At 35.7% G+C, this 128,363-nt stretch overlaps 16 protein-coding genes and 1 pseudogene across 23 annotated transcripts; 8 read left to right on the forward strand and 9 right to left on the reverse strand.

The window, feature by feature from the left end:
• Positions 1 to 637: 637 nt before the first annotated feature.
• On the reverse strand, positions 638 to 7,143 carry LOC108205468 (BTB/POZ domain-containing protein At5g48800). Of its 5 annotated transcripts, none has more exons than XM_017375440.2 (4): positions 6,395 to 7,143; positions 3,332 to 3,398; positions 1,410 to 2,576; positions 638 to 1,314 (listed from the first exon to the last, which is right to left on the reverse strand). In XM_017375440.2, the coding sequence occupies exons 2-4, from the start codon at positions 3,395 to 3,397 to the stop codon at positions 775 to 777; spliced, it is 1,773 nt and encodes a 590-aa protein (XP_017230929.1). In that variant the 5' UTR covers position 3,398; positions 6,395 to 7,143; the 3' UTR covers positions 638 to 774. The 5 variants fall into 5 exon arrangements, with proteins under 5 accessions (XP_017230929.1, XP_017230928.1, XP_017230926.1 ...); XM_017375439.2 differs by lacking the exon at positions 6,395 to 7,143 and adding an exon at positions 3,710 to 5,992; XM_017375437.2 differs by lacking the exon at positions 6,395 to 7,143 and adding an exon at positions 3,727 to 5,991.
• A 1,062-nt stretch (positions 7,144 to 8,205) lies between these two features.
• Positions 8,206 to 12,987, forward strand: LOC108215819 (uncharacterized). Its single transcript, XM_017388409.2, has 9 exons — positions 8,206 to 8,790; positions 9,057 to 9,370; positions 9,541 to 9,605; positions 9,688 to 9,993; positions 10,235 to 10,372; positions 11,208 to 11,686; positions 11,869 to 12,182; positions 12,346 to 12,410; positions 12,507 to 12,987. The coding sequence occupies exons 1-9, from the start codon at positions 8,375 to 8,377 to the stop codon at positions 12,816 to 12,818; spliced, it is 2,409 nt and encodes an 802-aa protein (XP_017243898.1). The 5' UTR covers positions 8,206 to 8,374; the 3' UTR covers positions 12,819 to 12,987.
• A 228-nt stretch (positions 12,988 to 13,215) lies between these two features.
• On the forward strand, positions 13,216 to 15,016 carry LOC108215829 (caffeic acid 3-O-methyltransferase-like). Its single transcript, XM_017388421.2, has 4 exons — positions 13,216 to 13,910; positions 14,042 to 14,352; positions 14,429 to 14,493; positions 14,620 to 15,016. Exons 1-4 carry the CDS (start codon positions 13,480 to 13,482, stop codon positions 14,926 to 14,928), a joined length of 1,116 nt encoding a protein of 371 aa, XP_017243910.1. The 5' UTR covers positions 13,216 to 13,479; the 3' UTR covers positions 14,929 to 15,016.
• Positions 15,017 to 22,715: 7,699 nt separating this feature from the next.
• Positions 22,716 to 24,470, forward strand: LOC108214345 (caffeic acid 3-O-methyltransferase). The gene is made up of 4 exons (XM_017386301.2): positions 22,716 to 23,242; positions 23,382 to 23,695; positions 23,829 to 23,893; positions 23,983 to 24,470. The coding sequence occupies exons 1-4, from the start codon at positions 22,821 to 22,823 to the stop codon at positions 24,292 to 24,294; spliced, it is 1,113 nt and encodes a 370-aa protein (XP_017241790.1). The 5' UTR covers positions 22,716 to 22,820; the 3' UTR covers positions 24,295 to 24,470.
• Positions 24,471 to 24,918: 448 nt separating this feature from the next.
• LOC108215839 (uncharacterized) lies at positions 24,919 to 26,857 on the forward strand. Of its 2 annotated transcripts, XM_017388432.2 has the most exons (4): positions 24,919 to 25,416; positions 25,547 to 25,644; positions 25,810 to 26,126; positions 26,347 to 26,857. In XM_017388432.2, the coding sequence occupies exons 1-4, from the start codon at positions 25,408 to 25,410 to the stop codon at positions 26,709 to 26,711; spliced, it is 789 nt and encodes a 262-aa protein (XP_017243921.1). In that variant the 5' UTR covers positions 24,919 to 25,407; the 3' UTR covers positions 26,712 to 26,857. The 2 variants fall into 2 exon arrangements, with proteins under 2 accessions (XP_017243921.1, XP_063943847.1); XM_064087777.1 differs by lacking the exon at positions 24,919 to 25,416 and having other exon boundaries at positions 25,461 to 25,644.
• Positions 26,858 to 36,492: 9,635 nt separating this feature from the next.
• LOC108205132 (guanine nucleotide-binding protein-like NSN1) lies at positions 36,493 to 42,747 on the forward strand. 2 transcript variants are annotated; one of them, XM_017374941.2, is made up of 9 exons: positions 36,493 to 36,632; positions 36,743 to 36,999; positions 37,346 to 37,451; positions 37,544 to 37,717; positions 37,985 to 38,223; positions 40,611 to 40,875; positions 41,442 to 41,621; positions 41,734 to 41,942; positions 42,248 to 42,747. In XM_017374941.2, the coding sequence occupies exons 1-9, from the start codon at positions 36,614 to 36,616 to the stop codon at positions 42,587 to 42,589; spliced, it is 1,791 nt and encodes a 596-aa protein (XP_017230430.1). In that variant the 5' UTR covers positions 36,493 to 36,613; the 3' UTR covers positions 42,590 to 42,747. The 2 variants fall into 2 exon arrangements, with proteins under 2 accessions (XP_017230430.1, XP_017230431.1); XM_017374942.2 differs by having other exon boundaries at positions 42,260 to 42,747.
• Positions 42,748 to 44,255: 1,508 nt separating this feature from the next.
• LOC108215325 (protein SULFUR DEFICIENCY-INDUCED 1) lies at positions 44,256 to 46,724 on the reverse strand. The gene is made up of 4 exons (XM_017387779.2): positions 46,425 to 46,724; positions 45,245 to 45,457; positions 44,993 to 45,148; positions 44,256 to 44,873 (listed from the first exon to the last, which is right to left on the reverse strand). Exons 1-4 carry the CDS (start codon positions 46,533 to 46,535, stop codon positions 44,466 to 44,468), a joined length of 888 nt encoding a protein of 295 aa, XP_017243268.1. The 5' UTR covers positions 46,536 to 46,724; the 3' UTR covers positions 44,256 to 44,465.
• A 4,068-nt stretch (positions 46,725 to 50,792) lies between these two features.
• On the reverse strand, positions 50,793 to 52,409 carry LOC108194248 (F-box/kelch-repeat protein At3g24760). The gene has a single exon (XM_017361187.2). It carries the CDS (start codon positions 52,238 to 52,240, stop codon positions 51,092 to 51,094), a length of 1,149 nt encoding a protein of 382 aa, XP_017216676.1. The 5' UTR covers positions 52,241 to 52,409; the 3' UTR covers positions 50,793 to 51,091.
• Positions 52,410 to 52,720: 311 nt separating this feature from the next.
• LOC108199583 (uncharacterized) lies at positions 52,721 to 54,157 on the reverse strand. Its single transcript, XM_017367480.2, has 4 exons — positions 53,962 to 54,157; positions 53,469 to 53,864; positions 53,083 to 53,356; positions 52,721 to 52,980 (listed from the first exon to the last, which is right to left on the reverse strand). Exons 2-4 carry the CDS (start codon positions 53,736 to 53,738, stop codon positions 52,961 to 52,963), a joined length of 564 nt encoding a protein of 187 aa, XP_017222969.1. The 5' UTR covers positions 53,739 to 53,864; positions 53,962 to 54,157; the 3' UTR covers positions 52,721 to 52,960.
• Positions 54,158 to 60,149: 5,992 nt separating this feature from the next.
• On the reverse strand, positions 60,150 to 63,333 carry LOC108194295 (sm-like protein LSM5). The gene is made up of 4 exons (XM_017361245.2): positions 63,174 to 63,333; positions 62,947 to 63,070; positions 60,755 to 60,827; positions 60,150 to 60,414 (listed from the first exon to the last, which is right to left on the reverse strand). The coding sequence occupies exons 1-4, from the start codon at positions 63,205 to 63,207 to the stop codon at positions 60,382 to 60,384; spliced, it is 264 nt and encodes an 87-aa protein (XP_017216734.1). The 5' UTR covers positions 63,208 to 63,333; the 3' UTR covers positions 60,150 to 60,381.
• Positions 63,334 to 65,111: 1,778 nt separating this feature from the next.
• On the reverse strand, positions 65,112 to 68,043 carry LOC108204860 (putative kinase-like protein TMKL1). Its single transcript, XM_064089345.1, has 2 exons — positions 66,556 to 68,043; positions 65,112 to 65,861 (listed from the first exon to the last, which is right to left on the reverse strand). The coding sequence occupies exons 1-2, from the start codon at positions 67,922 to 67,924 to the stop codon at positions 65,224 to 65,226; spliced, it is 2,007 nt and encodes a 668-aa protein (XP_063945415.1). The 5' UTR covers positions 67,925 to 68,043; the 3' UTR covers positions 65,112 to 65,223.
• A 6,586-nt stretch (positions 68,044 to 74,629) lies between these two features.
• LOC108200207 (uncharacterized) lies at positions 74,630 to 77,746 on the reverse strand. Its single transcript, XM_017368275.2, has 4 exons — positions 76,421 to 77,746; positions 75,503 to 75,641; positions 75,156 to 75,315; positions 74,630 to 75,075 (listed from the first exon to the last, which is right to left on the reverse strand). Exons 2-4 carry the CDS (start codon positions 75,625 to 75,627, stop codon positions 74,824 to 74,826), a joined length of 537 nt encoding a protein of 178 aa, XP_017223764.1. The 5' UTR covers positions 75,628 to 75,641; positions 76,421 to 77,746; the 3' UTR covers positions 74,630 to 74,823.
• Positions 77,747 to 78,703: 957 nt separating this feature from the next.
• Positions 78,704 to 82,835, reverse strand: LOC108196283 (B3 domain-containing transcription factor ABI3). Of its 2 annotated transcripts, none has more exons than XM_017363522.2 (7): positions 82,547 to 82,835; positions 80,307 to 82,051; positions 80,140 to 80,232; positions 79,844 to 79,944; positions 79,654 to 79,700; positions 79,479 to 79,555; positions 78,704 to 79,352 (listed from the first exon to the last, which is right to left on the reverse strand). In XM_017363522.2, the coding sequence occupies exons 2-7, from the start codon at positions 82,029 to 82,031 to the stop codon at positions 79,215 to 79,217; spliced, it is 2,181 nt and encodes a 726-aa protein (XP_017219011.1). In that variant the 5' UTR covers positions 82,032 to 82,051; positions 82,547 to 82,835; the 3' UTR covers positions 78,704 to 79,214. The 2 variants fall into 2 exon arrangements, with proteins under 2 accessions (XP_017219011.1, XP_017218994.1); XM_017363505.2 differs by having other exon boundaries at positions 79,654 to 79,706.
• Positions 82,836 to 91,433: 8,598 nt separating this feature from the next.
• Positions 91,434 to 93,297, reverse strand: LOC108199377 (transcription factor PIF1). Its single transcript, XM_017367165.2, has 7 exons — positions 93,116 to 93,297; positions 93,002 to 93,043; positions 92,627 to 92,933; positions 92,105 to 92,197; positions 91,951 to 92,016; positions 91,813 to 91,878; positions 91,434 to 91,744 (listed from the first exon to the last, which is right to left on the reverse strand). Coding segments are annotated over exons 2-7 (603 nt in total). The 5' UTR covers positions 93,004 to 93,043; positions 93,116 to 93,297; the 3' UTR covers positions 91,434 to 91,675.
• Positions 93,298 to 99,538: 6,241 nt separating this feature from the next.
• On the forward strand, positions 99,539 to 101,933 carry LOC108215856 (26S proteasome regulatory subunit 4 homolog A-like; annotated as a pseudogene).
• A 3,712-nt stretch (positions 101,934 to 105,645) lies between these two features.
• On the forward strand, positions 105,646 to 108,580 carry LOC108203305 (uncharacterized). The gene is made up of 3 exons (XM_064085387.1): positions 105,646 to 108,110; positions 108,197 to 108,491; positions 108,554 to 108,580. The coding sequence occupies exons 1-3, from the start codon at positions 105,646 to 105,648 to the stop codon at positions 108,578 to 108,580; spliced, it is 2,787 nt and encodes a 928-aa protein (XP_063941457.1).
• Positions 108,581 to 110,520: 1,940 nt separating this feature from the next.
• Positions 110,521 to 114,157, forward strand: LOC135151310 (uncharacterized). The gene is made up of 7 exons (XM_064089350.1): positions 110,521 to 111,023; positions 111,695 to 112,053; positions 112,185 to 112,317; positions 112,414 to 112,725; positions 112,844 to 112,966; positions 113,125 to 113,628; positions 113,720 to 114,157. The coding sequence occupies exons 1-7, from the start codon at positions 110,655 to 110,657 to the stop codon at positions 113,912 to 113,914; spliced, it is 1,995 nt and encodes a 664-aa protein (XP_063945420.1). The 5' UTR covers positions 110,521 to 110,654; the 3' UTR covers positions 113,915 to 114,157.
• The last annotated feature ends 14,206 nt before the right edge of the window (positions 114,158 to 128,363 follow it).

Consider the following 128,363-nt stretch of genomic DNA (forward strand, 5'->3'; position numbering starts at 1 on the left):
TGCCCTTCTGTGACATTAATATATGTAGAAAGATTATTGCGAGAGCTGGATAAGAGAGAAAGAAGGAGATACTTTTATTGTTGATATCGAGTGTTTTACAAACTCATACAAATGGCTTTATATAGCCATCAAATGTGAGTTACAAGTCATGTGAAAGGTTAAAAGTCTTGCACATTATTGAGAGTAAACAAAAGATCAAAAGTCTTAGGATAAACCAAAAGTCATCCATATATTTATATCATAACAAGTAACCTTTTTTACACATTATTGCGATACTATTCCTCCAACCCTGTTCTCTTTCTTTTTTTTTTTTTTTTTTCTTTTTGTCTTTTTTCGAATATATCCAGCCGTGTTTATTTTCGCGTCAAATATAAATGATGTTATACGAGTTTTATCGTTTAATTAGTTAATTTTGACGATCGACGGATATATGTTTGTCTCCGTCTCACGCACAAAATATTTTGAATTAAAGTAGTATCATGATAATTTGGATTATCACGAGATATTGTATATGTGAGATTATTTTTAATACGATATACTATTTTTCTCTCGACGTACAACTTATGCAACCAAAATATGAGGTTAACCATTTTTTTTCTGATTTTTGTTGCATATTTTATACTTGAGACATTAGAAATATGCAACTAAGTAATATTGCAAAGAAAAAGAAATACTAAAAACATATAACAAAGGCTCCCCGGCAGATGTTTTTGCTAAAAAAACAAAAAAAATTACACAGCTGAAGCTAGTCGAAAAAATTAATTACATAAGCAGTTAAACTGTGCTATGATCAACTGTCCTTTGAATTACCTTGGTATCCATTCTTTGGGAGTTTTGTGAAGGAGGACTTGATCCTTGTGAAGAGCTAGACCCAAAAAAGTTGAGTCTGCCTAGTTTCTTTGAAAAAGAGCTAATAAAATTATTGGTCTGAGATTTCTCCATGTTCTTCTTCATACAAACATGTTCTTTCTCTAAATCATTAAGTCTCATACGAAGCCGAGTCAGTTCAAGTTTCAGTTCACGGTTTTCCCTCCTCAGTGATGCATAGTTGTCTCGCGGAGACATTGCAGCACTGAGAGCCCCACCGTTGATACGCAATGAGTGGTGGATCTGCTTCTGATCATCATCGTCAGGATAAGAATGGGACAAGGCATTACGAAGTCTCAACTGTTCAATGTAAAGGACTTGGACCATTGATTGTAGAGGAAGTCGTTCATTTTGTGCAGCATGTGAAGCAGCTTCTTGCGAAAGCTTTTGGAAATCAATCAATCTGCAGAGCTGCTGCTTATCTGTATCAGACAACCCCGGATGAGCCTGCAGTAAGCATTTTTTAGTAATACTAGTCAGGAAAGAGTTCTTAGCTGCTTTTGATAAGAGACTAGTCATACTAAAAAATAACTCACACTTACTTTGAGGTAGACATCAATAGCTCTATATAGTCCATCATGAGAGGTGCGCGCATCTGATGGCAATGTTTTTGCGATGGCTATCAACTTGGTAACCTCAAGGTTTGCATCAGGTGCAATTTCTGCAAGGTAGTTATCCACTAACTTGGAAACTTTGACAAGTGCAGTTTGAGAAGGTGAACCAAGACTGTCAGATCCAAAGAGGGAGCCATCTTCCATGTCATCATCACTTTCATCTTGCTGAGAAAACTTAACCAAAATTCTATGAACTGTATCAACATCAAATAAAGTGTCAGATGCTTGGCAAAAGGCGGGGATTAAAAGATCATCAAGGGTGGCTATATCTAACTGGGAGCCAATACGCCTCTCAAGATCAAGTCTACAAGCAACTGTGCAATCGAGCATTACAGATTTCCGCAATAGACCAAAAAGAAAGGTAATGGGAATGACAAGTTTTTCAACTGGAAGAAGGCTAACAATCGACTCAACCACAAGTCTTTCATGTTCGCTAATTTCAGTGACCAGGTTTGGTTGGTTCGATGAGTTCCAAACAGCAGACTTCTTTGTCAATTCTTTCTGAGCATAATTCATAAGTGATTCACCAATACTTTCAGGTCGAACTCCACGACATTTCATTGCTGTAATAACTCTCTGATACAAGTCAATCCGTAGATCAGACAGATCTTCAATCCACCAGTCTCCTTCACATTTGGCCTGCCGATTCATCTGAAGTCTTCCAGAACTAGTATATTCCAAGCGAGAGAAGCTTGAAGCGATCTGTTCAACACACGCTTTGGATACTATAGCGTCAATGCATCTGCTAACAATTTTAAGCTCATCAGCAAAAGGAAGTAGGTTTTCACATTGTTGCAGTACTGCAATACACATTTCAAGGTTCTTGCAGACAATAGTCTCCAGATATTCTTCAGCACGGGACCCAAGATTGTTACTTGAGAACTCCTCAGTCATTTCAAGGTAGTCGGAGACGCAAAGAAGTTGAGCAACATTAGCCGATGTGATCTCAAAATTAATGCAATAGCAAAATTTTGCAGCCAGCTCAAACGACTCGGCTCCACCAGGTAGGTTTAGAAGCTCTATCCTACAAATATCTGAACCCCTGTTTTCTGCTACCAACTTCCGCATTCTCCCACAACGTGCTACTAGAGGGAACTGTGGTAACAATATGTGAAAAGTTATTTTTGTACGGAAGGAAAAATAACGAAACAGGCTGTTAATTATGTATCTCAAGACTCAAGGTACACTCTGTCTAATACAAATGTCCGCATAGTTATATCAATCACACAAGGCGTTTCATCACGAATTTAAAAGTATATCAACCTTGATTCTTCCATTTGGTTATCTAGCTTAAGGTGGTGTACTGGTGTATCAGTATTCCCATTCTGTAAAGAATAATTGGATAAACAGACTACATCAAACCAGAAAGATTACAAACCAATCTCAACTCATACCATCATTCACAAGGAAATAGTTAATACTCTACATCATAGCGCTGGATTTAGTTTGTGAAACTTACATAGAAGTCTGCATATGATCACAACTTATTGATGCTGTGCTTTTCACTGTCTTGGTGCTTACTCATCTACAAAACTATTTATACTATCCTCTTATGGCACATTATTTATATGATGTAAGAAGCCGAAGCTGCTAAATTCGACTGCAAACACTAGGTCTGCAACATTATATAATTATGAATCTTTAGAAAGTGTGAACTAAATACTGTATAGAAATATGTGATCTCGACATGATATATTTTTCTCTTTCTGCAGACTGTGTCAGTATGCAAATTATATTCCAGGCAGCAGCTAGGAGTTGCATTTTAGTAAATTAAAAAAAAATAGGCATTTGAATAATTAGGCAGCTAACAGTTGATTAAATCATAGATACTTGTCGTTCATACATGTTACCTTGTGCAGAGGAAATGCTCCACCGTTCACTTCAATTGTTATATCACTAGGAACATCATGAAACATCCTGCGGAACATCATATATATGTAAGCCAAAGGCGGAGAAACAGAAGACATAATTTATTGTATGAAAGCTAAAATGACGAAAAGATCTTCAGCACAGCATTGGAAATACTTAAACCATTACTATCCTATCAAGCAGGCTTGTTGTTTACTGGGCTGAATCTAGACTTCTCAGACATCTACTTGCAGTTAGAGGACTAAACCTCTCTTCATAACACATTGAAATGATCCAGAAACTAAGTTAAGCTACAGGGAAATTGCAGCATTAAAAAATCGAAACTTCAATAGTGAAATGAGTATATGATGGAATATTACAATTAGAAGAAACAAACCATTCACTGCATATCTGCTGCCGCGAGCACTTGGCAAACGACAAGTGCTGCTGCTGTTTGTCCATGGACAAGGACGAAACAGAAACAAAGAATGAGATATTTACAGATAAAGAAGAGTAGAATCCCGTGGAGCTTAGCAGGCCAAGTAAGATACAAAACAGAGAGGCAGTCAAGAAGATTGGTGTTGGCTAAACACTTTGCCCATTTTTGTCTAACAGGTGGAATGCAAATAATAGATGCCAATTATCTCAATGTAATGGCCCTGCTTTATGAGGCGTGCATCCGCGTAACCAGAAATTTAAATGATCAGAACATTTCAAAATGATATTATTTTACTGATTTTTTTTTTCAAAATTAGAGGGGGCTTTCACACAGAATTTCTAATATTTTTTAAAATATAAAAAAAGTAAAAAAATTAAATTATTTTATCGATTAAAATTTCCGGCTCAGTTAACCTCCCATCCCCGATCCGCTTGTCAAGTGGGTCATCGCTTGGAGTGTTGAAAGTATTATATTCTTCACGTACATGATGCATGCCCCACATAACACATGTTTATCAAACTGTTTGAAAAATTTGCTGGACTTTATCACCAGCAAGAGTTGTTGTCTGCATATGACTAGTGTATATTAATGTTGTCTGCACCGGGCTGAAATGATGAAATTGCTAAATCTAAGGAGGTAAAAGGGGAATACTCTACAAAAGACTGAGATTGTAACTTTGTTTTTACAAATAAAGTCAAAAATTTCATGCAAAAAGAAGGTGACGAAATGACAGCAACAACTATAAAAAGGCGGGAAGGACGCTATTAGCTAGAGTCACTCTACGTGTAGTAAAACGCGTTCGTGTAAATGGTAAAATCAAGCCAACAACTACAGGATATTGTTGAAATCCTACACGCGTGTAATACAGACTGTGATGATATACCAAATCAAGTTTAGTCATTGTTTAGTAAAATGGTGTTATGTTAATGACATCTAAACTGGAATTATAGGAGGAGCATATATAATTGAAGAAAAATTTCAAATCTACCAACCCAACGGCGTAATAAGATCTACGGCTACAAAACAAAAAAACTTGCACATGCGTGTCAAATCAAACTATGATAAAAAGGTTCGACTGGTCAAAGTGTAAAGATGTAGTGCATGAACAGCTAGGTGTACGTGATACAGAAAAGAAATCTATATCTTTGACGCTCGCCATATCAGCCCCAAATTATATTTTCGCATGCATGCACATTACAAATGGCCACGTCATGCACATTACGCTTGCCACATCGGTGCAACTCCAACTAAAACACTTCGCATCAATTATCACATTAGTTACAAATTTTATATACGCAATTATGTGCACTTAATACTATTTTTACAATAATAATATACCAATAATTAACTAAACAGAGAAAATAGCAGGGTCGAAGAGACACACTGTGAAGTTCAGAACGTTGGCACGAAAGAGAGAGAGTCTAATCTGTCAAACAATGATATTGTGAATCCAATACAGACATGAGACAACAAGAGCATTTTACGGGCTTAGCTTACAGCTTAGTCATGGGCCACTAGGCCCATTATTACTTGGTCATTTTTATTTTCATCGTTTTACTTTCATCCTAATTTTTTGAGAAAATATGGAAAATAAGAAAGAGTAATGAATGCTCTGAATACTACCAAATATTTCATCATTCTATTTTCTTTCCTAAAACTCGCAGAACAAGAGAATTACTTTCACGACAAGTTTAAAAGCAAATAGAGTAAAAATGAGGTATTTGTGCGGGACAGCCTGTTCAAAGTTTAACATTTTACCCTCTTGAATTCTACATCAAAGGCCCGTCAATCATAAGCTAGATTCTCCTCCAAGATTACCCTATAATATATCACTTCTTAGATTACTCTGTGCTAGAATTATTTTCTAAAAGAAAAATGTTTGGGGCATATAATTATGTACAAAAACATGTACATAATGACATGTGATGGATTCTAATTGGATGACCCCCTGCATTTACACCGATCACTCCAATTAAAACCCACCACATCACCTGCCACATCATTATCCTAGCACTACTCTTTTTAAAATATACTGTATAAATACATAAAATGAGAAAGAGAGTGAACTCTGCAACATAAGAACCTGCAAAATATTACTAATATTATCCTTCAAGACAAGAGGCCAGGGGCGGATCCAGGATATAAAATCCACCGGGGCTAAAAATAATCATATATGCTTAACATATAAACTCAGAAATTAATAGTTTCAAAACTATCTATATAAACTATAATAATATTATGAAAGAAACATATCAACTTTTTAATATTAATTTTATTTAATAATCTCTTAAATTTGATGTTTTAGTTTAACAATACAAAACAAAAAATTTAATTTTATTTTAACAGACGTGACAAAAATAAGTTAAGGTCATTATTAAAAAAATCAGATTTAAATTAAAACTAAAGAAATAAGAAACACATAAATACTAAAAAAAAATTAACCATTACATAAAATATATACATTATAAATCTTGTCTAATTTCATTTAGATCTACAAAATTGTTTTGAGAGAGAGAAATGATTAATATATAATATAATAATTATTAATTTAAAGAAACAATTACTATTACAAAACTATAAAATAAACTGGTATTTGAAATGAAAGTACAAGGAAGGAGGAACATACAAGAAGTATTGCACAGATATAAAACTGCACAAAGAGAAAGAGGAATGAAAGGAATTGGTCCTGGAATTTCATTCACCCGGGCTAAGTCAAGCTGTAACCAAAAATTAATGAAAATTTTGAAGTAGACATTACAGGTGCTGCCCGGGCTGACACCAACCGTAGCCCATGCTACGGTCCGCCCTTGCAAGAGGCACTGCAACATTATCAACTTATTTGTTTCCGCCTGATGCCCCCATCCGGTTTAGCCATTTTTCTCCCCGAGGCAGGGCTGGAAATTAAATAACTGTGCGTGGGCAAAGTTGGCAACCAATGATGCTACAATGCCCACAGCGATTGCTATCCTCACACGGGACTCTTTCGATAGCAACGTTGAACTATACTACTTGATTTGCATGCACTCCAATTTGCGTACGTGGAATGATAAACAGATGGATGTGAAGCAATGCAGAGCAGAAGAGAATGAAATTCTTTTCTGAGTTGAGAAATGTAAGTTTCACTCAACAAGCTCATCAACAAACCCCGGCCCCCAACTCCAAGACCCACCAAATTTCCTGTCCCAGAATAGATATCACAACTCTCACAATATATATTACTCTACGCCATTTGTTTGCACCTTTTTTTTTACAAAGTCTGAAACATGAAATCAATCAGACCATTGTTTTCTATGAATACCTAACTTTTATGACCGGATTTCTTAAACAAATCTAGTATCCCAAGTGTTGTGACTGTCCACTCATTGACAACACTCCATAGAGGCGCCTAACTCACAATTATCTGTTGCATCTTCACCGATTCGGTTAAATTCTGTAAGAGCTTAAATCATCGGAAAGTTACTTTTTACAACAATTATGAATCATTTTCACTTTCAACCATTAATTGATATTGTAATATCATCAGCCCACCTAAACTGAACTAATAGAAAAACGACAACACATAATTTTTAGGTTTACTTTATAAAAACAATACTGATTGATGCCAAATGCAAGCAAGTTGTCCGGCAGCCGCAGGCCCCCCCAGCCCGCCACTACACCAAAAGTATCGAGTAAAAAATGATGACTAGATTCCATGAATGTTTAGGTATATACATGAGTCCATGACCATTCTATGTTTAGGCATATTACCATGTTTCTTCTATATATAGTGCAAATCAGAAATTTGTTATTTTTATATAGATGAGCTGGGTTAATATTGGGCATACAATTATTTAATTTACACTGATCACATATTTATTTAATTATTTATAAAATAATTCTTCTGAGTAATAAATCAAGTCCGAAATTTTTAGTTATAAAAACAAATTAAAATAAAATAAATATTTGAACTACATCTTAAATTGCATGTATCCAACTCATATAACTATAATCCGGGATGGAAGAAATATTTGATGCAAAACAGAGCAGGTTGATCTCGTCTTATTTCTGTTACCTGTCAACCTACCGCTTACATTACATAGTTGGTGAGTCGGTTTCTTTGTTTTTTTTAATTCAAGTGGGTTACAACTTACACCCGTTACAGGGACCATACAAATTACAAATAAGAGAGAAGGAGCGAAACTTTGATGTGAGTTGATGCATTCTGAGCAAGCAAATAATCTACTTATTTATCAACGATTTTTAACCCATCAAAGGTATATATTAACACTATATTTTGTTATGTGAATGCATGCCTAGTCATCTCAGACTATCATTTTACTTTGCTCATTCTAGAATGTTGCGATTAAAAATCACTAGAAAATGATTTCATCCGCATATTATAAGGCATGGACTGTAAGCAGAATAATTGATATTTAGACAGTGGCACAGTAGGTAAGGATTATTGATTACCTGCCAAACGAGCATCCCATGCACCCTCTCTTATACAAAAATCAAAGATATTGCTTTCATTAGCAAGTCTCCTTTTAATAACTAATCACATTCTAACATTTTTGTTCTAAATCAAACTTCACTTTCAGATTCAACAACACAAGCATTTCAACTAAAGATGTCGAAAGAAAATAAAGATGATTTCACAAGGGTCCTGCAGGTAAACGGTGGCACGGTTCTTGGGATGGTTCTGAAAGCGGCTGCTGAGTTTAATTTATTCGAGATCATGGCCAAAGCTGCTGCTGTTGATGGAGCTTCTCCTTTTGGAGAGGATGCTAAAATGTTGTCTACTGAAGATATTGTAGCTCATCTTTCTACGCAAAATCCTGCAGCTAAGGCCATGCTTGACCGAATTCTCCGCTTTCTGGCTGCTAATTCCTTCTTTAAACGGACAATCGTAGCTGGAGAAGATGGCAAAGAAAAGAGTTTGTATGGTCTTGAGAGTTTATGTAAATATTACATTCCTGATGAAGATGGTGTTTCACTAGCTCCTTTGTTGCTTATGCTTCATGACAAAGTTATTATCGATTCTTGGTTTGTCTACTCCATCCCTCTGTCTTTCAAAGTTTTGCTTTTTCATGTAGTGATTACTGTTAGAATATAATACATATACATGCTCCCGTTAAATCCTTCTCTTAACACCTTAAGTTTGAGGAGAATTGGTCACTCAATAAATTACGCTAGTGCTTGAAGTGATTAAGACTTAAGAGCCTGTTTTGGCTCTGGCTTTAAGTCGGAGTTTAAAACTGTTTCTGACTTTAAGCTGAAAAAATGTCAGTAAAATGTATTAATGCTTTCAGGTTCCGCTTGAAAGATGCACTTCTTGAGGGAGGAATTGCTTTCAACAAGGCTCATGATGGCATGCATGCATTTGAATACCCTGCAATAGATAGCAGATTCAATGACGTTTTCAATCAAGCCATGTATGGCCACACCACTATAATCATGAAGAAATTTCTTCAAGTTTACACTGGATTCGAAGAGGTCACAGAGATAGTAGATGTCGGTGGGGGAACAGGGGCAACACTAGCCAAAATCATATCCAAGTATCCTCGGATTAGGGGAATCAACTTCGATTTGCCTCATGTCATCAAAAATGCCCCTCCTTTAGCTGGTAATTCAAATACTTGCAGGATAGCAAAAGTCATGTTTCATAGATTATGAAGGAACGGGAGGAGAACACAAGAACAAGAATTAGGCTATTTTGTTGACATTAGAATATATTGAAACTAAATTAATTATGTGATGAAATGAAAATTTATGTACCTGCCTCATTGTTTCTAGGTGTGGATCATGTCGGAGGAGATATGTTCGAAAGTGTCCCAAAAGGAGAGGTTATTTTTATGAAGGCAAGTCCTTATATACAAAATGTTATAACCATGTCTTGAACATCAAACTGCTTAAATATCTTGGAACACATCGATCATGCAGTGGATACTTCATGATTGGAGCGATGAACACTGCTTAAAGCTTTTAAAGAATTGCTATAACGCCCTTCCAGAATCTGGGAAGGTGGTCATTGTAGAATCAGTCGTGCCGGAGTATACCAACGCAGGTTCTTCATCAGAATTAAGAAACACGTTGAGTGCTGATTTGATAATGTTGGCAATAAATCCCGGAGGAAAAGAGAGGAGTATAAAAGAATTTGAGGCATTGGCAAAAGAATCTGGATTTGCTGCTGTAGAGCTAATTTGCAGCGTCTCTGTTTATAATGTTCTGGAATTTCATAAGAAAGGGTAGATGACCACATCATTCTGGTGACAGAGAGTACTCTATGTTTTATGTTAAAGAACTTTGTTGAAGTTTCTTTAGCTTAATAAGCTCTTCGAATTTTGTGGCAAAAAATTTCCACAAACATATGATCTTTGATCTGTATTGTGGTAACTTCTCATTGAATAATGCAAGATACATTTAAGTAAATTTATTATTGAGTAGCAATACTTTTGTTGTATATTAGATCTTGTTTGGGTCTTCTCAGCTAATAGCTTATGATTTTAGATTGACTGTTTATTTAATACGGTATCAAAGCTCGTTTAGATTTGGTCTCGGGGTAATTATCTGTTATTCTGTCGCTCTTGTTGGATGCCACATTGTCACCATTAAGATTCCTGCACAGGTAGCAAGTTAGAGAAGCTTGAAGCGATCTGTTTAACACATGCTTTGGATACTATAACATCAATGCATCTTTACTCATCATAGAGGGTTTTAAATATATATTATATAATTGTTTTCATTTACAAATCTGATTATGATAATTCTGTTACATGACATAAAGTGTGCAGATAAAAAACTAAGCAATAATTACCAGGTATAGATGCTTTTAGAAAAAATATTGACTGATGATCCCTACAAGCTAGCCATTTATATATTCTGAGTGCTAGACAATTGGCCACTATACAAAAAGTGAAGGAGTATAATGATTAAGGAGAGGTTTCATATTAGTATTAATAGTTCTCATTCTAACGCTAATCCAGATTAGTATTAATAGTTGTCATTTTGTTCTGGATAACTCTTGCATCTTGTATTTACATAGATTCTTCATTTCTTCTACATAGATCTTCCTTCCCCTGTGTTAACCAATACTTTTCACATCAACTTAGAATCATAAATAACTTTTTAACTATCACAATTCACAGATGTATGCCAGACTCTCTTAACACGATAACATCGAGACAAGTTCTGAGTCATTGGTTTTGGGTTGCACATCTCTGGTTGCCGTCCTTGTCCTTGGTATCTAGATCATTCTAAAGCACAAGCGATAAATCATATTTTGGAGAATAATTGATATGGACAATGCTGCTAGGAATGTATGGTTAGTGCAATGCACAACACTTTCTCGACCATATCACTCTTATTATTTTCATATTTTTGTCCATAATTACAAGAGAGTAATCGTGTCTTTTAAATATATAATTAGGTGTCACTACATTCATAATTCGATCACGGCTTAGAAAAAAGATTACAAACATTTCATATCAGAAGACTTGTTAAAGGCCAGTCAGCTAAGTATGTCTCAAGAGGTAAAAGATGCCAATGAATTTACAATGGGACTGCAGTTATACAGTGGCACAATTCTTGGAATGGTAATGAAAGCTGCTATTGAACTTGATCTGTTCGAGATCATAGCTAAGGCTTCTACCGCTAATGGTATATATCCTTTTGGAAAGGATGCTAAGAAAATGTCAAGTGATGATATTGCAGCTCAACTTCCTACTCAAAATCCTGCAGCTGCAGCAATGCTTGACAGAATCCTCCGATTTCTGGCTGCCAAGTCTGTTCTTAACTGGAGCACAGTAGCCACAGAAGATAGCAAAGAGAAGAGTGTCTATGGTCTAACAAGTGCATGCAAATATTACATTTCTGACGAGGATGGAGTTTCACTGGCTCCTATATTGATCATGCTTCATGACAAAGTTATCATTGACTCCTGGTTTGTCTAATCTCTTTCTTCTTTCGAATTAAAAGTATCAGACTGGTTTGGCTAATCTACTTGTAATCTCCGCATAAACTGCTTCACCATGCCTTTAACGCTTAACCTCGATCAAGAAGACTCTACCAACTTATATGTTTGTTTAAAAGGCTTCAGTGAAATACCCTTTACCATGTTTTTAGGTATCACTTGAAAGATGCAGTGCTTGAGGGAGGAATTCCCTTTAACATGGCTCATAATGGCATGCATGCATTTGAATACCCTGCAATAGACAGCAGAATCAGAGATGTTCTCATTCAAGCAATGTATAACCATACCACTCTCATCACAAAGAAGATGCTTAAAGTTTACACTGGATTCAAAGAGATTACAGAAATCGTAGACGTTGGTGGTGGAACAGGGGCAACGCTAGCAAAAATCATTTCTGAGTATCCCCTGATTAGGGGAATTAACTTGGATTTACCTCATGTCATCAAGGATGCCGCTCCTTTAGCTGGTAACTACATATGTGCACAATTAGCCAAGTATCTTATCAATATTGTGCTTGTTTGATTGATTATACCGAAACAAGAGGAAATTGCAATGAATTATCAAGATTTGTATTTGCTATGAAACTATCAGGCTATTTGGTTCACGTTTAAATGTACTTGTGATGCTAGGTGTGAAGCATGTTAGTGGCGACATGTTCGAAAGTGTCCCAGAAGGAGAGGTCATCTTCATGAAGGTGAACACTTTTGCTATTTGAAAACATATCTTCTCTCTGTATCATACTGTACAGAACAAGAACTTTTCCTCACAGTTGGATGCTTGGGTTATGCAGTGGATACTTCATGATTGGAGCGACGAACACTGCTTAAAAATTTTAAAGAATTGCTGCAACTCCCTTCCAGAATTGGGTAAGGTCATTATTGTGGAATCACTAGTGCCCGAATACTCAGACACGGATTCCTTGGCAAAATTGAACAATTTCTGTGACTCTGACATGATCATGTTGGCATCACACGCTGGAGGAAAAGAGAGAAGCTTGAAAGAATTCGAGGAATTGGCAAAAAAATCTGGATTTGCAGGTGTCCAACTCATTTGCAGCGTGTATGTTTATAGTGTTCTGGAATTTTACAAGAAAGTTCAGTAGTTCAAATCATCAATCTTTTAACATTAAAATAATCTTAAAAGTATATATACCAAGATTGTTGGTGTGTTTTCAGATTGATAAGCTCTTTGGTGTATTTGATTAGCATTTTTACTTGTAAACTTTTTCATAATATATTAATAAAGATCCATTGAAGTGGTATGGTCTGTTACTGAAACTGGTTTTCTGACTTAGAATCATCAATAGTGAAAACCTACACGCATGCATGGAGTGGAAGTATGAACATAGACCTGCATTAGCCACAAGGAATAAATTTGTTAAATAAAAGAGACAGAAACAATGATGTTAGTTAGCTGGCCACATTGCATATTCTCACTAAATTTTCATAGGCGAAGCCTGCTGCAGTTGGCCGAGATGATTTTGGCTTAAAACTGACATGTGTAAATTAAGAATGAGTAACTTATTACTTTAGATGATTTAAAAAGTAATTTTACTCCTCAACTTAATTTACTGATTTTAAGATTGAAGCTAAAGATACTAAACAAGCACATAACAGATCATCGATAGCATAAAAAGAGGTTAAAGGAATCCCTCTGATACCAACAAACAGACATGAAAAGCAAGCAAAATGTTAAATTTTGGCAAGATACAACACCAATTTCTATAAGTTTAAGTATTTTCAATTGAGAAAGGGAAGTTAGCCATGATGTCAAATAAAGATGATGAAGAAACCGATGATTTTACAAGGGCACTACAGCTGAATAGTGGGTCAATTCTTGGAATGGTGATGAAAGCTGCCATTGAGCTTCATTTGTTTGAGATCATGTCTAAAGCTGCTTCTGTAAATGGTACTTATCCTTTTGGCGATGATTCTAAAATGCTGTCCAGTGATGATATTGTAGCTCATCTTCCTACACAAAACCCAACAGCTCCAGCAATGCTTGACAGACTTCTCCGGTTTCTTGCTGCCAAGTCCATTCTTAAGACCCGAACCATAGTATCCCAAGTAGATGGCAAAGATAAGAGTTTGTATGGTCTAGCAAGTATATGTAAATATTACATTTCCGATGAGGATGGGGTTTCATTAGCTCCCTCACTGGCTCTGCTTCATGACAAGACTATCGTAGATTCTTGGTTTGTCTAATATCTTTTTAATTTAAAAGTTTACATAAATGATCTGAAAATTTGCTTGATCTGTCAATCATCTTTGCGTGGAGTCCGAATAAAACAGTACTATTAATAGTTATTGTTATCAATGTGTTCAGGTATCACTTGAAAGCTGCAGTGCTGGAGGGAGGAATTCCCTTTAACATGGCTCATGGCATGCATGTCTTTGAATACCCTGCAAATGACCACCGATTCAATGAAGTTTTCAACGAAGGAATGTACAACCACACCACCATAATCATGAAGAAGATTCTAGAAGTTTACACTGGATTCGAACAACTCATTGAGATAGTAGATGTTGGTGGTGGAACAGGAGCAACACTAGCCAAAATCATATCCAAGTATCCCCATATTAGAGGAATCAACTTCGATTTGCCTCATGTCATTAAAGATGCCTCTCCCTTAACTGGTAATTAAACATGTGAAGGCTAATTGAGTATTTAATGTTGTATTTGGTTGATTAATACTTATTTCAATTGTTCTAGGCGTGGAGCATGTTGAAGGAGATATGTTCATAAGAGTCCCGAAAGGAGAGGTTATCTTCATGAAGGTTCGGACACTTTTTATGCAGAAAGATTAACTTGATTATCCATTTCTGAACATGCAAAATGTTATAATCATGTTTTAAACCAAAAACAGTTTTAGTAATTTAAATAATTGGGTTATCTTCATGTAGTGGATACTTCATGATTGGAGCGACGATCACTGCTTGAAGCTTTTAAAGAATTGTTGTGGCGCCCTACCAGAATTTGGCAAGGTGATAACTGTAGAATCAGTGGTGAATGAGAACTCGGCCACAGGTTCTCTATCGGAATCAAATAATGTCCTAGATGCTGATATGTTAATGATGGCTTCAAGTTCTGGAGGAAAAGAAAGGAGTTTGAAAGAATTTGAGGCATTAGCAGTAGAATCTGGATTTGCTTCAGTAAAACTCATATGCAGTGCAACTATATATAGTGTTCTGGAATTTTATAAGAAAGTCTAGTTCGTTTGGATCATTCTTGTACAATGTACTTAATACTTTATACATGTTTAGTAATTGAACATTTCTCAGAGTTTTTTTGATGTTGATGTACTTACACATGTTTAGTAATTGAATATTTTTCAGAGTTTTTTGAGGTTGATGAGCTCTTTGAAGCAGTTGTTTGGCATGTCTTCGTAAAAATAAATAAACTTTATCAGAATGATGATCCTACCATGGACCTGTAAATCAAATCAAAGGCTTGCCCAGGTGACACAACCAGGTTAAAAAGTGTTGATAGAGGAATTTGGTAATCAACAAAGATGAGGTTCACGGCCGGAATCAAGATCCGTGACGGTGGTTTTGGTCGCCGGAGAGTGGTGGTTGTTTGTTTTAGGGGGTGGCTGAGATTAGGGTTTTGAGTTGGTCTCACGTGCTCTCAACTCATGATCCCCCAATGTGCCTACGTACCCCTATATTTATAGGGGATCAAGCCGTACGTAGTTCTATGGAACCAGGAGTCCTAGTTTGATCAGGACTAGGCCTCTTGGCAATAAGGTCGGAGATAGGCCGAAGGCCCATCTTGGAGAATCCTACTCCTGTTAGAATTAGTCTTGAGTATGACTACCTCAGACTCCTAATCCAAATAGATCACGGATTCAACGATATCTCCACTACGAGAGATAGCATCTACCACGACTCTTATGGAGAAGTTATCTGGGGGAGCCATGACTAACCCCTCGAGGTGCAGGGACACGTCCTCACCTCTCGGTGAGGTCTTCATCTTCAAACAAGGTAGACAAGGAGCCAAATTACACGATCGTCTCAATCCCCCGATGAGGGCTAACTCACCAGAATACAGGATCCAGACATATGATCGGCCTTCGTGTTACCCCGGAGGGCCTTCAAGAGCCATGATCACCTCAAGCCCCCACACGAGGGTTAACTCGGCAGATAGCAGGATTGAGGATTGTAGATCATGCCCGGATGAGCCCGGGAACTATCAGATGAGCCTGATAACTACCAAATGAGCTTGGTAACTAGTCTTCATATCCCTCGGAAGAGTCGTCACGGAGACTCACTCATCCTCTTTCTTTCATCATGTATTTCATAACTATGCCTCTTCTGAGTCAAAGGACGCGCCCTGATAGGGAGGACGTGTCCTTCCCAATTCCCATCTTCATCCCTGTTTACTGGACAAGAGACCGCACCTCCCGGGCCATGTCTGGGGAGGGCGCGTCCTTCCCTTATCTTGTCTTCAATCCTCCTTACTGGACAAGAGACCGCACCTACCGGGCCATGTCTGGGGAGGGCGCGTCCTTCCCTTATCTTGCCTTCAATCCTCCTTACTGGACAAGAGACCGCACCTCCCGGGCCATGTCTGGGGAGGGCGCGTCCTCCCCTCCACATGATATACAAAAACGGCTACAACACCTCGGAAGAGTCGTCGTATCCCCCGGAGAGGTCGTCATATCCCCCCGGAGGAGTAGGTCTTCCTATCCCCGGAGGGACGGTCTTCGTCTCCCTCGGAAGGGTTGTCTCAGCGAATGTACACTCTCCCATAAGAAGAGCCTTCTTACAACACATCAGACAGGTCCTTCTTTAACATGAGGTCGCGCCCCCGGGGAGGCGAGGACACCCCGTTAAAGGCACGCCCTTGGTCTTCATCTCATTGTCAACTTCTTACAAGGGACGCGCCCCTCGGTCACCTCCGAAGAGGGCGTGCCCTCCTCCACATATTACAGGACGTGGGTGGACGGAGGTCGGTCGCGTCTCTCCATCAACACTCTCAAGTAAGGCGTCCCTCCTTGTGACTCGGAGGACGCGTCCTTTTCAAGCAACACCAAGGGTCGGTCGCGTCCTCCCTTTATAAGCAGGAGGACGCCTCCTCTTCATGGGACACGTGTGACCTGGAGGACACATCCCTCCTTCCGACGCGGAGGACGCGTCCTCTTCATTAAGATACGCAACATCGGCGGATCAGCCGCGTCACGGAGGGCTGCGCCTTTCCGTTCAGACTAGTCTCTTCAAGGGTCGGTCGCGTCCTCACTTTATAAGCAGGAGGACGCGTCCTTCCTTTATATAGGACTCTTAGCCCAATTCATGTCTTACTTAGTTAAACTAAGTACATACTCGGCCCAACATGGACCTAGCCAAATTTGGCTATAACAAGTACTCCCCAAATTTTCTTGATATTGGAGATATCAGGGGAATTTTTACTCCATACCACACATCCTCTTCCGAGAGCGCGTCCACGCATAGAGGCGCGACGTAAGCCACTTCTATTTCCTCGACATTCCAAGATGCAGGCTGTGCACAAGCCTTGCATGTACATAATGTCGGTGCCTTTGATCATTTAGCAAAGTTGCTAAGCATGAGTCTGTCGCGTCTTCTTGATGTGTTCATAAATAATAAGCAATCTTTAGATAAAAGAATACAGGGGGCGCGGCCTATCTGTCGTTGACAGTGGCGCAGCTTCGATTATTCCTCCCAAAGGACACATTCAACCATAACATTCGCGCCAATGAACTTCAACAAAAGAAGGGCGCGCCTTCGCGATGCGAAGGTTGGTGGCTCTTTTTTTTTTTTTTTAGCCTTAGTGTGTCCATGGTATCTGGGAATAGTAAATATAAGGCGCGACTTTCAGAGTGGCGCTGCCTTGTTATAACATGACCCCTTTTAATTCTTTTTGTTAAAGAATTGCCTAAGCAGAGGGCGCGGCTGATGGCGCTGCCTTGCAATATTTCTTTTCTTTCAGGGACTGTATAAGCAGAGGGCGCAGCCTTACTTGTAAATTGTAATGTGGGCTCTTTTGATCTTTTCCAAGGATTAAGTAGAGGGCGCGGCCTTTGGCGCAGCTTCACTTTTTCACGCGTGAATCACTTGCTTAAGAAAATCAAGAGGACCACTCCCCAGTCCATACATCTTCCCATATGGGGCATCACGAATCTTATCGTGGTTTACATAACTCCGGTGCATCGCACAGGTCCCAGAGCTCATAGCTCAATGGGGAATGAATAGTATAAAATGTTATCCAGAGCATATCATGGATATGTAAGATCCAGAGCGTATCATGGATGCGCAAGTATAATGTCCAGAGCGTATCATGGATGCGCAAATATAGTATCCGGAGCGTATCATGGATATGTAAATAATCATAGCATCCAGAGTAGATCGTGGATGACATCCAGAGCGTATCATGGATGGTTAAAATTCATAGTACCCAGAGCTGGTCATGGATAATTTGGTAACCTTTGAAAGGCCTTAAGTGTACCTTGATCAAAGACCTTGCAGGTATCATGCTACGTTCCTGTAGAACGGAGGGCGCGCCCTCATCAAGATGGACAGCTCCTTTAGCATGTTGGACTTGACCTGCACTTTATCATGTATACGACTTAATACTGATGGTCAGTGTTACCTCACGACGCGCCCTGTTAGGGGAAGACGCGTCCTCCCAAATTATCAACCTTGGAAACATGACTTTGGAACTCGGGGTGCGTCCAACTAGGAGGAGGCGCGTCTTTGAAGCATCTCCCTTCTCAACCTTATTATCCTGGGGGCGCGCCCTCATGCGCTTCCTCAAGTGATGAGTACTTCCGAGAGGGCGCGCCCCAGGGAGGGACGTGACCTCTTCAAGACTAGTGAGCTCCTTCCTGAGTATGTTTGTCTTCACAAAATATCATATGAAGCAATTAATGCATCAGACATACCAAAGGGCGCGCCCTGTCAGAGGGAGGCGCGCAATTCGTTCTCTGATAGAATACTGGTTGGATATGGCGTACCCCTTTAGGAGGGCGCACCTTGTTGGAGGAAAGTGCGACTACTCCTCACGGAGAAGAGGTGTACTCCTCTTAAAGGTAACACCATATTACCTGTGAATTTACACATGTAGTAGTCTTAGGGAACCAAATACTGGGGGAGTTTAGTATTTACCTGAGGGCGCGCCCGGTCAGGGGAAGGCGAGCATCCTTACGACTTTTCGAGCTAGGTTCCATCTCAATAGCTCGCCCTTCGTAACTTTCCCGTTCATATCATCACATGTGGTCAGGCCTTCAACATGCGCCTCTCGCGAACCTCAAATTACTTGCTCTGGGGAGGGCGCGCCCCTTCAGAAAACCGTTGAGGCTTCCAGAGAGGCGATCTCCTTCTCGTAAAGACTCAAACCACAACAGACTTGTTAGCAATAACATGCGAAAGCATTGTGAGAATCTTACCCGGAGGTGCGCCTTCTTCGGAGGTGTTAGGGAATTCGTTCCTCACGGTGGTAGTCGAGCACCACATCACTTGGAGGCGTACCCTGTCAGGGGGGGGTGTACCCTGTCCAGGGGAGGTGTACTCTATCCGGGGGTGGTGTACCCTGTCCAGGGGAGGTGTACTCTCTCCGGGGGAGGTGTACTCTGTCCGGGGGAGGCGTACCCTCTTCGTAGGTGTCAGGGGATGCATTCCTCACGGTGGTCGTCGGACACCACATCACCTGGAGGCGTACCCTGTATGGGGGAGGTGTACTCTCTCCGGGGGAGGTGTACTCTCTCCAGGGGAGGCGTACCCTCTTCGTAGGTGTCAGGTCTCCGAAAATCACATCCTTCGCTGACTCCCCGGTCCAGAAAACCCTGATCGCAAATTAGGTTACCTCCTAGAATTTCGTTGATGATCGTCCTCCTTCAAACTCCCGATGGAGATATCGTCCTTTTTCTGAAAAAGTAGATGAAGGTCTCCTCCTCTTTTGTGCTCTAGCCATCGCCCTGCCGGAAAACGCTCCTCCTCTACGTGCGAATCTCCGTCGTGTGACATCTCTTCCTCCTAAGATGAAGATCTTGAATACCCCTCCTTCTAGCGCCAATTTGTTGATAGAGGAATTTGGTAATCAACAAAGATGAGGTTCACGGCCGGAATCAAGATCCGTGACGGTGGTTTTGGTCGCCGGAGAGTGGTGGTTGTTTGTTTTAGGGGGTGGCTGAGATTAGGGTTTTGAGTTGGTCTCACGTGCTCTCAACTCATGATCCCCCAATGTGCCTACGTACCCCTATATTTATAGGGGATCAAGCCGTACGTAGTTCTATGGAACCAGGAGTCCTAGTTTGATCAGGACTAGGCCTCTTGGCAATAAGGTCGGAGATAGGCCGAAGGCCCATCTTGGAGAATCCTACTCCTGTTAGAATTAGTCTTGAGTATGACTACCTCAGACTCCTAATCCAAATAGATCACGGATTCAACGATATCTCCACTACGAGAGATAGCATCTACCACGACTCTTATGGAGAAGTTATCTGGGGGAGCCATGACTAACCCCTCGAGGTGCAGGGACACGTCCTCACCTCTCGGTGAGGTCTTCATCTTCAAACAAGGTAGACAAGGAGCCAAATTACACGATCGTCTCAATCCCCCGATGAGGGCTAACTCACCAGAATACAGGATCCAGACATATGATCGGCCTTCGTGTTACCCCGGAGGGCCTTCAAGAGCCATGATCACCTCAAGCCCCCACACGAGGGTTAACTCGGCAGATAGCAGGATTGAGGATTGTAGATCATGCCCGGATGAGCCCGGGAACTATCAGATGAGCCTGATAACTACCAAATGAGCTTGGTAACTAGTCTTCATATCCCTCGGAAGAGTCGTCACGGAGACTCACTCATCCTCTTTCTTTCATCATGTATTTCATAACTATGCCTCTTCTGAGTCAAAGGACGCGCCCTGATAGGGAGGACGTGTCCTTCCCAATTCCCATCTTCATCCCTGTTTACTGGACAAGAGACCGCACCTCCCGGGCCATGTCTGGGGAGGGCGCGTCCTTCCCTTATCTTGTCTTCAATCCTCCTTACTGGACAAGAGACCGCACCTACCGGGCCATGTCTGGGGAGGGCGCGTCCTTCCCTTATCTTGCCTTCAATCCTCCTTACTGGACAAGAGACCGCACCTCCCGGGCCATGTCTGGGGAGGGCGCGTCCTCCCCTCCACATGATATACAAAAACGGCTACAACACCTCGGAAGAGTCGTCGTATCCCCCGGAGAGGTCGTCATATCCCCCCGGAGGAGTAGGTCTTCCTATCCCCGGAGGGACGGTCTTCGTCTCCCTCGGAAGGGTTGTCTCAGCGAATGTACACTCTCCCATAAGAAGAGCCTTCTTACAACACATCAGACAGGTCCTTCTTTAACATGAGGTCGCGCCCCCGGGGAGGCGAGGACACCCCGTTAAAGGCACGCCCTTGGTCTTCATCTCATTGTCAACTTCTTACAAGGGACGCGCCCCTCGGTCACCTCCGAAGAGGGCGTGCCCTCCTCCACATATTACAGGACGTGGGTGGACGGAGGTCGGTCGCGTCTCTCCATCAACACTCTCAAGTAAGGCGTCCCTCCTTGTGACTCGGAGGACGCGTCCTTTTCAAGCAACACCAAGGGTCGGTCGCGTCCTCCCTTTATAAGCAGGAGGACGCCTCCTCTTCATGGGACACGTGTGACCTGGAGGACACATCCCTCCTTCCGACGCGGAGGACGCGTCCTCTTCATTAAGATACGCAACATCGGCGGATCAGCCGCGTCACGGAGGGCTGCGCCTTTCCGTTCAGACTAGTCTCTTCAAGGGTCGGTCGCGTCCTCACTTTATAAGCAGGAGGACGCGTCCTTCCTTTATATAGGACTCTTAGCCCAATTCATGTCTTACTTAGTTAAACTAAGTACATACTCGGCCCAACATGGACCTAGCCAAATTTGGCTATAACAAAAAGGAAGAAAAAAAAAAGTATGGCCTTTTATAATTAAAAAGGAAGGTCACATTCCCACCCAAAACTAAAAAAGGAAGATAAAAGAAAGGAGCTCAGAAAGGAAGGTCTTTTCTAGATTCTTTGTCACCGAATCAGATCCTACAGCTCCTCCAATGCTTGAATGAATTTTCTGGTTCTGGCTGCCAAGTTCACTCTAAACCGGACGGTAGTCTGAAGAAAAAAGTTTGTATGGTCTAACAAGTGCATGCAAATATTACATTTCTGACCAAGATAGTGTTTCAGTAGCTCCTACATTGGTTATGCTTCATGAATCATGACAAGAGTCATGATTGATTCTTGGCGTGTCTGATCATCTCCACTTAAACTGGTTTATTACGCTAATTAAAATGCTTAGAAAGGTACAATTAATGATTATATCATCAATGTTCTTAGCTCTTGGCTTTTACTCAAAAGATGCAATGGTCTAAGGGAGAAACTCCCCTTAAACAAGACTCATAATGGCATATGATTCATTTGATTACCCTGCAATAGACTGCAGATTCAATGATATTTTCAATCAAGGAATGTATAACAATACCAATTTAGTCATAAAGTAACTTCTAGAAGCTTACACTGGCAAACTCAATTTGATTTGTTCAAGCGATTTAACAAGAAAACAATTGAATTATTTCACTTGATTGAATATATAGGTGGGAATTTCAACAAGTGGCATCAATTTATTCTTGTAAATAATTTTGGATAATACAAAAAGTTCCATCAATAATGGTAAATATGGAGTATTGGCTGTACCAACAAGTCAAGTTAGTGATACCTAATAATCTCCAACTCCTGAATTTTATATGTATTAACACTAAAGATAAACATAAAAGACCGCCTCGTCTGACATGCTTGCTAGTTAAAATTAGGCCTTGTCCGGCCGGCTAATCACACTTAAGACAAAGGGATCTCATGAGCAGTTGTAGTCTAACTAATTATTATTAATTAGATAATAGCTAGTCTATGAATTTTTTTCTCACTTAATTGGTCCTAACAAATCCTGAACAGTCACGCCAAGGAATCAGTTCCAACAGACAGGACAAGCAAATAAAGTATGGCAATATATGGAATTCTAGTTTCCCTTTTTATAACAACTTACAGTACCAAGAATACAAGCATTTCGAATCAGACGACTTGTAAGAGGCCTATCTATTAAGATGTCGAAAGGAGTTGAAGGTGCTGATGAATTTACAAGGGGACTGCAGTTGAATGGTGGCACAATTCTTGGAATGGTTATGAAAACTGCTATTGAACTTGGTTTATTCGAGATCATAGCTAAGGCTTCTACTGTAAATGGTATCTCTCCTTTTGGAGATGATGCTAAGAAATTGTGCAGTGATGATATTGTAGCTCAACTTCCTACTCAGAATCCTGCAGCTCCGGCAGTGCTTGGCAGAATTCTCCGGTTTTTGGCTGCCAAGTCCATTCTTAACTGGACCACAGTAGCCGGAGAAGATGGCAAAGAGAAGAGTCTGTTTAGTTTAACAAGTACGTGCAAATATTACATTTCTGACGAAGATGGAATTTCACTAGCTCCCGCATTGGTTATGCTTCACGACAAAGTTATCATTGATTCCTGGTTTGTCTGATCTCTTTATCTCTCAAATTTACAGTAATTATCCACTTATAATCTCTGTGTAAACTGGTTAGTGATGCCTAAATGCTTAAACCCGATAAGAAGACATCAACAGACTTTTGTGGTTGTTTAAATGCTTTAGGTATCAGTTGAAAGATGCAGTGCTGGAGGGAGGAATACCCTTTAACAAGGCTCACGATGGCATGCATGCATTTGAATACCCTGCAGTCGACAGCAGATTCAATGATCTTTTCAATCAAGGAATGTATAACCACACCACTCTTCTCATGAAGAAAATTCTTGAGGTTTACACTGGATTCGAAGACATCAAAGAAATTGTAGACGTCGGTGGTGGAACAGGGGCAACACTAGCCAGAATCATATCCAAGTATCCCCTGATTAGGGGAATCAACTTTGATTTACCTCATGTTATCAAGAATGCCGCACCTTTAGCTGGTAATTTAACTTGTGCACAGTTTTTGGAGTATCTTATATTTGTGAGTGTTGCGTAGATTATAATGAAACAAGAGGACATGGGGATAAATTATGAGGTTATTTGGGTCACGTTTAAATGTACTTGTGATTCTAGGTGTGGAGCATGTTGGAGGAGATATGTTTGAAAGTGTCCCAAAAGGAGAAGTCATCTTCATGAAGGTGAACATTTTTATAAATAAATGCTCTTCAATATATTCATAACATATATGCAAAACATTATCGTTATCTTTGGCGTACATAATATGCAGTGGATACTTCATGACTGGAGCGATGATCACTGCCTTAAACTTTTAAAGAACTGCTGCAAGTCCCTTCCTGAACTTGGCAAGGTGATCATCGTGGAATCAGTAGTGCCTGAATACTCGGACACCAGTTCTTTGGCGAGATTGAACAATGCAGTTGATAGTGATATGATCATGCTGGCATTGAATCCCGGAGGAAAAGAGAGGAGCTTAAGAGAATTTGAGGAATTGGCAAAAGAATCTGGATTTGCAGCTGTAAAAACAATTTGCAGCGCCTCTGTTTATAGTGTTCTGGAATTTTCCAAGAAAACTATGTAGATGAATTGCAGCATTCTTGTAACGTTATATTTATGCTTTCAAGTTTCAAGTATTTGAACATTATTGGAGTGTTTCCATGATTTGTTTGATTGGCATGTTTCCATGTAAACGTATGAGTTGTTACTATTTCTTCCGAAATTTCTCATTAGAAATACATTGTATTGCTTTGCTGGTTACTTAGCTTTCTACTTGTGTAGTAGACCATTTTTCGTAAAACTACAGAGTTATTATTATTATTACCCTGTGGTAGAGGCTCTCCCCTTGGTTTGATTCTCGAGATTTATTAAAAAGGGTATAAGGCATATATAAGCCCAATTATTCAGATAAAAATAAAAATGACACGTGCCCCAAACAGAACAGAACGGTTAATGCACTTGAATCGAATGCATACCAAATTTCTGTTTTTCATCAACCTCTTTCCAGGTCTCATCTGCAATCTGTACGTGCACATCGGTAAAACATTAATCACCCAGTTGATTTAATTCATGCATTATTTTCTTCTTCTATTTTGTAAATTCATTAATTAGGGTTGAGCATGTGAGATTTTGTTAGTGAAATGTGTGTGACCGTTAGGGCTTTCCAACCGTGTTTCTCAGTTAATGCTACATGATTTATTCCAACTTGTGATATTGTACATGTAGGCAATGAAACTGTAAGCGGGATTCCAGATGTCGATTTTAGATGGATATTGGTAGCCAAATTTTAGACTTGTTTGGTGTCGAAACTATTCAGATATCAACATTTTTATTATTTGTAAATCAAGTCCTATATATACCAGCGATTGGCAGTCAAGTAGTGAGTCTTGGTTGAATCTAGTTTCACACCATTTGGGTAACACAACAGAAAATAAGAATGCAATGGATTACAAAGCTAAACTCCTAGTCCCATAATATGCCCGCGGCAGTTAGATCATTGTGCCTTTGTGCTCAGTCTATGCCTAGATATATTTATGTGTCAGAGATCTGCCGATGTATTGGATTCACTTTAATTTTTATCTGTTAGTTTCCAATAGTTGCAACTTGTGGGTGGATTATATGCAGATCTCCTGATTTAGCTTCGTCTAAGACTGTACTACTAACAACACAGATTAAGCATTTCTATTGGAATCACAAGATGGCTGAGGTAAGATACATTTTACTGATACTTCTCTACTCGTCGTTTATCTTTCTGAACCGTCTATATTTTTGTTACTAGGATACTATCGGATATCAGGATATTGCTATTAGAAAGACATTATTTGACGATTTTGCAGGAAGGTCATAAGGTTAGCTTGAATGTATATGACTTGAGCCAGGGAATGGCTCGCCAGTTCTCCATGACACTGTTGGGTAAACCTATTGAAGGCATATGGTAACTACCTCATTCTTTTGCTATTGTTAATGTACATTTGTATGCGATTTTTCTGATTTTCTGCTGCCTCAGTTAACATCTATGTGAAGCCTTGATCCAGCAGTATCACTTTGTTTCTTTACTTCGTTTGCTCGGGGTATTTATCTTCGTTTCTTGGACCTGCAGGCATACTGGAGTAGTTGTCTATGGCAATGAATACTATTTTAGTGGTGGCTTGGAGCATTCTCCTGCAGGAGCTACGCCATATGGTACCCCACTTCGAGTAATAGACCTTGGTATTACACACGTTCCCAAGGATGTATTTGAAATGTATCTTCAAGAGATCAGCCCTCAGTACACAGCAGAGTCATACAATTTGCTCAAACACAACTGCAATAACTTTAGCAATGAAGTTGCTCAGTTTTTAGTCGGGGCTACAATTCCAGACTACATTCTTAACCTCCCGAATGAAGTAATGAACAGCCCTATGTCTCCTCTCATATGTAAGTTACCAATCTCCATACATATAAGACACATAGGTTTTCCTTTCTTTTTTCGTGTCAAGTTTTGGGATGGTATCTAATATAAGAGCAGGCACCGAATTTTCAAGTTCTGTTTTGATCATGAAAAATTACAATAAAAAGTACTTGTGACGTCCTTTATAAAGAGCTTTTCATGGACACCCTTTAACACAAGTGTTCTTAATTATAAATATGCATGCAGTGCCGATGATAGAACGACTAGAGCAAACCATGAAGGTTGGTGCTGTGCCCCAAGCTCCAGAGTTCAAGGAACAAATACTCTTTCCAGATAAGGAGACTACAAGCACGAAAGTAGGTCATGACCCTCTTGGAATCAACAAGAAAGAAGGTGAAAGTAAGTCAAGTGGGACAACAAAAGATAATAATAATCCTGGTCAGGCTAAAGCCCCAGGACTTGGGGACGCTCGGGGAAAGTTGCAAGAAGAGATTGCCAGTGAATTTGCAGCCATCATGGCAAGTGGAACCTTGGGTGCCAGTGAGGCTGCTGTACTGGCCACACGGAGGGTGATGGAAAAATATGGAAGTACAAAGAGTACGCAAAGCTAGAGTTGTGCTGAATTTCTTATTGTTGCACTATTGCAGTTAGATCATTTGATATTTCGATTTAAACTAGACTTTAACAGAATCCTGAAGAATGTTAGGCCAAATATTACAGTGGATTCATTTCAATATATCATTGCCTGAGTTAAACATGGCTCGTTTTATTTGGTGTTGATTCTAATTACATCAATCATCTGCTGTTAGTAATCAATTTCACCGCTGAGAACATCATGTTTATGGCAGTATAATCATAGTAAACAGGTTTGCGAGTCTGTACTCAAGTAAACAGATCTTCTGATTAATCAACAGATTAATACCTGTAAACAGATTTTACGGTAATTAAATTTAGCAAAATTGTTATATGAACTGCCAGACATGATAAAAGGGTGAGAGCTTACCCGTGTAACTATGTTTTGCTTCGCAAGTGTCAGCATTAATGTGTAATTATATCCAACAGCATAACACCAGACGGATATGTTTGTTTGGAGGAACTATAGTCAAAGCAATCCCTTAATTAATTAATCTTATGAAACAAACATAATTAAGGCAGAGGCATCTGTCTTAACTGTTAATAGACCTTGTTCAATGATACTCACGTGCACAAAATCCAGACGTTTTCATCACCCTTGAAGACACATGCGATTTATAGTAGTTTTGCATTGAAATTGTGGCGGGGCAGGATTAGTCCACTGGTTTATTTATCTGGTCTAAGATCTGTAACTCATTTGACCGAAGTTTAAGCAACAAAAACAATGAAGCTGGAGAATTAAGGGACACTCTTTTTCCAATGTGAGCCAAAAGTATCAACTAGTTTCAAGAGATCTCACCTTCACAACTCGACTGGCTGTCTGGCTCAGATGAAGCTTAAGTAAATCAAATCAAATACTACATATATTGCATGCACCAAAGAGAAATAAACAAATAAATTTCATAAGAAAACCAGCATGTAGTCGTTATATAAACAAGACTTCTCTGATCTCTATCAGCACAATATCGATAAAAAACAACCATATGTGGATGATGGAGGAGGCTCAACATAATTAAAGAGTGAAATAAGGCAAAAGTGATTTGATAAACAAATGAAATATACAAGTCTGATACATCAGGTAAAGCAGTAGCAGGCTAGCAGGTTTACTACAACTGATCTCAGGAGATTTGTTTATTTCGGGGGGAACCCACTACAAGTAAGTCTCAGGCCGTTTATTTCAAGAATCTGATTGGCCATGGAAGACGATGATGCATATCATACTCAGAGATTGTAAGGCTGTTGCACGCGCCAATGCAAACAAACACTACAAGTTATAAGTTGTGTTGGAAAATCTAGTTGCTCAAGGATATTTAATTCAATCGATTAAGTTAGTTATCTGGCCTGGCAGGTTTTGTTAAGTTTTTCATGTACAGAAACAAGTTGATGTGATGAAAAGATTATACTAATAGAATTGAAGCTTATTAGTAATTGTGTAGTTGAGTAATTGAATTAGGGTCATGTGGGATTCTGAAAATATGATGGTGACATTGAAGCGCCTACTTTAAACTGTGGCGGAATAGTTGAAAATCAATTGAAAATAGAGGTGGATGTGTACGTGATTGATGAATTGAAAAGGCCAAGTCCAACGAAACTAAAGCAAAAACACTACTACGACTACGACTACGACTCCTGCTACTGATTGATTGAGCAATACACGGCTCTCACTTTCACGTGCACCAGTAGCAGTCTCATACTATTTCACTCCCAACTACGTTCTCCTCATTCTCACCTTCCTCCGTCCCACTGCTTATGTATCAACTGTTTACCGTTTATCATTATTACTTTCAATTTTGATTGTGGGGATCATTTGAAAACACCCCCAGTTCACAAACTTTGAAATTTAGCAATTAATCTCGATTGTGAGTATTTATATGCATCACTAGGTTAGACTTTCCATCCGATCGAGATCTCTAGTAACATAATAATCATCACAATATTATCCTATCCATATAGCTAGCTACTAGCTAGACACACACACACATGTGCCTCCTGCTGTCTTCTTACCCTCAAAATCATCAGATAGACTACTCGCTGTCTTTTTCGCCCAATCCAATCCAAACAACATAATCACCACTGATTAATCACATAGTATTATTGAACTAAGCGGTCATGGATAATAAGGAACAAAGAATATTTACATTAATTACTATGATTACAAGGAATGATTAGCATACTTATGGTTCATCGGATCAATACTTGGCTTCCATCATTTTTTCATCAGTTGAATCATCGGCCATCCAATTTTCTACTTAAAACTAATATTGTCCCCGGCCCAAGATATACAGATTTAGAAGAAAAATGAAAATCTCAAATTAACTCATTCAAATTCCAACCCTCAATAAATAAAAATCGACCAAGTTACTTACATGATGAGAATTCGCAAGCTAATTCCCCATAACAACAATGGACTAAAACTGATCGAAACACCTTAAAATCGAACTCATTTACAAGTTTCACGTCAATGCTTGATAATAACAACCAAATATCAAGACTAGCTTGTATAGATCAACAAGCTGAGATCTCCATCAAGGCTTAATTAGCACATGAGTAGTGCACGTACCCTGCAGAGATCACATCTTGCGCAAACCAAACTCGCAACTTCTTCATCATCATATGTATATAGTTACCTGTTTGATATAGGGTTTGGTCCACTTGGCACTGAGTGCTCGTCACCTTGGAACTCAACTTTTCCTTTACCAGAATTCTTACCCGTCTTGATCGTATTAGATGATGACGATGATGCTGAAGCCGAAAAATGAGCATTAGCTTGCGAAACTAACTGCCTTCGGCTTTGAAGATTAGTTGGAAGCATTGAGGAAACAGTGCCACATCTCAAGATCAAAGTGGAAAGGAAGAAGATAAAGAATGTCGCCAAGGAAACGAGTAAAATAGATCTAGAGTAATGATATTTGGTGGGAGCTCTGGAGATTGCCATGTTATACACTACAACAAATTAAGGCTTTTTACTAGATAGGGATTTTTAACCAAAGATCAGAGAGATGTCTAGAAGCAAGAAGATATGAAACTAAGAGAAAGAAGAAGGATTAAGGTAAAAGAAAGAGTAATAAACAATGTAAAGGTTTCAAGATGGTGAGGGAATATTTGGCAGTCAAGAGAAACTAGAAACTGGAAGACAACTTTTTTGCAATTATATAACAGAAGAAGCTTTGGCAACAAGAGAGAAGCTTTTTCTTGCTTTGCTGGTTAGTTTTTGACTTTTTTGACCAGGGAACCCAAAGTCTGGAAAAGATGGTCATCTTGGCATATCAGACTTTAACTAAAGTAAGTGATTATATGCTTCCCCGGCCCTTTCTCTGCCCCGTATTTAGAGAAACCTAAATAAGTATATATGCAGGTTAGAGCATCAAAACTGAGGTTATATATACATAAAGCAGTTGATGATTACTCTCTATATAACTTCAATTGTGAAAAGCTGAAGATGACATGCATGCATGCATGCAATTACATTTACACCTTCATACCTTGACCAGTGAATACCAATTTGCTCAATGCTCTGACATATATTTGGATTTGCTTAATGGTTTATGATATCACGTTTGATCATATTATATTTTAATAAATTGTATATATTAATTCGGATTCAAGTACATCATCTTTGGGATAAATTCTTGACCATCGTATACCTTATTTATAATCCTTTAAAAAGAAAAAACTTTGAGTACTGCCAGTAGGATCAAAACAATATATATATATATATATATATATATATATATATATATATATATATAAGGCATTGCTCAAAACAGAACACCCTTAAAAGAAGAACAAAGAAGAACACTTTGGAATCGAACATAGAATCTCATCTAAAACTTGAATTAAATTCTAACTTTAAGCTAATTAACCATTTATTATGAATGATAATAGTATCTAGCATGTTTAACAACAATTATGGATTAAAAAATAACATGATTCTATGTGATATTAATCATGTAAAGAATATATACATGATTCTATTCTAGATTCTATTTTGGATTCTGTTCAGGATTCTATAATATTTCATATTAATAATTTGGATAGATTTGGATGTTAGATTTCATATATTAAATTTAGTTAGTGCTTAACTATGTAATTATAATCATAACAAATCATTTTTTATGAAAGAAAAAGTGTTATGACAGTGTTTTGATAGTGTTCTGTGTTGTTCTTTTTTTAAAGTGTTCTGTGTGGAGTGCAACCCTATATATATATATATATATATTAAAATTTTATTTCTACCAACATATCATAGTTAAAGACCTTCAACAGAAAACATATTTACAATTGCTTAAAAATGTATCGGTTATATGTCAAACAAATGTAGGTACCGACTGCGCCATAAAATAAAACTAAGGGCCCAAGCTGCAGAAATCGAAGATTTTGTTGCCCCCTCTTTTATTACTTTGTTTGCATTCAATAATGGGAGTAGTTATAATATGCTAATTAACAGTAAGAAATCAAGGTTTTTTGTATCTTTCAAAATCACTACAGTAAAAACATGTTTCCTCAGATTATCAAGTCCTTTTCACCAGCCTGATTTTGCAATAGAAAATATGAACAAGTGAGCGAATAGACATCATGTGGTCCACTAATCTTTTCACACTGATAATTATACAATGATTGTAAGTAAATTTCTGTACACTTGACTGATACATGTATACAATGTTTAGAGCACACTACGTAAAATTAAAATGCTTAGTTTAAAATATATATATATAATGTTGATTATTCGTACTATTTGTGTAATAATTTGAGAAAAATTTATAAAAAATCAAGAGTACTCAGCTTTTGTTTTATGGTTTTTAATTCTTTTCCAAACACTTTAATCAGTTATAAGTATTAACTTGATTCTAATTTTACTTCACTTTTTTATTTTAAACAAAAATCACTTATTTTAAACTCACTCAAACGGTTTCATAGTTTTGGATGATAACCAGACAATATAACTAAGGAATGATTTATGATCGGACTTCTTACAAATTTTACCGTCTATTACAAAGAAAAAATGGAAAAACAAAATACCGTCAAAAGATAATATATCAAACCAAATTATAAATTATAGTCACTTTATGTTGACCGCGGTCTCATCTTGGGTGAGTGAAGAAGCTCCCACTAATTCTTGAAACCCTCACTTGAGTCTAGGGTTCATGTCACAGCGGCACGGGCATGCCAGAGTGGGCATGCCAGACTGGGCATGCCCTAGGCATGCCTTTTGTCCATTTGGCATGTTTTTTTACTAATTTTTTATATAAATAATAAAATTTATATAAATATTATATCTTATAAATATTGAAAATTTTAAATATAGTCCAACTTCATAGTTAAATATTAGATAAACTACTAATATAAGTTAGTATTGTACTAAGTTCGGTTCTTAATATTTACTATTTTTGTTATATTTGTAAGTGCACTTTAGTATCAATCCTGTAATGATGCAGCAGTTTTTGCTATATTTAATGGAAAATGGCATGCCATTTGGGCATGCCTTTTTGTAAAATACATGCCTATAGGAAAATGGCATGCCATTTGAGCATGCCTTTTTGTAAAATACATGCCTATAGGCATGCCAGTGAGAACTGCCGTGACATGTACCCTACTTGAGTCACTGTAATAAAGGCCAGGATTCAAGTGGGTAAAATGACTTTACCAAAAGACATGGGTATGATTAAGTTGATTAGTGGTATAAGTAAGAAGTTTTTTTTAGCATAATATAGTGAAAAAGATTGTCTTGTGCAGCTGGCAGGGCACCAAATTATCTATCTAGTAAAACCTATTATCTTTGCAATCTTTTTTTAAAGCATTATTCACCTAATCTGCATTGTCTGAGAAAAATAAATAAGTCCAATCAAATCCGTACACGGTCTGTCTGGCATCTATATATTTTTTTGATTATTTTCTTGCAGTACTGTATGAATTTATAATGGGCCTCTCTACATGTTGGATCTGTTTAGGAAACTCAGCTGATTACTGTTTCGTTTTAAACCACATTAATCCCTGTGAACGCTTTGCTACAAGGAGTAGAAACAAAACAAAAAGATAAGACATCCGAGAGATATTATTGAACGTACCAAAAGACCTGGTCATTCATCCCAGCTCGATCTCTGTTGTTAGTAACTTAATTGGGGAAGATGATCAGTTGCATGCGGATTTCATCCTTGACCTCTATTCTTACCATATATATATATTGTGGTGGTGGTTTCATTTTTGTATCACGCGCCAATGTTTTCATCATTCAGAGTAGTAACATTCTTTTATCATAAAAATAATGCATAGATTTGTTAAAAATAAAATCAAGAATTAAATGCTTGTTGCACCATTTTAGTTTTAACTATTTGCATTTTACATCAAATAATTTTATGATAAAAACTTTACATTTCTTAAATTCAAAAACCGCCACACTTTGAACCGAAGGTGATATTAACAGTTAAAACATGATGAAAAGATGTCTAATACAGAGAGTTTCGGGGTTAAGAAACGTAAATCAAAGATTTACATTGAACTGTAAATTCTAATTTATACCGTAGATTTTTGCCTCTAGAAATTACAAGCACGCGACATTCTACTGTAGAATTTAAATATTGGACAAACTTAAGAATTCTACAGGAGTAGATTCATTTTCAGGTCCTCACTTACAGTCCAATTGATGTTGGGCCGCAATAGGGCTTGCCGAGGAATAGCCCGAAGAATATTATATAAGTGTTGTGAAATGTGTCGATAACCTTTTTCTGGGTTAACTTATGTCAATAACTAATTGGGTTCTTTAGCAAAGAAAAAGAGAAAAAAATCGAAAATTTGGCATTAACTTGATCATTCGATTATTAACAAACTTAATAAGATTTACAAGAAAAACAACCATGAATCACATATTCTAGTGGAAGCTTTTTCATATTTTGGTGGATCAATTATTAAATGACATGAGTTTGATAAAAAAAAATTACTAACAAAATGTAGAATTTTTCAAAATACAAAATATTTAAGCAAGTTTTTAACTTCTAAAAATAAAAATTCAAACTGAAATTTATCATAGAATTTTTCAAAATACAAAATATTTAAGCAAGTTTTTAACTTCTAAAAATAAAAATTCAAACTGAAATTTATCGATGTAAAAAGAGAGAATCAAAATTAATAGGTAATAATACGGGTCAATGATTAGTTAAAAAATCGATACTGATCGGATCATTAATCGATATTAATTTAATATTATTTTTAATATAATAATATATATAAAATTAATTTTTTAAAATTATTTTTTCTAATATTATTACTAATAAATTTAATTTTTAACCGATTAATTATTAGTTACTAATTACTACTGCCTCTGTCTCTTCCAAGTAGGGGTGTACACGGGTTGATGAAACCGACCGATCCAATCCGAACCGATCATATTTTACCCGAACCAATCTGAATTTTTTTACCCGATAGATAATTGGATTAAAAAATGATCAAATCGATTTAATTGGGTTGGACACGGGTTTCAATTTTCTTAAACCGATCCAACCCAACCCGATATATCCGAGGACTCTCAAGCCATTATCTATACTTTGTCTGCTCGAATTTATATTTGCCACTGTTAACAAACAGATTGTTATTAGTTATTTACAGACATTTGTTAACAGACATTGTTCTCTATTTATTAAATAATAGTATTCTGTTTGCTTTTTGTATACCGGAGACTCTGGAGTTAGTTTTATCTCTTTGACAAACTCATCAAAGCAACATTCCACCGATATAAGATTAAATTCATTATTATGTTTGTTTAGAAGCACACGAACATGAATATTGTTTGTTTGTTACGTAAATGTATTCATGACCTTAAATTTATTAACTTAATCAAACCAATCCGAATAGAATCAAACCGAAGTACTACAAATTGGTTTGGTTTATAGATTTATATGGTTCGGATTGGATTGAAAATTTGAAAATCCGATTTAATTGAGTTGGGTTAACAAATTCCGTCAACCCGCTCAATTCGAACCGTGTACACCCCTACTTCCAGGTAGTTTACCTTTGGGTTGTGAGTTTGACACACATTCTGATGTTTTATAAAAAAATAATTTTATAATACTGTTTTAACTTTATTTTGAATAAAAATTTGATATTTGAATTTATACACACAAAAATCTCAAAAATAAATATTAGAACTATATTTTATAGGAGTTTTAAAATACGTGTCGAATAGTGAAAAACAATTAAAAAAACGGAAATCTACAAAACTACCTACCTTTTCTTTTATTGTTTTCAAAAATACTACCTTTCAGAATTATTTTTAAAAATACCTTTTCATAAATTTTTTTTCAAAAATACGGTTTGCAACTTTTGCAACCTCATTTGCAACTCCAGGCGGCGCCAGCCGTGTTGCAACCTCTTTTGCAACTTCATATGCAATATATATATCGATTCCGAAAATGAGGTCGAAAATGACATTTGAAAACTGGAACTTGAAATCAGGATTTGTAATTGCATATATGGTTGCATATGGTTGTATTCAGTTGCATATGGTTGCATTCAGTTGATTCTATTGTAATCTAATGGCCCCGCCAGGGGCACACCATATATCTGTTGTTACTTGCAGTTTTCAGTTGCAAAGTTGCAACTTCATTTGCAACCTCATTTGCAACTTTTGCAACCTCATTTACAACTATATATAGTTTTCAGTTGCATTTAGTTGCAACTTGCAGTTTTCAGTTGCATTTAGTTGCAACTGAGGTTGCAAATGAAGTTGCAACTGTTGCAACTTCATTTGCAACCTCAGTTGCAACTAAATGCAACTGAAAACTGCAAGTTGCAACTAAATGCAACTGAAAACTATATATAGTTGTAAATGAGGTTGCAAAAGTTGCAAATGAGGTTGCAAATGAAGTTGCAACTTTGCAACTGAAAACTGCAAGTAACAACAGATATATGGTGTGCCCCTGGCGGGGCCATTAGATTACAACTTCATTTGCAACCTCAGTTGCAACTAAATGCAACTGAAAACTATATATAGTTGTAAATGAGGTTGCAAAAGTTGCAACTGCAGTTGGAACTTCATTTGCAACTATATATATATATATATATATATATATATATATATATATATATATATATATATATATAGATGTATATATATAGATGTCTAAACAGAGGTCGAAAATGGCAACTGAAAACTAGAAGTTGCAACTTACAGTTTTCAGTTGAACTAGTTGCAACAGTTGCAATTTTCCATTTTTATTTGCAACTTTTGCAACCTCATTTGCAACTTTTGCAACCTCATTTGCAACTTTTACGGCTGCGCCGCCCAAGGTTGCAAAAGTTGCAAATCGTATTTTTGAAAAAAAAAATTTAATAATAATTTTACAGATGGGTATTTTTAAAAAAATCCCTAAAAAAAACTAGAGGAATATACAAGAAAAACAACCCTGAATCACATATTGGGGGATCAATTATTAAATGACATGAGTTTGATAAAAAAAATATTACTAACAAAACATAATTTTTTTTTTCAAAATACAAGATATTTAAGCAAATTTTTAACTTCTAAAAATAAAAATTCAAACTGAAATTTATCTACGTAAAAAAGAGAGAATCAAAATTAATAGGTAATAATACCGGTCAATGATTAATTAAAAAAATTGATAATGATCTGATCATTAATCAATACTAATTTAATATTATTTTTAATATAATTAAATATATATAATTAATTTTTTTAAAAAAATCCTAAAATTTTAATATATTTAGTAATAAATCCAATTTTTAACCGATTATTTACTAATTACTTCCGGGTAGTTTACCTCTAACAAACGACATCCTGGGAGGTGGGACTGTTCCAACGTCCTCATAAAACCTTGCTAAACCCTAATTTCACACCCCTTTTTCTCTCTTGGATCCACAAAATCTCAAGATGGTGCACCAGAAGAAAAGTAAGTAATTTTCAACACACCCATCTGTTTTAATCACCCATATCATCTCTCCCCCATATAATTATGCATATTCATTAATTCATGTGTCTTGTATTTCAATTTGTTGATAGAGAGCAAGAACAAGAGAATCACACTGAAAAGAAAGTCAAAAGTGATTAAGAAAGTGACAGAGCATCACAAGAAGAAGGCCAAGCAAGCCCAGAGGCAATTGGGTATTGATAGAAAGAAGCTTAAAGAAAACGACAATAATGGTGATTTGGAAAAGGCTGCTAGTGTTGTTAGTGGTGATTGGAGTGTTAAGGAGCAGGATCTTAATGCCCTTCAGGCTCATCGGGCTCGAACTGTCGATGTTGTTCGGAAAGAGAGGGTATGGCTTTAACTGTGTTTTGGGTTGCTAAAGTTTGTGGCTTATGACATTTTGAGGGAAGTGATAATTGAGTTGAGTAATGGGTGAAATATGGCTTTTCAGATTATGTATGAATGTGCTATCTGTTTTTAACCGTAAAAAGCTGCTTTATATTAATTACGTTTTGTATTGTGTCTATGTTTTTTAATATGTGTGATTATTGCTAGCAATGCTTTGATTGATGTTTGTTATTTCGTCATGAGAATAGTTTAAGATACTTAACTTGGACTGATGAATATTGATCTGGTAGTTAAGCTTTAAAATTTAATATACTCACTCGAATTATTACTTTTAAATGTTTATTAAGGCAAACAAAAGAAAATTTGAGCTATTAGAGGATGTTGAGCCAGATCGTGGTTTTGGCAATGAAGAAAGTTCTACTGCTAAATCTCTTGGAATGGTTAAAATTCGTGGTATGTTGTTTTTTCTTGAGTCACATGAGAATTTTTTTATTTTGGTTGTGTGCAAAAAATGACGTTTTAATCTCATTTGGTTATAAATTCAGATAACTCAGACAGGGCCTTTTACAAGGAGTTGGCGAAAGTCATTGAAGCCTCAGATGTCATCTTGGAAGTGCTTGATGCCCGCGATCCAATTGGTACCCGTTGTGCCGATGTGGAAAAGATGGTGCTGAGAGCAGGTTATGAGAAGCATCTTGTGTTGTTGCTCAATAAGATAGGTATTCCTCTCACTTTTGTCCATTTGTTTTTCTCTCTCTCGTCTGCCTCTCACTCTGTGGTCGTGGATTTGGTAGACACCTTAATTTAAAAATAGAACATTCTCTCTACATACTAGAAAACATTACATTATCGGTATGGCGACCTATGCCATGTTTATGTGCTTAAATGACCTATGACAACTAACAACTAATAACTGCAGTACTGAATTATAATAAAATACTTCATGCTTGTGTTTCCCACTTCTGAATTGTGTTCTTACACTACAGATCTTGTCCCTCGGGAAGCTGTTGAGAAGTGGCTCAAGTATCTTAGAGAAGAACTACCAACGGTAGCTTTTAAGTGTAGCACACAAGAGCAGAGGTCAAACTTGGGCTGGAAATCTGCACCAAAGGCTTCAAAGGCTGCTAAAGTTGCTGCAAAACCTGGCAATCTTCTTCAAACTAGTGACTGCCTTGGAGCTGAAACACTAATCAAATTGCTTAAAAACTACTCAAGAAGCCACGAGGTATGCAATGATATATATATATCTGCTGCTTTTTTTTTTTTGTACAATAACCCAAGTTTTAATGAAATTACATCATCATGTTCTATTTTAAATGAGTAGAAGATAAAACTTGTTGTTTCTGCTGATCAGATGGATTTATACACCTATTGCCATGGAAAATTAAGATTATAATATAAGTTACTCTAATACTTAATAGAAAGTAGCTAGGAGTGGAAATATTTGATTTTTTTTGGTTTATAGCATAGCAGATGTCCTACTTCTCTTATTAATAGGTTGCGGCTTTAAGCCTTTGTTTTTTGTTTTTGTTTTTTGGGTAAATGAGGGCGGCACCTCATATGAATTTTATAAATAAAAACAAAAGATACCACCTGGGGAGAAAAACACACCCAGGACAAGCAACAGATTTCTCAGAACAACCTCCGAGAAATCAAAACAACAACACCTAACCACTTAAAAGCGTCCAAATATAATTACAAGCAGAAAAAATGATAAAACAAGTCCTGTTGGACACACCCACAAAACTCCAGAAAAACAATTTGTTGAGGCAGGACCACACTGTGCATCTCCAGATGTCCACCTTGAAAAAACAAACTAGACCCTTCAAGTGATGCACCTGACTTCCTGAACAACTCCACAATAAAACAATCAGCCCCTTCACCATACGACCAACTAAAAGCCCCCTGATCAAAAACCTCACCTCTGCTACATACACTGATATAACCACCAAAGGAAAACCTTCCCTGAAATCAACAGAAAGCCAGACCCAGAGCCACATAAACCGCAAAATAAAAGCCAGCAATCCACGTAAACCATGCATACTCAAACAGATACACCAGCGTTGAATACTAATGACCACCTGGAAATTGATATGCATGATCAACAGAAACATACTACTACTCACCAACATCGCAGCAAAAAACAAGCACACCCACTCCCAGCAGCACACTAGCTCCCAAACCATCTGATCACCAGCAGTACATAACACCAGACTAACGAATAAATTGACCAGACTACGATGACAGCTCACTTCGAATTCCTGATTAGACCTACAGCCCCAAAGACAAGCAATAGAATACTGACTACAAAGAACAAGCAGACCCACATATCTGAAAAACTCCCAAAGGTGCAGAAAAACACCCATACCACCAGACTCAAGTATTCTGATCAACTGCTGCGTGCATCCCCAGCTGGCCAGAACTGCTATAACCCTCAGACCCTTAGCTAATAAATTATGATGTACTAAAGTACATAAAATACTCAGGAAACACCACAAAAATTCCCAGATTAAAAACACCTCTGCAACAGATACAGACCCCAACTGATTAGCCTTTGTTGAGGTATGGGTATATGAGTTTTTGAATATATGCTAATGACCGTGTTAATACAGACAAATTTTGTTTCTGAAGTTGGTGTGAGTTTACATATTTAATATTATTGCCATGTTGGACATGGTCTATCAAGTTGTTTGTTCTTGTTTTAGATCTTCTTTACTTCTCACTTATCCTTTTTCTTTTTATCAGTTAAGGTATTTGCCCCTCTTCCATGATATGTGTGGGATGCGGGCATATGACCTGTGTAACTATGTTTTCCCTTGCAATTTTCCTTGTTGTATTAATGGAAATTCCTGTGCTTATCTCCAACAGCATAACACCAAAGTGCTATGTTTGTTTAGAGGAACTAGAGTTGAATTATGCCCTGAATACTCTATCCTATGAAACAAACATAATCAAGGCATAGGCATTTGACTTAACTGTTAATAGACCCTGTTCATTAATTTATTTCAAGAGAAATCGCTCTACAACTAGACCAGCTGTCTGGCTGAGATCAAGCTCAAGTAACTTAGATAACATGGGGCCAGCGACATATAACATATTGCATGCACCAAAGAGAAATAAACAAATAAATTTCATAATAGCAGCATAAAAGTTAACTCATTATTAAAATAGAATCCTCACTCTCGACTCCTGAGAAATGTTTGTGATTGATTGTTTACTTGTATATTTGAAGGGAATTGTGGAAATTGACCAGAGTAAGATTCTTCTTTAAATATAATATATATAAAGCTTGACAGAGTTTAATGCATATTTCATCTGAAGTTCTTGCCGGCTTGCTGCACATTAGGAGATATAAACTCTTTTGTTGTTGCAGTTTCTTGCCACTAGGATTGCTATACTGGCAGGAATTCTAGATTGTGAATTGTCATCATGATCATAATACTTCCCAAAAGAGTTTAACTATGATTAGGATTAGAGATGTTTATGTATATTATATTAGTTGTCCTACCCAGCTTCAGGCGTGGGGTTTGTTGGTAACTAGTTACTTGCCTTCTACATTGATCTTCACCTCTTCAGTATTGTCTAAAATCTGATAACCATTTTCCCTTGCAGATCAAGAAATCAATAACAGTGGGTGTTGTTGGCCTACCCAATGTTGGAAAGAGTAGTCTGATTAACAGCTTGAGAAGATGTCATGTTGTCAATGTTGGTGCTACTCCAGGACTAACAAGATCTATGCAAGAGGTTCAATTAGATAAGAATGTTAAATTATTGGATTGCCCTGGGGTTGTTATGGCTAGATCTGGAGAAAGTGATGCATCTATTGCTCTTCGAAATTGCAAGAGAATTGAGAAGTTAGAAGATCCTGCTGGGCCAGGTAATGTAATAAACCCTCTTCAGCAATTTCCAAGTATATGTAGTGAAATAGTGGATCTTACACATAATCATTTGACCTCCTATAATAGTTATTCAGATTCATTGAACCAAATTTATGCTGATTTTTACCGTTCCATCGTCATGCTGGTGGTTGAATTTTCTGTCGATTTTTATCAGAGATCCTTTAATTTAAGATGTTACTCAAGCCTCAAGGTCCCCATTGTGGATTTGTAATCGTTCCTTGTGAATCATATCATGTGGTTATTCTTTCTACACAACTATATATGTAATATCTTTTGAACAGTGGTTAATTTACTTGTAGAACTCATGTCTGTGAATTTGTATTACTTTACTAGCTACAACGTTGTTCAACGGATTTATAGTTTGTATACAATGTTTATGTTGTACAGTTTCATAATCCTTTTACAGAGGAATGTGTTCTTTTGTTTTCATTCACACACACACACATATTAATATCTAAAAGTATCGACTTATTACTTTTGCAATGTTGCAGCTTCTTATATTCATCCATATTAATTCTTCTTGCTCGATGTCCACTTTGTGCAGTCAAGGAAATTCTTAATTTATGTCCTGCCGAGACGTTGGTATCCATATACAAGATCCCCAGTTTTAATTCAGCTGATGAATTTCTTCAGAATGTAGCAACTGCTAGGGGGAAGCTCAAAAAGGGTGGGATTATAGATGTTGATGCTGCTGCAAGAATTGTTTTGCACGACTGGAATGAAGGTATCAGTTATCTCTAACCTTTCCTTATGCACTGGCATTAATTAAGAAAAAGTTGTAAAGGTCATAAATGAGTTGCCAGTTGAATTATGCTTTATGTGCCTTCTTTTCTTAGGTAAAATTCCCTACTATACAATGCCCCCAACTAGGGATGCGGGAGTCCCTTCGGAAGCAAAGATCATATCAGAACTTGGAAAGGAGTTCAACATCGATGAAGTATATGGTACAGAATCATTTATTGGCAGTCTAAAATCTGCAGATGATTTTCAACCTGCTGAAATGCTGGCAAGTGCTACTATCACCTCTGATGAGAAGATGAGTGAGGTTTGTATAGTATCAATCTTTCTGTACAAGCACTGGTGATCTTTATGGGTATTTATTCTTTTATATCACAGTAATTAAAAGAGGAGACTTCATATAGTATTGATGTGTAGCATGTGTCGTACTTTATCGTCTCAAACATATTTTACACAAAACTAGTACTGCGAGTCTTGGTTTCTGGGGGGCATGCTACAATTAAATTAGTAATTATGGCTTGATGTCAGCAGCCAGTTTTTTTTTATATATATAGGTCCTTTGCTATGTCCAAACTCCTTATAAACTAAACTGAATTACTTTTTACTTAAAAGGATGTAATGCAGGGTAACAAGGTTGTAGATCAGAGTCATGATAATGATGACGAGTGCATGGCAGAAGAAGATAGCCCAGATGTGAAAATGGCCAAAACGGCTAGTGGCAGGCAGAATGTGAAGTTATATGCTACAACAGATGTACTAAACACCAAGTTGAGGAAAGCGGAAAAAAGGAGGATGAAAAAGGCCAAAAAATTATCTGCAATGGAAGCTAAGATGGAAAGTGATGATATTGATGACTTTGCTGAGGATGCTGCTATGAATGATGTTGATGAGGATCAATCCATCGTAACTTCCAGCAAGAACAGATTCGAGATCCCTGTGGAGCTTGACAAGTAATGTATGTATGCAAGAACATGTATCCCATTCATAAACATTATGAGCACCCTGATTTTAAGAAGTCTTCCAGAATGTATACGATTTATATTCAAGCACATTTTGTAGTGATGCAACTACAATGTACACGAAATTAAGCATTAAATGCAATTTTTGTGATACTTCCTCTCCTTGTCTATGCTATCAATTTTTGTGATACTTCCTCTCCTTGTCTATGCTATCTGTATTCTTTGTGATTACATGATGAGGCAGAAGCCTATTAGGGGCCTTATTTGGATCTGTATGAGGTGTGAGCCTTTCTGCCTATACGGCTATACCATTCTGATTTAAGTAGTTAGGAAGTGGGATGTGTTTGATGATTAAAATTATCAAACAGTTTAGGGAACGGAGTCATGAGTTGTGTCATGTGACCCAGCCGTTGATTGGTCTTGCCTGATTTTGCTTTTGAAGGGCTTATAACAAATCTAACAGCCCAACTCATCTCTATATTTATTATTTAGACAGACATTCTTCGAGAATAGGAAGCCTTCTTGGCCTACTCGCTGCCCATCATGCACCTTCTGTTAGTAATTCCTGGGCTTGTTCTGTAGTCAGCGGAACCAGGGCTCGTGCGGGCCTGCTTGATCAGACAGTGGCCCAAGTTTGATTTCTGCATGTAAGCCCAGCCCAAGATCCCCTTGTATGGTTAAGTTAAAGTATTATTGATAGTTGATACACGCAAACGCCAAACACACAACAGAACTGCAACGAGCTAATGGAGTGTTTGGTAGCGGCCCGGAGACATAGGACTCTCTCCGCTCAAATGATATACTCCCTCTGTTTTTTAATATATGACGTTTGACTTTTTGGCACACACTTTTAAGTGCTTTGACTGGATAGTTAAAAGTATTATTTTTGAATTTTTCTTTTTCTGAATAAAAATATACAATCAAAATTTTAATTCACAAAAAAAATCAATCAAAAATAATGTTTTTTACTATCCGGTCAACCCACCTAAAGTTACGTGCCCAAGTCAAAAGTGTCATATAAAAAAAAACAGAGGGAGTAGAATATTAATTATATAAAATCGGTTTTTCTATGGTGTGCCCATGGGCATATGCTAAGCGCGGAAAATTTTGTGCTTGGATCATTTTGATTGGTTCCTATCTCATGATAATGGTGGACCCCCCTGCAAATACACCAACCACACCAATCAAAATCTCTCAAATACAAAAATTTCCGCGCTTAGCATGTGCCCATGGGCACACACTAGCCAAACCGATATAAAATTATTAAAACATGTTTCAATGAAATTGATTATAGAATTTAACTATATTTTATAACAGAGTAGATTATTACTCCCTCCGTCCCTTTTTATCTGTCCATTTTTGAAAAAAAAAACACATACCAAGGAATAATTGATTGTATAAACTTTTTCATTAAATACCTCTAATTAATATCTTGAAAATGGTGAAATACCCCTACTTTATGTCTTGAAAACATGAATTCAACCAAGTTTTAAATAAGTCAAGCCTTGAAAATTGAAATTATGGAGATATATTTGAAAAACTATCATTAAATTAGTTTTGAAAGTATATATAGACAGATAAATAGGGACAAATTTTTACTTCCAAAGTGGACAAATAAATAGGGACGGAGGGAGTATTATTTTAAATAATCATAGATTAAATGTATTATTTTATTTAAGAAATGACTGCGGAGGCCAGGCCAGTAGGCCACCTTGATAGATACCCCAACCCACCCTCACAATAATTTTCATCCTATTCACACATATTACATGCAAGTTACAGCCTAACACTGAGAGTTATTTGTCTTCTATTTTTCACACCACTCACTCTTATTCAAAGCTAGCTAATAATCAAAAGTTGGACAAACAAATTTAACAGGCCAACTGATCTCTAGATTGAGCCATTTCTTCGAAAATAGGAAGCCTTCTTGGTCTACTTGACCCCCATGCATTCATTAATTTCTCAAGCCCATCAACAAAATCTTCATCAAGATCAAGTCCCATTATATCTGATGCCACTATTTCTGGCCGGTTCAGTTCCAATTCTGCAAGTAATTCTTCGGCCCTCCTCCTTGTTCTCATGTCATCAGAACCAGGGGTTGTGCCCTGCTGTATACCTTCAAGGACTGAACGGGCCTCGTCGTATCGGGCCTGCTTGATGAGACAGTAGCCCAAGTTACAAGCCTTGTTAGCATCGGGATCAATCATCTGTGCCTTTTTGTATACAACCTCTGCTGCCATATAGTTTGATTTCTGCATGTACGCCCACCCCAAGTTCCCCTATAGCAAACAAAGAAAACAAGTTGAGCAAAGATGCATGAACTATGCCCATATAGTTGTGCTTGTGTATCACAAAAATGCATTCTTTAAATTTATAGGTTCAAATTATAATGCTTTACCAGTATTCTGGAGGTTTCTTGCTTGACAGAAACCTGAAACTTCTTGCCATGAGATCTAGCCGTTTTGGTAGGCCTTCCATTGAATGCCTCTCCTCTATAAATCATCCTTAGCTTCTGTTTTAACATCACTATTTGTTCGTCTATTCTCCCGCATTTCTAGTTAAGCAAATAATTAACCAAATATAAATATGATGATTAAGAAAACAAGGAACAAACTATAGATAACATGCACAATATATGCTATGCTAGTACCTTGTACAAGTCAATGAGAATGTTGTCGATTGATTCTTGGGAGCTTTTGGAGCAAAGAACTCGAAAAGATTTAATGGCTTCAATGGCCTCTTCAGTTCTATCTAACTGCTTCATCACCACAGCCATGTCCTTTAGGGCACTGTCTACCCTATCTCCTGCATTTATGGCCTTCCAGAACCACACGATAGCAGCTTCTGGATCCTTTTGCACTATCTGAACATTTTTTAACATATTTAGATGAAATATCTAAATTAAATATGAATGGAATCTTTAAAAAGTACAATGATTTAATCGATCAAGTACTATATATCAAAAATGAGATTGTCAGGTAAAAGGAATGAAAGATCAAGCGTGTTTTAATTGTGATCATTTTATATTTATTACTTAGATTAAAATGTCAAAATTTATAAAGAAAATTCTGGTGACTAGTAAACATAAGTTAGCAGCTATATATGGTACTAGTAATTAAGCATGAGTTAGCAGCCCTTACATGATGACCCCTTGTAAGTTAGCGGTCGGTCGGTTATAGTTCTGTTTCTTGTATTGTTGGCACTGAAGCTCTGTTGAACTTGTAGATTTATATATGTAACTAGTTTTGTATATAGATCTACATATTCTTTTGTATTTTCTGAATCTTGTTAACTAATTATATATACTCTATACGATAATTCAAAACATAAACATCATCAAGGACAAGCTAGATCCCCATTCTAGTAAATTATATACATACATAGAAGAGTGCAATTCAACCTAGGTAGCGATTTTTCTCCAAATAATAATTATTTATAAACTAAGGGAGTCATGTTCAATCTGACAAATTATTGCGTTGTGAGCAAGAGAGGATAAAATTTTAAGTAGATATATATATATATATATCCTATATCACGATCGAGTGCAGAGGTAAGAGCAGTTAACTCGGGCTAAATATGCAAACATTTTGTTTCTACTTATCTAGTCAGTGAAAAATCTATTCTAAATGGTGATGCTAAGAACACAGATCCAATAACTAATCAAAATCTACGAGTATTCGTATGTCGCCGCATATATATATTTATATGTACAAACATACAGTTACTGATGAATCTCTCTCCCTCTCTCGCTCCCTCCCTCCCTCTTCTCTCTCTCTCTCTCTCTCTCTCTCTCTCTCTCTGTGAGTGTAGGTTTTCTATGGCAACGTTACCTGGGCATGCTTAGCTCGAACATAAGGAGTGTCACCAGAAGGAACCTTGTACACCACATGAAATAGATGCTGTTCTTCGTCTTTACTTGTATTCCAACTTCCACCTTCCATAAATCTTTATATATTTCTACAAAGATTTGCTCTGGGGAATGGAAAAGGTCGAGGGAGAAGAAAAGTAGACGATTATACAGATACACAAACCAGATAATTTACGATAGATAGAGAAGCTCGTAGTAATCTAGAATAGACATTTGACTTGCATAAAGCAGGCAGATGAGGAAGTCTAGATACAAGCAAACGCAACACAATACAATTATATTAGCATAAAATAGAGTGAATGTGGATGGGTATGCGTCTAGGTTCCTTGTATGAATTGAATACGCGGGATTGGACACTCTGCTTGAGACTACTGTGTATGAGGGGCCAGCTCACCATTTACAACTCTACAGTACGTCCTCATTATCCCTGCTTAAATTAATTTTCCTATTAATCCAGGAATCGGATGCGAGTCTAATATAAGGCGAATCAGTGATTAATAAAATAGAGAAAAGTGCTTCAAAAAAAATAGAGAAAAGAAGAGAGTAAATTTCATAGCAGGAACTAAAGTGTCGATATTTATATAAAATAGTGATAAATTTTTATAAAAGTAAAACAGGCTAGTCATTTTCTCCGTTTTTAATTCCGTCCGCATCCAGTTTATCTTATTCTTATATAATTAATTATGAATAATTAAAGAATAAATTTCAAAATGTTGTCTAAATTTTTCTGATTTTCATAAATTAAGGATTGATTATGAAACAATATTTTGTGAATTTTTGAAAATTTTGGTCACCATTATAGAATACTTTAACTTTTAATATTTAATAATATATTATTAACAGTATTGACGACCGTCGCCTTTTGAAAAAATGGAGGAAATGACTGTCAATTTATTGCCACTTCAAATAAACATTATATTTTGAGTATCATTTTATTTTCAAATTTTAGTTAGATGTTTAAATATGGAGCTATTAACCAAAAAATCAAACTAACTTGTCATTTTTTTGCCAAAAAATCTATAAATCTATTTTTCCACCAATAACCCCAATAAACTTTACTAAATGTTTGAAAAACATTTAACTAGAGTTAGTTATAGCCGATGTGGACTAATTATGATCATCACATATCCTATGTGGCAAATTGATTACAATTAATCAAAAAAATAACTAAAAAATATATCAGCACCACTAAAATCAGTTTTAATATGATTGATCAAAAGCTCATGGTTGATCAAAAGTTCGTTAAGACAGGGAAGTACCAGGCTCTCATTAAAACAATGAACAGATTGAGAATTGCTCTGCCGCCATAGTTATTGCACTCGTTTCTACGTGGTTGATTTTCTATGTAGAAAAAATGTATCTATGGTGTATATTAATGTGCAAAATTCTTACTTAGCTACTCGAGCATAAACAATTAACCAAGTTTCAGCCGTGTAGCACGTCAAGCAGCAGAATGAGAACTCTGAATTGAGTAAGACATATTTTGACCACTTAGCACAAACAATCCACCCAAATACAAACACAATCATATATTTTGTCCAATCAACCGTCCCGAACAACTCCAAACAACACACCCCCTAAAATTTTATAAAATTTAGTCGCGTGAGACACCCCAACCAAACCTCTGAACTCAGGAAAACATAAAAAGTTGTTCCATCTCTTTAATTTTGTATTGAATGGAGTTAGAAATAACACCCCATCTGCTAATCTTTTCACATACCCTCTGATTACGTCAAAATGATAACCCCAATAATTTATTTCGAACGTCAACCTCAGCGTTTACAATAATCTGCCAATATCACACATCTTCACTTGTTTTCATCTTATTTTTTAAATCTAAACTAACAAATATCATATTATAAATTATTACTATTAATGATTAGGTGCTATGTGGCACACACGTGTGTAAAAAGATACAAATCAGGAAAGATACATGACAAGTCACATTGGTAGATTTAACCATGGTTATTTTATATTTATTTTTACACTTTTAATAAAGTTTATTGGGGTTGTTAAAGAAAACAGAAGGTTAAAGGTTTTTTGACAAAAAATTGACAAGTTCATTGGGTTTTTTGGCTAATAACTCTTAAATATATATGTATGACCTATTTTTCTTTTATATGTATAACTAAAACCCGAATCCAAATAATATATCTAATAATATATCTCTTAATCACTTTCTTATAATAATATTTAATTTAATGCTAATATACTTAAATATATGTGTTGTGTGTATATCATATATTACAAGATATTTAAAACTAAATAATTTACCTATACACTTGAAGCTCCCTCTAATTGAATTCTAGATCAGAGACTAATCTCTTAATTTAAGAAAAATATATATGTCAGATTATTTTCATATCTTTTCCCTTATCCTAAAATAATAAATTTAATTGTCTGTTTATATTTTTGTACCCTTATTTGTTAGTTTGGTTGCACATCTATACTATAATATAATAAGCCAACATGGGTATAATTTGTCGTCGTACAAAATTTTGGTTTGTTCATGTTGGTTTAGTGATTCACCTTATAACTAAAAGTCTGCTCCAAATAGAGTTCTCATAGGTTTACATCTCTAAACAATTTAATATACTACAACATAAAAACTCCACCATTATTCTTTTAAATATAATTTATAATTAGTTGAATAAAAAAAAAAAAATTTACTATCATTAATATTATATAATAATTAATAATTATTTTTGAATTATATAGCCGCCCGTGCATTGCACGGGTTTAAGGCTAGTATATATAAAATAAACATTTGGGAGATAAAATTATACATTAAAAAATTGTACCGAATGAATATGACCTCAATTGTGTACTCAAAGAAGAATATGGCCACAAAGACAGTCTGATACAATTCAATTCCTTTCTCTCCCTTTGTTTTGGCAGGCCGTTCACTCATTAGCCTTCAGTTACACAGAAGTTCCAATTATAAAAGGAAAAAAATGAAATTAAAAATTCATTAACTTGTGAAAAAATATATGTTCCGTTCACGCAGCGATGCTTTCTATATGTAAAAAAATATACAGTATATTCTATACGAATGTCTTTAATTATCTGAGGAAAATAAATGCGGCTTCCACGGTGGTTTATGTAGCCACCTCTGTTCCGTAGGCTTTCCCATGATATCAGCCTTCATCGATCATGTAACTCCATATGCATTTATAATTGGAGCAACAAATCCTTCGGTATGTAATTGTAATACAACAACCGCTGAGACCTGAGATTGATAGCTCTACTCACAATGTTAAAATTAAACCTAAAATTTACTTTCACTGACAACATTGTAACCACCTCCGTGCTTGCCTGGGATGTTGCTAAAGTTTCAGAGTTCATTGTGGATGATTTCGCTATGGCTCTGACTGTCCCACATAACACACAGCTTTTTACCTATGAATATAAAAACTTACTAGCAGTAGATTTCACCAATTTGGCAAGACAAAAGACGTGTAAATGCAAGTTACTTGAAGCATCATGGATGCTGAACATCTCAGGTGCAAAATCCTCCAACTTTCATGTAATGCAGTTCTGTCAGATTCCATTACCTTCAGAAAAAATAAATCAATTTTGTAGTTTTGTTGTTGATAAATTTGTCTTTCTGGGCTTCCAAGAGAGTAGTTAAAGTAGTTGGAATTCACCCTGGAGGGGGTCTAGTTATAATTTGAAGTTAACATAGTGATTGAGATCATTAAGACGTTGCATTTTAACATCAACTGACAATAAGAATTCTTCAACACAAGCAAGTGAAGAAAAAACAGACAGAATTGGACTCTTGAAAAAAAATCATGTTCACTTATGGCAATAGCAACCATCTTACTTAACGCGCCTTCCCCATTGCTTTAAGAACTATATGCCTTGCTTGTCTCCCCTGCATAGGTGAAAACTACTCTGCAACTCTACTAGAAAGGATCATAACGAAAATATTAGTAAACTAGTAGTCCACAATTCACAAAGTCCTCTCATTAAAGAGATCTGATCGTCGAATAACACAAAAGAACACTGCTGCTTATTTTCCACCATACCGACCAGCATGCATAGCATAATCCCCTTCCATCAAAATCTATGTTAGCGTTTCTATGAGGAACCTTCTTCAAGTCCTGTAGCTCTTAATATCTGAATATTATAAGCTACTTTTGAGTATAGTTCTGCTGAATCTGCTAAATGCTCCAAGTTTCTCTGAGTAAACCACAGGTGAAATCAAGAAAGCTGTGTACTCACTTACACAATTACACAACTACTAAAGCAAATCATAACCGCACAGTTCTTAATAGACAAAGGACAACAGGCATTATACCATAACTAAAAGAGCCCGCGAAAAATATTAGAACCAAAGATTTAATATAGTATTGCAAATTGCAACTGGATGAATGCATTTGAAGAACTGGGGATTTGCAGAGAATGCAAGCCAAAAGGGAATCGCTCAAGAATTACATTTGCTACTTAGGAACTAAAAGATATATCAATGGAAACTAAAAAAATTTATCTGTATCCAAACTACAATATCAAAACAGCAAATTGTTGTCTAGTCTCCAACTTGTTTGCTTGAACTTGTTGATTACTCAGGTTTGTAGAGCACTTGAGTGTTTGCCTAAGCGTTTATTCTGATACAGCATTGAGACCCTAATTAACTATGTTATCAATTGATACACTAGAACAAAAGCTTGTGACCTTGTGGAAGTGATTCAAAGGTACTGGCAAATCCGGAATCCGTCTCCAGCTGCACTTTGATATATTGCTGATCTCACAAACACATGCCGTATAATTCATATGCCGCTCTTCATTGAAAACATACACAAGATCATCCAATCCCACACATTTCAAGCTTGCAAAATTATAATCTTCCTGATGACCATCGAACAAACAAGCAAGCAATTCAGCAGGCATTATTGCCAACTCACTAAACTCCATTGTCTTGTCATCAATACTCCACAAATTAAAGCTGACTCCACGGTGATCATTGCACAATCCAGCCAATACAAGAAGCTCATTGCACGAAATCAAGAAGGCAAATAAAAGGCCAGGAGGCCTAAGTGTCTGAACTTCACTCCAGACATGCGTATCCAAATCAAAAGTAGAGACAAAACCCGAATAAATCCCATAAACATAAAACTTACCATCAAACAAGGCCGATGATAAAGACTGAGATGTATTCCCATTCCGGAAATCTGCAGGTAAAGGGGAACAATTTTCCCAACAACCACAATGAGGATTATAAATCTCAACAAACAGTCCATCCTCTATATCAACCAAACCACCCACAAACTTAACTCCACCTACAACAATAAATCTCGGCAATTCACATCCTTTATCATAAAACGCACCAACCAAAGGATTCAATCTAGGACAGTTCAACATGCATGTGACATGCACATCCCGGCTCAAAATCGGACAAAAACTAAAGCTGCTGCCCGAGGTACAAACATAGTATCCATTACATCCCATAAAAGAAGAATCATTTTGGTGTCGAAAAACAGGGAGATTCAGCCACTTATCGAGATGAGGGTCAAAAGCAAGTAATTGATTGTTTCTTGGAAAAATATTGTTGAGGCCATAGAGAAACAAGAAAGGCTTTTTCCGAGTAACCGCCACAGCAGATGAAAAGGTGGAGCTGGTGACAATGGAGTGCCAATGCTTGCAAACCGCGGTGGCGCGTACGATGGACGTGAGAGGCAGAATGGAAAGAATGAGCTCAGTGAGATCTGAGCTGAGAGAGTTAAAGCCAGAAACAGAAACCTTGATGACATCTTTGCATATGTTTGATTCTGCCATTTTGTTGAATGAGTTGAAGTCAAGTAAACAGATAATGTATGAATGATTTATACAAGTAATGAGTGTTGGTTGAGGAACATGATGGTTGACCGTTAAAAACGATATTTGCAGAGTCTAGACGGACGAATAGGGTCAGATGAATGGTCCAGAATCAAAGTTAAATATGTAAAATTATTCAGATAAATGTACAAGGGACCTCCAAATGGCTTATTATCTTCAAATCATTGTCATTGCAGACTTGGAGTTAACCTACTGTCAAACGATATTAAGACGATTCCTTTCTACTCCTTTCATTGTCTGTTAGGAAAACTTTATAATTCATCAATAATTCACCGCAATAAAATACCTATTTTATTACGAAATATTTTTCATTGTGAAATTAGTTAAATATATCAAAAATCAAATATGATGAATTTAAAAAAATTTGTGCAAGAAATATGATAAGGACTCTGTTGATTATTATTATTTTTGCCTAACGAGAGGTGAAGATGAGGCATTCAAATTGATAATACTAGAGTACATTTTATGGGAAGAGAGTTAAAACTTCATTGATTACTGGAGAGATTGATGTTCATTGTACAAGAACATATCAGATGCTCAATTTATCGTCTGATCTTTCGACAAAATGAATTTATTAACATGAAGGGTACTGAATGAAGCAGCTTTTAGATATATAATTCTATGGATAATGCAGGAATTCGCGTTCCTCGGATCTAGTCTTCAAAGCTCTAGCACCACAACTGTTGAAATCATAATAGACCAAGTTAGATAAGTACCCACATTATCGATCATTGGTATTTATAATCGGTAAGATTAACATATATAAAGGAAATAGGTCTTACAATCTGAGTCCGTGGTGATCCAGCTTCCTGATTTAGCAGGAGTACTATGATCACCGCGATGAAGAGGAGTCGAGTTGGAAGAATAAGGTATCATCATATTCTGATTGGTTGTGATTCTTTTAGAAGAAGCCCTTGATAGACAAGAGTAAACAGATGATGAAGTGGTGGAGCAACTCTCCATATCCCATCTGAAACTGATCTTTGGCGAGTCATTACTCAGCTGACCATCGTCTGGTACTGATTTTAATGCTGCTCTAGCTCGAAATTGCAAGACCTGAAACATAATTTCACTCATTTATAAATTATAATTGAGTAATTGACCGCTATATTTAGATGAATATTGATTATTGAGGCCTGATGGAACTGATGTTTGTGTTTTGATTTACCTTTCGAGTGATGTACCTCCCTCCTTTCTCAGATTTGGCAGCAGCCGCCCATCTTATAAGCTCCTTCATTTTCGACAAGGTATTCGTTTTGTCGCTCTTAGCTTTCTCATCTCTTTTTTCGTCGTTGACATACTGGTGTCTAGATGATAGTGCAACATCGATGAGAGGTAGAACCTTGGTATTCCCCAAATAATTAACCGGGGCATCTCGTCCTTTGTTGTTACTAATACCTAATCCTTTAACTATATCTTCCTTCGTCATCATCTTCATTGTACGGAAGCTCTTCAAATTAATAGATATAAGCAAGTCTCTGCAATGCCTCTTCTTCTCAGTACATTAAAAAAAGTTAACTTCTCACGTCTTTGATTAGCTTCAACAACAGTATATCTGATTTAGCTGGAAAAAGAACGAAACAAGAAACTTTGTTAGTCAGAGTTTCAATTATCTGATTCTACCATGCATGATATCAATATCTGTGATGGCTTCGACTTACCACTCAAACTCTCCTCTTTGGTTCGACAATCAGAGGCTACTCTGCTGCTCTCTTTAACACGATTTTACCAACTGAGATTTCAGTGTGAAAGGCTTGATTATATTCATTAGTAGCATGAAGGTATATATAGGTACATAGCCTGATACATGGATAAGTTTAAACTACGTCAAAGTCTATCTATCTGTTTTCCTGTTACTATTGTTACAACTGTATACATATACTTAGAGATGAGGTTTGACTTGATCAGACTGCGGAATGCATGTTACGCCCCCTCAAGATGGAGGCTCCATTGGAGACTCCCAGCTTGGTGCGAAGATGAAGAAAACTTTGTCGAGAGAGAGGTTTCGTAAGAATGTCAGCAAATTGATCCTTAGAGTGAACATGTGCAACACGAAGAGATCCAGCAGCCACTTGTTCACGCACAAAATGATAATCCAAGGAGATGTGCTTCATGCGCGAGTGAAATACAGGATTGGAGCTCAAATATGTTGCCCCTGTATTATCACAGTAGATGGTAGGCGGAGATGAAGCAGGAATATGTAACTCAGATAATAGATTTTTAAGCCAAATGAGTTCAGCTGCTGCATTAGCGACGGCCTTGTATTCCGCCTCTGAAGAAGACCTCGAAACAGAATTTTGTTTAGATGATTTCCATGAAATTGGATTGGAACCCAAGTACACAACATAACCTGTAGTGGAACGTCCAGTGTCTCTTTCTCCACCCCAATCTGAATCGCTAAAAGCAGATAATTGTAGCGGAGAATTTTTGCGCAAGAACAGACCATAATGAATTGTCCCTTTGAGGTATCGCAGGATGCGTTTAAGAGCAACCCAATGGTTTTCAGTAGGAGCATGCATAAATTGAGATAATTTATTAACTGCGAAAGACACATCCGGCCGAGTGATTGATAAATATTGTAGCCCTCCAACAAGCTTGCGATATGGAGTAGGATCAATAGATTGAGAGCCATCATGAAGCACTAAATTTGATGTAGCTGACATAGGCGTAATCATCTCTTTGGCACCATCTAAATGATGTTGCGATAATAAATCAGAAATATGTTTAGCTTGAGACAAGAATAGACCTGAATTGGTAGGAATAACTTCAACTCCCAGAAAATGATGCAGTGGTCCCAAATCTTTCAGAGAGAATTTTTGATTCAAACATGCAACAAACTTATTAACAGACGGCACATTGTTCCCAGTAAGCACAATATCATCCACATAAACCATAAAATAAATAATGATGCCCGCTGAGTGATAAATAAATAATGCAGAATCAGCAACAGAACTTTTAAAACCATACTCAAGCAGAAAGGTTTTAAGAGCTTTATACCATTCATGAGATGCCTGTTTTAAACCATAGATAGTTCTGCGAAGTCTGCAAATATGATGTGGATATGAAGGGTGCAAAAAGCCTGGAGGTTGGACCATGTATACCTCATCATTCAGGTGCCCGTTAAGGAATGCGTTGTTAATGTCCAGTTGACGAGTTGGCCAGCCACGAGAAAGAGCAATACTTAACACAATCCGAATTGTTGCTGGCTTGGTGACCGGGCTAAAAGTTTCTGAATAATCAACACCCGGACGCTGTTGAAAGCCTTTTGCAACAAGGCGCGCCTTATATTTATTAACAGACCCATCTGGATTTCTTTTAATCCGAAAAACCCACTTACACGCTATTGTTGGCTGATTTGATTTTGGCACCAAGTCCCAAGTGCCATTTTTAGTGAGAGCATCAAATTCAAGGGACATTGCTTCGCGCCAGTGAAGATCCTTTAAAGCTTGTGATACTGATTTAGGCTCTAATGAAGGAGAAATGGGATGAAGGGTGGTATGATTTATGAATTGTGAGTTAAAGTATTTTGGATTGGGACGTCTAGAACGAGGTTCCGGCAGTAGATTGGGAGAGGGTGAAGGTGGATGAGATACTGAAGTAGACTCAATTTGTGATGAAGCCGAGGGAGGTGAAGATACAACGGGTGAATTTATTTGACTAGAGGATGAAGACGTGGGACCTTCATGTGAAGCAGGTGGGGTTTCTGTAAAGGAAGCAGTTTGAGTGGTTTGTGATTGAGGTAAAATAGTGGTAGTTAAAGGTGGTGTAGTAACAACAGTGGGGTTCAAAGGAGGATAGTACGAGTCTGGCACAACTGGGAGAGCAGAATCACGCGTCTTATTATGCATAGGAAATTGGGACTCCACAAAATGAACATGTCGTGAGTGATACAGACGATTATGATTGAGATCAAGGCACTTGTAGGAGGACTTAGAAGGAGAGTATCCTAAGAAAATACATGGCACAGATTTAGGTTGTAGTTTCGAGTTATTGTATGGACGAAGCCATGGATAACAAAGACAACCGAAAATCTTTAACCGTGAGTAATTTGGTGATTTACCAAAGAGTGACTCAAACGGGGTGCAATACTGATTGGTTCTGGATGGCAAACGATTGATGAGATATGTTGCCGCTTGGAAAGCATGAGACCAGAAGGTTAAAGGTAGTGATGCCTGATGTAAAAGAGTGAGACCTGTTTGGACAATATGACCATGACGACGTTCAGCCATGCCATTGTGTTCAGGAGTGTGTGGAGGAGTAGTAAAATGTGAGATGCCTTGAGAATTCAGAAAAGAAGCAAGTGCGACAAATTCGCCACCATTATCTGAAAAAATAGATTTAATGGATAAATTAAAGAATTTTTCCACAACCTGTTTGAACTGAATAAAGACATGGTGCACATCTGATTTTTGTTTTATAGGATAAAGCCATATGTATTTGGTGTAGTGATCAACAAATAAGAGATAATATTTAAATTTATCAATGGAAGTGACAGCAGGGCCCCAAACATCAGTATATATCAATTCTAAAGGGCGAGAACTTGTCATTGATGAAACACCAAAAGGTTGTTTATGACTTTTATTACAGTTGCAGGCATTACATGAAAACAGTGAATCAGATGGAATAGAACTAACTAAATTATTTGATAGAAGCAAATGCCTCAGAACAGGGAAAGCTGGGTGGCCCAGCCGATTGTGCCAAGATTCAATCAACGTGGAGTTGGTGACATTTATTTGAGGAGACATGAGATTTTGTGGAATAGAATGAGCATAATAGACATCATTGTAATTCTCCCCGCGCAGTAGTACCACTCCCGTTTTGAGGTCCTTGACCTGAAACTGTAAGGGAAAAAATTCAATTGAAACATTGTTAGTGTTGCAGAATTTTGCCACTGAGATGAGATTTTTGTTTAAAGAAGGAACACATAAAACATCATTTAATATGAAATTTTTTGCATCAGAATTTAAATGAGAGGTTCCTGTATGTGTTATTGGAAGACCTGAACCATTGCCGATCAAAACTTCTTCTGGACCTCCATAATCTGAAAAAGAAGTGTAATTAGTTGGGTCATTCGTGATATGATGTGAAGCGCCTGTATCAAACAGCCATTGTTGTTTCTGATTTGGTTGAAGCATGGTGTTATTAACTGCAGGTGTTGGATTCTGGATATCATTGTCCTTCAAAAAACGAGCTAGTTGTCGGCACTCTTTGGTGGCATGTCCTTGGCGTTGACAAAATTGACAATAGGGACGGTTATTTTTGATATAGGACTGAGTCTGCTTGTTGAAATATTGCTGATTGTTTCGGCCAGAGTGGGAGCCATAAGGGCGTCCTGGAGATGATTGATTCCAAGATGAATTTGTACGAGGAGTAAATGATGAGTTTGAATACATACCTCGTGAATTATGATTAACTTTCTGTGTGAAGTTTGCAGTCACAACAGTAGGCTCAGGAACTTTATTTTTCAGGCCTCGTTCATGGTCAACAAGTTGTTCGTGAAGAGCAGCAAATGTCATAGGTGCCTCACGTACTTTGATGGCTGATCGAATGTTACTGTATTCATCACTGAGACCATTTAGAGTCAATAGTACGAGATCGTCGTCCGCCATTGGATGACCTGCAATGGCAAGGTCATCAGCTGTTGTGCGTATATCTCTGAGATACTCTGAGATGGGCCTGGAGCCACATGGGTTTGAAAGGAGATGACTTTTGAGAGACATTACTCGTGACCTTGATTTGTTTGCGAACATGATAACAATTCGCTCCCACATTTCTTTGGCAGAGAGAGCAGTTGAAACAAGTGGTTGTATGGTCTCATGGCAACTTCCTAGGAGTGCACTCAAAATGATTTTATCTTGTCTGTTCCATACCATAAAGGCAGGATTGGGTACATTATCTTTTAAAAATTGCGCCGGAATTTCGACTGTCCCATCGATGTAGCTTATCACTCCAAGACCAATTAGAGTTGATTTCACCTGTGTGCTCCATACAGGGAAATTGTTTTGAGTTAATTTCGTTGGTAAATGTGTAGGGGCATTGAGATGAATGATTTCTGTGTCTGAGGTAACAGTTTGGGTTGAGGAAGCCATTGAAAAATTGTTTGAGATTAAGATGGTTCAGAATGTAAAGATTGTTTGTTTGCGGATCTAGTGGTTGTTAAACCGATAATGGCTCTGATACCATAACACGATTTTACCAACTGAGATTTCAGTGTGAAAGGCTTGATTATATTCATTAGTAGCATGAAGGTATATATAGGTACATAGCCTGATACATGGATAAGTTTAAACTACGTCAAAGTCTATCTATCTGTTTTCCTGTTACTATTGTTACAACTGTATACATATACTTAGAGATGAGGTTTGACTTGATCAGACTGCGGAATGCATGTTACTCTTTTGGTGGTTCATCTGCCACTTCTCCGAACCGATATTCTGTTATATATATTACTTTGGATCAGGATTCAGGACTACCATACATTATATAAGTATTTGCTTTGCAATTTATAAAGAAATATGCTCATGGGATAGAATGGTCAAATGGACAGAGAACAGGAGATCTAGCTGTGCTGTCTCTATGCAAGAGATTCTTTTGTCCGAAAAAGACTACTTATTTTATAAGACCTTTTCGAGGAAGAGACAATGAGCCAATACTTGACTCAATCTAACCAGATGGCTCGACAACCAGGCTGTAAGTGGGACTACTTGGCTCACTTATTACTCGTATGATCCAAGAGTGCAGATCAAAGTTGCAGAAATGCTAGTGTAGATATCAAGTCATCATGTTGTCATTAACCAGTTAATCAAATATTACAGGATCCTGATCGAGTTGAGTGAAATCTTTCAACTCCTGCCATACATGTGTACAGTTATCGGCTCATCGTAACCTAATAACGTGGCATAAATTGAAGGCCCGTCTCATGGTCTGTTTCGCGGATTAGACAAGCGGTCATGGTTCGCGATATCATGAATGCAAGTTGTTCTTTGGCTGTCATGTGGAGAGAGCAATGCAGGTTGCTTATCCTCTTAATATGACCAGTATTTGTTTGCAGATCTGGGTTCTCATAATACATATTCCCAAATGTATACAAATATTATTATGCTTTTGTTATAATTGAATAGGTCCGTTAAGCAGAACTAGCTCGTTTTTCTGACAAAATTCGAACCCTCAACTTCCGTTAAGTGAAATGAGAAAGTATCTGATAAACTCTGCGAGCAAAGGTATACGAATATTACTGTATGTGTTATTCTCTGCACAGCTCTGATGACCCCATGTGAGGAAGAAGATATTTTAGCACTAAAAGAAGACTGATAAGAATCCACACATGGTGGGTGGACAAGAGAAAGAGATGCTGTATTCACATTATTCTTGATAAAATATGAGCATTTTAGTTTTGGCAGTATAGTTGTTGTATACATAAACTCTGAAACTGGAAGAAGCTTGCAGCAGCTGTATTATTGAACTTGTCATGTGAGCATGTGTTTGAGCTTTCCCAAACCTTTCCTTCTCACATGTCTACAATAGATTTAAGAGGAAGATGACGTGTCCAACCACCATCCACCTAAAGGCCTGGGGCTTGACGGTGGCATCGACGCAGCACTTCAGGATTCCCCATTTCTACCCAAATGTTGGAAGTTTCATTGCTATACACAAGACAACAAATGCTATAATAAAGTGATTACAAAAATCTCTAAATGCGGAAAACACCCCCCACAACAACAGACATTCAACAAAAAGAACTTTATCAGACTAAGATCTTAAACAAAATGATCAGCGATAAGCTTACTCATCTCCTGAACTCGAGCAACAAGTCATGCAATTTCTTTTAGAAGCAAAATACCATTAAAAGTAAGGGAAAACAATAGATGTCTAAATTCAAAAAAAAAAATCATATTACATGAGAGGATTATAAAAAGTTAATTTAACATGTGTCAAATACAATAGCTTATAAAACATATTGATTAATTCATCCATCCATTACAAGCATGCCAACACTAAGTTAAGGTAAGCTACATTCCTTAAAATTGCTGCCCTGATAAAACCACGGACAATTCCAAAAGAAAATCCCCAGGCCACCACACTCATTCTGGATCAGGAGAACCACCAGGGACAAGCTGCATGATACAGCACATATTAGAAGCGACTTGAGGGATATGAATAGTAGCGAAGTATTTGTTGCATAGAAGTTAATAACGAAGAACCTGTGACCATTTAAATATTTTATATAACCAATAACTAAAAAGAAATTTGAATTTGTCTATGCCCAAGGACAGTAAGAAGCTAGATGCCTAGATCCATTGTTCTGTAGATCAATAGTTCAACAAGTATTATAGTTTATAGATGCTGATGGGGGAGAATTGATAAATCTATATGCATGAAAAAAAATGAGCTCAAAAAATATGGAAGAAATGCTCGCACTCGTGGAAATGAACAATAAGTTATCCAAGCACTTACAATCGCAATGTTGTTTCCATTAAGCAAGATCTGATCCAGCTTTGTTACTCTACGTCCTTCAGCAGTGAATTCACTGTATTCAGGAGATAGTAGTAGTAAGGAAATAGAAAGACTACAGACATTACAAGGCAGTTCAGCAAAACAAATTTACTCAATCGTATTTTCAGTGAATTTATCAAAAAGGTTAAATAATAAAGAAAACTAATAGAGAACTCAAATTGATTACAGAAATCACAAGACAAATCAGAAAGATTGAAATAACTGGGCAATAATTGCACATATAAGTCATCCCTTCTACTCTTCACACCAGCAAAGAAAAAGGAGCTAGTAAGCTAGGTTTTTTTGGACACTGGCTTTGCACCGACTCCACTAAAGCAACAAAGACCAATAAGTGCTAAAACGGAAATTCATCCCTCTAAAAGACAAACCTACCCATAGAAATGTAAGGGCCAATTGTGTATCAAAAAGAGCATGTCCTGTGATTCTAATTCAACATCCAATACATAAGGATAAGATTAATTTGTCAGTCCAAATGTTTTTATGTTTGAAATAATCGAGGCCTTGATCAGGGGCATATACATCAATACTAGATATGAAGCTTTCTTAAGCATCATGTAGATACATATAGCCTCTCCACACCAAAAAAAAGAGAGAAACTTCCGGTGTTCGGCTTGATCACAAGATTCATTTTGACAGACATTAAAAATCAAATGATTTCATTTAACTCCTACAATGTATCAGAAATTCATAAAATGTTAGTTCTTCTGATAGTATATATAACATCTTTACAAAGTCCTCTTGAAAGTATGATGGGAGAACAAGATTATTCTTCAGCTTTTGGTGAGAAAAATATAGACTATTAGGTAATGCAAACGCTAGCCAAAACAAGCTCAGTGGAATCCCAGCTACGGAGCTACCTAGAGGAAAACTTCTAATGAGCATCCACTCAGCTAAACAAGCTAAGGAGATACAAATGGTCAAAGTTTATGCAGTGAGCTGTAACAATTAGTGCTCTGTTTGGGGTTTTTGCTAAGTTCTACTCTAGAAAATTCTGTTTCTAGTGGAGTGTCAATTGAGGAAGGATGCATAGACTCGCAAAGATTTTCTCTTTCAGAGAGTATTTCATTAATTTTCAATCCGCTCAGTCATAACCATGTAAGGTTAAAAAAACATTTCACAAAGAACGGAGTCTTGAACACACTAATAGATTAGACGAATTAAAAAGAAACCAACTTTATCAAATGCACATCCAATTACGAGAATACAATAGTAGTCTTTAGCTTTTGGTAGGAAAGATAGTAAATTGATTACAATAGATAATATTTAGCTCAAATGTACATACTTCAATTATTCTATATGCAACTGTCAACCAAACAAACACAGTGTAATCCCAGCTACGAAGAGAAAAACTTATCCAAATATGAGATACCATTCGTACAGTCAAAGAGGAGAATCTATTCTTCTTAAACTAAAGAAGGACAACTTATGGAACTCTTACATCGCTCCCGATCTAAAGATTCACAAGAAACTGATCCAAGTTCCAACATATCACAACATCACAAGATATTGAGACTTGAGCACTTCAATTAATTATCGAGTAGAAACTACAAAATGATTACATGTACTGTATTAAACTGAATCCAAATTTAAAAGAAGGCACCTAAAACTTGTACTTTTTAAACTAAGGCTTTCTATTGAAAGTCTTGACAATATAGCAAGGAATATAAAGGGATTAGTTAAGCAAAATCCAGATTCAACTATCCAATGTTAAACAGCTTCAACTTCAAGTGTTACATCCAATTCTCCATTTTAACAATTTACGTAAATCAGACTCTAAATGCTTAACACATTACGAAATTCTATTGATAACACAGACTTTCTAGTAAAAATAAACAACAGGCACACCAGATTAATATTATTTTTCCTCAGTCCACGACATTCCAAAACAAGCATCAAAAGCAATGTAGTAACTCACTGAAAGTGCAATAACATGTTACATCCCACTCTAGAAAAACCAATTTCATCACTCACAGTAAACTCCTCAATAGTTTCATTCACGTAACAAAAAAATCCTCAATAACCCTAAATTTTTCCTTAACCTAAAGTCTCGCACTTTACAGTCAAACCAAAACATAATTTCTTGAACCCCTTTACATAAATAAGAAAGAAAAAAAAAGGCTTATTACACTTACTATTCAGTGACATCTTCGAGAACCATGTTGACATAAACATCAAAACCCCTGAGAGTTCCAACTAGCTCCTTGTCTCCTTTCATTATCACCCAAATCTTTGACCCAATACATCGATCTATCAGCTCTGTAATCCAAACCCCAAAACAAACACTAATTAATAAAAAAAATCTTGAAAAAAATTGATGAGTTGCAGTATATAAAAATAAAAAGAGGGGTTTCGAGTAAACCTGAAGGGAGAAGTTGAGAAGGGTTGTTAGCCATGGCTCTGACAATAAATTGTGTTGTATAATTGTATGAGATAATCGATCTCTCTGCTGTTTGATTTTATATTTTGGCTAAATTCTCTTGCAGGCAGGTTTAAGTAGCAAAAATTACTCCCGCCTCGAAATCAATCTGGTCAAATTAATAATTATGTTAAATTTTAACATAATATAAAAAGTATATTTTCTCTTTCAAAAAAAGTATATTTTTATCTTCATTTTAAATATGTTAATAAAAATAATTTTAATAAATCCAAATATCAAGATTATTACAGAATCATACTTTTATTCTATAAGATAATCTTCAAACTTAGAGATCATTTGGAAATTGAATTAATGATTAATATATTTGAATGATTTTAATACTTGATATATCTGAATTATGAATAAATAATATTATTTGATGAATAATATTTGAAATATTTTAATAATATATTACAAATATGATTATTCGTTTTAATAAAACAAATTTATATAAATTTGAATAAAGTATATACCAATTTTAGAATGACTACGTCAATTATATATAATAATAATTCATAATAAGAAATACGATAGTCAAATAATCTTAATAAGTTACAAGTTATTTGACACCCTTAGGAGTTTGTTGTGAAAAGCACATGTAAGTGTGGACTAAGAAGGAGTACCAATTTTTGCTGCTTGTTTCTGGGTTGATAAAATTAATTAATAATATATGTTTCTGAGTTCGAAAAAATTATAAAATTGATTGTTGATTATAATTTTTCTTTATTTCAAAACATTGTATTTTGAATAATTAAGTCATATTAGTCATTTCAACACTTTTTAATTACTTTTTCGGGCAAATTAATTTATAGGTCCTTGAACTATTGACGTTTTATTGTCTGGGTCCCTGAACTAAAGATTCCGTATTTTAGGTCACTTAACTTTTCTATTTTCTGATCTAAGTCCCTCCGTCAAAAAGATTCTAACGGTGTTAACTAGGGTTCTTGAGTTTCTTACAGATCAAAGCAATTTTGAAGGTGTTAGTGATATCCAAACTCAAAGTTCAAGTAGTCAAATTGAATCTTGAATCACTATCGACACTCATATGACAACAATTTTCACAAATTAGATTTAATTTTAAAAAAGCCCAAATTGGACCATAAATTTAAGGTTTTTTATCGAATTTAGTGACCTAAATTTATAAAATTTTAAATTAAACATAATTTTTAAAAATTGGTGTCATATGAGTGTCGCCAGCGACCCAAGCTTCGATTTGACTACTTGAACTTTGAATTTGGATATCACTAACACCTTCAAAATTGCTTTGATCTGTATGAAACTCAAGAACCCTAGTTAACACCGTTAGAATCTTTTTGACGGAAGGACTTAGATCAGAAAACAGAAAAGTTAAGTGACCTGAAATATGGAATCTTTAGTTCAGGGACCTAGACAATAAAACGTCAATAGTTCAGGGACCTGCAATTTAATTTTCCCTTACTTTTTCCCCTTCATTCTCCAAAGGAAAATCTTAGGATGAAGTTATTATAAATTTCCAGAGATCTGTTGCTGCATATGTTCCTTAATTTCCAGGAACATTTGCACGCTTTATTCATTGCCCACAACTGCTTTTCCCTGATAACTGTCTTGTGAAGCCATTGTACCCATGTTGAACTTTGATTACTCTTCACAATTCTCATCAGTTGCTTTCTCATGGCAGCTAAATTTCACTCAAAAAGGTTTTCAATATCTACTAGTATTTAATATGGGATGTTATAGATATGTAGTTATGTACTTGTGCATGCTCTTGTTCTGATTAAGCCTGACTCGGGCAGTGGAAAGAAAATTCTGATATCGGCTCCTCAGGCAGCAACTCGATATCCATCATTAGAACAGCATAATATAAATGCTCTTCTAGTGCAAATTCAAAAGAGAGAACACCAGAACACTAGAAAATGCAATTAATAGAATAATGGAATTACATTATGATAAAAATACTATTCAAAATCATAAGTTAAAGAAGCTACTAGTTCATACTTTTAAGGAAAAGCTAAAATTAAAATGGGGTACCAATTTCACTTCTAGTTTCAGTAGGACTATACAAAGCAGACCTGTTTCTTGGTCTGTTTTCTTCCAACTGTTTTACAACTTCGTCCATCGTAGGTCGGACTGAAGCCACCGGAGCACAGCAACCCATTGCAAGCTTCAATGCTTGCACTAATCCATCTTCCATTGGACTCCTTATCCCCTTCAAAACTTCAACATCAAAAACTTCCATCGTTGTTTCTTCTAATACAGCTTCTTTCACTAATGATGGCAAATCAAGATAACTACCGCTTCTTGCTTTCCCGGGTTTTTTCCCTAACAAAATCTCTAATAGTAAGATCCCAAAAGCATAAACATCAGTTCTAGAATTGCATTTCTTCATCCTCTGTAGTTCAGGTGCCTTGCAACCTTCAGCTTTGGAAAGTGCAACAATTTCATCAGCTACGTTTGGTATCATCAGCTTGTCAAGTCCAAACTCAGTGAGTCTCGCCACGAAGAAGTCATCAACAAGAACATTTTTTGACCTCACATTACCATGAGTAATTGGCGTTTCAAGACTGGTATGAAGATGTGCTAGCCCTCTTGCTATACCTAAGGCAATCTTGTGTCGTTTGGCCCAATTCAATACCGGCTTTCCAACCCTTGTTTCTGGTTCAACCAGGACAAAAAAGATTGATATTAAGAGTTGGTATATGTTGATCACATCAACAAATCACTGTGAATTTTATTAAATGAAGTTAAAAAGATATAGCACTGAAGTTAAGGTTAAATAACTGTAGATAAAGTAAAATAAAGTAAAGATACTCAATGTATCAGGCAGTAGTGGGCCTGATGACCAGAATATATATGCCCACATACACCATCCTAGGTTCATTATTCTGTCGGTCAGATACCTGGAGAGACTTTTTTCACTGTGATAAAGAGATAAATGTGAGATATCGAGTCAATGACTCATCATGTGCCACAATAATCAGCCTTTTAAGAGGTCAGAAACACAAGCTCACGAGTTCTCAGACAGATATGGTGTTTCTGATATCATTGTGGTCCCTAAGAGACAATACAACTCTACGGTGTGAAATGTACTTCTCCACTATTTGTTATGCTCCATTCAACATTTACTCAAAATGTTTCAGCACAATCATGAATGGTTCAAAGTGTAGGGGATTGGTAAAGTCCTTGGCTAAACAGACTCATGTTGGGTGGTAATAGCATCCACAAATAAACAGTAAGCACAAGTTCAATATATATAGAATGTTAATAATCATGCAATTGCATGCACTATACTTAAAAGAAGATTGCATTATCTTAAAAAATTTAATCAAGTCAGGAGAAATGGACTAACCATGTAAGAGATCAAAGAGGTTTCTATTAGGTAGATAATCATATATAAGAAGCTTTTCTCCTCTCTTTCCCTGATAGAAAGCTCTCAGTGGAATCAAATTTTCATGTCGAACTCGGCCTAACTGCTTGATCACCGGCAAGCATGAATTTCTGTCCTTGCAACTACCATCCCTCAACAGCCTTAAGACAATGGTTCCTCCATCAGCAAGCTTCGCCTTATAAACAGTCCCATAACTCGTCTTCTCCATAACTTGTCCAGTTGCGTTTAAAACATCTTCCAAAGTCAAATTTTCACCACCTTGAAACAATATCAGCTTCCCCTCACCGCCACCATTTTCATCATCCTCCCCGTCCGCCAATTCATACTCCTCATCATCCTCATTCTTCCTCTTCTTCCCTTGCACATACCCAATCAGCAGTGACGCCAAAACCACAACCCCTGCCATTAAACCAATCACAATTCCAGCAATTGCACCAGAACTCAATCCAGAACTACCAGTACAACCCCTCAAAGGTCCCCCACAAAGCCCCGGATTGTTCCCTTCAAATACATCCCCACCAAACTTCGATCCCCCAAAATTTGGCACAACTCCAGTAAAATTATTATAAGAAAGATTCAACTTTTCCAAACTTAACCCAACTATCCCCTCAGGAATCGACCCAGAAAACATATTACTTCCAAGATCAAGCTCCTTAAGACTCGTAAACCTAGTTAGAAACTCCGGAACATCACCCGAAAACATATTATGCCCAAAATCAAGAACCTCTAACTTATCACAAGTAGCATTAGGCAATGCAGGTCGAGGAACAGCACCAGACAAAAAATTAGCATGAACACGAAATGAAATGAGACGATCACACAGATTCCAGATCGATGTAGGAACAGAGCCATTCAACAAATTATTCCCTAAATCAATATCTGATAAAGAACTACTATAACCAAGCTCAAGAGGAATCTCCCCAACAAGATGATTAACACCAAGATACAAACTTTTTAAGTTAGAAAGCTCACCGAGTTCTCTTGGAACTTTCCCAAAAAGCCCAGCTGAAGGAAGCTGCAGAGAAGCTACATGAACAAGAGGGTCTTTAAAGAGACTCAAATTAGTCCATTGTGGAGAAGCTAAGTCACTGCAACTGAGAGCTGACCCATTTGTGAAGACCCATTTGAGTCCTTTCCACTGGCAAAGAGGCACAGATGTGTTCCAAGAAGCTAGTAGAATGTTGTCCGAGTTTCCTTGTAAAGAGGGTTTGATTTTGGTTAAAAGAAGCTCAGTTTCCAAGGTAGAAGAGAGGGACAAAATGGGAAAGACGGGGTTTGTTGTGAGTGTGAAGATGATAATGCAGAAAGGTAGAAGCTTTGGAACTGCCATGGAAGAAGTAGAAGAAAGAAAGAAAGAAACAAGAGGGGTTTTGCAGAGAGAGAGAGAGACTGAAAGTTGTGGAAAAAGAGAGTGAGAGTGTGCAGGTGGGGAGTAGTGTGAAATTCTTTATGAAAAAGCTGACAAGTATGTTTATTTATAATGCAAGTAATAATGATCTTTTTCTGTGATTTTATCATATTTTTTTAAATTGATTTACTGCAATTTTATAGAGTTAACTCACTATATATTAATGTTCATACTTAAATGAAAGAAACAATTTTTTTTATAAGTATATTACTTATATTTACTTTCCACTTATTTTATCATCAATCAAATTTCAAGTTTATTCAATATACACTGAGATTTATTAAAGAATTATATTATTTTATGATAAAGTTAATATAATTAATACTTAATTTTTATATATACTGAATTTGATTCAGAACTTTAAAATAGATAAACTTAAAATCATAACTATGCCAATATAGATGAGATGGAGAGTAATATCTTATGTCAAATTTTATTTTTTGGTTTCTGACTCTCACATATCAATTGTGTAATAAATTAAAGAGATACTAATTAATAAATTAAAAATTTCTTAATTAATTTAAAATTATATTTTCAAAAGTTTTTTGATAGCAAAAATAATATTAAAATTTAAATATATTGTAATATAAATTTATGGTTCAGAAAAATCTAAGAATTTCCCATGATAATTATAAAATTTTTGTAAATCCTAACACTATTTCTATTTTATTGTAATAAAAATAATATTAATCACTCAAAGTCAAGCTGACAATTAATTAGTGAATGTAGAGGGGGAATGTTCATTATTGATCATCAGTGACTGAACAAAAAAGGGAGGGCGTGATAATAAACCCTGAACACTTTTTCAACATTCTACATTCAAAAATTGTAACCACAAACATATGAAATTGGACTTTTTCGGGGAAACTCGGCTAATCATCGGGTTTAGGGGTTTTCTTAGTTACGAGCAAATAAGCACGATGACTCTCCCAACGGTGCAGATTTAAAACATTTCCGAAGAAAACATTTGTTAACAATACTCAATACTACTATAGTTTATACTATTGTTTGCACGCTTCCGGTTTATTGCTACTGGCTTCTGCTACCAGTAAGCTAGTAGCTTGCCAATTTTGTGCATTATCTTGAAATTTATTTAATAATTAAATATATAGAGTAGATAAGAAAGATAATTATTGAATATGGTCCAAAGTGTATGCTTTCGGCTCAATAGCGTTTTCGTTTTACGAACTCAATAGCGTTTTTTTTTTTGCTATCTTGAATAGTGGTCTCTTTCTAACAAATACTTTTTATTTGAAGAAACCGTACGTGTAATTCAATATCTCCTTCTATGAATTTGACAGATATGTCTGTTTATTAAGTTTTATTGAAAAAAATGTATTATAAAATATTTTAATTTCTACTAAGCTGCCAATAACTTCATTAAAATATATAAAAATAAATTGATTAAGCGATAATCAAGATCTCTTTTCTGCTGGGAAAGCTCTCACAAAGCTCTCACGCTTCAGAGTTCTAGTTATCCAGTACTCGGACTTCGTAGTAGAAAAAACTACACGTTAATCTGGTTGTTTTTCGAACATAGGCTCACGCTCAGTCATCAAGCCAGGTGGGGGTGCATGTTAAGGTTGGTAGAGAACTTAGGATTTTGCTTTCTTCCACTGGGCCACCATGTTTGGTCACAAAATACAATTTAAACTCCATTTCACTTAATTTTATAATTAAGTAATAGATTAAATATCAAACTGATCATTACAGTTAGCTTTGTCATTCATGAATTTGAGATCTCAATTGCTACTTTCAAGCCAGGTGATCTCAAATTGATCATTTTTTAAATCTGTCATCAATTAACAAAATTTTAAATTTATCATCGAAAATCAACAATTTCATATAAAGTGGTCAATTTGAGAACTCGAATTTGAAAGTAACAAATTTGAAATTTTATTATTTTTGAGGGACCTGTTTGATAATTCACCCACTAAATAATCATCTACTTTTAAAAACCTCTATTAAATAATGGAAATAAAGACTTATTTGGTGAAAATATAGTGTATGCAGAAATGAATCACTCATTTCTACTAAAAATACAAGGCTACATATAATTTTCAGAAATAAGTGATTTGTTTGAGGAAAATAAAATTGGTTCGGAAAAATAAGATAAACGTTCTATAAGCTGACCTCCATTCTCTATACTTTGGACTTTAATTTTAAATTTAGGCAGCTCCAGACCATAATAATACTAAACGAAACACAATCTGCGAGTTTTCGTAATTCAGTTTGATATTAGAAATGAGTTGATGGGTAAAGTTAGTGGTGATGATTGCAGAGAATCATGCTTATTCCAATTGTACATGATCTGGAAAACATAGAGTGCATGCGAATATTAAAAAGGCAGGCATCAGAAAATGTTAAAGTCAACAGTGTTAATGATGATGATTCATTTATATTTGTCAAAGTAATCAAATTTGGGCTTTTAGAAAATGCATTCTAAAGATGAGCTAGTTTTTGGGCTTGTTGATGAATTTTAGGGTGGAGCTTGGAGTGTTGGATCCTTTGGGTTGATTACTGTAGTATTTACGATCTACATTAGAGGTGTACGCGGCCGGGTTAACCCGATTTAAGCTTTTTTTTATCCACCCCATTAAATTTAGTTTGCTAATTTTTGAACCCAATCCATTAAAATTAATTTCCAACCCAATCCAATTTGTCGTATTTCGGGTTGGGTTGGTTTGACCGGTTTGTACGGGTTATTAACTTTCTGTTAAACTCTAAAAAAAAAAAAAAAAACTGCTCTATAAAAAAAACAGACTTAAGCCAAACGGCCCCCGCATATACTCTGTTGATTTACGCTAGTTTATTTTTTTTGGTTTTACATATAATATTGCTAGTTTTTTTTTCCTATATAGTCTACTGAATGATTCCATCATTACATGCCATGCTCACTAATATAACTTGTTACTCTAATATAACTTCACTAAAATGAAACCAAAACAAAAAATAAAGTTGGCAGGTCCTTACTTCAGATGAAAATAGGATGTTCAGCACTAGTTATCCATCGCAAGTAAAGTGACTAATTTATTTATTTTTTTTCAAGGTGGGCTATAATATAATTTGAAATACATAAGTATAATATCCTCGGGTTGGGTTGGCCTAATAAAATTTAAAATCATACCCAACCCATTAAAGCCGGGTTGGAGCCATTTCAAACCAATCAAATAACGTTGTATAATTTTCGGTTTGGTTCGGTCAAAAATAGGGCCGGTTTGGGTCGGGTTGAACAGTTTGAGCGACCCGTGTACACCCCTAGTCTACATGATGTTCTCAGCCCAGGATCCAACATAATATCTTCCAAAGTATCTATCATAATTTGTAGGGTAAATAACAAAAGGGTGGAGGAATTTTTTTTAAAATTTGTAAAAAATTGGCTGGATTTTAAAAATAGTAAAAATAGTGGCTGAAGTTTACTTCCATCTTTCAATAAGGTGGCGCCCGTCAAATGCCGTTAATATAAATCCGTTAACTCCTAAAAATTAAGAATAAATTGCAAGAGGTTGGTTGGAGTTTTCAAAAGTTGCAAAATAGTGGTTAGACTTCAAAAATAGCAGAATAGTTGCAGCCAATTATTTGCAATTTTTAAAAACTCCAGCCACCCTCTAGTCATTTATTCTTTAATTTTGGAGTTAACAGAGCTACGTTGACGGTCCTTGACGGGCGCCACTTTATTAAAAGATGGAAGTAAACTTCAGCCACTATTCTGCTATTTTTGAAGTCTAGCCAACTTTTTACAAATTTTGAAAAAATTCGGCTACCTTTTTGAAATTTACTCTAATTTGTACTTTATTTTTCGCATTGGCGTCATTTGATGGTCTTTAGGATTTGAGTTAAATATTTTCTTGTTTTGTTGCGTCACAGATATTACCAGAGATGGTCTTTATCTATCTAGCAGAAAACTAATTGATCTTGTTAAGAAGGCCGATCAACAGTAGTATCCATCAATGTTGTCTATCAATTTGATCTGACAAGTTTACAGTTGCTAAAGGTTTTTTGTATATATGGACGACTTGAGGAAATGATTCCCAAACCCATCTTCGTATCAATCATGTTTATCTAAGATACCTTGAGGATAAGGATCAGTCACTGCTCATCTTTCCATCCATCGATACGAATTTAATCCTACTACAAACGCTCAAATTAGACACAAGGTTATATATATTCCACCATGCCCAAAGAAATACCTCCCCAGTGAGATATGGGTAAAACCAAATAAGAGTAAAAAACAGCGCAATCTATATATACAGGCAGTGAATGTGGAAAAAAGATCGAGGAGTCATTCAATGAAACCTGATTGCTTTATTCCATTCTAGGCTTGTCATGCTGCCTCCTCATGTTTATCAAAGTATTGGAATCGTTTGGACCCTTTTGCTGATCGGGGTGTGGCTAGATTCTGGAAACGATCTAGTAATTTTTACTCAACACCACCTAGTAATATATCTTCTACATCCATATATATACTCTTCCTCCCTGTCACTTTGTTTTTATAATCTAATTCCTTTATTACTTGACACGTAAATTAAGATTTATACAAAATATAATTTTCTTATTTAATTTTAATTTTTTAAATAAATAATTAAATATTAAATTTTTGTTAGAAAAATTAAAAATTATATTTTTTACAAGATTTGAAATACGTGTTACCTGTCAAGATAAACAAGTCAACGAATGAGACGATTACCCAGGAGGAAGGAGCAAGATGTCTCTTTCATTTCTTTACAGTTTTTTTACATTGCTCGACACACATAGTTTTCTCTCGTCCCCAATATAAACAATTGAGGAGGAGGGAGTAATGGATATGACGCGTATCGGCGTAAGGTGCGAGTCATTTTTGATAGCTCCGAATCTTCTCACTCTAACACTTGTCTCATTACAACAACGGTTTCTTGAAATATTGTCTAAGATTTCTTCACACAATAGCACCGAAAACAGTTGTCTGTCGTGCATCGTTACACAATACCACAGTTAAGACACCGTGTCTGATTGAATTTTGTAGACACTAGTTTTTTAACCGTTTTAGGTTGTAGGTGTTAGACAATATTTATTCGCTGATGAAAATAAACCGTTGTCTCTTGTTTTCGGCCAACACTTTTTTCAGCGTCCGTTGTCTAATGCTAGTTTTGTTGTAGTGTCATTACTCGACTTATGGAATCCCAACACGACATTGTAATAAGTAGCTTTCCGATCATCAATAAGCTTCTTAAAACAAGACGAAAGAACCGCTCTAAGCTTCAGATTCCACAAAAACAAGTCTCGACAATCAGTGGCGGATCCAGCTCCGAAAGTAAGGGAGTTCGTATATAATAATTTGTAACGATGATTAATTGGAATGATAACACGGATTTTTTTTAATATTCATATTATGTAATTCTATACCGTTTCACAACATAATAAGTCATGTTCACCTTGATTAGAATGGTGGATACCAAAATGATAACGTAGAAATTAAAAATTCAATATTCAAATTATATAATTTTTTTACCGTTCCACAACAATATGTAATTATGTAAAAAATTGAACAAAAATTTAAGGGGGTCGACTGGCCCCTCTTGCCTGATATGTAAATCAGTTAACAAGAGTAAGTCATTAAGCGAACCAAGCACTTTCACGCTCTTAGACTGAGTATAAAAAAGAGGAACCCATATTTTTCGATTACAGAAACTGTTTGAGCAGAGATTAAGCAAAGATCTCATTGTTCAGGGATATATGGAGGATCATTAACACATTATTGTTATCAGAACACGAAATGTAATGATGAATTTGAGGTAGAAGTGAAGTTAGGGCCAGATACTTCACAGGCACCTTTTTAAGGATCCTAACAACAAAATCTTCGCTAAACGACGTCTTGCTCTCGTTGTTATTTCTTAAGGGTTTGCTACGAAACAGAGAGTAGAGACAAGCAGATGTGTTTGTTTGTGTTTTGATATGCTGCGCAAGTATAATGTGTGTGTATAGTGTATATATAGTCTACTAATGCTGCTCTGCAACCCGGTCGCAAGGGACACGTGTCGTAATAGCATTCGATGATATCAACCGCCTTACTTCATTGTCTTGCAATTTTAGGCACATTACCCGACCACCTTATTATTCTGTGTTTATTCTTATTTGCTCGTTTACATTTACATTGATATAATATTTATTTCTTTTGTATTCTTTTTCAGTTTATATTTGGGAACTAATATTAGATGTGTTAAGTTTTTTCACCCTTCGCTCATCCATTCCGCCCGCCCGTCCAGAATGTTCTTAAAATGATATAAACCTTGCTCTTTTGTTAATATACATTGTTCACGAATATCGTCAACTTTGATTCAAATATTTGAAGGTAAATTCCAAAAAATTATTAAAAGTATAATTTTGCATCTCACTCAAAGTATTTTTAAATATATGATCTGTTATTATTTATATTTAAATAGAAATATATTGCATGATTTTTCTTCAGAGTTTTTGATTCGGAATTGTTTTATGTTTGAAAGACCTTCATGAGTATATTGTTTTTTATTCTGAACATGTTACAATGTTACAAGGCACAGAAATCTGCAGAAATTAGAATCATCCATCCGTTGCTACATAGCGAGATAGCAGAGGAATACAGTATCGGAATTTGGAAAGAAAGATAGTAATGACCATCGAGATATTTCTTGATATAAGCACTGAAATTTCAACCACATATACTGTTTCTAATTTTTTCCATGCATAAATATGTAAAAACCAAGTACTTGTCTTAGTTTAGATTCTTGCAAAATAGAAATAAAAGTTGAAATAGTGCATAGTCTTGAAAATCAGGTGAAATCACTAAAATACTGAGTCCATTTTATTTATTTATCCAATATGTAAGCTCTGTGCATTGTGGCACTGGTCAGGCAGTCAGTCTTCTGTTTTTTAGCGGCCTTCCCACCCATCTTCCCTTCATCTGGGTCATGGCTAGCTGCAGCACACTCTGAGAGGCGGAATGCAGTATATTCCTCATAACCGCGGTCGATGTTGTATGCATTGATTTTAATATCAGAAGCACACTCCTTCCCAACAATGTTCTTGAAAATGGGCAGCGTATTGAGTAGATTTGCGTCCTATGATTACATTAAAAATATTGTTAGCGTGCTGTTGTAACTATGTTTGTTCTTGCAGTGCATAATACTTGTTCGATTACCTCCGAAAGCTCAGTCAGTACGTATTCTATCCACTGGTACACCGATGAGGTCCTCAGTATTCTATCCACTTGTACACCGATGAGGTCCTTTGCCTCCTTGTTGAATAGAGTCAAAGTAGGGCGTGCTGAATCATCTTTCACACGGACAGTTGGCCTGAAGCTGTTTGCAAAGTCAAATACTAAGTTTCGGGTGTGAACAACGATAATAATAATACCGCCACTATTACATTGTTTAATAATTGTGGTGCCAATAATGCATTGCTAATTTGTAGTGTTTTTCTTTATTATAGTTGTGGTGCTGGTGTTTTGTAGTCAGTAAAGAGCAATAGTACCGTGGCACCACTGACCTGCTTTGCACAGTTGTTGCAACAATATTCTCTGCTGACAGTGTACTTCTCGTGAGCATCTTGGGCAGTAGTTGCAGTACCAGTCCTCGTCCTCCAAGACAGCAATAATCTTGGCGGCCTTGCATGGACGACTGACCACCTGAAATATTGTTGACAGCAGATAGTTAGGAACGTGTTAAGTGATCAGAGGTTTTTAGTGACGTTGAGTTAAGATCACGGACCAAAAGAAACACATCATATATACAATTCATAATCCACAAAACAGTTACCTTAATTATAGTGAACCATTTTAACACAAAGCTCTATCTATTAGAGCGCACGATTTTATGTTTTCATTTTCAATATCATCATGGTGCCCAACTTTGGTTCTACTCCATGCAAGTAGGTCAGACTAATAAAATATGAAAATATGCTAGATCACGAGCTCTAAAATCCACTTGTTTATATTATGCTGTTCGATGAGGCGTGCTAATAGACCAGACAACTTAGTAAACTAATATTAATCAAATAAGCAACAACGATTATATTTTTTCCTTATAAATGAAAACTAAATCAAATCAAGATATGTAGTAACCTTTTGGAGTCCGGATAGCAATCTTCATCATGATTTACTTCGTATAGAATAATATAGGTGTCGTTTCCAGATATTTACATAAAACGCAAGAAAATGATGAATAAAATCACACTACACTGCAAAATACATACATTTTTACTAAATATGTATCATAAACAGATGATAGAAACAACACTTAAGACAAGTAACATCAGATTCAAGTTAATGCTGCCTAAAACATACACAACAAAGATCAGAAGGAGATCAAACTTGAATTCATTCATACACATCATTAATGTGGCACATTCCAAGTTATTAGAAATGTTAAAAGATTGCAAACACAATAAAGAGAAAAATTACGCTACATTAGGTGGCATTTCTGGAACTCCGGTTCTTTGAGCTAGTTCTGTCCTAAGCATCACATTCTTTATTTGCCTGCATGTTTGTTGTAATAAATTGTCCAAAACATCACATTCTTTTCAAGCAGGAACAGGGGAAAGTGGAGAAACAGGTCTAGCATCTGAATGAGACCTAAAATCAAATTTAAGGTAACAGGTAAAATCAATGAAGTTGTTCAAAAATTATAACTGTTAGTAATTTGTATGATACTATATGACTTTGTATTGTTACAACTACAAATCCAAACCCTATATTGGAGAAATTCTATCTGATATTTGCATTCAACTGTAAACTAAGAAGCGCACATTATTGTCCTGGGCTATAGCCTATAGGGCCAAATTATCTCCTATCGATTTAAAAGGGGCTACCAATTTAACAGAAGTATTGTCTAGGTTCCTGACCTAGATATTTGAAGGTATAGACAAAATACAAAAGCCAAGAACTAACATGATCACTAAAATCTATCTCTTCTTTGGGATGATATTCTCTCCAATCCCAGTAACATGAAGGTAGTAATCACAATCGAGCTCCCAAAGAGCAGGTTTGCCTTCTTATGATTTAAAGTAGCCCATAAATCTAATTAATGCAACCCAATAAACCATACTAAAGAATTCATTCATTTTAAGACGTGAGTGCAACAGATATAGATAATAATGAAGTTGTGAGAGGATGTAACAACGCAGTCGATTACAAATTTATAGCATCCATCATTTTATGAATTCCCTAGAGTGTGGCATTGCTTTCCACTTTTCCTGTCTCTTAGTAAACACCTACTCTATAAAGCATAGCTAATCAATAAAATACATGCCAAGGTATATAAAGAATAATCTTTTAATTATCCAAAAGAGAATATGACATGTTGTACATCTTAAATCATTTTGTTTGATGAGATAGTAATATTCAGGACATAGAATATAAGTTATCAATTTAAGTGGTATAGAAATGAATAATCACACAATTTTCTGGGGAACATACGGTATTAATTATGAGCTACCGAACCACCATACCGGTGGGCTAAAGCCTCTCCCATGCTCTGGTACATGCCCATCAAATCTGCGGCAATGGCACTATTAACATCCACTCTAGGTTCATCCTTCAAACCCATTGCACCAAGTTGGCGGCCTAAAGCTGCTAGACCTTAAATGTATTGGGCAACATTTGTTCGATCCAAGCAATCGATACAATCATACAATTGATTCTCAGTGTTTTGTTATATATGTTTGTAGAGAGGGAGGAATGTGTGTGGAAAATGGTTGCTAGGAGAGGAGTTGAAGTTGATTTGTTTTCCCCGTTTTGGTATTTTCCCCCATTTGTTAACCATCTTTTCGATAGAAATAAAAAGCAAAACAAAACAAATCTTTTTATTCAAATTAATTTAATTTATATAAAACAAGTATCACATGACTCCATACTTATTATTTGACAATTTTATTCTATTTCCTTATATTTTCTATTGATTTAAAGAAATTTCATTACTTTTTTTTTTTGAAAATAAGAAATTTTATTACTTAATCAATATTTTTCCAAATACTAAAGTGCACACATATATGATTACCTTTTTTATAAATAATATAAAATACACAAACATTTAAAAATATCCGTTCTGGATGTATAGACCTGACATGGAGTATCCATCAGAAGAGTTTATACCTACAGAGAGCGACTCAGTGTGCTCATAAGCACCAGACAAATTATATATGGTCAAAGCATTCTGTGTCATCAAATTTGGGCTTTCAGAAAATGCATTCTAAAGATGAGGTAGTTATTGGGCCTGGTGATGAATTTAGGGTGGACCTTGGAGTGTTGGATACTTTGGGTTGATTACTGTAGTATTTACGGTCTACATGATGTTTTCAGTCCAGGATCCGAGTTGGGTAACAGCCACTGCTCATCTTTCCATCCATCCATACGAATTTAGTCCTACTACAAACGCCCAAATCAGACGCAAGGTTATATATGTTCCACCATGTCCCAGCAATACCTTACCAGTTTCTGCACATATTTCTCAACTTTGAGCAAATCAAGCATTAAAATCAGCTTAAAACTGAAAACACACAAACAAGACATAAAATGAATGCAGCTCCAAGTTGAGCTGTGAAACAGGTTTCCACCACCTAGGACCATTGTTAGCAGGCCGCAGCTGTATATGTATATCAAAATAATTTAGATCATACTTAATTCTCAAGGAACTTCCAAGTCTTTAAGAATCTACGCATGACATCTATACTGACTATATATATGTCCGCCGCATACATGAATCCAAATTAAGAATTCTAATTACAATCAACAATCGATAACAAATAGCTAGGTAGAGTATGCAATATAATACAATCACATCACAATATGCATACATACAATTTTCACAAATCATGACAACCGACACGGTCACTGTATATTAGTGTACTAACGGTGATAGATCTGAGCCCCTCCAAAAAGAAACAAACCATAACGACATTATAGTCTTCAAATCCCTCTGAGACCTGGTTGGTGTCGCACATTGACAGCTTAAGTAGTACTTGCCAAGATTTGATCATTCATCCTAGTCACACATTTTTCTGGCTCACACCAATTGTGACCTTTGGCATAAGAGATAATTGAATAAAGAGCAAGAAAACTATGGATGGGTCATTGAAGTCGATATACCTATGCAGCGCACACTGGCCAAGCTTAATTAATTATCTAGTACCATATATATGCAATGTTTTTGCCTTTACATTCTTAACAGCGGTTTGGCCACTTCTTTGCTTATGCTTCACTTATTCACTTTCCCTTCAGTTTAGATGGTGTGGAGGAATGACCATTACCAGCTCCTGAGTTGCGATTTTTCCTTGTTGCCTTCACTTTTGGCTCAGATTTCGGTTTCGCAGGCTGCTGCCTTACCTTCACTCCCCTTATCAGCTGTAATATTGTCAGAAAAACATAATTTAGTACCTTTGATTAAACTTATAATAACATGGACTACAAAATAATACATATAGCATATTCGTAGATAAATATACAATATTTACTGTAAGAGCTTCATACATATTTGCCATTTTTCATGTCTGAGTATATGACAATGAAATCTCCTTCCTGAAGTCCATTAGTTCTCACAAAATCTCCTGAAAGTCAAAACAGAAAAATCAGAATTGTTAGGGCCAGGGGAGTTTGTAAAAGTGTCATTTTATTCATTGTATGACATTTATATAACCAAACATACCTGTGTTTTCAAGGAGATACATCCTGCTTTTGTTATTTGGCCAGAATCTGAGACTCCACGATTTAAAAACAACACGAGTGTAATTAGTAATAGATATAACTGGCAAGTAACTGAATGCCCACTATATACAAGTGTGTGCTTGCAGGTGTGTGTGTGTGATGTGTGGCTTCGTAGTCTTCGTATATTATACCTGTAGCGCAAGTTCCAAACCTTTGAAATTCCTATATCTTCCATGTCAATCGATATGCCGTCTCTTTCATCCAGTTGTGGGAGGTGTGTTTCAGCTTCTTTCTGATCACATCAGTAGTGAGCAGGCACACAATCAGATTAATATTATTGTCAGCAAAAGGTAATATTGATGTCTCTTCTTATGGATTATATGTGTGCCGGTGGTGCGTGTGTATCAAGACAATTAGGGTGAGTGTATCAAGATATTAACAAGAGTAAAAAAATACATAAGGTTTGTGCAAAAAATGGACTACTTACTTTAGGCAGTACAATTCTTCCAAGATTACCAACATCACTCTGCTTCAACACCTTCTGTAAGAGAAGTTTGAAGTTGTTCCCACCTTTAAATTCCTACACAAAAACCAGGACACATTCATAACATAGTCTATTTCTCAGAAATTAACTATCTCTTTCAAGGTAACTACCTGTTTCTGTAGTTGTTGTCCACGCTCCGACGTCTGTGTCAGCTGCTGATTGCTCTGTGCTCGCAGTAAGGTCCGATCACTCGTATGACACTCCTGTTGCCGTGGCTGTGCTTCCTTATGAGGCTGTTCCAAGATTGGAGACTCAATAGCAGGAGGCTGGAGAATACAATTGAGAGGGCTGGTTACACCATCGATGTTATCAGTGCAAGTTTCTATATTGAACCGCCCTTCATTTTGTCCCGACGAGTCAACCTTTTTGAGTTGATTTTGGTGTGGATGGTGGCGATAATGATGCAATGAAACCCGTCTTTGCCGAGCCATCCTCTTTTTCCTAGCCTCTTTAGTAGCAGAAGGACCCAACCTTATTGGATCCTCAACATTATTTCCGTTGTAAATTTGAGAAGGGTTTTGATCTCCATACACAGGTGCAAACGGCTGAGGTGTAATAGGAGCAAAAGTACCATTTTGATCAGGAAATGAATTATATTGAGGGGCTGAAACAAACTGCGATTGCGGCCATGACTGAGCAGGCTGAAGCAAATGATATCCTGTTGGCGGCATCGGCATCTGAGGAGAGTAGGCTTGACAATTCATTGGAGAAGCGTTAGCACCACCAACAAAAGGTTGCTGTTGAAGATCACCAACTACATAAGCCATAGCAGGCGGTGGAAATACTGCTGGCGCAGAAGCAGCTGGGGACACCAATGCCTGATTGAAATAAGTTTGAGTGGGAATCCACATGAAAGTGTTTGCATCCATAGTGGGAATAGTATTCTGTATGTTAGGGTTAGGGTTCGGAAAAGATTCTTGATATTGACAAGGGACTACTTGATGAGCAGCAGCTGCCGCATCTTGGTTCCTTTTGTTCTGAAGATGGTGCTGCTCAACCCATTCAAGAATGAGTTTCAATAGCTGTTTTCTTCCTTCTTGTGTGCTCCCTAAACGTTTCGAAGCACACTCAATGGTTGCTCGTTTAAACTTAATATTCCTCATATCCTCAGCCGAAATGTGCTCTTTGTTATTTTTTAGCCACTCAAAAAACATAACTCCAAGTTCATCAAAACCCGTTTTTTCTTTCACTTCCTTTCCCCCCTCTATGATGTAACAATTTTCATCTTCTCGATTCCGCACATCCTGACTTACGATACTTTGATCTCTCGAATAAGTCTGATCATCATCACTTTGAAAGATACAAGATGGGTCCCATAAATCATTTCCATCTTCAATATCAATCAGATCCATGTACCCAAAATTATTCATCACATCCATGCAATCCACATCCTCCATTCCAGTACTCCCATCAGATGGCCTGAAACCATCTGATAAATCCGGGACCGGTGTCGCAGGATCATACTGGATACTCCTCACATCTTGCTTCATTCTCTGATCTGCATCTGACCTTATCATGGCCCAAGAAGCTGCTGAAGAAGACGAAGAAGCCGGGGAAGCAGACGACGAAACGAACTGTTTAGTCGTCAAGGCCGGAGTAGAGGATGAAGATGAGGTTGAAGACATGCATGGAAAATCAGGAAGCGGTGGGAAACTATTATCGAAAATAGAAGAATCAGCCACCGGAGTCTCATCTTGTTCATCACCTCCAAGCCAGATCTCTGCTTCACTGAGAGCCCCCATTATTTCATCAACTACATCATCATCCATAGCAGCATCACCCCCACAAAAAATTGCATTCTCTGCATGCACTTCTACTCCTTTTTCTCTTGCCATCTCAATGTCTAGATAAAGTACTATAAAAAAAATTCAGACAAAAATTGTGTATAGATATTAACAGAAAGGAGATAGATTAATAGACAGGCAAAGAGCAGCACTGCAAGAAAAACGGCTAAATTCGACACAACTTAAATTCGAGGAAAAAGTGGGTGTCTGGGGTATGTTGAGAGAGATGAGTTTGGTGTATGTATGAGATTAAGGAAACAAGAAAAAAGGATCTAGATATATCAAAAAATCTCCCATCTTCAACAAGTGGGTAGAAAGAAGCAACATAAAGCATCTGAAGAAAAAGATTTGGTTATCTATCAAGTACACAGTACTAATCAATAATAATAATAATCAAGAAAGCGACTTCTGTGCCCTAATCCGTACTTTGACACTTAATAATCTTATGTTCTACAACAGCAAACAATTAAGTTCAGCTATTCACAAGTACTTCATAATAATCAACAACAACTCAAGAATCAGCTTGCAATTAAAACAGATCAGAAGAGATAAAAGGCGAAGCATACCCAAAGAAAAGAATGAGAAAAAGACAAAGCTTTTTCAAGAGGTTCTTCAGCAACCATAAATAAAAGAGTAAATAAACATCAACAAGAAGAGTTCTGGTTTGTTCTGGGAAGTTGTGGGCTTTTAATTATTTTTTTTGAGCTTTAAAAAATTTGTTTGAAATGCAGGGAGAGTATAGATAAGTTCAATTAAGTGGAGAGAAGGTGGGAGTGGGAGAGATGAGGAAGGTGGTTTTGAGAGAGAGAGATATGAGAGTTAAAACAGGCGAAGAAAACCTGGTGCTATAGACAATACTTTCTACAGTATTACGTCAGTGGCCGCCATACGGTAGATGCTGAATGGTGCAACTGTTGCGGTGCACCTGCTTTCATTTTCTCATTTGGCTTTTATTTTCTTGAAATCTCGTTTGGATAAGTACTTGCTTCTCGGTCCCAATAATTAAATTTAATTATAAATTATGAATCTGAATTTATATGATTTCGAGTCCGTTTCACTAAATTTATTGCTTATGACTTAACGTGGCATATCTCAAAAGTTGATAGTTTAAAATGTCTGTTTGAATAATTTTGATTAATGAATGATTAATGAGTTAATAAAAATAAAATAACAAAAATAAGAGTGATTAATGAGTAATTTATGATTTAGGAGTAATTTTTATCAAAAAAATGTTCAAAAAAATTTAGCCACCGAAAAAAGTACCTCAAACTAACTTCTGGCTTTAAGTCAGTTTTTGGCTTATTTTTGACTTTAAGATGGCTTCCGACTCATTACACAAACATATAGTACATGTTTGGCAACGGGAAAGAAGTGCTTCTTTCCGTAATAAGCTAGCTTCTACTTTTCTTGACCCGTTTGTGTAAAAAGTCGAGAAGCACTTATAAAAAGTTGGGAATGCTAGCTTTTCTCTCACAACTTCTGCTTATTTTCCAAACACTTTAATCACTTATAAGTCGTAACTCGCTTCTCATTTCTGCTTCACTTTTTTACTTTAAGAAAGAAACACTTATTTTAAGCACACCCAAACAGCCTCTATATTTTTCAGCTTAAAGTCAGAGACGGCTTAAAACCCGGGCTTTAAGCCAACACAAACACCCCCTTCATCACAATTTCATATATTTCAATTATAAAGTTTATCATTAATTTAGATATTAATAGTTTTTCTAGTTTTGAAAATTATATTACACGCCTACAAAATAGTTTCATGTCATTTTACAACATCTCTCTCCTATCTTCTTTTCATTTCCATCCGATAATAATTTATATATACTAGCCTTTAACCCGTGCGAAGCACGGCGGTTATATAATTCGTAATTTATTTTTTATAATTTAAATTTTAACATCATTTTATTAGTATTTTAATATTAATGAATTGAATTTTAATTAAATTATATTAACCGACAGATTATATTTTCTAACGGAAATTTAGTTTTTACAATTTATTATCTATTTAAAAATATTTTTTGTTATTAATATGGGATAATTTATTATTCAATTAATTTTAAATAATATTTTTCATATTTCGTATATCTTTATATGTATAAAAAAAGATATTTGTCGTGTAACATATCAGAGTTAGAAAAATTATGAAATTTTTCGTGTTTGTATTGAAATAGAAAATGTTAGAATTCGAAAGAGTTATATGAAGGTTCTTGTTAAAAAAAATTCAAATTTATATATTTATAATTTTATTTTAACGTCATTATAATTTTTTTAATAAAATAATAAAGTAAGCCGAAGGCTCGAAAGTTATATGCGTGTGGTGTTTTGGATCGGTTTATTTTTAGTGTTAGTATTTATTTAAAACTTGTACTTATAAGAGATAGATTTTTAATCTTAAAATTGTCTAAGACTTAGAGCATCTCCAAAAGCCTCTTAGTTGGCTCCTAAATATAATATATATATAATGTGGCTCTTAGCAATTTAGTACAAAATTTAGAGCGTAAACTCCAATAATACTCTTTATATGATCACTTCTCTATTTCATATTTGGCTCCACTCACTACAAGAATATGATCACTTCTCTATATATATATAACTGCAAATTATTGTTTCCTTAATAATTCTAATTATGCATATCATCTATAACTAGCTGAAGAGTAAAATAAAAAGCTTGTGTTAGCTATTATACTACTATATCAGAAATGATGCAATAGGGAAATCCTATTCTCATAAATGTTGTGGACACAAACTTGCCTATAAACTATAATTCCACCTGTTCAAATAGACAAGTAAGGTTGGCTAATTGTAAGCATAGACAAAATACATGAAAAATAAACACACCCTGAATTATAGACATGGGCGTACATTAAAGAAAACAAAATAAACATACAGTGCATGTTTCTATCTAGAAATAAAAATGAGATTCTATTCAATTTTTACTGAATTATTTTTGGGTGTATATTGTAGGGCAAGGTTATCGACACCGGGGATGAAGATGATGTTGATAAAGCCGGAAGTGGGAATGAGAGCACGGACTCCGAAGACCGTGACACGAGTCATCCATATGTTGTTGTCTCTAGGGGAGGTCCGGTTATTAAGGGTTAATATTAAGTTGTGTGAATGTAATTGAATTTGTGGGGCTGTTTTTGGATGTTTTAATCCTATGTTTGTGTATGACTATGTTTTTGGGATGTTTTAGTCTTTTGTTGGTGTATGAATATGTGTTTGGGATGTTTTGTTAATGAAAACTATGTTATTATGGATTTTGATTATTTGCTTGGATTGATTGGTATAGTAGCTAAAATGTCTTTTAGGTATTGAATATTTTCATGGACAGGTTTCTTGTACCATTCTCGAATGGTATAAAATGGCAGAAATATAGAAAACAGTAGGCTCCTCAAAATCTAAATCTAAACTTACGACGGAAATATTAGTCGTAAGTTGTAGATTTCCCGATACTTTATGACGGATGTTCTTAAACAAATTCAGTCGTAAGATAACTACCGACGGAAGTTTCCGTCGCAAGAATAGAACCAAAAAACGAACACGGGGCCCACAATTAATATACGACGGAAATTTCCGTCGTAAATTGACCAGCTTACGACGGCCTTTCCGTCGTAAGTTTAACAATGAATTTGCTGAGATTGTGGGCCCCACCAGATTAACTTACGACGCCCGATAATTCTTGCGACGCTATATGAACTTACGACGCTAGATGAAAATTGTGACGGGTTTTTGAACTTACTACTTGAGCAAAAACGACGAAAATCCGTCGTAAATTGTGAACTTACGACGGATATTAGGCTTAATTTCCGTCGTAAATACCCTGTTTTGTTGTAGTGACTATAGCAAAGTTATTATGAAAAAATAAGTTAAAAGCTATATGATGGCTCTTAACTTTGAGGAGAGAGGAGAGAGAAACAAGAGGCTCTTTAGTGGTTTAAAGAGCCACTAAAAATCTCTTGGAGCAACATTTTTTCTCTCTCTCCTCAAATTTTAAGTTAAGAGCCCAAATGAAGAGTCTCTCGGACCTATTAAGTTCTAATGTGATTTTTTTGTTTTTAGCAAGATAATAATACAAGAATGATTAAAAAAAGATGACCAAACCAAAAAATATAAACAAAATTTAGGACTACAAATTATACCATGTTGGCGAGATAGATTTCTAGTGTGATTTCTTTTTGTTTTTAGCAAGATAATAATACAAGAATGACTAAAAAAGATGACCAAACCAAAAAATATGAACAAAATTTAGGACTACAAATTATACTTTGTTGGTTTATTATAATATAGTATAGATTAGTATTTTAATAATAAGACACAATAATGACGCATGTTGTTGGAGTCGATATATCAAATTGAAATCCTAAGTCACTATGACACAATATTTTATTATATTTATAAGACATTTATTTGGATATTTATTGGACTAGCAAAGGACTCTTAAACTTATCATAATTGCAGACCAGGAATAGATATTGCTGAGCTTAGAGCTTTCGCACCAACCCAAGAGATGAGGCAAGCTAGAAAATGAAGAGATAAGTGATACTCCTATAGTCCTATGAGTTTTCGTTCTTGCATGTTAAATTCAGTGAATGCTTCCCACTCCCCAAATCCAATCACTCGGTTTAATCCTAAATGTCAGAGATAAGTTCCACTCCCCAAATCTAATCACACTGTTTAATTCTAAATTTTACCGTTACTCGAACCGTTGTAATTTTCACTTCTTGTCAATGAGCCATGCTAGTTTAGTTTATACAAAAGAATAATGGCATGTCTGATTTATCTTACTTTAGAATAAATACTCCCTCCGTCTCAATTTATAGGTCCATTTTGGAATAAACACACATATTTAGAAAAAAGTTGGTTATAAGATAGAATCTTATCACATGTATCATTAATTAATGCATTGATAAGTGAGAATATAGTTGAGTTTCAAAAAAATCACAATAAATATTGGGATTTAGTGCATTGAGAAATGAAAATAATGTTGAGTTTCAAAAAAGTCACAATTAATATGTAGATAAATTTGTATTGAAAGAAGAGAGAGACAAGTGTTTTGGGACAAATTTTTCTCCCAAAATGGACCTATAAATTGAGACTGGAGGGAGTATTAAACTTTTCTTGAAAAATTTGTAAAAAATATAAAATACCTATCAAACCTTGAGTACTATTATATCGAATATTTATATATACACATATCTCTCTCTATATATAAATACTTCCTTTAAAAATAAGTCGCTATTATGTAAAAATCACGCCGGCACATTTTTTGCCGGTCAATAAAACAATAGAAGTAAAGACTTTTTACAGAGGTAAAAGTAAAAGACTATGAGGCCGTTTGGGTGAATTTAAAATAAGTGCTTCTTGCTTAAAATAAAAAAATGAAGGAGAAATTAGAAGCAAATTAAAAATTACTTTAAAATATTTAGAAAAAAAAATAGAAGTCACTAGTATTCATAACTTTTTATAAATGTTTCTTGACTGCACACTACACACTACACAGCTGATTGGTTCATCAATGAAACTACACGTATACATACAAAGTGCTCACACAAGGCTTCAGTAGCGGTTTCAGCAGCAGTAACGTGCAAAATGGGTCCATCCTCGAGCTTAAAAGCATTTGTCACACAAGAACAAGTACAGCTGTGTGGGACCAGAGAGTTCATACGCCAGAATTATTGGATTCCTGTGAAAGGTCTGTAATGACTAATCGTGTGGTTCTTGAAGGGCGCTTAAGAGTGAAGAGATGAAACAACAGCCGTTGGATGGTGGTCAAAGGTATGTTTTGAACTTTTATAACCAAGGGAGAAAGTGTTAACATCTCCTAACACGAGGAGAGTTGGTAGGTTAAGTTTGAGGTCTCTGAGGGAGTGACACTTGTCGCGCATGCATGCACTGTAGCTGATGAAGCAGGCAGCTCCCTTCATTTAGGTTCCAAGGGACTCTTCATTTAGGCTCCTAACCTGAGATTTGAGAAGGGAGAAGAAAAATATTGCTCCAAAAGACTCGTAAGTGGCTCTTAAATCACTAAGAGTCTCTTGTTTCTCTCTCCTCTCTCCTCAAAGTTAAGAGCCACCACATTGCTCCTAACTTATTTTTTCATAATAAAAAAATCATTCCCTCTAATTTACCTCCATCTTTCCATATCTTTTGTTATAGTGGAGCCCAATATATGAATAAAATATAAAATAGAGAAGAGATATAGAGAGTATTGTTGGAGTTTACACTCTTAACTTTGTCCTAAATTACTAAGAGCCACATTTTTTATAATATATTTAGGAGCCAATAAAGAGGCTCTTGGAGATGCTTTAAAGGCCAACCACATATTGGTGGGAGTATAACCCAAATGTTTCGCTTAATAATTTTCTCTAACCATTTATTACAGAATATTTGATAAAATATTCAATTAAAATTGCTTGGGGCTCATGGTTAATATATTGCAAATTGATAGCTTTATTGTAATAATATCGTCACAGAAAAATTAATAGTTATATTTTTTTTCGCCAGAAAAAATTAATAGTTATATAGTTTTAAATTAAAATGTAATTAACACGTGCACTACCAGAAAAACTATTAGAACTGACCGACGATATATAGTGTCTTTCAGTTAAAATTGACCTGGAAGTGGTGGCTCTTGTCAAAAGCGACCTGGAAATTTTGATAACATAAGTTGGTCGTTTTTATCATGTTCGGTGGTGATATATAAAAATGACCGTTGCGTTGGTCGCTTTTAACAAATATTAAATTTGAAAATTTCAAATTTAATATTTGTTAAAAGCGACCAATATCACTTTTGTATTTGAAAATTTACCAATATCAGTAGAATTCGTAAATTGACCCAAAAAATTCCAATCACTTTATATGGCTATATCTGGATATCTTATAAATACGAAATACCACCAATTTTGGTATTTTTATTGGCAACTAAAATATCATTTGTTTTTAAAAGCGATCGATTTCGGTAAAATTAATATGCAGTCACTTTTGTTTAGTCGTTTTTAACGCTTTTACTTACAATGATGATTTTATTAATATTATAATGAATTTTAGTTTGTTTAATATAAATTTGTAGACAAAAAGGGAAGTTGTTGTCAAATTATTGATGAGTAGGAATTAAATGAAAAATTTGTAATAACTAAAGAAGAAACGAGTTAGATGAGAAACTTAAGGGGTGTTTGGCGGAGTTTAAAAACTCAGTTCGTGGGTTTATAAGTTAGAGTTTTTATTTGTCAAGTCGAAAAGTACTTAAAAGAAATGAATACTAACTTTTATTTTATGATTTTGACTTTTTTCTAACACACTTTTATTACTGATAAATCTTAACTTGTTTTCAACTTCTATTTCAGTATTTTTTTTCATTTTAAGAAAGAAGTACTTGTTTTAAACTGATCAAAATGGTTTCTAAGTAAAAAAAAGAGGAGAAGTCATCTATATCACCATTCACCATAAGTCCTGTGATCGCATGTAAAGACAAAGAACTCGTAACTTATTTTGTTCGCTTCCAACGCCAAGCTACATCAGCTAATTGATAAACATAGCATAAACAAAAGAACAATACAAGCAAATTAATTAACAAACGAGGGGATGAGTACAAAATTGCTAAATAAGTGCCTTTACTCGATACCTATCGGCTCATTTGGGAAATTAGTGTATAAAAAGTTTGCATTTCCGTTTTAATGAATTGCATGATCGGGTATACTAATCAGGTTTAGCAACTAAAGTCATGATGAGATGCACCAGGTTTGAGGGTTAGATCAGATCAAATTTATGTTGCGGCCCAAATGCATTTGCTTACCCAAACTCCAATATTGGCCCAAATGCATTTGCTTACCTAAACTCCAATTTATGTAGAATTTAATGTGAATAAATTATTTTAAATATAAATCGATCTTGAGCCGGTTATTATTCCATACAGTTGGGCCTTTACAAGTCTACAGTGACAGACAATTACTCCAGTCTGCAAGCTATAACGGACTTCTGCAGTATTATATGATTTCATTTTCAATCTATGCGTTGCTGATTAAAGGCCCGTACAAAATAAAAAGGCCCAAGTACAAATGAGCCTCCAAGCAGTTTACCCAGCTATGTGTCAAGATTTGTTGAAAAAGTCTACATACTTTTCCAATGCTCAGAGCATCTATCTCCTAATTATCTCCTAAATATAATATAAAAAATGTGACTCTTATTAATTTAGTACAAAATTAAGAGTATGAACTCCAACAATACTCTCTATATTTATTCTCTATATTATATTTTATTTATATTTGATTCCATTATAACAAAGATCCAAATTCAAAAGTGGGGATCAATTGAAGGGAAGGATTTTTTATTGATAGAAATAAGTTAAAAACCATGTGGTGGCTCTTAGTTTTGATAGAGATAAGTTACACCAGAACAACCTTAAAAAAAAAAAACTAGAGTATAAGTTATATCCAAGGAGTGCTATTAATTAACAATTAAGATTAACGGGGGTGTATTAGATTGAGATTTTAATGGATTGTTTTTAGTCCATAGATTTTAATGGATTGTATGTGATTTTGATTTTATGCGGATTCTTAATAAAATATCGCAGAGTTGATATGATTTAAGTACAATGCTTTAAAATCCCATTTATTTTACTGGGATTTCAAAAAACTTAAAATACACTGGAAAATGCCAAAAGATCCATCATTTTATGAAATCCAAAAAAATCCATGAGCATTTGAATACCATCGGATTTTAAACAATCTCAATTGAATAACATCGGATTTTAAAGCATAATTTAAAATCTCAATTGAATACCATCAGATTTTGTAGCATAATTTAAAATCCCAATTGAATACCTCAATATTTTAATATATTTCAAACAATCCCAATCGAATACTTTTGGATTTCATAAATAAAGAAAAATACTTTAAAATCTCAATCCAATGCACCCCTCTAAGTGTATTAATTAATAACAATTAAGTGTTTTGTTTTTCCACATTTCTCTATGATATATTCATGGGCACACAATAAACATATTTCTGATAATTTTTTTTATTTTGATTGATTTATATTTTTTAATAATGATAGACCTCTCTATTTATAACAACTATACCAATAAAAACATCCAAATTCAGTGTCTAGCATCTTAAGATGCATACACACCATACAAACTCTTGTTTTTCTCGAATCCTGGGCAAATAAGAATATAGGGTCACATGAGGCTGGCGAAATATGAGCCGTTGGATACAAAATGGCAGTAGCATGAAGTCTGCTGCTGCATGCCACTTGTCTCACATGCACGCTATGTAACTGATGAAGCAGCCAGCTCTAGCTCTTGTTTTATGGTACAAAAATAAGATACAAAACCTCAGATAACTGGGAATCGTTTTTTCGTCCATCATATATATTCTAAATCAACTACCCTGCTGCTATTTTGAAAGCGGTAACCATATATATAGTCACAAAACATATACTAATATGTTACAGTTACACTGCAATAACATTAGAAACATGATCCTCCACTAAAGAGAGACCATGTTCATACACAATACATGGATTTACATATGTTACTAAGTAGTACTCTTAGTAGTACTAGGACTACCCGTGTGACCAGTCCAAAATAAAATTACATTTCTTTAATATATCACATATTTATATTATATTATAATAAGAGGAGGCAGCCAGGCAGGAGCTGATCTGTAATAATATGGCTTGTTCATTGATCAGCCGAACTTGGAAGAGTAAAATTGTTGAATAGCCTCGGCGTTCTCCGGAGACATCGTCGATAACATCTGCTCAAAAGTCGTGCATTAATCACTTATCACTAATCCTTTTACAAACTAAAAAGACCATGGAGTACCTGTAGCAGCCCTTTAACTGATTTTATGTAAGTAACTGTTCGGTCCAGTATCGAAGCTTGACTAGCCTACAGTTTCAGAAAACATCAAATTAATATTTGAAATATATACATATTAATAATATGCTGAATACAGCATACCGTATTGCCTGGCGGGATGAGTTTTTGTAATTTCTGAAACTGTTGGCTGATCTTGGCTCTTCGATTCTGCAAACAATTACCCTCAGGCCACTAAATATATATATTTTACACGTACGTATAATCATAAATTATATAGATGAATATGTATACTTACCCTCTCGGAGAGATTGTGGGTTTCACGGAAGATCTTTAATTTTTTTCCTGACGGTGACTCCTCTTTTTTCTCCATGCAAATGCCATCGGAATCCTTTCGGAACATAGACAGCCAAGGTCAGATAATAAATTCGGAAAGAAGGCTTAAAGTTTATATATAAAATAAACCTAGCGGGGCCACACTGCTAAACGACGCTATTTGTTGCGCACATAAAACGGGAGGCCAGTTCCCTGTACTTGTACATGTTTAAGTACTTTGCTTGGCTTACTAAAACTACGCCTATTGTTACGTTTACTGTTTGCACGCATTTATTCTATAAAATATAGTTGTATAATTTCTTTTTAAAATTTTTTTTTTGAATAAAAATTTAAATGTCAAATTTTTATTCAGAGAAATAAAAATAAAAATATATTATGAAACTATACTTTAAATGAGTGTGGAAAAGCATGCCGAAAAGTAACGTAAAGAAACGAGGGGGACAGAGGGAGTATTATTTTTAATTTATTTTTACTTGGGGCTTACCTCATGAGGGCTTGGATACTCGCACTTTTCCTTCCTTTTCAGATTATCAGTCCTTGTGCAATCGGCGCCTGATGATAAAGGATCGAGGCTTGTATTTGCCGATAACATATGTTTAGTTGGGGCATCGACAAGATAGTCTGCTTGTTGAGTTGAAGCAGAAACCAAACAAGGATCAGGCAGCGGAGCTAACTCAACACGATTAAATTGAGGAACCCACCAAGATGATGTTTTTTGTTGTGGCTGTGGGGGACTTAATTCAAGGTCCTTCCCTATATCCCGTGATGCCTCCTGAGTCCGCTCATCATCCCTGTAAGATGTAATGAACTTGTAAGCTCTTGAATTTCAGGTACACATTAAATGACAATAAATACTTACATATTACAAACTCCTTTGATGCGTTTCTTTCGAGGTGGGAATCTAAAATGGCAAACGTTCAGATATAAGAAACATAACTAATGAATTCAAAAGAAACTTAAATTGTTCACATACCTTGTCAAGGCCTTCTTCTGACTTGAAGTGGGACTACAGTATTATTTTAGCAGTCTTTGCCTTTTATAGTGAGATGGGCAAAACTAGATAGAGCAAAAAACAGCAACTCCATGGGTCCAACTACATGCAATGAATGTGTGAATCCCAGATACCGGCCACTGTTTAAAACAGTGGAAAAGAGATCGAGGAGTCACTCAATGAAACCAGATTTTTTATTCTAGTTAAGGCTCGCCACCTCATGTTTGTTGGGACCCTTTTGCTGATGGGGTGTGGCCAGATTTTGGTAAGCATTTCTACTCACCAGCAGTGTAATACTCCTTTCATCCCATTTTAGTTGTCACCTTTATTTTTGTGTCTGTCAAACTGACTAAAGTTTGACTGAAATTTATTAATATTTTATCAATTGAAAAAATAAAAAAAACTTATCATCGAAAATAATTTTTAATCTATTTTAAGATGTAATTTTCAGTATTTTAAAATGATGAACGGGTGACTCATAATTTTTTGTCAAAAATTAGTTAATTTGACCAACAAAAATAGAAATGTGACAACTAAAAACAGACGGAGAGAGTATATTTCTTCTGAGTCCATATAATTGATTATATACTGTACTACTCTTTGCATCCCATTTTAGTTGTCACATTTCTACTTTTGTTGATCAAATTGACTAAGTTTTCACCAAAAATTATAAGTCGTTCTTTTATTATTTTAAAAAACTGAAAATTACATCTTAAAGTAGAATAAAAAAAATCCGATGATATATTTTTAAAATTTTTTCAATTGATAAAATACTAATAAATTCAATCAAACTTTGATCAATTTGACCAACACAAAACCAAATGTGACAACTAGACGGAGGGAGGAATAGATACGACGCGGAAGGTACGTGTCTGATGTCTATCCCCGATGCATGTCCAGCAATTACTGCAATCCACCGGGACATAATTGAATGTAGTCAGAGTAATCGCTAAGGAAGCACTGGAATCATAGCTTCGAAACTTCTCATCACTAGCTCTAACTGGACAGGGTTGACCGACATGTTGTTGTCTTAAGAATTTCAGTTTTTTACTGCTCCCTCCGTTCCTTTTTATTAGTCTGATTTTGTGAACGTAATTTAGGCCGTCTAAAAAACAAACATATTATTTTTCAAATTTTCTTTTTCTGAATAAAAATGTAATATTTATATTTTTATTCAGAAAAAGAAAATTTGAAGAATAAGGTGCAGAGATTTGCTCTTTTTACCTTTCAAAATACGTGCAAAAAGTCAAAACGACTAATATATAGGAACGGAGGAGATATATTTTTATTCAACTTTTATGTCAAAATCAGAGAATTATTTCTCTACACTATGATATTACCCCGTTGTCTCAGTCATTTATTTACATTTTTCTATTCGAGATATCCCATCCAATTTTTTAAATATATTTCAAAATTTATCAAAAATAATTAATAGGTACTATCACTTTCCCATATACTTTCTTGTCACACCACTTTTAATTTACTATCTATCCTTTATATAGTAAAAATTAATAAGTCCCACTTCATCTTTTTTTTAACTTCAGTGTCCAAATCAAACGTAAAGAATTATCTTGTACGGAGGGTGTATATAACGTAAGGTACTATATTGAAATTAAAGGGTGATTAAATAGGTTTATACAAAAAATATACTCCCTCCGTCCCTCTCAATTGTTTACATTGGAGGGGGATACGGAGACCAAGATAATGTATGAAAAATGAGTAAAGTTAGATGAAAAGTGGGTAAAGTGGTGAGACCTATCAAAATTTAATAATATATTTGAGATAGTGGAAGAAAGTAGTGGGTGTAATAATAGTTTTTATTGTTAAATATGAGATAGTAGGGGAAGATAGTGGGTGTAATTAATGATGGGAAAAATTTACTATTTATAGTAACATAAAGAAATGAGAGGGACATTTCAAAATAGCAACCGTAAAAAAATGAGAGGGACAGAGGCCAGAAGGAGTAATAAAATTATGCAAATAAAAATTTGAAATTATGGATGAAAGTTCTAAGAAGAAGGATTTTGTTACTTAAGCAGTAAGCTACATGGTTCTGCAATCACTTTTTTTATTGTATATCACTGTATAATGCAAAGATTCTGCAATTTGTCTTCTTCAGAGTCCTCACTATAGAAGTGATACGTCCAAAATTTGTTCTACTTGATTGAATATTTTTGGCTTTAAAATCCTGATGTATTTTCCAGAGTCAGATTTTGAAGCAATAGAGTCACACCTACCTGTTTCACAAACTTAGTGCATTTGTGTAGATTATGTTAATGTTATAATCTTAGATATGCATTTAACAAAATGCTGAAAATATTAAAAAATTATTTTAATCTTGATTGTTGAATATTTATCCAATAATCTAAAATCCAAAATTTGTAGATAATTTATAGGATCCCAAGAATCAATTGTTAGGATCAAGACAATTAAAAAATATGCAAATATTTTATATTGATAAGTGTTTATAACTTATAAATAAGAATATAATGATAATTAAAATAGTTTATATTTTATGTGTTTAGATAATTTTTGTGTGTTTACAATCTATTAGGTTTAAGAAAATTATTAATAAAATAATAAATTATCTTTTAAAATAACATTTTATACAATTCTAAAATCAAATTTCTAAAATAAGATACCAAAAAAGTAAGATTTAACATTTCTCATTCTAACTAAATTGAGGTGGTGTATTCCATTGAAATTTTAAAATTTTTATTCATGAAAACTGAGATATTCAATTTGGATCTAAAAAATGTAAAAGAATTTGAAAATATTCAATTAGAACTTAAAATTAGGTTACAGAATATGTTGATATTCAATCGAGATTGTTTAAAACTTAGTGAAATATGATGGTATTGTAGATTCTTTTGTATTTCGTAAGATGATAAATTTTGTATGATTGTCTGGCGTGTTTTAAATTTTTTGAAATCTCATCAAATCTCTCCGATTTCGAAGAATTTCGTCTAAATTCTAAAAGTATTATATCAAATCTACTTCATTTTATCAATAATCTGTATAAATCAAAATCACATACTTTTTATTAAAATTTAGAGTTTGTATAGTGTGTGTCTATGAGCACATACTAAGCGCGAAATTTTATATATATTTTTTAAATTTTGATTGGTGTGGTGATTGTATATGCAAGAAGTCTATCATTATTAAAATATGAGAGTCAATAAATTTTTTTTAAATATATAAAATTTCGTGCCCAGTATGTGTCCAGCAGACGTGTAAAATTTTATAGATTACATGCAATCTGTTAAAATTGCAGCGGAATACACCGGTCTAAAATATGCCTTGTACAGCTACTTGTAATAGCCCACCCAAACACCTCCCTGAACTGCGCAACCAAAAACTCCCCGAAGCAGCAGCTCGGATCCCAACAGTAAACCGCTAACAAAATATAAACTGTGTTGCTAACCAGGAGGGGGCTTAGGAGAAGACGGAGGAGGATAGATCTAAGTTTGTGTGGGCAATTTAGAGAATTTGATTGATGAGAATCATGCTATTGTTTCCAGTTTCTGTTGGTCCCGAGTATTGTGCAAAGAAGAATTAAGCGATACAAATTCTAAGCCTAATCTGAGCCTTGCGCAAACACAGTAGCTGTTTTGTTCTATATGTGGAATTAGGAGTTTATTTGTAATATAAACCAATTGTTAGTGGCCTTAGTCCATTAGGTTATTTATTTTGGTGTATATGCGCTCTATCTATTGATCTAGTCCCTAGATACTAATTAGACTTGATTAGTATAGAGTCATTTTGATATCAATATTGATTTTGGGATCTTTTATGGGTTCAATCCATAGACTTTTCCCTCATAAGGTTGGGAAACCCTTGAGGTAGTGGGTATTCAGGTTCATCCACCCAAGTTCTATCTTTCGTATTATTTTTATTCATATATCACCAATTTCAGTTTGCTTTACTTTTCTTAATTTGTTTACTGATGCAATTGAAAGATTGAAAGATAACTGTGAAATGATCAGTTCCTGTTAAATAATCTGGTATCTGGTATTTCATATAATGTATGTCTTAAAAATGGACTTGCTTCTTAGAGCATCTCCAGGATGCTCTTTATATGAGCTCTTAAATAGAAATATAAAGGGTCTTGGTTGAAATAGAACTCCAAGAGACTCTTTATAAATTTAAGATTATATTGTATTTAAGAACCAACTAAGAGGGCTCTTGGAGATGCTCTTAGTTGTTAGTTGGGATCCATTTAGTCGTTCAAAAGATTGATAATCACAAGTCTTTTGTTAGGGATAAAACACGAGATTCAATCTTCTAATGCAAAGCACACATAAAACAATATATTTGACGTGGAAAACCCACGTCCCAACTTGTATTATTAATCAAAACCATTATCAACAATACAATCAAACCAAACTTGGATACTCAAGCCTACTACCCAAGTATCCGCCCTCGAGCGATACATAAGTCTACATCTTGAGCACACCTATCAAACACAATATGACTATGTATATATAGCCATCTCAAACTAGACAAATCAGAATCTAATTCTAAAACAGCTACACATAGTCCTAACCCAATTCTGATTTCCAACTCAAATCAGAATCCAATTCCAACTAGGTCTTCTATCTTTGTGACCAAGACATATCTTATAATAATTGTCTAAACATACAATTATCATCCTTATATATTTTGGATCACCAAAGTCCATGTTACCTTGTAATGGGCTGATACCTAACAATCCTCCCCTTCAGACCAATACAATCAACAATCACGATCAAGACATCGACGTCCATCCGCCAATGCCTCCCCTTGAACAAGAATCTCCATGTCTCGTTCTTCCAAATTTTATCCATCTACAAAATCACGTGCATCAACCCCGAGTGCTCTTCCATCCATGAGTCACCCGATCCTTGCTTTCACAATCCTCCGGCCTCTAGAAGAACCATCCAATCTTCTTCCATATTGAGTCCGTCATGATTGATCCATGGTGCAAGTCAACCATCATACGCACGTAATTTTGTCTCTTCCTGCTAACAAAACCATCATCGTACTCTGCATTCTATATTGAATCCCGAATTTTTTCTCCAACCTCATCTATCATGATCCTGACCTCGGCTCTTGATACCACTTGTTAGGGATAAAACACGAGATTCAATCTTCTAATGCAAAGCACACATAAAACAATATATTTGACGTGGAAAACCCACGTCCCAACTTGTATTATTAATCAAAACCATTATCAACAATACAATCAAACCAAACTTGGATACTCAAGCCTACTACCCAAGTATCCGCCCTCGAGCGATACCTAAGTCTACATCTTGAGCACACCTATCAAACACAATATGACTATGTATATATAGCCATCTCAAACTAGACAAATCAGAATCTAATTCTAAAACAGCTACACATAGTCCTAACCCAATTCTGATTTCCAACTCAAATCAGAATCCAATTCCAACTAGGTCTTCTATCTTTGTGACCAAGACATATCTTATAATAATTGTCTAAACATACAATTATAATCCTTATATATTTTGGATCACCAAAGTCCATGTTACCTTGTAATGGGCTGATACCTAACATCTTTGACATGCCCTTAAAATTTGATTAGTGTTATGTGGATCCTAAATATCGTCATGTAATGTACTTGTTAATTAGGACTTGAGGGCAATTTACATCCAGATAGTGCCTTCTAAGAGTTTTTATGAAGGTTGTAGGCTTTTTTGCTATAAAAAGCGTGATACACTAGTTGTAGTGTACTTGTTAAGGACTTAAAGGCAATTTATACATCCAGATAGTGTCTTCTAAGAGTTTTTATAAAGGTTGTAGGCTTTTTTGCTACAAAAAGCATGATACACTAGCAACTTGATCATTTTAAGTTCAGTTCTCTTGTGTAATTATCCAATACTGCGTTTATCCCGGCGTGATAGTTGTTTTATAAACTGTTTTCTTTCCTAAATACTAGTCATCCTACATGGTTTATGTTTAATAATTTTCTCGTTCTTGCTTTTGTTATTAGAGATGATTGAATAATATGTAAAAAAAATTAAGGGTAAACATGACATGCTTGTTACTACGTTGCAACAAAACGTGATTCTTGAGAACATCAACATTCTTGCAGAGACACACGTCTAATGTGGCTTTCTTGTGGCACCGTGGAGAGTGGTGTTTATATGCAAAGTACCAATTATAAATTGATATATATTGTATTAGTTTGTAAATACTAAATATGCAAATTATTATGTTTAAATGTTTAAATTTGGAGCTACACTATGAATCAGACATTATAATTTACCTAAAATGATAATGACATGCCTTATATTTGAGGCTATTAGCAGAACTAATTTTGTATGCAACTCATGTCTGACCATTATAATGTTCACTTTGAAAATGTTTTTGGAGATAATAGATGAGGGGTATTGATGTATCTTCTCTCTCAGGTTCTCAGTTGTTGGTCTGCTACAAGATGACGTTGACCCCATGGTATCTGTAATGAAGGTCGAGAAAGCTCCTCTAGAAACATATGCTAATATTGGTGGTCTAGATGCTCAAAAACGAGAAATAAAAGAAGCTGTTGAGCTACCACTGACACCCCCTGAGCTGTATGTAGATATCAGCACCAAGCCACCCAAAGGAGTCATACTTTATGGAGGGCCTGGAACAGGGAAGACATTGCTTGCCAAAGTATGTATGATTGATTCACTTCCTTTTTGATATTGTTCGAAATCCTGTACCATATTCAAATATATATTCTTACCTTCCCTCACAATATAAGGTATTGCAAAGAAATAAAATTAAGAATAGTTTATCGTATTGAGTCATGAGTCCGTGAAATTTAGTTTGTATATGTATATATATGTAACTTTTGTGCAGGATTTTTGTCTGCGTAGGCATCTCCATAAAATACTTCTCAGTGGGCAAAATCTACCCTTATTAATGTCTCTTGTTATAATTTGTTATATAATATATTTAGTTATTTACTGAATCTATGATGTCAATAGGCTGAGCTTGTCTTTTTATAATATTGGTTAATGAATTTGTTTTTTTGAACAACCAAAGACATAATATAAATTCATAATTAAGATTTGATTGTTTTATTTTTTTTGAACTAATCTTTTTTATGATGACTTTTTTTAGCTTAATTTTATAGCTGAGGAAGTAAACCAGCTTCGGATAAGTGGAACTAGCAATTTAATCAGCTGGCGTGAGATTTTAAAAATTTATTGTATTGTGACTAGTCTTCTAATACATGATTGATCAGTCCCATGCTACCCTACTGTTGAATATTTTAGTGAATGTTGTAGCAATGATTATGTAGCAATGCACACATGAGGTGAATAAATTTTTAAGTTCTTTACTACTATAATTGTGGGGTGACTGCATGTAATATATAATCGTGTTTACTGTTAGGATTATACACTCTTTCGCTCTAAAAGTATATATGTCGATTTTAACACATGAACCCTTAAAGAAAAAAAACCCCATACATCCACACCCTTTATATTTGTCCTATGTATAACCTGACCCTTGTTCAATAGTTCTTACCTATCATACCCTTGTTGTATTTACAAATCTTGGTTGTATTTAGCCGGCAAAAGATTGTTTAGGTATGATCATACGCTCTTCAGAAATTAAAATGACCCTTGTAATGCTGCAGGGTTTGCTGGCAAAAATTGATGCTTTGAAATGCGATTCGTCTAATTGGCCTTTGTAAAGGCGGCCTCAGGAAGATTGCTCTCATCTACTGGTTTTTTCCTCAAGCTTCATTTTTTCAGGTTAAGACGAGCTTATCATCCTTTCTTCTCTACAACGATTTTCCAAGTTTTTTCGAAGATGCCAAGTTTTAAATAAAATATTATAATATATATAAGTTTTCGAAAACTGGATTAATGATATGGTGCGAGTTACTCTGAAGGTCTGTTTGGAGTGCTGTTGGTTCGAGTAGTGCTCGATAAAGTGTTGGTAAAAAAAGTGTTGCGGAAAACAGATTAATGTATGGCAATTTTTTTAATATTTGCATAATTTGAGTTGATCTGTAGGTATTATTTCTTACTTCCAATTATTGATAAGCTTCTGTCAATTACTGTCCATTTCATGGACCTAGTTATGTGATAATAATAACCAGATGCATTTCGTACGCTTGTACAATTTATAAAAGGATGTTTTTTTTTTAATTAAAAAAAATTCAGGCAGTTGCAAACTCTACATCAGCAACTTTTCTGAGTGTTGTTGCAGTGAATTGATCCAAAAATACCTTGGGGATGGTCCAAAATTGGTGAGAGAACTCTTTCGGTTAGCTGATGACCTCTCACCTTCTATAGTATTCATTAATGAAATTGATGCTGTTGGAACCAAAAGGTATGTGGTATTTGGTTCTCGAACTGTCCCATATGGAACTCACTTATTAATTAACTTTGTAAAGACATTACACAGGTATGATGCCCACTCAGGCTGTGAACGTGAAATTTAAAGGACTATGTTGGAACTCCTCAATCAGTAGATGGTTTTAATTCAAGAGGAGATGTCAAGGTCATTCTAGCTACAAACGCGATTGAAAGTCTTGATCCTGCTTTGTTTCAGCCTGGACGAATAGATAGGAAGATTGAATTTCCTCTCCCTGATATCAAAACAAGGAGGCGGATTTTCCAGGTAAAGAAGGTATATCTATTCGGCGATACATGTCTTGTATATTTGACCCACTCTGCGTTAAATTGTATATTAATTATTGGATTGAGATTCACACATCTAGGATGACATGGCCGATGGCGTGAACTTAGAAAAATTTGTTATGACCAATTAGGGGTGTAAACAAACCAAACTGTTCGTGAGCTACTCGAACTCGGCTCGTAAAATATTCGAATTTGATTCGGTAATAATCGAGCCGAGCTCGAGCTTCAAATTACTCGGCTCGTAAGGTTCGCGAGCCTTATCGAGCCTCTATTATTTTTTTAATTTTTTTATTATAAATATATTTTTACTAATATATTTAATATCTTATTTATAATTTATATATTTAATCGAATCGAACTCGAGTCGAACCGATAATATTTCGAGTTTTTGTCAATATTTGATGACTCGATTCGAGCTTTCGAGCCGAACTCGATCCTATCGAACTATTTATGAGCCGAGCTTCGAACTTGGAATTATGATCAGTCATGTAACTTGCTGGTTTGTTGTTTTTATTGGTAGTGGACATGTCTAAATTAGTGGTTTGGCTATATGAAAAAACGCGAGGCCTGGACTTCCGGGTACACTTTGAAAGCACTTGGAAGTTACGATTATTTTATAACTGTAGGAGTATATTATGATTTGTAAAGCACTTGGAAGTTATGACTATTGATGATGATATACTCTAATTAAAAAAAAAGTTTAAGAGTATTCTATTTAAAAAAAATTAAAAGAGTAACTATGTTGTTACACCTTGACCGAGAATACCAATTATCGACCCTGAAGTGATCTAATGTAGTTCATCCTTTGGAATGTGCTTATAAATGGCGACAAAGTTCATATATTTTTCCATTAGCAATAAATTTTATTTATTCATTAAAAGAATTAAAGATTAAGTAGTATCCAGAGATGGATGTTACTAACTTTCTTGGTAAAACAGCCCCACTTATATTTTCTCATTAAAGTTTGAAATTTTCTTCATAATTTTTATTAATTTTCATTTATTTAGTTAAGAGTTGTGCGTGGTCAAAGATGTTTTTATCTATACATAAATCACAATAGTACAATCCAATTTAAATGTATTATTTTTTATTCTTGAAATCGAATGTTATAATAATATTTTTAAACTCCAAATTGATGGATGAGCACCCCTTAGACCTTGTAACTCAGTCATGCAGGTGACCTGGTGTTTTGATATACATGGGCGTTTGGGAGGAGGCTTTAAGTCCCGATTTTGGAGTTATAAGCACTTATTCGTATCGTTTGTGTTAAAAAGTTGAGAAGCATTTATAAAAAGTTAAGAATCCAAATTTTAATTTTAATCTCACTCAAACAGCCCCATGATCTCTGGACCTTAGGTCGCCCGTGAGCCGTGAGTCGATCTCTCTGGAATGATGTGCACAGGCAGATACAGTCATACATCTATTTGTCTTGGTGATACAAGTACGACATCTATATATTTAAAGAGTGACATGGTGATACTATACACTATCAAGTATCAAGTATCAACGTTGCGGTTTTGTTTTCGTAGAGGGTAGAAAAATATTCAGTATGATTGATCTGAATATTTATTTGTATTTTATTTGTATTTAGAGAATAATATCTATTACAAATACCTTTTCAGGTCCAAATTGGTGTGAAAGAACATCCCTCAGGCTTCAAATATACTCGCAGTGTCGCGTACAGAAACTCGCAGAGTTCATAATTTAACTTATAACGATATATTGCCTTGGCCAAACAAAATGCTCATACTCTGTGACAAAGTACGTATTTTTCCGTAACGTACGTAGTCAACTCTTTTCAGCTTCAAGTGATGTTTTAGGAGCCCGTGAGGCCGTGACCGTGAGCCGATCACTCTGGAAAGACCGGATTGTATTTACACATACAAATTTATATGATAACTTAAGCAGCATTGGTTTGATGACACGCAGTGATGATACAGTATCAACGTGGCTGCAGCTTCCTAGGAGTGGCACTTAAGCAAAATGGTGACGTCATAAATCTTTGTATGATAATTGAAAAAGAAATTGTTTCCATGCTCGAGTTTAACGCATTATATTTCGTTAAAATATGAGACCAGAGCACAGTTAGATAGATTAAGCGGTTAAAAATTTATCCAGAAATTATTATATACTATATAAAATATTTATTATATAAAATTTATCGAATATAGTATCCTGTATTCCTGTACCGTCATGCCTTCGCAGAAGACGTTAATTTGATAATCTGTTTTGTTTTAATTGTTGGGTTATTCAAAGACGTTTATTACTCCCTCCATTCTTAAATATTTCACTTGTAATTGTTTTCAAAGACCAGCGAAAACCGACCGTCAGTGTCTACATGCGATAGGTATATATTGCTTAGCAGTGAAGATAAACTACACCAATAAAATATATATCTGGGAGGCGCGGGAGTTGCTAGTGTCTTCATTTAATATACTTGCAAATATCTCAGACAGGTGGGTCATGAAAAGAGAGATGCCTTCATATTTTGACAAAAACCCTAACACATCAAAACAAGAAACTCCTGACATGACTCCATGAGAGCATTATTTTTTTATTGCATTCTCTTGCCCTTCATTTCCGGGGAACTTTGCACTTCTGGTAAAGCTAGGTTTTCTATAACAATGTGCAACATTTTAGCAGAAATCACTCGAAAAAATGTTAGGGAACAAATACGCCGCCATAAGTGGGAATACTCGACTCTTATGAAATACTACTTAGAAATGCATAAATGCAATCTAACTCACTTCATAAATTTTAAATTCATATAATTCTTTTTTTTTTCCAACTATAGTTTAAAAGTATTTTCAAAAAAATAACTATAGTTTAAAAGTATTATTTTAAATGACAACTTTAATTCAAGAAATTCATAATTTTTTTGTTTTCAAATAAATAATAAATATAACTTCAGAACTAAACATGGAACGTCAACTAGTTAACTCGTGCTTCTTGTAACTAACTTATTAATTATTAACCTTACATGTATTTAAGTTACACTATTTATTGTAAAATTATATACATATATTATCTTGCACTACAAGAAAACAGGTCAAAACCGACCGCACAAAACCGACCGCCGCATATAAAACCGACCGACGGTCGCGTGGTCGGTTTTAACCCGTCGAAATCACAAAACGGCGTCGACCTGGGTGACGTGGCAACAAATAAAACCGACCGTCGGCAACGGTCGGTTATATGTATGACATGGCACTGTTATAACCGACCGTTCCTTGTGGTCGGTTTTGTGTTCCGCGAAAAAATAATTAAAAATTAATTTAAATAAAAATATATGTGCGTCAGCCCCATAAAACGACGTCGTTTTTTTTGTTTGGTACTAAAACCGACCGATTAGTCGGTCGGTTTTAACCTGCAGCTTTTATATCACTTTTTAGCTAGTAGTGAGCTCCCATTCACTTGAAATAAAAATCAAAGGAGAAGAAAGGAGCTAAAGTGGGGAGGAATTATTGCTTGCAAACATTTCAAGTAAGTGATTTTCATTTCTTTGCATTAAATGTGTGTGTGGTGGGTGTGTTAAATGTGTTTGTTATATTAAATGTGTGTGTGTGTATTGAATGCTTGTATTGAATGTATGAAATTCATGTCAAATTATTTGTTAAATGTATGTGTTATTACATTTGTGTATTGAATGTATGTGTGTATTGAATGTATGTGTGTGTTAAATGTATGTGTGTGTTAAATGTATGTGTGTGTTAAATGTGTGTGTTAAATGTGTGTTAAATGTGTGTGTAGATGACAAACTTGGATCGAAGTTGGATTAGTAATCAAGTGCAAAGTGATAAAATTTCGTTAACTCCGGAATATAGGAATGGTGTAGAAACTTTTTTAAAATTTGCAAGTGAAAATGGAATGGGAGAAGATGGTACAATGAAGTGTCCTTGTAAACGTTGTAGGAATTTGAATTGGTTAAGCATCGATGATGTTAGATTCCATTTATTTGCTAAGGGGATGCTTGAGGGTTATACCGTTTGGACATCACATGGTGAAGAAAGAGGAAGAAAACGTAGTCGAACATCGCATAATCGTTATTGTGTTCGGGAACCTACGAGGGTAGAACAACCGGTAGATTTGAATGCGATGCTACATGATTTTGCCGGTGAAAATTCCGAATTTTATAACAACGTGGATACGGGAACTAGGAATGTAGAAGAAGTTCCAAATGATAGTGCAAGAAAATTGTATGAGGTGATTGTTGAAAATGGAGCACCTATTTATCCCGGTAATACGAAGTATACAAGATTAAGCTTTACCACAAAATTGTTAGAATTCAAGAATATCTCACATTGTAGTAATAAGGCTTTTGATAGTTTGCTTACACTTTTTGCGGATGTATTACCAAAAAAACACACGTTGCCCCAAACTTATTATGAAATGAAGAAGATAATGAAGGGTTTGAGGGTTGAATATCAAAAGATTGATTTATGTGAGAATGATTGTATGTTATTTTATGGAGATGACAAGGATAAAGTTGTGTGTGATATATGTGGTCAAGATCGTTATCGGGATGTTTTGAGGAAAGATGGTAAAAAAATACCAAAAAAAATATTGAGACATTTTCCTTTGATTCCTCGACTACAACGCTTGTATATGTCAAAACATACATCCGACCATATGAGATGGTACAAGAATCGAGATGTCAAAGATGGAGAAATTAGTCATCCCGCGGACGGAGAAGAGTGGAAAAATTTTGATCGTCGATATCCATCATTTGCTCAAGAAATTCGTAATATAAGGCTTGGCCTTGCAACCGACGGTTTCAACCCATTTGGCCCTACCGGGAAAAAAACATATAGTGTGTGGCCCATAGTAGTAGTTGTCTACAATCTTCCGCCATCAATGTGCATGAAAAAACCCTATATGTTTATGACCGATATAGTGCCGGGTCCGAATAGCATTGGCAAAGATATTAACGTTTGTCTAAGGCCTCTCATTGATGAATTGAAGATATTGTGGAATACAGGAATTGAAACATATGATCAATCTTTGAAACAAAATTTTACAATGAGAGCGGCTCTTATGTGGACAATTAGTGATTATCCCGCTATGAGTATGATAAGTGGATGGTCGGGTAAAGGAAAATTAGGATGTCAAGTGTGTCTTGGAAGTGTGCAAGGGTTTCAATTAAAACATTGTGGTAAATGTAGTTTCTATGGCACGAACCGAATATTCCTTGAACCGAATGATCCACTACGTCGGAAAAGTAATTTGTTTGATAATGCGGAAAGAAGAGTGTTTCGTGGTCGTTTGTCCGGGGAGGGTGTAAAGGAGTTGCTTGACGGTTTAGTTTTTCCACCACCCGGAAAGACTAATACAAAGGCGAGGAGTATTGGATATGGGGAAGAGCATCATTGGACTCATGTTCCAATTTTTTATGAACTCCCTTATTGGTCTTCACATAGTTTACGATATTCAATTGATATCATGCATACGGAAAAAAATGTTTTTGAGAACCTATTTTTTACTATTGTGAATGCGAAGAAGTCAAAGGATCACAAAAAAGCAAGAGCGGATTGCAAGCACTTTGGTGTGTTACCTCATTTGTGGATTGATGAAAATGGCAAGTCACCCAAAGCACCTTTTTCCATTACAAGAAAACAACGTAAACTTTTGTGTGAATGGATTAGTTCACTGAAACTTCCAGACGGTTATTCCTCAAATATATCTCGTTGTTGTAATGTTGAGGAGTGTACATTTTATGGATTCAAATCGCATGATTGTCATATATTTCTTCAAAAATTATTGCCTCTTGCAATTCGTGAGCTTTTACCGGCGCCTATTGCGGATGCCATCACGGCAATTGCAAATTTTTTTCAAGATTTGTGCTCATCCACGGTTACAAAAACCGATTTGGAAATAATGGAAAAATCAGTTGTGAAAGCATTGTGTTTGTTAGAAACAATTTTTCCTCAAAGTTGGTTTGATTCGATGGAACACTTGGTTGTGCATTTGGCGGAAGAAATTAGACTTGCTGGACCTGCTTACTGGCATTGGATGTATCCAATTGAGCGTTTATTGGGGAAACTAAAACAAAAGGTCGGCAATAAAGCAAGAGTTGAGGGTTCCATTGCCGAACGATATATGGAGGAGGAGATTGTCAATATTTGTGCGTTTTACTTTGCATCCGACTCGATTCACAATAAATTAAGTCGTAATGAAGTTTTGTTTGATGTACAAAAGACCGACAAATTAGAAGTTTTTAAATATCCATGTGATTCTCTTGGAAAAGAACGAAGTCGATATTTGAATGATGATGAGCAATTATTAGCTGATGAATATGTTCTTCTAAACTCTCCTGAAGTTCAACCTTATCTAAGGTATGGTATTTTATAATAAATTTTTGTGAAGATGTCGATACATTTTATGATAAATTCATGTTACTGACATTTATGCATTATTGTAGGAGGTACCAAGATCGAGTTATGAGACAACGTCCTGAGACAACGCCACAACAATTAGATCATATTGTGAAAACTCGATTCAAAGCTTGGTTTAAGAAAAAGGTTGAGAAAGACGAGATAGACGGACCTCGTTTCATGGACTTACTAGAAGGACCGGCATTAAAGGTCATGACTTTTGAAACTTGTCAAGTTAATGGATATAAATTTTCAACATCATCCGCATCCGGTTCCGGTGTTGTTGTTAAGGGAACTTTGCACGAAAATAATCTTGATTATTATGGTCAACTAATAGAAATTGTGAGACTTATTTATCAAGGATGCAATCACGTATATTTGTTCAAATGTATTTGGTTTGATAGTCTCGGAAATGGTGTGAGGATCGATAAGAATCGAGTGGTGACGGTTGATATAACTTCAAGATTGAGATCTAACGAAGTTTTTATTTTAGCTAGTCAAGCCTCTCAAGTATATTACGCTCCTAGCGTATTGGATCCACGAAGCAAAATATATACGGTGGTCAAATCTAAAAGTCGTCCGATTGATGAGTCAATTATTGTGCAAAACGATATAGAGGATGCTTTTCAAGAAGATAGATCTAATGCCGCTAGCTCATTTTCATTATTTGTTGATTTTGCACAATATGGACAAATACCATTTATTCGGCATGAAAATCAAGATGATGATGATGATGAAGAAGACGAATTGCGAGATGATGAAAATCAAGAAGATGATGATGATGTTGAACACAATGAAGAAGAGGAAGATGATAATAATGAAGAAGAGGAAGATGATGAAGATGATGACGGTTTTGATGACTTTCAATGATGTTTAATTTTGTGTAATGATTTATAATGGTGTAATGATATACAATGGTGTAAATTTGTTGTTGGTATTTTGTGATGTTTGGTTGTTGAGGATGCTTGGTTTTGATTGTTTGGTTTGATTTTGTTGTTGGTTTGATTGTTTGATTGGAAACTGCAGATTTTGCTGCAATTTTTTTAAAATTTCACCAGCAAAACCGACCGAATGGTCACAAAACCGACCACTTTTTACCATATTGATGCCAGAAAACCGACCACATTCGACTATAACCGACCGTTCTCATCACATAAAACCCAGAAAACCGACCGTCTTCAACAGAATTCGGTCGGTTATGAGACGGTCGGTTATGTGAATCAGGGTGACCTACTGCCACAAACCCGACCGGCTCATAACCGACCACTTATAACCGACCGTGGCAGGATTTGACCTCGGTCGGTTTTGCGTAAAACTCAGTCAAAGTTTTCATATTTAATTTGTCATAATATATATATTATAATAAATATAATGTCCCAGAAAACCGACCGTACTCAAGTAAAACCGACCGAGCTTCTCCAGAAAACCGACCGTCTTTACCTATAACCGACCGTACTCATGTAAAACCGACCGTTTTCCCCTTTGACTTCGGTCGGTTTTAAGTAAAAGTCAGTCAATGTCTATATATTATTTATTATTTATATATATATAATTATAATATAAACAAATATATATATTATATAAATATATATATATATATATATTATTTTACATGTAATATTTATATAAAATATATTCTGAATATAAATATATATATAGTCACTTCAGTCTTCATCATCTCTGCATGACTGATACACGTATGGTTACAAGTGAAGTGTTCGGAGAGAAAGGTGTGGAACATAACTCTTGTTTCCTCCTTTCCTCACGGTGACAAGTAAACATTGTTCCTCCCATCCTCTTTGACAGTATTCAAAGCAGATCGTACGCTGACTCAATACTATTCAATACAACGTGTTTATATATTATTGGCTCATTTTTAATATATATTATTTTAACTTTTGTTTCCTATTTACTTCACGTGCCTAGAAATTAAGATTATTCCGATCTATGTCGTGTTCCTAACTGATATATGTCATAAGCAGTGTTGTAATTAAAAATCGCCGATTTAACCGAGTAATCCCCGATTAATCCACTGCAATATCGAACATTGATTGCATTTTTGAAATACGCATATATATTTCTTAATCGAAGTACATATGATAAATATGAAAATTAAAATATTATATTACTTTAAATATGAATAATTATAGAGTTTATGAATATAATAAATATATTAGTTGCTAATATATAGTAATATTACTTTTGATTTAAAATTAAAATATTATTAAATAATACTAGCTATTAATATATAATAGCATCCTAATATTTTTAATATTAAAATATTAAAAGTTATGGTTTTTATTTAATTAAATAAAACCCTAAATTTAGGGTTTAATAATAAAACCCTAAATTTAGGGTTTCTTAAAACCGACCGATTTTTGCTAAAACCGACCGCTTATTTTTTTGCGCCCAATTTTTCGCGAAAAATTAAAAGACGCGCCTTAGTTAAACGACGGCGTTTAGGTATATTCAATGACATAACCGACCGCACAGTCGGTCGGTTTTATGCCCTGTATAAATAAAAAAAGACAGCCGTTACTTATATTATTGCCTTATATTTCTTTAACCTCTCATCTCCTCTCAACTCTCAATCTCTCTCAATCTCTCTCGCTCTCAACCCTCTCAATCTCTCTCGCTCAATCTCTCTCAATCTCTCTCGCTCTCAACTTCCTCTCTCTCAATCAATCTCAATCTCTCTCAATCTCTCTGCAAATGGCTCTCTCTACTTCAACTGCTGCTGCTCTTCTTCAATTGTTGATTTTGGTTCTCGATTTGTGCTGCCCATTTGTGCTTGGTTCTCAAAGGAGGGCTCGTTATGCTAGGAAGAAGAAAGCCCCTTCTCGTTTCAGTTTTGCTTCGGATGAACCCAAAGGGGTATGCTCGATTCTATTTCGCTTTTTAAAATTTTCAATTTTTAGTTTGTATATGTTGGTTGTATGTGTGAATCTGTATATATATGTGTGTATATGTATAAGTTTGTGTTAATTTCTGTTAATGTGTATGTATTTGTGTATGTGAGTATGTTTGTATGTGTTAATTAGCATATACGTGTATGAGAAATTTTGCATGCAATTTGTTCGTCGGTTATGTGTAATTTGTTGGTCGGTTATATGTGGGGTGAATTTTTTCTTAATTTTTCAAGTTTCGTTTCGGATGAACCAAAGGGGTATTTGTATGTGTTTGTATAGTTTGTGTAATTTGTATAATGTGTGTGTTTGTATAATTTTTGTAATTTCTTTTTGTATAATTTGTATAGTTTGTATAATTTTTGGCCTCCAATTTGTATAATGTGTGTTTGTATTTGTATGTGCTTGTATAGTTTGTGTAATTTGTATAATGTGTGTGTTTGTATAATTTTTGTAATTTGTCTTAGTATAATTTGTATAGTTTGTATAATTTTTGGCCTCTAATTTGTATAATGTGTGTTTGTATGTGCTTGTATAGTTTGTGTAATTTGTATAATGTGTGTGTTTGTATAATTTGTGTAATTTGTTTTTGTATAATTTGTATATTTTGTAACTTAATTTTAATGAATTGTATTGTAGGGGCTCTTTGGTTGGGTGATGATAGTCGTCATGATTTCAATGACGATATATATCATGGCAAGAAAACGGAAAGCAACGGACAAGGACACCGACAAAGGCAAGGGAAAGAGTGTCGGTAGTAGTACAAACAAAAAGAAGGCGAAGGGAAAAGGCAAGGGAAAAGGAAAGGGAAAGACGGGGTTGCGTGACGAGCCAACGGATTCGGAAACCGAATCGGAGCATAACACGAGGGAGGCGGAGGCGGAGGCGGAGGAGGAACCGGCGAGAAGAGTTGTGAGGATGCCACGGTCACATTCATGCGGCATTTTTGGAGCTAAGATACCAACAAGACCTCGACGGATCAATATCTCCGATGGACAGTAAGTATATTGTTTTATATGTTGTGTTTTGTAGTGATTTGTAATGGTTTTTAGTGTTAAATATATGTAGTGTGCGTTAGTTATTAATATTAATTTGTTCACGAGTTAATATTTATAATGTTCTTATATAGTATTGAAGATAATGAGGCAAAAAAGACTTTGCTTGCGATTATTCGGGCAAGATGGCCTTTGGGTAAGTACACGTTTAGTGACATAGACGCGGCTTACCCAAAGTGGCTCGGTCTAAGGGTTGAGGAGTTTCTCGTAAGTACATTTTTGTTTACATAATATGTTATTGATTTTGTTGGTAATTGGTTTGATTATTCAATTTTAATCCTTGTACTTGTTGATATTATGTAGAAATATTATAGGCAATTGAAAGGTCAAAGCCGTTCACAAGCCAAAGCTATCATTGAAGATCACATAAAGGTCACAATCAAAAGGACCATGAATGAATTGAAGAGGAGGATCGAGAGGAAGTCAAGGGAGGAAGGGGTTTCGAAGTTGGCTTTGAAACCGGAATATTGGAATATCATTTTTTGGAAAGATCTTCTCAAGTATTGGGACACGGATGAAGGCCACTTGCATAGGTCGGAAGTTGGAGCTGCTAATCGGCAACGCGTGGAAAGGTTGCATAGCGCGGGTGCTCGCTCCTTCAACCGTGTGCGCGAGGTAGTACTATTTTTAATATGCAAACACCCACACACATTTTGTTAGTACCTTATAATTATATAATATATAATATGATAATGCAAATGCTAATATAAGTTATTTTGTGGTATAATTAAAGAACATGAAAAAGAAATTGTCTAAAAGTCCGACAAAGCTTGAGGTGTGGGATGAATGCCACACTAGGATCACCTCCACTCCCGAGAGCCGGATATATACTACCCCCGCCGCTATGCGCATTGCGGTAATCTTCTAATTTTAGCATTTTAATTAATTGTGATAACCATGAATACGTCAATATGTTTATATGTTTAATTAATGCTTATATCTTCTAATTTTAGCACTTTAATTAATTGTTTATATCATAACCATGAATGCTAATCAATTGTGATAAATGTGTAGGAACGATATGCCTCCATTCTTGATCGTATGCCGGTGGAGGTTACTCAAACGGGGGAGCGGGATGAGCCTTGGGATTGGTGGATGGAAGCAATGGAGGTTCCCCAAGGCGAGAGGCCAAAAAAGAACTATGTTCTGGGGTTCCCCAAAGCTCGAGCTAGTGATTTGATCCCAACACTAGCCACGCGCTATAGGGATTCCACCCGTGGCGGCGCCGGCTCATCCTCATCCGCTCCAACACAAAATCCGGTGGTTCCCGATTCCATCTTCCTCCCGATTGTCCGCAATGTGCTCAATGAAACCCGTGCCAATCCTCTGCAATTTGCTCGTCGCCTATCGGATGAGGAGATAACAACCTTTGCACGCACAGCCCTCGAGGCATCCGATCCAGCCGCTGACCCGGCTCGGAGGGCGGAATGGAATAACCTTCTTGGCGGCGAGGTTGTGCATATTGTAGGGACATTGCTCGAGGATGTCCTCCAAAAAATGGATGCTCGTGCTAAAATGGTAATACACTTATGACTTAATGCTTTGTTTTTTGTTTTTGGTTGATATGTAAAAATGAATGGATTTCTAATTGTTTGACATGTTTTTGTAGGCAACTGCGCAAGAGGGAGAGAAAGATTACACGGATGTGGACGAGGACACGGATGGAAACACGGATGATGAGGGTGAAGGCGAAGCCGGCGGTGAAGGTGGTGGGGAAGGCGGTGGTGAAGGCGGTGGTGAAGGCGGTGGTGAAGATGGTGGCGAAGGCGATGGTGAATCATCCGATGTTTCTTTGACCGATTAGTGTAATTTATAATTTAATCTTAACGGATGGTATATATTAAGACAATGGTTGGATTTGGATTGTGGTGAATGTTTGTGTTTTGAATTGTTTGAATGTTTGGATTTGTAATTAGAATGTTTGAATTTGTAATTATAATGTTTGGATTTGGTTTATTTAGAATGGTTTCGTTTAATTTTGTTGTTGGTATTTCGTTTAATTTTGTTTATTTAGAATGGTTTCGTTTAATTTTGTTGTTTGGATTGTGGCTGGTATGGTTTTGGTATGGTTCTGGTTTGGATTGTGGTTGAAATGGATTGGAAACTGCAGATTCTGCTGCAATCTTTTTAAAAATGCACCCAGCAAAACCGACCGAATGGTACCAAAACCGACCGTTTTTTACCATATTGATGCCAGAAAACCGACCGCATTCAACTATAACCGACCGTGCTCATTACATAAAACCCAGAAAACCGACCGTCTTCATAATAAGTCGGTCGGTTATGAGACGGTCGGTTATGTGAATCAGGATGGGCTACTGCCACAAACCCGACCGACTCATAACCGACCGCACATAACCGACCGTGGCAGAAGGTTGACTACGGTCGGTTTTGTGTCAAAGTCAACTCAGATAAAAAACACATAACCGACCACTTATGTCGGTCGGTTTTACTAGTCGCTTCTGACGTGGCGTGACACATGTTGCCACGTGGTGACAGGTGGCATCAAGTGGGGCCACTTTTCTGGGAACAAAAAGGCACATAACCGACCACTTGCTTGGTCGGTTTTAAGGGTTAAACCCGACCAATTCACGTAACCGACCAGGGTTTAACCGACCAGCCATATCGGTCGGTTTTAGGCTTATAACCGACCGATATTCTTCATAACCGACCGATTCTGTCGGTCGGTTATGTCCTGTTTTCCCGTAGTGTTGATAGTTTCCTAAAGTTGATATACAATATCTTCATAAGAAAATCCAATAACATAATTTTCAAAATTGATCTTGTTATTTAATATTTTCTACTCTCTTTCAATTTTTGTATTATATAAATTATTTTGTGTTTCATGTTATTTATATCTTTTAAAAAAATTATAATTGATCACTCATTTTATAATATTATAAAAATTCTTTTACATACATGTGTGTACATATAGCATATATGTAGTAACCAAATTCACTTAAATAATTAAACTAATATATATAATTCACGTTTTACAATATTATGACATTAAAAATAATAATATAATATTACACATCACTGAGAAAAAGCAAAGACCATAAACATCAAAAGGACAAACACAACATAACAACATACATAGATATGTGTTGCACTTTTTGTGACAGCCACTGCTTGACATTTTGGTTCATTTCATTCTTCTTGGACCATATATCTCAATTCTGAGTTAGCTAGGTGCATGCATGCGAGAGCAACCTGTTATATTCATGTTTATTATTAGTATCAGAGTGGCAAATCATCTTAATATTTGCTTTTTGTGCATATATATACAGGGATTTCATTGAGTTATGATTAATTATTAGGTATTTGTAAAAACACATTTCAAAACCTTGTAATAATTGTATTTTCCACCTTACCTAGCTAGTTGTTTGGGAAATCTGAATTGCCAGACGGGGCAGGAGCTGCGTTCTGTGAAGGAAAAAAACACATTATTAAGAATAAATAAAGTTGTTCCATGAATAAAGTTATTAGTTAGAGAAAATATTCATATAGGTATGGTCTATTAGAACAAGCTTGTTGTTCTCAAGAGTAAACACACTACAAGTCCCTTACAATATTAATATTGATGTTGCATTGTCCACTGGCCTCAGCATCCTGCAGGGTCACCATAGTCATCATCTCGCTGGATTAAAATTCATATTTCATCACCAATATTAAATAATCATAGGTATAGTTGAGATAGTAATATTATATATACCTGCACTTCTTGTTGAAGTAATTTTATTTCAGTAATCGCCGCATCTAATATTGAAAGCTGCTGAACCTATAATTTAAAAAAATTAACATTTATTGGAAATATTTACATAGAGTGATCAATAGATTATTTGTGTTATACTTATATATAGGTACAACATACATACAACATACCTTACCGTTGAGCTTTACGAGTTCTTGTAAATTCTTGAGCTGTTCATTTATTCTAACTCTACGTTTCTGCGTGAGATTGCACCCAACAACAGTGTTAATGCTACAAATTTATATAATACATATACGATATTTGGGAACAAATTAACAAACTAAAAATCGTGTGTATGGACATACCTTCTCTGAGAAATTGGGGGTGCGGCGCAATTTCTTTGCCGATGATGAGTTACTCTCTCCTTTTCCCTTGCGGCTATATTCGACCTCCTTTATAAACAGAAGCTCGGAAAAAACACGAGTAATACGTCAATTTCAATTGTTTAATGCAACACTTAAAAAATCTTACTACTATATTCGCCTCTTTTATAAGTAGAAATTCAGGGAAAACACGAGTAAGACGTCCATTTCAATTACTTAACGCAAAATTTAAAAAATATTCGAGGTAACGAACAAACAGATTAATACAGACTCTTCCTAATATCACCTAATTTAATTTGGCAGGTATTGAATTTATTCAACTAGCTATATATGCTTGATCCTTAGTCCTTTACTGCAATTTATGGGACATAGACATAGACCTCCCTATAGCAGGAGGCAGGAGGCAGGAGGCATGCCGGATATGGTAAATAAAAGCTAAACAAATATTTAAATATAGAAATAGATTAAGCAAGCTGCAGATTAATATGTTGAAGAAGTCATGGGGCATAGGATAAGCCATGGTATATGTGCACTTGAAGGGACTAATTAATTCATTGTTCTGGTATGTCGTTTACCTTGTTATTCTGACGCTCGCCATGGACTACTTTCTTTCCCTTCCTTTTTAGGTCACTGGTTGTGCTAGATGATGCAACAAAGCCGGGGCGGGAGATGCCTGTACAATATACAGTATGGCGGTGGAGGGTATGTTTAATTAAAGAGTTGGAGCTCTATGGAAAATATAGAAGAAACACAAGGCTTAAGACGACGACCTTTAGTTTGAGTTGAAAGCTGCTTATTATCATCTGCAGGCAGCACCATATCTTCATTCCTTGTCATATTCATCAGACACTGCATGGTAAAAAGCTCTAGGAAATGTAATTGTTGTAGATAGTTTGGTCTATATCAGTGAGGCAGTTTATTGCTAGGACAGTACCTGTTCTTCCTGCTGTGTTGGAGCTGCAGCTGATATCAACAGATCAGCTACTGGAGTCGGTGTTGGAGCTGAAACGAAAGTGAGGAAGTGAAGATGGTTGAGGAACAGATCATCCTGCTGAGGCTCAAACACAGAGTCATCAAGGTGTTGAATCTCTCCCCAATCAACCAGCTGTGGTGCACTTGTTTCAAGGTACCTCCCTGCAGTTTCCGGCGATAGCTCTAGGATCCGGTCATCAGCCCTGTAACAATCATTCATATACATATGAGAAAACTAGTTATGATTATAAGCACAAACAAGTGCTGCTAGATTTATCAAGATTTATGGCTGACAAGCTCAACTATTGGACACTACTATAAGTAGATAACTTACATATTCACAAATCTTTTGATGTATTCAAATAGATCCACTACTCTTCAAGTTTAAGAATCTGAAAGACAAACATTAATGTCTTCTTTAGATGTTCATAAACACAAATAATTACCAATTAATCCAAAAAAAATCAACTCTAACACTTCAATTCCTGCACAGAATATCAACTGAAACATGTGAAACATACCGAAACTGTTAGACAAACACATGGAATTAGACAGTCATTCAATCATTATTCTCTCTTCAAGATACTACTTAGTGACTTACCTACCTAGGGGACCGCTGTCTTATGACAGGGGGCTAGTACTATTACTATGTGCTTTAACCGCTTATATCTGCTTCACTTCACACTTTTTACTGTAACTATGAGCCTCTTTGCCACCGGGGTCAGTACGCATGACATTATTGATTGTTTGGCTTAATCTTTATTTGTGGATAAAAAAATATTTAATTTTATCTTTTTCTGAAATAAGTTTTTAACTTTTTTTAAATAATGAATATAAAATACACCTCTCTAACATCTATATCTAAAAAATTTATATATAATAAATTAGTAAAATAAATAAAGAAAAAATTCAAAATTTTCATATTTTAAAACTGTTTTTGTAATATGATCAAGGTGTTGAATGTAATAGCTTTTTCAAATTACCAACAAATAAGTAAAATAAATAAAGAAATTTTTTTCAAAGAATCCATATTGATCATATATTATCCGAAAATACTACTAAAATTACGTACGAGATTGCAACATGGATAGATCAAAATTACACTCTCTCATGTCTAGTGTAACATTTATTTGAGATAATATATTATCTTTACTTTTGCTATTCATCTATAGGCTGTTCATCAAACTGCGCACACCGTATAAATCGTCCGCACCACACCGTAAAATGCGGTTTTTCATTTTTGTGATGTGATTGCGGATTTAAATTTTAACAAACCGCGCGGTATGGTACGAGTTGTGGTTTGACATTATACAAGCGCGGTTCGAACCGTTATCTTCTAATATATAAAAATTATAACACATATAATTACAAATATTTATATTATATATATAATATTTATTATGAAGTTATCTCCTATATGTGTGTGTTTGTTCAAGTTACTCAGCTTAATTATAATAATTTTACAATATAAATTAAGGTTAGTTCTACGACGACAAATTAAATATTGTAATTATCTCTTTTCTATAAAATAATTTGTTAGTGTTGAAATCTTTTCATCTTCATCATTATCATACTTACATTTAAGTTTAAATTTATTTTTATGAGTATTGTAATTCTAAATTTGTAAAACATATATATGTATATATTACAAAAATTATTTTTATATACATATGATTTAAAATTATATTCATATTTGTCATTCAAAAGTATAACTTTTAAATGTATAAACCACACAAACCGCACGAACCGCGCCGCAATTTTGTGGGGCGGTTTACGCGGTTTTTATATTACGCGGTGCGGTTGCCGTTTACGAATTTTCTCAAACCGCAAGCGCGGGTTGGTTCACGATTTTAGAAAAAAACCGCACCGCCCCACCACGAACACTCCTATTCATCTGCATGAGTTGAGGCCCGAGCAGAACCTCAGTAAAAGTAAAAGGAAAACGCTTGGCGCACATAATCGTGTATAAAATTTTATATATAATGACATGTTTGGTGGGTTTTAATTAGAATGGATCCACTTTATTTACATGAACAATATCAATTAAAACCCATCGCATTAATCATCAACTCATTTATGTACAAAGTTTCTGGACACAATTTTGTGCACCTAGCAGTTTTCAAGTTAAGATACGGAGGATGTCTCTCCAATGTCGACAAATATAATAAAACAAAATTGTAGTCTGACCATTTCAAATTCTAAGTACCCAGGAATATATACAATACTAATACTACGTTGCTGTCTCAGCTGAATACATATTATTGAACCAATAATTCATGTATAAAAGTGAGAGAATCCATTACTTGATAAGGATAAACTTCAGACAGAGTTCAATAGGATTGTGCGGCCCTGTTGGCTGTTGATGGAATCCACTGGCGGCAGATATGTATTTAGAAGATGATACTACTGTCCGATGACCAAAAAATTCAATTTATTTCTGTCTGAATTACCCAAGAACCCTTAGTCCACTAGTATCTTCTACTATCCTCACTACAAGAAAAACACCATTAGACAACACTGATCAGACAACGCACGGTGAAAAAAACGTTGTTTGGAATTAAGACACAACACTTTCTTTTCGTCCTCGAAAAACTATTGTCTAACACCTACGACCTACAACGGTTAAAAAAATGTTGTCTAGTAAATTCAATTAGACAACGTTTTCTTAACTGTGGTATTGTGTAATGATGCATGTTAGACAACTGTTTTAAGAGCTGACGTGTGAAGAAACCTCAGACAATAGTTCCAGAAACCGTTGTATTAATCAGACAACGGTTTTATTTGTTGTGTTGTTTACAAGGATTTCAAACAAGGGTTTTATATAGTGTTGTGTGACTGGAAAGCTAACATACAAGTGTTTTTGTTAGCATCGTAACATGGCCTTACAGACAAGCCTTTAACAAATAAAATGTTGTCTGACTAAATGACTTTTAAGAAACAGACAACAGTTTGTTTAGTAAAAGTGTTGTTATTGGACTTTAAAGACAAGCTTTGTTTTGTTTAGCGTTATGTGAATGGTTATCAGACAAGCCTCTTTTGACAAAAACGCTTGTCTGATTTGCCACCATTAGAAAAAAAAAGCAGAAAAACAGAGCAAACCATCCTGAAAACAGAGGCACCCCAACAAATCTGACTAAAAACAGAGCCAACCAACAGAGAAAAAAACAAGGAAACTAACTTACATCCTAAAAGTTTGTTTAGTTCATCACCAAACTAAAAATCAATTTAAATTACATCATGAAAGTTGAATTAGTTCATCTACATCTCGCATGTAGCTAGTCGTGTCCTCCTCGTCTAAATCAACATCCGGGAAATTTGGCACAAAGCACTCATTCTCAAGTTCTACTTCCACGGATCCCTCATTTTCTTCATCATTGTCCTCATAATAGTTTTTCTCGGGTAATTTCAACACCACGGACCATAGTTTATCAAGAGGATCATCTATGTAACATACTTGCTTAACGTGTTTCGCTAGCACAAATGGATCATTAAAAAACCCCAACTTATTCAAATTAACCAAAGTATAACCCAAGTCATCTACCTTAGTCCCTCTATTCATATCAATCCAATTACAACGAAAAATAGGGATCCTAAAGTTGTTGTAGTCTAACTCCCATATACCTATTATCACTCCATAAAATGTAGGTGAGGCATGCTCAACAATTTGATCCTTGCCCTGCACAACCATGGTATCGGCTTGAACACATACGCCACTGCATTGAACATTACGTGTATCATCACGAGCTTTGGTGCTAAAGGTAATCCCATCCATTTTGTAACCATTGTATGTAGGGACATCCTTATTGGGCCCATCTGCGAGCCATCTTATTTCTTGTGATATCTCCTTTTCGTCAAGCAAATCTGAAGCAATCTGCCAAAGATAGCATAAAAGTTATAAAATGACTTATGTGACAGTTTTAAAAATGCACAAAAATGTTATAAAGTGCACATAATACCTTTGCTCCAAACCATTCTGGGAATGTCTCATTTTGCTTATTCTTTAGCCACATTTCATTATTTTCATTTGCCGGATATTTAGTCATCAAAAATGACATGTGTTCACTGCATACAATTAAAAGAGACTATGTAAATGATAACATAATGATGTATAATATCAGGATTAAGAAGAAAATTAAGAAATGACTTACTTAAAATATGGCCCAACCGCAGCCGTATTTTGTAAAACACATAAATGGGCTAAATGCAAATCATTGTCGCTCGGAGTTATAACTGATGCACCAGATAATGGCCTACAAAAGGCATCCTTCCTATGCCTACCATTTTTTGGCAACCCAACTGTCGCTTCCTCATGGTTCACCAAACACTCAACAGCTTCTTCTGCAACATAGGCCTCAGCAATGCAACCTTCTGCACGAGCCCGATTCCTTATATATCCTTTAAATGTCTTCATATATCTCTCAAAAGGATACATCCATCTAAGAAAAATTGGTCCACAAAGCTCTACTTCTCGTACAAGATGGACCGAGAGATGAAACATAATATCAAACAAGGAAGGGGGGAAGTATTTTTCAAGTTGGCACAAAGTTTCCACCAGCTGGGATTGCATTTTCTCCAACTTATCAACCTCAATAACTTTACTGCAAATTGCCTTAAAAAAAAGACAGAATCTAATGACAGTGTTTCTGACCTGTTTTTGCAGTGACGACCGTATCGCAATTGGGAGCAAGTGATGCAAGATCATATGGCAGTCGTGAGATTTCATTCCAGTAAGTCGAAGAGTTTCCATTGAAACTAAACTTCTAATATTTGAACAGAAGCCATCAGGCAACTTCATGCCTAGAAATGATGAGCAAACTACTTTTTTTTCCGAATGAGTTAAATTCCAAGATGCCAATGGTAACTTCTCCTTTTTCCCGGGAGTTTTTGGCCTTAGCTCCGTTCTTATTCCCATTTCAGCCATGTCTAGCCGGACAGATTCCTTGTCTTTTGTCTTCTTGGGTATATTAAGCATAGTACCAAGTAAAGCTTCGCAAATATTTTTCTCAATGTGCATAACATCGAGAACATGTCTAACCGGCAAAAACTTCCAATACTCAAGTTCAAAAAATATAGAAACCTTCTTAAAAATAGGTCGAACATCACCTTTTTTGAATCGAGTATTGTGGGTTTAAGGATTATGCCTTTTTTGTGTTCATGATTTTTTGTTTTTAGGGTTTACAAATCAATTTTTTTGTGTTAATACCTGATTATGCTTGATTACAGTGGGTCATGGGCAGTCTTTATGGGTATCTTTTTTGTGGGTTATGTAGTATTGTGGGGTTTATGATTTTTTGTGGTGTGCAGAGCATTATGGCTCCTACAAGGAAGACAAGCTCCTCTTTGAATACAACTAAAGTCATTATGGCTCCTACAAGGAAGACAATATCCTCTTCGAATACAACTAAAGTCAACCTTATGAAGGCATTAAAAAGAAACCATTCAGCAGGGGAGACAAGTGGGACGTCTAAGAAGCTTAAGGCATCAACAAAAAACCATGCTGCAGGGGAGACAAGTGGGCTAGCTAAAAAGGCATTAAAAGGAAGCACTGTGCAGCCTCCCTCTCAGAGTTCTTCACCTAAATCTGAAAAGAAGAAGGCCATTTCAACAAATCTACAACAGCAACTGAGTAAGAAGCGGAAACAAAGGGAAGAAGGGCCTATAGATAACGAACAAGGAGTTAAGCATTTGAAACGAGGACCTGTTACGATGGTCCGGATTCTTAGGCGTAAGATGTTGGGAGTCAAGTTAGCGGTTTCTTTCAATGCAAAGGGTGAGCCATATGGTAAAGTTGCCACAGAGATGCAGTCCTATATTGGGGTTCTTGCGAGAACTAAGGCCCCAATCTGGTATGAAACTTGGAAACGAGTTCCGAAAGAAAAATAAAATAAAATATGGGACTGTGTGCAGGTAAATTTAGTTGCATGACTTAAACTACATGATGTTTCTAATTTTTATTGATTCTTGAATACCTACTAATTTATTGAATATGATTATGTATGTAGATGGCATTCGATATACCTTTAACAGCAAGACGGATTGTGTTGAAATCCGCATGCCAGAAGTGGAGAGAATTCAAGAGCCGTTTAACAACGACTTATATTCTTCCATATCGTGATCAACCGGAGTTGCTTGAATCTCCTCCAGCAGACTATAACTTCATTGAGAAGGCACACTGGGATATCTTTGTAGCTGACCGTTTATCTCCTGATTTCCTTGTGAGTTTTTAATTTATTTCATTTAAAAATTGTTGCATACCAATTGGGAGATATCTGTGTTACTAATATTTTTTTATGTTTTTATGAAGGAATTACACAATAAACATAAAAACATAAGGAGCATGAATAAATATGGCCACTACATGTCTCGCAAGGGTTATGCAAATCTCGAACAGGAAATGGTTAGTGATCATTAATATAAGTGATTTTAATTTCAATTACATTGTTTAATTATGTTCTGATTTTAATTTTTTAAATGAACATGTAGTCTGGTGGTGATCCTGAAATCGAGATAGACCGAGCAAGTACATGGCTCCGTGCGCGGTGTGATAAAGATGGGAAGTACAAGACAGAAAAACTTGTAACCATAGCTGAAGAAATTGTAAGTGCTTGTTTACCAAATAAAATTTGGATGCTGTCTATTTTTATGTTCCATCTGCGATAATTATGTTAAGTTTTGGTTATCTTAGAGTTTTACTTTTTCTGTTCAAATATGGCGTATAAATGATGACTTATTACTTTTTGTTTAATTGTAGGAGAAGATGAAGAAGAAAGTTGAAGAGGGGGAAGTGACAGAGGAAGGCACTAATGATGTCTTGACCAAGGTTCTTGGTAACTCTGAGCACCGAGGACGGGTGCGTGGTCAGGGGAGTTATGTTAAGCAATCCAACTATTTTAATCTGCCAAGACAGAAGAGAAAAAACCGATCAATTGAAGAAAAGATCCAAGAAGGTATTCAAAAGTTTATGGCTGATGAGACTAACAGGATCATCAAAGAAAGAGATGAATTTTGGGCTGCAGAGATGGCAAAGCTGAAAGAAGCTTTAAGTATAAAGATTGATGGGAGTCCAAATATTGGATCACAACAAGGAAGTTGTTCAAAAGGAGGACTTGAAAATGTGCTGGAATTGACAGCTGTTAAAAAGAAATTGGATCTCAATGAATCTCCTAGAGGGGAAGATGCTGAGAATAATTTTCAGGAAGTTGATGATGAAGAGAAGAACAAGGATAAAGAAAAAGATGTTGCTGAATTAAAGAGCAGTGGTGAAGAGAAAGGAGTTGAGTATCTTGTAGTTGAGGACAAGGATGTGGAAGTGGCTGAGGAAAATGAAGGTATTCTATGGGAGTTAGCAATTGGAACCCCAACCAACATTGTTGCTCATGCAACAGTTGACTTTGTCACTGCTGTTCTTCATGGGAAGCCACTTGGAGGAGATAACGTACGAGTATCAATTACTCGTGTTATCCAGGGAGCTGCTAAGATCCCATTCCCAATTGACGATGAAATCATCACAGTAGATCAAGCTGTTGGAACTTTCATTGCATGGCCGAGAAACATGTTACGGGAAGTGAAGGCAAACAGTGATCGAGTGAAGTCTCGAGCAGTGAAGGTACTTAACAGCTCCATCTTTTCTTTGTCATTTATCTTGTTCAAATCTACATGTTTGAGAAAAATAGCTAAGTATAGTGTAATATTTGAGAAAAATAGCTACATGTTTGAGAAAAATAGCTAAATATAGTGTGCTATTTGAGAAAAATATCTGAATATAATGTACTAATAGCTTTATATATTCTACATTAATTAGTTGAAAAAATTATAAATATCCTTATAGGGAGGCAAGAAGAATGGCCCAAGAAAAATGAAGAAGGTGAATGACTTGGTCTCGGAACCAGAGCCAGTGGTTAATATGGGCCCTGACTTCCCTCCTACTTTGAAAAAATTGTGGCTTTGGGCAAGCGATGCTTTGAAGGATGGTCGTTCACAGGCGTTCAAGTTATCCGAAGAAGCTTTTGGATCATCGGATAAAAAGTGTTTGTTTAAATCCGACATAAGTGCTGTGTGCTTTGGAGGTGAAATATCAGGAACTGTCATTTGCATGTTTATCAAGTGAGTGCTCCTATTCTAATTTTTTGTTGTCTTTTCTTTTAGTTCTTGAATGGAATTTTGATTTTTTGGTTATGATTTTCTACTTCTTTTATGCAGTATACTTCAGGAAAATTTAAGAAAGCACAAAATGACAGACATGATATCTTTTGTTGATCCAGCCAAGATTGGGGCTCTTGGTTGTGGTACTCCAGCAGCGAGGTCACGCGCCCTTGCTCTCAGATTCAAAAGTGCTAAGCCATCCCAAGTCTTTCTTTTGCCATATCACCACACGTAAGTACACTTTTTTGTCTCCTTTTTACCATGTATATTATTAGCATAAAGTTTTATTTTTGGACATGTTTAAGTCTATATATTGCTTGGTTTTTATTGTCTAGGAACCACTGGGCACTTACTGTTGTAAATCCCGATGCACAAATGGTTTATCACTTGGACCCGTTAAGGCGGAGAATTGCAAATGAAGAATGGATTGAAGTTGTTAACAAGTGAGTACGAAGATCTGTTAATTCTTAATTAATTGAAGAAATGTCTTTATGCTCATTTATTAAATTTTGTTGTAGTGGCATAAAAATTTACAAGGAGGATGTGAAGAGGTTTCTGAAGAAGAAAATAAATTGGGAGAATTTAGCGGTATAATTATTTTTATAATCCAAATCTTAGTAAATTAATTGATCTCCATAAGTGTAGGGTAGACATGTGACCGTTTTAATTTCAGGGTGTTCCTGCCCAGACTGGGACCACTGATTGTGGTCTTTTTGTGATGCTTTATATGAGAGAAATATGTATAGACAAGGAACTCAAGTTTGCGTCCAAGGTATAAACATTCTGTTTCTATGTTCTTGTGTTTTGTGCTAAAAACTATGATTTTCTCTAACAATTTTCCTTATTTCAGTGGGCGCGGAGGAGCAATCTTGTCTTTGATAGCGATGATCTCAATGAGATCAGGAGTGCCTGGGCAAAGTACTTCATGAGGCAGCATGCTAGTTAGGCTGCATAGAGGATTGATTATTTTCGGATGCACATTTATATATATTGGGACTTATTACATGGTTTATTTTGCCTAAATTTAGACTTAAGTTATATCCATGTATGTCTTTTTTGGATATGTGCATCCGAAAATACAATACATTGTCGCGTCAAGATTGGTAGAATCTGTTGGTGGGTTTTTGGATTGTTAGGTGCGTTTGCCTTGGTTAGTATTGTTGGATGATATGTGAATATTAGTTGGTGGATATTAGTTGGTTTTTGAATTGTTTTGGCTTTTATGTTTGGTTGGAAACATAGTTGGTAAATTGTGAAGATTGTTGGTATGTGGTGGCTTTTGATGTTGGTAATGAATATTTTATTTACTAATTTTTGGGCATTGATTTCATTCTATAGCTTAGTTTTTTTATGTAATGCAAAAAGTATTGTCTGTTTCATTTTTAGCTAATGGGGACATGTATATGGCCATTGTACAAGTCACATGATCCAACGGCCACTTTGATAAAAACCATTGTCTTTTATATTTTTAGCTAATGGGAAATATAAATGACAATTGTTATAGATAACATAATACAATGCTCACAGTGGTAAAAGAATATTGTCTCATAGAACTTAAACAATCATCCCCATCTTTAAAACCATTGTCTAATCGAATGATTAACAAGAGTAATGAGAGCAAAAGCCATTGTCTAAGATGCGCAAAGACAAAGGCATTTGGAGATGGAAACCGTTGTCTAAGAAATGTACAAACAACATTACAAAAAACCAAAAGCCTTGTGTAAACATATATTTGGACGAGCTTGTTTTAACCATAAGCCGTTGTACAAGAGATTTCACACAACACTTTAAAAATGCTCATATTGTGAAAAGGGTCCTTACACAATTGGACCTTTCTAAATAAAACATTGTCTGAAGACATATTCGTCAAGCTATTTTGTTGGAAAAATTGATGTATGAAGGATTTAGCACAACAGTTGAAAAGACAAAGTATTGTAAGAACAGTTCTTAAACAAGAACCTTTATACCAGAAACCGTTGTAGTAAAGCATAAACAACAAGCATGCCCTCGTTAAGAATCGTTGTATGATCCTCCTTTCAACCAGTATGGAGAAACTAAAACTGTTGTGGAATGCCTCTCTAACAACATTATTTCTGAAAGCAACTATTGTTAAGAAGGATTATTAACAACACCACGTTTAATAGAAAACGTTGTTGGTTCTGGGTGTTGCACAACAGTTTTTTCAACGTAAACCATCGTGTTCAGCACTATCACACAACGGTGCGCACCGTTGTCTGATACGCACATCAGACGGCGTCTCGGTAGACAACGGTTTTCCGTGGTCTCAGACAACGGGCAAAAACCGTTGTGTGATGCTGAATCTGTTGTAGTGCCTGTAAATTACTTCAAATCTTGTCTAGCTAAGATGTATGCATGAGTGTGTTAGATTATCAAAAAAACCACGAATTAACTCTAACTATCACATTGGAATAATATCGGATCATGTATACACCCCCAAATGTGACCATGTTATATATTTTTATTAGCTTTGTGACATTCAGAAATATTTAGTTTTTGGAAGTGGGAGTTATAATTTGATCTTAAATATAAGAAGGAAATGGAGAAGCTTCAAACCTGGTGCAGCTGAAACTGCGGCGGCTCTATAAGAATATTTAAATGCTTCGTGGAACGATATACCAATCTTCTCCCACCGGATTTGGACTGGTGGTATAGCTTGTTAAATGTTAAGTACCTCAAAATCGAGTTGAGCTGTGATATCATAGACAAGCTATCTAAAAATTTAGGATCAGAGGCCCGAGTTGACAATTACATATTACTAGTTGATGACCCGTGCCAAGCACGGGTTTAAATAAAATTTTAAATTTTATTATTTATTGGAAAGATAATGTTTTTTAAAATTATATTATCATATTTTTATTATATCTTGATATCAAATTTTTTGATAGATATCTTGCGTTTCGGTTCTTTTATTATATGTTGCAATATGGACAATGACTTCATTCTTTTCGAGTTTCTGTTTGTCAAAGTCAGTGTTACCACCGCCCTATTCATCTTTATCGCAATCTTCTGAAGAGCACGGAATGAATTAAAGTTTATATTAA

The sequence above is a fragment of the Daucus carota genome, chromosome 1 (genome assembly GCF_001625215.2).
Source record: "Daucus carota subsp. sativus chromosome 1, DH1 v3.0, whole genome shotgun sequence".
Classification (NCBI taxonomy): domain Eukaryota; kingdom Viridiplantae; phylum Streptophyta; class Magnoliopsida; order Apiales; family Apiaceae; genus Daucus; species Daucus carota.

Coding starts and splice junctions, on each gene's coding strand:
- LOC108205468 (XM_017375437.2), bottom strand. CDS start 3,791: ATGGACAAACAGCAGCAGCACTTGTCGTTTGCCAAGTGCTCGCGGCAG. Junction 3,399..3,726: donor CAGCAGATATGCAGTGAATG/GTTTGTTTCTTC, acceptor GATGTTCCGCAG/GATGTTTCATGATGTTCCTA. Junction 1,315..1,409: donor CTATTGATGTCTACCTCAAA/GTAAGTGTGAGT, acceptor TGCTTACTGCAG/GCTCATCCGGGGTTGTCTGA.
- LOC108215819 (XM_017388409.2), top strand. CDS start 8,375: ATGTCGAAAGAAAATAAAGATGATTTCACAAGGGTCCTGCAGGTAAAC. Junction 8,791..9,056: donor AAAGTTATTATCGATTCTTG/GTTTGTCTACTC, acceptor TAATGCTTTCAG/GTTCCGCTTGAAAGATGCAC. Junction 11,687..11,868: donor AAAGTTATCATTGACTCCTG/GTTTGTCTAATC, acceptor CCATGTTTTTAG/GTATCACTTGAAAGATGCAG.
- LOC108215829 (XM_017388421.2), top strand. CDS start 13,480: ATGATGTCAAATAAAGATGATGAAGAAACCGATGATTTTACAAGGGCA. Junction 13,911..14,041: donor AAGACTATCGTAGATTCTTG/GTTTGTCTAATA, acceptor CAATGTGTTCAG/GTATCACTTGAAAGCTGCAG. Junction 14,353..14,428: donor AGATGCCTCTCCCTTAACTG/GTAATTAAACAT, acceptor CAATTGTTCTAG/GCGTGGAGCATGTTGAAGGA.
- LOC108214345 (XM_017386301.2), top strand. CDS start 22,821: ATGTCGAAAGGAGTTGAAGGTGCTGATGAATTTACAAGGGGACTGCAG. Junction 23,243..23,381: donor AAAGTTATCATTGATTCCTG/GTTTGTCTGATC, acceptor TAAATGCTTTAG/GTATCAGTTGAAAGATGCAG. Junction 23,696..23,828: donor GAATGCCGCACCTTTAGCTG/GTAATTTAACTT, acceptor TTGTGATTCTAG/GTGTGGAGCATGTTGGAGGA.
- LOC108215839 (XM_017388432.2), top strand. Junction 25,645..25,809: donor AAACCTATTGAAGGCATATG/GTAACTACCTCA, acceptor TTGGACCTGCAG/GCATACTGGAGTAGTTGTCT. Junction 26,127..26,346: donor CCCTATGTCTCCTCTCATAT/GTAAGTTACCAA, acceptor ATATGCATGCAG/TGCCGATGATAGAACGACTA.
- LOC108205132 (XM_017374941.2), top strand. Junction 37,000..37,345: donor ATGTTGTTCGGAAAGAGAGG/GTATGGCTTTAA, acceptor ATGTTTATTAAG/GCAAACAAAAGAAAATTTGA. Junction 37,452..37,543: donor TGGAATGGTTAAAATTCGTG/GTATGTTGTTTT, acceptor TTATAAATTCAG/ATAACTCAGACAGGGCCTTT.
- LOC108215325 (XM_017387779.2), bottom strand. CDS start 46,535: ATGGAAGGTGGAAGTTGGAATACAAGTAAAGACGAAGAACAGCATCTA. Junction 45,458..46,424: donor TTCGAGCTAAGCATGCCCAG/GTAACGTTGCCA, acceptor AAAAATGTTCAG/ATAGTGCAAAAGGATCCAGA. Junction 44,874..44,992: donor AAGAAACCTCCAGAATACTG/GTAAAGCATTAT, acceptor TGTTTGCTATAG/GGGAACTTGGGGTGGGCGTA.
- LOC108194248 (XM_017361187.2), bottom strand. CDS start 52,240: ATGGCAGAATCAAACATATGCAAAGATGTCATCAAGGTTTCTGTTTCT.
- LOC108199583 (XM_017367480.2), bottom strand. CDS start 53,738: ATGAAGATGATGACGAAGGAAGATATAGTTAAAGGATTAGGTATTAGT. Junction 53,357..53,468: donor GGAGGTACATCACTCGAAAG/GTAAATCAAAAC, acceptor ATTATGTTTCAG/GTCTTGCAATTTCGAGCTAG. Junction 52,981..53,082: donor GATCACCACGGACTCAGATT/GTAAGACCTATT, acceptor TGATTTCAACAG/TTGTGGTGCTAGAGCTTTGA.
- LOC108194295 (XM_017361245.2), bottom strand. CDS start 63,207: ATGGCTAACAACCCTTCTCAACTTCTCCCTTCAG. Junction 63,071..63,173: donor TTCTCAACTTCTCCCTTCAG/GTTTACTCGAAA, acceptor TTTGGATTACAG/AGCTGATAGATCGATGTATT. Junction 60,828..62,946: donor CTCGAAGATGTCACTGAATA/GTAAGTGTAATA, acceptor TCCTGAATACAG/TGAATTCACTGCTGAAGGAC.
- LOC108204860 (XM_064089345.1), bottom strand. CDS start 67,924: ATGGCAGTTCCAAAGCTTCTACCTTTCTGCATTATCATCTTCACACTC. Junction 65,862..66,555: donor CCTCTTTGATCTCTTACATG/GTTAGTCCATTT, acceptor TGGTTGAACCAG/AAACAAGGGTTGGAAAGCCG.
- LOC108200207 (XM_017368275.2), bottom strand. CDS start 75,627: ATGCAAGGCCGCCAAGATTATTGCTGTCTTGGAGGACGAGGACTGGTA. Junction 75,316..75,502: donor GCAACAACTGTGCAAAGCAG/GTCAGTGGTGCC, acceptor CTTTGCAAACAG/CTTCAGGCCAACTGTCCGTG. Junction 75,076..75,155: donor TACTGACTGAGCTTTCGGAG/GTAATCGAACAA, acceptor ATGTAATCATAG/GACGCAAATCTACTCAATAC.
- LOC108196283 (XM_017363505.2), bottom strand. CDS start 82,031: ATGGCAAGAGAAAAAGGAGTAGAAGTGCATGCAGAGAATGCAATTTTT. Junction 80,233..80,306: donor GACAACAACTACAGAAACAG/GTAGTTACCTTG, acceptor GTTTTTGTGTAG/GAATTTAAAGGTGGGAACAA. Junction 79,353..79,478: donor ACATGAAAAATGGCAAATAT/GTATGAAGCTCT, acceptor ACAATATTACAG/CTGATAAGGGGAGTGAAGGT.
- LOC108199377 (XM_017367165.2), bottom strand. Junction 92,017..92,104: donor CCCACAATCTCTCCGAGAGG/GTAAGTATACAT, acceptor AATTGTTTGCAG/AATCGAAGAGCCAAGATCAG. Junction 91,879..91,950: donor TCATCCCGCCAGGCAATACG/GTATGCTGTATT, acceptor CTGAAACTGTAG/GCTAGTCAAGCTTCGATACT.
- LOC108203305 (XM_064085387.1), top strand. CDS start 105,646: ATGGGAGAAGATGGTACAATGAAGTGTCCTTGTAAACGTTGTAGGAAT. Junction 108,111..108,196: donor GAAGTTCAACCTTATCTAAG/GTATGGTATTTT, acceptor GCATTATTGTAG/GAGGTACCAAGATCGAGTTA. Junction 108,492..108,553: donor ATGGTCAACTAATAGAAATT/GTGAGACTTATT, acceptor TTGGTTTGATAG/TCTCGGAAATGGTGTGAGGA.
- LOC135151310 (XM_064089350.1), top strand. CDS start 110,655: ATGCCCTGTATAAATAAAAAAAGACAGCCGTTACTTATATTATTGCCT. Junction 112,054..112,184: donor ATCAATATCTCCGATGGACA/GTAAGTATATTG, acceptor GTTCTTATATAG/TATTGAAGATAATGAGGCAA. Junction 112,318..112,413: donor TAAGGGTTGAGGAGTTTCTC/GTAAGTACATTT, acceptor GATATTATGTAG/AAATATTATAGGCAATTGAA.